The sequence below is a fragment of the Capricornis sumatraensis genome, chromosome 8, assembly GCF_032405125.1.
Source record: "Capricornis sumatraensis isolate serow.1 chromosome 8, serow.2, whole genome shotgun sequence".
NCBI classification, from domain to species: Eukaryota; Metazoa; Chordata; class Mammalia; order Artiodactyla; family Bovidae; genus Capricornis; species Capricornis sumatraensis.
The window spans coordinates 9,790,858-9,928,277 of NC_091076.1; the positions used below are offsets into that span (position 1 = coordinate 9,790,858).

Below are 137,420 nucleotides of genomic sequence, written 5' to 3' on the forward strand. Positions count from 1 at the left end.
GTTCCTGAGTTGTATCCTTTCTAATAAACTGGTGCATGTGCAGGTGCGCATGCTCAGTCACTCAGTGGTGTCCACTCTTTTGCGACCCTATGGACTGTAACCCATCAGGCTCCTCTGTCCATAGGATTTCCCAGGCAAGAATTCTGGAGTGGGTTGCTATTTCCTTCTCCAGGGGATCTTCCCAACCTAAGGATCTAACCCAGGTCTCCTGCATTGGCAGGCAGATTCTTTACCATGTGAGCCACCTGGGAAGCCGAATAAAGTGATAGTACTAAGTAAAGTTCTTTGCTGAGTTTAATGGTCTCTAGTTGTCCTAAAGAATAACTGGAGAACTTCCTTGAAGGTCCTGAAACTTCCCTGGAGGTTAAGACTTGGCGCTTCCATTGAGGGAGGCATGGGTTCAATCCCTGTTGCAGGAACTAAGATCCCTCATGCCACACGGCACAACCAAACTAAGAATTTTAAAAAGAGAAAGAATAACTGAATCTGAGGAAGGAGTTGTGGGAACACGGAATTTATAATACCTATGACAATCTGGGCTTGCAACTTGCACCTCAAATGGGGCCAAGTCTTGGGGAAAGAAGCCTACCAGGCTCATGATGTCTGTGCTAATTCATGGAAGAGTGTCAGAGGTGAATTGAATTGTAGGACATCCCCACCCCCTGCCAGTTAGTGTCCAGAGAATCAGAGAATTGGTTGGCGTGAGGGGGAAAAAAAGAACATACACACATGGTGTCAGAAGTGTTGTGGGTAAAAATAGTTCGGACTATATCACAGATGAGGAAACAGATTTAGTCCAGAGTAGACCAAGGAGTGCATCCCCGGATGATCTTCAAACCCATCCTCTCCGCCTCTTGACCCTGGCTGCCACTACACCTGGGTGACTCACCCAGCTTATCAGTGTCCTGATCTCTTCAGCCCCAGGTGCCTCACTCTCCATACCCAGAGTCCTCAGCTGCTCCTTCTTCCAGAACTTAACCTCCAACGTCCTCGCTCCCATTCCCCACCCACAACAAACCCTGTCCTTTTTCTCCCAGTCTTCTCCCTGCCATGGCTTTCTCCTTGAACCACGCCCTCTTCCATCCACACCACAGATATCCATGATCCCTGGGCCCCTTGCTTCCCCTGCAAACTCACCACCCTGGACCAACCCTACCAACCATCCATTTCCTCTAGTCCTACACAGAGGCAGTCTGTCACCACTGGAAAAAAGTCCTGCCACCTTGCAAATTACGGTTTCCCTGATGGCACAGTGGGCTTCCCTGATGGCTCAGATGGTAAAGAATCTGTCAATGCAGGAGACGGGAAGGCAAGGACTCCAGTATTCTTGACTGAAGAATCACACGGATAGAGGAGCCTGGTGGGCTACAATCCATGGGGTTGCAAAGAATTGGACACAACTGAGCACACACAGGCATATACACACACCTTGCAGATTGGCACCAGAACCAATTTAGGGTTCCTGACCGCAGCCCATGGGCCTCATGGCACCATCTAATCACCCTAGTACTTGCCTTCGGTTAGCTCCCTTGCTTTATTTCCAAAGCTGCTCTCAGCTTTCTCCTGTCTCCTCATGACGCCTACTCTTCTCGCTCACAAGAGACCTTGCCTTCTGTGTGTTCATTTAAATGCACTAAGATTCAAACTCTTTGTTTAAGAAATCACGCAGTCTCTGCGGCAATTATTTCACCTCCCGCACGTGAGAGAAGAGACATGTGCCAGTGCCCCCCTTCTGGTTTCACACACGCACACACACACAGATACACACACATACAATGCTCACAGGTATTTATACCTTTTAGAAAACAGAGATGTGAATTTAAATATTATTGCCAGGGTAACGCATTATTAAGGAAGACAAGCAATCAAAATCACAAGCTTTTTAAAAGTTAAAGGTTACTTTCATAAGACAAAGCGACAGCCTCTTAAATGATATTGTCTGACAAAACTCCCTTGTTAGAAATAACATTTGCAAGGATGGTTTTATGATGCAGAAAAGACTCTGCTTTTATTTCTGCTGCTTCAGAAGAAGAGGGAATATCATTTCCTGATCATACTGAGATTTTTTTTCTTTTCTTTTCTTTTTTTTCTGCCACCACGTTAAGTGGTCTGGAGCTTTCAAGGCCAAGCACTGAAATTCCATGACTTAGCACCAAGAGAAACAAAGGCAGGTCTGAAGTGGGCTTAAGAGGGTAACAGGCAGGAAGGCCAGGGGTCTCCAAATGGAGGAAATAGGCTGCAAGTGTCAGACGTTTTTTTTTATCTCTCTGTTAAGCGGCAGGAGGAAACAAACTAGTGTTATATTTTTTCCCCTTCTCTATACAGATATAAAAGGTTTCTCTTAAAATTTCGTGTTGCCATAATGATACCTGGTTCCACCTGAACTTAACTTTTCTCAAACCTTGAGCTAACCAATGAATTTTTCTTATGGAAATGTTTCTCTTAAGCTATGTTAATGTGCTATGCATTTACCCTAGATTCTGTCTTCAAGTGGGTTCCGCCTAAAGGCTCAGAACCAACTTGACAAACCAGTATGTTTTACTCGTACACTGGTCTCCTAATCTATGTTAGTGAAACTACATATTTGTATGGAAATCTGCCTTTCTACAAGATTCATGTCAATCGTTTTATGGCCTGGGATGGCTCACCTGGTGCCATTTTCTGAGTTTTGAGACATTTCCTTTCTTTAACTAGCAGACTGCTAGTAGCTATATAACATCCAGCTGAAGACTAGCAGTGGGGTACTCTTTCTGCCCCCTTCTAATGCTATGTCAGAAGCTTTCTCTTTCTCTTTTATACTTTAATAAAACTTTATTACACAAAAGCTCTGAGCAATCAAGCCATGTCTATGGCCCCGGATTGAATTCTTCTCCTCCGGAGGCCAAGAATCCTGGCATCTTGCGTGGTCCAGCAACAACCTTTCAGGCTGTTCACACCGCATGGCCATGCATCTACATTTCCCTAGGCAGCGGCTCTACCATTTAGCTCCACTAGGGCCAGTCCAGCTCCAGCGTTCGTGAGTCAGCTGGCACTAGAAAGCAGATTCAGATTCTGATTCAAGAGGTCTGGGCTGGGCCTGAGAGTCAGTCCAGCAAGCAGATGATGTACTTAGTCCCACATTTTGTTGGTGTTGTTCAGTCGCTCAGTCATGTCCGACCCATGGACTGCAGCACGCCAGGCTTCCCTGTCCATCACCATTTCCTGGAGCTTGCTGAAATTCATGTCCATTGAGCCGATGATGCCATCCAGCCATCTCATCCTCTGTCGCCCCCTTCTCCTCCTGCCCTCAATCCTTCCCAGTACCAGGGGCTTTTCCAGTGAGTCGGCTCTTCACAATCAGGTCCCAAACAGACACTGTGAATAGTATCCTGGATAATTATTCATATTTTCTCCCCTCTCCTCAAACCTCCAACATTTGGGAACCCACAGTCCACACTCTCAGCCGTTGACCTTATTTCCTACTTCACTGAGAAAATAAAAGCAATCTGTGGGTGGAATTCCACAAACTCCTTCCCCCATCCCACCCCACCATCTACTCACCAACTCTATACTTGCTGCTTCACCTTCCCTGTGACCAGCTCCCGGTAAAAGCTGCCCCCCTCCACCCCCACATTAGATCCCACTCCCCCTCTTGACCTCAAAGGCATCTGTCCAGCAGGTTTCCTCTCTTCAGCATTTCCCCCTCTCTGCTGAGGCACATATGCTGTTATTGTGCTCATCTTAAATAAATAAATAGCCTTGTGTTGCGTATTTGAAAGTTGCTAAGAAAGTACATCTTAAAAGTTCTCACCACAAGGAAAAAAGAACTCTGTAACTATGTTTGATGTTAGATAGAGTAGCCCCCATTGTGGTGATCACTTTCCCAAATACACAAATATCGAATCAGAAAAGTTGAACCAGGATATCTGAAACTCAATAATGTTGTATGTCAATTAAACCTCAGTTAAAAGATAAAATAGGGAGCTTCCCAGGTGAACCAGTGGCTTAGGACTCTGAGCTCCCAATGCAGGGGGCCTGGGTTTGATTCCCTGGTCAGGGATCCCACATACTGCAACTAAAGATTTCACATGCCACAATGAAGATTGAAAATTCTGCAACTAACATCCAGAGCGGCCAAATAAACTAAAAAATATATAAATATTTAAAGAGATAAAGTAGGGGCTTCCCTGGAGGTCGTTAGGACTCCACACTTCCATGACTCCCAAATCTACATCTCTAGCCCAGAATGCCATGAACACCCGAGCAGCATGTCCAGCTAACATCTTGATATATCCACTCAGATGTCTGCTAGACCCGAAAACAATCTGAGCCCACACTGAGCTGCTAGTTCCCCCTCACTTTTTAAAGATGTTTTTCTTTAATATTTTATTTATTTATTTGGCTGTGCAGGGTCTTAGTTGGGACACATGGAATCTTTACTTCTGGCATGTGACCTCCTGGCTGTGGCCTCTGGGACCTAGTTTCCTGACCAGTGATCAAATTCAGGCCCCCTGCATTGGCAGCACAGAGTCTTAGCCACTGGACCACCAGGGAAGTCCCTAGTTGCTCATTTAAACCCATTTCTCCAGCCGTCTTCCCCACCTCAATAAGTGGCAAATCCAGTGGTCTAGCTGGCTCAGGCCAAAAACCTTCACAACATCCTTGATTCTCCTATATCTAGCCCCTCCTCAACTCACCAGCACCCTCACGTGAACTAGAAGAGGGGGCCTCTTCAGTGCAGACATGGTACCTCGTGTGTGACCTGGCAACAGGACGGAGCCCTTTGAAAGAGAAGGTGAACGCCTCCACCCCGGACTCAGGGCCACTGCAGCTGGAGCAATTCTGCCCTCCAGCCTTGCCCGTGGCCTTGACTCCATGCCAGACCGCACATGCCTTGGCAGCACGTCCCCCGTGGCAGCCTCCCAGGCAGTTCCAGCTAGAAGACAATTGTACTTCCTGCTGCTTGGCACTCGCTTCCTGCCCATTTTCCAAGTCTGGTCTTGGCAGGTCCTGACAGCCTTTCTGTAAGTTCCTTTGCTGCTTAAGAAAACCGAAAAACGAAAAAGAAAACCGGGAACTCCGACCAGTACTATCTCAAAACTTTTACAAATACCTCCCAACCCTACAATTAGAAAAATCCGTTTCTCCACCATTCACTGGAAGGGCTCTGCAGACGAGCACTGACCATCTCCCGGTCACCCAAACGCAGGCCACCAGGGCCCGCTCTGTTCTGACACTGACCTGGCCTCTTCTTCCTGCCTTCATGTCCCCCCACTCTGTTCTCTTCTCTTTCTCCTTCTTTGCGGGTCCCTCTGTGACCATCTGTCCGGTGAATGTTGCCAGTCCTCAGGCCCCCAACCCTCCCTTCCGCCCTTCACACCCCACACACTCACCCCCGCATCATTCACACTCACCGTATGTACCCCCACCTCTACCCCTCTCCTCTGCGGAAAGCTCCACCTGCAAGTCCGAGGGCACCTAAACCCAGCACATCTACGAGGAGCTGCTCCCATTCCCGCCCACAGCTCCTTCTCTTCCTGCCTGCCGTGCGCCCCCTCACACACCAGCTCCATGACCCCAGGCTGCTCCTCCAGTCTTCTAAGCTAGAAACTCAGGAGTCACTGCACAGCAACCTTCTCCCCTCACATCAAGTCCATCCCTCCTGAAGCTTCTCTTGAAACATCTGTCCAAGCCATCCCTCCTCCACAACCCCACAGCCTCCGCCTCATTCTTCAGCATCTGCCAACAGCCTCCTAAGTGGCCACTCGACCCTGACCTCCCTTAGCTTGCTCCACAGCAGCCAAGCCAGAGTGTTGTTCAGTTGCTCAGTCACGTTCGACCCTTTGCCAGGTTTCCCTGTTCTTCGCTTGCTCCCAGAGTTTGCTCAAACTCGTGTCCATTGAGTTGGTGATGCCATCCAACCATCTCATCCCCTGCCGCCCTCTTCTCCTTTTGCCTCTTTCCTAGCATCTGGATCTTTTCCAATGAGTCAGCTCTTCTCATGAGGTGGCTGAAGTATTGGGGTTTCAGTATCAGTCCTTCCAATGAATATTCAGGGTTGATTTCCCTTAGGACTGACTGATCTCCTTGCAGTCCAAGGGACTCTCAAGAGTCTTCTCCAGCACAATTTGAAACCATCAGTTCTTCAGCCTTCAGCCTTCTTTATGGTCCAACTATGAAAACAGTGAGCTTTCTAGAACTCTATCCTGACCGTGTCACTCCCTACCAAGCATATTTCTCATTCTTATGTGAGCTTCTTTTTTTTAATTTTATTTTTTTGGCTGTGCTGGGGCTTCGTGGCTGCGTGGGCTTTTCTCTGGTTGTGGCAAGTGGGAGCTACTCTTCATTGCGGTGCACAGGCTTCTCGTTACAGTGGCCTCTCTTGTGGTGGAACCCAGGCTCTAGGGCACTCGGGCTTCAGCAGTTGCAGCTCCCGGGCTCTAAGCACAGGCTCAGTAGCTGTGGCACGTGGGCTTAGCTGCTCTGAGGCATGTGGCATCTTCCAAGATTGGGGACTGCACTTGTGTCTCCTACCAGCAGGCAAATTTTTTACCACTGAGCCACCAGGGAAGCCCCTTATCTGAGCTTCTTCGAGATGCTCATGTTTTATCCCAAACCTTCTGAAACAGAACATTAAGGAGAAAAACCAGGACTTCCTCTCTAATCATCATCCTTAGGCATAACTAAACAAGGCAAACATTGAGCTAGTGATTCCCAAACTGCTGTGGGAATCATTTCAGAAAGTCAATCAAAAACTGACTCCCATACTCACTCCCTTGGAGACTCCAATTCAGTGGTTGTTAAATGGGAGAGACTTTGCCAGAGGATTCTGCATAACTAGGGTGGCAACCACTAATGTCCAGACAGACCAAGTACGGATGACTTGAGCATGGCTATACAGCTCTTGGTGTTTGTCTCTGGTTGGCTGTCACCACTCTCTCAAATTGTTCAAAGCCACACTCACTGTGGTGTTTCACCGGCTCAATAGTTGTGGCGCACGGGCTTAACTGCGCCAAGGCATGTTGGATCTTCTCGAACCGGGGAGTCTCAGCCAAGTGGCTGTACGTACATAATGTCCTCTCTCCAGGTGGCCCTGTCCTCTAAGTGCCTACGGGTGCCTCAGTCTCAGCTCAAATGAAGGCTCCGAGAGGCTTGCCCTGATCTCTCCTGGGCTGAACACTCTGTCCACCCCACAAGGCCCAGTTCACTGCTGCCCCACAGCCATAACCTCAGAACTGCAATTATGTACACATCTGCTCCTGCTCCAATCAGTGAGGCCCAGAACACTGGGCAGCCTTTTAGTCTCCTTTATGCCCCAACACGGGGTTTCCCAGGTGGAGTTAGTGATAAAGAACCCACCTTTAAATGCAGGAGACGTAAGAGACTTGGATTTGATCCCTGGGTAGGGAAGATCCCCTGGAGGAGGAAATGGCAACCCACTCCAGTATTCTTTCCTGAAGGATCCCATGGACAGAGGAACCTGGCGGGCTACTGTCCACAGGGGTCACAAAGAGTCAGACATGACTGAAGCGACTTAGCACACACACAAGCACATACCCTAACACATAGCACACTGACTGGTACTCAGGCCAGCGGAAGTGGCAGTTCCCTCCCTGACCCACGCACAGGTACTGATGCCGGAAGTCTTGGCTCTCTGTGTACTGATGCAGAACAGAAATACAGGGACTGGGTTATGGAGGAGAAAGAAACAAAAACGGTGCCCCACCCCGCCCTGGGGAATAGGAAGACGTTTTATATCCCAGTGAAGATCTTGCTTTGTGGTTTATTTTGCAAAATTTCAAAACAGCCAAAGCTGGCATCAGTCAACTCAACAACCATGTCTGGTGTCCCTGAAGTTATTGGCCCGTGACCTTTTTAAAATATAGGATGCTACAAGATAGTGTGGGCTTCCCTGGTGGCTCAGTGGTAAAGAACCTGCCTGACAATGCAGGAGATGCATGTTCAATCCCTGGGTCAGGAAGATCTCTGGGAGATGTTCCTGGAAAGGGCAACCCACTCCAGTATTCCTGCCTGGGAAATCTCATGGTCCGAGGAGCCTGTAACCCTATGGGCTACAGTCCAGGGGTTGAAGAGTTGGACATAACTTAGCGACCAAACAATAAAACAAAAGCTAGAGGCCCTGGGGAAAGACCAAGTCCAGTGGCACGGAGGCTTGACTACGGGGCTAAGGCCTGGGTCCAAACAGCTCTGGTAGGACACGTGCTCATCTCCTCCTACGAGAGCACCAACACTGCAACTCTGCTAAACAACCATAGATAGAAAGACACTGCTGCTGCTGCTAAGTCACATCAGTCGTGTCCGACTCTGTGCAACCCCATAGATGTCGGCCCACCAGGCTCCCGTCCCTGGGATTCTCCAGGCAAGCATACTGGAGTGGGTTGCCATTTCCTTCTCCAGTGCATGAAAGTGAAAAGTGAAAGTGAAGTTGCTCAGTCCTGTCCAACTCTTCGTGACCCCGTGGACTGCAGCCTACCAGGCTCCTCCATCCATGGGATTTCCCAGGCAAGAGTACTGGAGTGGATTGCCACTGGAAACCACCAAAAAAAACATACCACACATCCAAAGACAAAGAAGAAGCTGCATCTAGATGGTAGGAGGGGTGCAATCATGATAAAATCAAATCCTATACCTGCTGGGTTAGCGACCCACAAACTGAAGGACAATATACCAAAGAAGTTCTCCCATTGTTGTGGAGGTTCTGAGCCCCACATCAGGCTCCCCAGCCTGGGGATCTGACAAAGGGACTGGGACCCCCAGGGAATCTGACCTTCAAGGCCAGCGGGATTTGATTATACGACTTCTGCAGGACCGAGGGAAGCAGACTCTGGTCTTGGAGGGCACAAACAAAATCTTGGTCGTACCAAGACCCAGAGGAAAGAAGCAGTGACCCCACAGGAGACTGAACCAAAACTACCTGCTAGTGTTGAAGGGTGTCCCATGGAGGCGTGGGTTGGGAGGGGCTCACAGTGGGGATGGGGTCACTGACAGCAGCAGTCCTAGATGGGGGCCCTTGGCATAAACCGTCTTGGAGGTCACCATTAAGCCTACAATTTCATCAGGTACTCTATCTATCTATGCAAAGCAATAGAGGAAAACAACAGATGGGAAAGACTAGAGATCGCTTCAAGAAAATTAGAGATACCAAGGGAACATTTCATGCAAAGATGGGCTCGATAAAGGACAGAAATGGTATGGACCTAACAGAAGCAGAAGATATTAAGAAGAGGTGGCAAGAATACACAGAAGAACGGTACAAAAAAGATCTTCACGACCCAGATGATCATGATGGTGTGATCACTCATCTAGAGCCAGACATCCTGGAATGTGAAGTCAAGTGGGCCTTAGAAAGCATCACTACGAACAAAGCTAGTGGAGGTGAGAGAATTCCAGTTGAGCTGTTTCAAATCCTAAAAGATGATGCTGTGAAAGTGCTACACTCAATATGGCAGCAAATTTGGAAAACTCAGCAGTGGCCACAGGACTGGAAAAGGTCTGTTTTCATTCCAATCCCAAAGAAAGGCAATGCCAAAGAATGCTCAAACTACCGCACAATTGCACTCATCTCACATGCTAGTAAAGTAATGCTCAAAATTCTCCAAGACAGGCTTCAGCAATACGTGAACCGTGAACTCCCTGATGTTCAAGCTGGTTTTAGAAAAGGCAGAGGAACCAGAGATCAAATTGCCAACATCCACTGGATCATTGAAAAAGCAAGAGAGTTCTAGAAAAACATCTATTTCTGCTTTATTGACTATGCCAAAGCCTTTGCCTGTGTGGATCACATTAAACTGTGGAAAATTCTGAAAGAGATGGAAATACCAGACCACCTGACCTGCCTCTTGAGAAATCTGTATGCAGGTCAGGAAGCAACAGTTAGAACTGGACATGGAACAACAGACTGGTTCCAAATAGGAAAAGGAGTACATCAAGGCTGTAAACTGTCACCCTTCTTATTTAACTTATATGCAGAGTACATCATGAGAAACACTGGACTGGAAGAAACACAAGCTGGAATCAAGATTGCCGGGAGAAATATCAATAACCTCAGATATGCAGATGACACCACCCTTATGGCAGAAAGTGAAGAGGAGCTAAAAAGCCTCTTGATGAAAGTGAAAGAGGAGAGCGAAAAAGTTGGCTTAAAGCTCAACATTCAGAAAACGAAGATCATGGCATCTGGTCCCATCACTTCATGGGAAATAGTTGGGGAAACAGTGGAAACAGTGTCAGACTTTATTTTTTTGGGGCTACAAAATTACTGCAGATGGTGACTGCAGCCATGAAATTAAAAGACGCTTACTCCTTGGAAGAAAAGTTATGACCAACCTAGATAGCATATTCAAAAGCAGAGACATTACTTTGCCAACTAAGGTCCATCTAGTCAAGGCTATGGTTTTTCCTGTGGTCATGTATGGATGTGAGAGTTGGACTGTGAAGAAGGCTGAGCGCTGAAGAATTGATGCTTTTGAACTGTGGTGTTGGAGAAGACTCTTGAGAGTCCCTTGGACTGCAAGGAGATCCAACCAGTCCATTCTGAAGGAGATCAACCCTGGGATTTCTTTGGGAGGAATGATGCTAAAGCTGAAGCTCCAGTACTCTGGCCACCTCATGCGAAGAGTTGACTCATTGGAAAAGACTCTGATGCTGGGAGGGATTGGGGGCAGGAGGAGAAGGGGACGACTGAGGATGAGATGGCTGGATAGCATCACCGACTCAATGGACGTGAGTCTGGGTGAACTCCTGGAGATGGTGATGGACAGGGAGGCCTGACGTGCTGCGATTCATGGGGTCACAAAGAGTCAGACACGACTGAGCGACCCCAGGGCTGGGTTGCCTCAGGCTCAACAACTACCAGGGAGGCAGCACAACCCCACCGGACAGCAGATAATTGGATTAAAGCTTAATTGGGCTTCCCTGGTGGCTCAGATGGTAAAGCATCTGCCTGCAATGCAGGAGACCTGGGTTCGATCCCTGGGTCAGGAAGATCGCCTGAAGAAGGAAATGGCAATCCACTCCAGTACTCTTGCCTGGAAAGTTCCATGGACTGAGGAGCCTAGTAGGCTACACTCCATGGGGTCACAGAGTCGGACACAACTGAGCAACTTTGCTTTCACTTTTCTTCTGCAGCAGAGCAAGACCCAGTTTTTCCCACCACCAGTCCCTCCCACCAGGAAACTTACACAAGCCTCTTAGCCTCTTTCATCAGAGGGCAGACAGAAGCGAGAAGAACCACTATTGGCTAGAACAAAAACCACATTACAGAAAGTTAATCAGGATGAAAAAGCAGAAAGCAATGTCCCAGATGAAGGGACAAGATAAAACCCCAGAGAAACAACTAAATGGAGATAACACAAACTTTCAGGAAAAAGAATTCAGAATAAAGATAGTAAAGATGATCCAGAATCTCAGGAAAACAATGGAAAAGGTGCAAGAAATGTTTACCAAAGAACTACAAGAACTAAAGAACAGTAAGGAATAATACACTGGAAGGAATCAATAGCAGAATAATGCTCCTTACTCTGTAAATAAGGTCCCCACAGTCCTCACAGATATATCACACTGGCTCAAAAAGGAAAAAAGAAAGTGAATCTTAGTTAACTGATTATCTCATTTAAATACAAGTGTGTTTTAACTCTTAAAGAGATGGACTTCAGTGCTCAGAAGGCCAACATTTGGTCCTCTGGAAACTGGAAACCATATTAGGAGCAGATTCTTGTTCATCATGAATTCAGAAATGAGGATGGTACCAGGGTAACTCAAACACTGTTGAGGACTTCCCTGGTGATCCAGTAGCTAAGACTCCAAGTTCCCGATGCAGGGGACCCAGTTTCAATCCCTGGTCAGGGAACTAGATCCCGCATGCTGCAACTAAGACCCAGTGCAGCTAAATAATTAAAAAAAAAACAAAACAAAAACTGTTTGTTGTATAAATAGCAGAGGTGCCTTTCTGTGGGAGCCACCTGCCCTTGGCCCTCTGCCTTCCTGTCAGTTGAGTCTTGCTGTCAGCTCAGACTGCCCTGGGGAGAGATGTCCTGGCCACTTTCCTCATCTGTGATAATAGATAATAGATGAGAATTCCTTCTTCGAAGGATAGCTGCAGGGCTGAGACGGCCTGTGTGAATGTGCTTGTTTCCTGCCTCCCTTCCTGTGGAGAGTGAGGGAGAGGCCCGTAATGGCACAGCTCTTGCAGATCTCAGAGGGTCTGCAAGTTCATGTTCTCAACTGTTTCTCCACAGCACAGAGGTCAGAGTATGACCAGGATTATTGCATAGCACCAGTGGAAATTCCAATGTCTTTATTTAACTTTTGGTTTATTCATTGTGTTTTAAAAATGAATGTTGGGGACCTCCCTGGTGGTCCAGTGGTAAAGAATCCACCTGCCAACTCAGGAACACAGGTTCGCCCCCTGGTGCAGGGAAACTCCTCATGCCCCAGGGCAGCTAAGCCTGTGCACCACAGCTGTTCAAACTCGCCTGCCCTACAGCCCACGCTCCGCAACAAGAGGAGCCACCAAAATGAGAAGCCCGCACCATGCACCGCAACTAGAGACAACCCAAGTGCAGCGGTGCAGACCCCGCACAACCGAAAGTAAAAATAAATAAGCAAATTATTAAACCGGAAGTCAGGGGAGTCATTCCTTAATGGATAGCCTCAGTTCGGCGTGATGAAAAAGTTCTGCAGATGGACGGTGGTGATGGGTGCACAGAGCTGTGAATGTACTGGAGACCACTGAGCTGTTCACCTAAAAAATGGCTAAAATGGTAGTTTTATACTATGTGCATTTTACCACAGTTCTAACTGTTAAGTCCACAGTAAGTTGCAAAGCACACAATCGTGATGGTACAAACCGTGAGCCAGAGGGGAGACCAGGGATCCGAGGAAGAGAGGGAAAGGAAGGGCTGGAGCTGGGACTCTAGGAAAGGACCGAGAAGGGAAGGGTGGGAAGCCTCAGGAAGAGAAGAGGCCCTGCTTAGATGTGGGCCTGTGGGGAGGGGAGAGAAATCCTGGGCAGAAGGGAGCTCCAGCTGGCAGGCTGCAGGGTGTGTCTTCTCAGGAACTTAAGTCTCAGAGTCCGTGCCTAGTCCACGCCTTCCTCCACAGCCCCAGGCCAAAGGTCAGCAAAGACTAGGCCTTAATTTGGGGCATCTAATCTTTCGATAAGGCTTCCCTGGTTGACTCAGTGGTAAAGAATCCGCCTGCCAGTGCAGAATATCCCCTAGAGAAGGAAATGGCAATCTACCTCTTGCCTGGAGAATCCCATGGACAGGGGAGCCTGGTGGGCTTCAGTCAGGGGTTGCAGAGTTGGACACAACTTAGTGACTAAACAACAAACCTTTCAATCTGCCCCTTACATCAAGACACTCAGACACACAGGCCCTGTTCTACAGTTATCAGTGTTATTTTCCATAAGAAAACCAGGAGGGCCAAGCTCAACCCGAGGCTATGAGGCCAACCTAAAAAATGGCAACCCACTCCAGTACTCTTGCCTGGAGAATCCCATGGATGGAGGAGCCTGGCAGGCTAGTCCATGGGGTCGCAAAGACTTGGACACGACTGAGTGACTTCACTTTCTAAGAACCATTATGACCCCAAGCCCTGTGGATCTACCTGCAGGATCCCAGCGCTGCCTATCATCTCTGAAGTCTAGCCTTCGCCCTCAGCTACTGGGAGGTGATCTAGGCCTCTGGAATGTCCTGATAGGAGTCTGTTAGTCTGGGGACTTCAGATGTGATCTTATGACAAGGGCATTGTGAGACAGGGCCTCTGGAGGGGCTGGAGACTAAAGGTATTATTAGCCAGAACCTGCAGGAGGGGCTGGAGAACAAACATTAGCCACATGGGCCTCTGTGATTAAGCCTCAAGAATTAACTCTGGACAGTGAAGGGTCAGGTGAACTTCCCTGCTCGGCCACACTGTGTGTGTGAGTTGGTCAGAAGGTTTGTGTTCAGGGCTCCACTGGACTCCTCTCAACTGTGAAAGGACCACCAGATGATCCTTCATGTTTGGATGCCAGATCAGCCAATCCCAGATGAGCCCGGGCTTGCGTCCTTGGTTTTTGAATGTGTGTCCTTTCTCTGGAGTAAATCTGTAATCTCGGTGCTTCTCAGTTCTGTCTAGCCAATAACCCACTAAGGATGGTCACAGGGACTCAGAACCCACAGCTGATGTTTGAAATGAGGGGAGTCTTACGGGAACCACACCTTCCGGTGGTGCAGTTTGCCAACTCCTTGCTCCCCCAGCCCCGACTACGTGCCTTACTATGACCTTCATCATCTGCCCACCCCTTGCCAACCAGACTTCACCCCTGGTCCTCTCCACCTGCCCCCTCCTCATTCCTCATTCCACCCCGGGCACTGGAATTCTCCTTCCTAGACATCTAAGTAAATTCCCTCCTGGATTTCAGACCTTTGATTCAATGCCACCTCCCTGGTGAGGCCTCCTCTAACCCCCACCCCAGACTCCCTCCATGCCCACATACCTCTTTGTCTGCTCTTTTTCCTCTTTGAACACCATCACCACATCCACCAAACTCTAAACTTAACACATCTCATTTCTTCTCCGTCTCCTCTCTAGAGGATAAGCCCTGAGCACACAGGGATCTTTGCACTGTTTCCTCCTGTAAACCTAGGACCTAGAACAGTTCCTGGCATGTGCTGAGTGCACAATAAATCCTTGCTGAATGAAGAACCTGCAGTACTTGTAGAAAACAGGCTACCCCACACCCACCTTTTCTCCCAGAAAGGCCAAGTCTGCAAAACAGGGAAAGTGACCAAGCTTGGCTGGAGACCACTGTTGAGGGAGGTTAAAAAAAAAAAGAAAGAGTCAGCAAGAGCCGAGACCTCCAGGAGAGAGCGCCCTGTCCAGGCTCGGGGAGGAGGTAGGGTGCTAGATGGGCCTGACACCGCCTGGCTGCTCTGACTTCGGCAGGAGCCTTCTGCTCTGGTCCTGATCACTGTGAGGGGGTCCACCGGGGGAAAGGGGAAGGAGAGAGAAATTCCTGCGTTGACAGCATGTGGAAAGAAGGCATGGCCTCACCAGGCAGGAGTGACTTTTATTTGAAACCAGAAAACACCCTATTTGGGGGTTCATCTGTAAGTTTAAAAAAAAGGAAAGAGAGAAATCAGAACCCAAAGGGCCTGGGGAGGGGAGGGGAGGGGAAGGGTAGTGGGCCCAGATCAGGCCACGTAGGGGAAGCGGAGCAGTAGCCCCTCATGAGGTTGTAGCTTCAGGTGCTCCAGCTCAAGGGAGGTGCTCTTCTCACGGCCTGGCTGGGTGCTGAGCAGCAGATCCACCTTGGCTGGCAGGCTGGTGCCGGTGGGCAGGCTGGAGGCCCCCAGCCTGGCCAGTTGGCCCACATCCCCAAAGTTGAGCACTACGAGGAAACGCTCGTTCTGGTCCCACTGGCGGATGTAGGAGAAGAGGTCGGGCCCCGAGGAGAGATTGTAGAAGTCTCCATGCAGCAGGGAGCGTTCCTTACCCCGCTGATCACTCAGCCAGCGGAACAGGAAGAGGAGGGAGTCAGGGTCCCCACTCTGGCCCTGCAAACAGTGATAAAGATACTTCAGACAGGGACGAAGGGCTCCCCAGGGCACAACGTCCTACCAGCCGCCGGCCCCCACCCCTTGATGATCAGGCCCTGCCTGTGGAAAACACTTACCTTCACAGTCATGCTGATGTTTCTAGATGCTGAGGTGTTGGGAAAGCTGGATTCATCCCACAGCATGACTGGGGCCTTCGCAGGCTGAAAACCAGGCAAAAGAGGACTTTGAAAAAAACCTAACTGCTCTCCAACTCCTCCCCTCATTTCCAGATTTATAACCACCTCTACCTCAGGCCTCGCACACTGTCCCTTCAGCCTGGAGGGCGCTTCTCCCAGATAGCCACAGGCCAGTCCCTCACTGCGCTCTGATCCCTGCTCAGGGACCTCCCTCAGGTTTTCTGAGGCCACTTGATATAAAATCGACTGTATCCCCTGCTCTCAAAGCCCTGTACCTTGCTTTCTTTTGCAAAGCACATATCAGCACCGGGCATCCTTATTATATGAGCTCACCATCTCATTTCACCACCTCCAGCTCTTTTGTGTACTGCTGGATCCTCTGCGCAGAGCACACACTCTGTCAGTTTCATGGAATAAGTGAAAAACGGGTTTTATAAATGGGGTTCCCAGGTCACTAGTGGTAAAGAACCTGCCTGACAATGCAGGAGACGTAAGAGATGCAGGTTCAGTTTCTGGGTCGGGAAGATCCCCTGGAGGAGGGCACAGCAACCTACTCCAGTATTCTTGCCTGGAGAATTGCTATGGACAGAGGAGGCTGGCGGGCTACAGTACACAGGGTTGTAGAGTCAGACACGACTGAAGCAACTTAGCACACGCATACACGGGTTTTAAAAATATCAGCTCAGTGTCAACCTTCAACCTTGTGGCTAAAGCCAAGTGGGCGCCTTCATGGTCTTACCCCACCTTGGCTCTCACTGTGTGTATCTGGTCCCCTACAAAGCTCTGAGTTCCTGGACAGCACAGGGCCTAACCAAGAGTAGCCAGTGTCCAGCGAATGAACAAATTACTAAGTAACAGCTACTGTACTGAACTCCTACCAGGGAGTAGGCACTGCATTTTAAAGATGCCTTGTTTCATTCATAACTACTCTCTGCATGTGTTAGTCACTCAGTCATGTCCAACTCTCTGTGACCCCATGGACTGTAGCCCACCAGGCTCCTCTGTCCATAGCGATTCTCCAGGCAAGAATCCTGGAGTGGGTTGCCATCTTCTTTTCCATACTACTCTATAAGGAATGCAATTATCGCAGAAAAAATGATTAAGAATTAGAGAGAGAAAATAACCTGCCAAGGCCACACAGTGACTGACCAGGGGGCTGACTAGCAAACAAGTTTTCCTTCCCAAGGCTCATGGTCTGTCCGCCACCAGCCACAGAACCATTGTGATGGATGAATACAACCTCTCCCATTGTGCTGGGCAGGCAGCAAACATCACCTGTCCAGAAAGGTCAGCTCCCTCCAGGCCAATCTCGTCTCCATAGCTGAACACTGGGGTTCCCGGCAGGGTGAAGAGCAGCAGCTGGTAGAGTCGGAGGAGTTGGGGCGACACAAAGGAAGTCAGGAGCCCCACCTGAGACACCTGCAGGAATGAACATACTCGTGAGCCCCAGAGCCCACTTCTGCCTCCACCTTCCAATGCCCTCTCTTCCAAAAGGCCTCCTGCCCCCTCTCCCACCACTGTGGTACTCACACTCCAGCTGCACCAGTTGCTGCCAAAGGCGTCCAGATACTGGGTGACCAGGAAATTTGTATGATTCCCAGTTAAGCTGGAGTGTGACAGGTAAGAGCTAGTCAACAACAGGTCCTTGGTGGGTTCAAGCAGCCTCAGGATCTGCTGAAGGTCGGAGGAGTCTGTGCCTGCAATCAAAAGCCTGCACAGAACAGAGCGGGAGTTGAGGTTAGTACTGGACAAGAAAGGAGAATGAAGGCGAAGAAGGTTCTCTGGGCTAGGAACTCCCCCCTTTCCTGGGGCTCATACTCCACTGGGGGGTGGTTCCCAGAGTGGAGCTGAATTGGGGAAGCTGGGGTCTGGTACCCACCGATCCTCGCTGACGCTCTTAGTGATGTTCTGCCACTCAGCTAAGAATGAAGACGGATCCTAAAAGGAAAAGAGCAGAGTCGTGAGGAAGGGAAGGCTATCGGGCCCTGGCAAGGCTCCTGTTCTCACATGGAAAGGGTACTCACTGTCAGATTCTGCACGTCCCGGACCTGAAACCCATCCACACCGGTCTGCAGCCAAAACCTCAGAGCTTCCTATCGGGAGACAGGCAGAAGTACAGAGGAAAGTATCACTGCTGATGCAAGGCTCAGAAGATTCCAGCCCACACTAAATCCTGCCTACCCTATACTTCCCCGTGACCTCAGGAGACGCGCTTGCCTTGAACAGTCTCACTTTCTTGCCTCTACTATAAACCTTCAGTCTTCAGTTCCCCTTCCATTCCAACCCATCACTGATCCTTAGTGATATAGTGCTCTTCTCTACTCCTCCCCATGGTAAATAGCAAAGCTTTACCTTTAACACCTACAGAAAAGGCCTATACACTAAATGTTAACTTCCTTTAACACTAAGCATTTGTAGAATGTTGATATACTCATTTTACAGATAAGGAAACAACGTCAGAGAAGAAAGGAGGCATGCCCAAGGCCACAATCAGAGAGCAACAGTGAAGAGACCTAAAATGCTAACCAAGATCCCAAGAGGAGTATACTTACTCCTCTCCCAGTTTCTTGGGAGCCTGGGGAGAGTCTAAGTAAAAGAGCCATTCAGAGCAAGACTCAGGATAAAAGCCTGAAATTCAAAGCACAGCCCCAGGGCAGTTTACCCAAAGATTTGAAAAGAGAAGTCAGCTCTGCAGAATAGGCCCAGGCTTGAAGCCCTGGCATTCCTGCGGCACGTGACACAGGCCCTCACTCCCCTGCCCTCTCTTCTGGGTTCTCTCTCTGCTCCCTGTCTTCTCTCTTCTGGTCTCCATCTTCATCTGAGGCTACCACACTTCGCGCCTTAACATCTAAAAATGTTCTTTTCTCAGTAACTTTTAAAGGGTCTTCTAGCAAGTGGCAAAGAATGAACCAAATGACCCCAAAGGTCAATTGAAATGCTGGGAGTACAGAATTCTACCTCAGAATCCTGGCTGCCAGCAGAGGGTCAGAGTCTGCCTCCAGGTTTGTTCTACCCCTTCCGAACTGGTCAGCGCCCTAGAACCCAGGCATTAGGAGCTGGGATGACTTTCAAAACCCCACTCCCAGTCTACAGGGTACAGAGTTTGAGCCTTATACCTTCAGAGAAGGCAGATTTGCATTTAAGATTAACTGGGACCTTCAATCCCAGGGCATATTAAAGCCCCTGGGAACCTTAGCTTCCTCACTTACAGACTTGGGATATGGGTAGGAACCTTGTTTGGTTATACAGGATTAAAGAAGGTATATAAAAATACTCGGCACATTCCCAGACACATAGGAAGACCCCAATGCTTACAATTTCAGACTGGGCTGCCTTCCAAAACACATCAAATAAGAAATGGGAAACCAGACAGGACAGGATTCCCACAGAGAAAGGGCTTCCTCTGCCAAAAGGAAGAAAATTCACATCTGAAAAATTCCATCCTGGCACTGTCAACCTCAGAGTCAGGGAAACAAGCGGTCAGAAAAGGAACAAACAAAAAGAGGGATGCACTGCTTGCCTATCCTTCTGCCTGTAGGAAGAGCGTGCCTGCTGGGCGACAAGGAGCCAGGGGCCCCTCAGGTGGAGCCAGGCTACGTTTATAGAACTCACTACGAAAGGGCCAAACAGCCCCAGCATCCGGCTCCCACCTGCCGTCAGCACCAACACACTCACCTTCATTTTGATGGCCACAGTGTCAGTCTGAATGGATTGAAACCAAGGGTTCTGGCCCTTGTAGTTGGGAGTGAGGTCCAGGATGACCCGGATGCCTAGAACAAAGGAGGAAGAGGTGGTTGATAGAAAGACTTTGGGAGAAGGGAAAACAAAGAAATCAACAAATACAAGTCGGTAGAATACTCCCTATGTATTGGTACAAAAGTTTAGATTCGAACCCTGGTGTAACTCATTTCATTGAAACAAAGATTTGAGCAAGTATGGGGGCAGGGCGGGGCGGGGCGGGGCGGGGGGAGGGGGGCAGCGCGGGGGGTGTCGGTGTTGGGAGGGAGTAGTGTAACAGAGAAGGCTGAGCTATGAAACCCTGTCCCCCTCATTCCCAAAGTGAACTTTCTTCAAAGTAGACAAGATTTTAACTTTTTTTTTCCTCCAAAGGATCTACTCTTAAGTTTCAAAACCACCGATTTAGCAAAAGTCTACGTTTTGCAAATAAGGGCACTGAAGCCCAGAAGCTAAATAACTGTACATCCAAGTATACAAAGTCTCTGAACCACCTGACAAATCCACTTTAAGTTGAAGCCTAACAAACCTCCCCTGGACCTGCCCTAGGAAAACTGTGAGCCAGTCAGCAATAAACCAAAGTCCTCTCCTGCCTTTCCCCTGGCCAGAAGCCCAAGTGCTCTCTAGCTGCTGCTTCGCCGGTTCGAAGACACCCACTTTTCTTCTTGGCGGAGTGCAGGAGACTCTCAAAATCTTCCTTGGAGCCAAAAATGGGGTCGATCTGTTCCAAGTTGGTCTCTGTGAGGTCATCCTCCTGGTTCTTATGAATTGGGCCCAACACAATACCCTTCACCTTCAGGGTGCTTAAGTAATCGAGCCGCTCCTTAAGGCCTGAAATGGAGAAGCAAAGTTACAGTGAGGCCCCGCGGAGGCCCCTGATCGTTCCTATTAGGCTGGCTCACCAGACTGAGACGCTGATGTAAGGCGGCTAGCAAGTTGCTTCAGAAACACGCTGCGACAGGCTACGGGCGCCGGGAAGGGGAGGGGAGCATGCTGAGTCAGCCACCCTCAGGAAGGAGCAAGTGGGGGGCAGCTTCCTTCAAAGAAAGCAAGGAGGGGCTACGTCTCGGAAGTAGGGTAGAGAACTGTCTGAGTTAATCTGGGAACAGAGATCGAAGTTGGCGACCATTTAAACCAAGGGCCCATGGGGTGGCAGGTGGGGAAGCGCGGGGAGGGAGATGGGGGCGCCCAGACTCACCCGCTAGGTTGCCTGCATCGTGGCCCAGGAAGGCCCGAAGGTCTCCAATGCGGTAGAGGGCGCCCTTGTGCCACCATCTCTGCTCTGGCAGCTCGCGGCAGCGTGGCGCCTGCACGATGATGACCACGGCGCCGGCTAGCATGCCCAGCCAGCCGAGCCAGAAGAGCAGCAGCAGCGCCCAGCGGGTGCGTACCCAGGCGGGGCTGCCCGCCACCTTCAGCAGCTCCTCTTTAGACAGGCCCGTGAACTTGGCCTCGGCCGCCGCGTCCGCCTCGTCGTCGGCCACCTTGATCTTAACCAGACCATTCTTCTCGGTGCCGCCTGCCACGACCACGGCCATCGCTGCCCCAGACGCCGCGTTCATCGGCTGCTTCTCGGGTTCCAGCTCGTTCAGTTCCACTTCCTTCATGTCCACCTCGGTGTCCTGGCTCATGGTGCCTGCGGAAACGGAGACACGACGCAGTCTGCGGTCAGCTAGTGGCTGGACACCTGCCCAGAGCTCCTGGCCCCAGAACAGACTCCCAGGCTTCCGTGGCTCCACTTAGGTTCCCCGACCGAGTCTGCGGCGCGGCGGGCGCGGCCTCGGGGCCTGAGTAGGGGAGCCAAGCCGAGCCGAGACCCGCCCCACCCCACCCCGCCCCCGCTTGTCTCTTAAAGTGGAACCTCCTGGGTTGCTCTTTCAGGGACTGAAACGGTGGGCGGCGGCCGAGGGAGTAACGTTGGGAACTCAACTCCGATGGCTGCGTGGTTCAATTCCCCTGGTCCATTTCCTCATCTGGAACCGTCTAGCCCTAACGTTCGGACATTCAGAAGGCTGAGCACGGAGCCACCTTCAGGCGGGCGGAGTCTGTAATCTGTCCCGCCCCCGGCCCCCGCTCCTCCTTCCCGCTGCCGCCTAAGTGGGCTAAAAGGGATATCCAGAACTGCGGGGGTTCCGAGGCTCTTCTTCGCCCACTCGAAAGGTTTGTGACTTCCGGGACACCAACTTCCATTTCCCCAGGCCACTTGAACTCAGAGTCAACGAAACTCAACTCAGCCCTTTCCCCTACCGGGCCTTGTCTTCTCAGGCCTCTGGAACTTGGCCCTGGACCCCTGCTTTCCCGCAGGGCTTACTCCCACTCTTTCAAGATATCTTGAGTGTAGTTCAATTAATTCATCATGTAGCAACTATTTACAGAGTGCCCATATAATAGTGTGCTTCATTCACTTTAGTGAATTAACCCTAATCTAGCCTTCTTCATGATATTTTATGATGAATCTGTTTGGACAGGAGAATTGCTGACATTCCCCCATTTTACCCTACCTCGCCCCCACTTTCTGACTGATGGATAATCTCGGGCCTGACAACATGCAGGGGCAGGGCCTCTGTTGGAGGCACCCATCTTCTCACTACAGATCAGAAGGTGCCACGGCCAGACTGTTCCCCGCTTTGCAGGGCCTCCTGCAGATTAGTCCAGTGGCCCCCTCCAGGGGCCAGAGTTCTCTTACTCCCTGTCCCCTCGCTGTGCTAGGCCTTGGAGGCAGCTGGTACTGCCGAGGCCTTCTTGGCATATGGCCAGGGCACCGTGGACTTGCGTTGTTGTTCAGTCACTCAGTCATCTGACTCTTTAAGAGCCCATGGACTGCAGCGTGCCAGGCTCCCCTGTCCTTCACTACCTTTAGCCCAAATTCATGTCCACTGAGTCAGTGATGTGACCCAACCATCTCCTCTGTCGCCCCTTCTCCTCCTGCCTTCAATCTTTCCCAGCATCAGAGTTTTCCAGTGAGTCGGCTCTTCGCATCAAGTGGCCCAGGTATTGCAAAGACCTTGAAGACCACCCAACTTCTCCCCGCAGAGGACCCTGAATTGACAGTGAGACAAGGTTCAGCCAGACATCAACACCATGAGGTGCCAACACTCTCAGGAACTTCTTGTTCCTAAGCAGCACCAGCTGAGTTATTTTCAGAAAGGACCTGAAGGAAGTTAAGTTCTTTCTCCCTCTCCCACCTGGGCTGGAAGCCAAGATAGCTGTGTATTTGGAAGAAAACAGAAACCAAGATCTGAAGAAATAGAAGAGGTACCCAAGGAGAGCCGAGGCCACGAGAAAGCTCACCCTCTGCCCTTCCCCTTCCTCTCCCCTCTTCATACCAGACTCATCCCCATCCCCCACCCCAAGCAAGCAGCTAGAGGCTGGAGTTCAGACCTGTGCTCAATGATGACAGCAAGTCCAAGGTGCCCTGGCCATGTGCCAAATAAGTGCCAACCAGACTGAACAGACTATCACCAGCATGAAAGCTCAAAGTTAAGAACTGTGGGGTCAGACACTCTCTTTGAGATGTTTCAACGTAACACTCCCATACATACACACAGTATCTGACTCACAGTCCCCCACAGCTCCAGAAAGATGAAACCAATCCCCCCCTGCATTCCGCAAGGAAGCTAACAACTTGCCTCCCCAAGTTTATCACCCACCACACCCGTCACAGGGACCACCCTCCAACAACATCAGCCTTCAACACCTGTTAGTCCTGCCACATAACCAGCTGCCAGGCCTCTGCATCTTTGTGCACGTCATCCCCTATGTGTTTTGACGTTCCTTTTCTGCCTCATAACCTCCAATTCATTCCAGACCTAGTTCAAATGATAGCTTCTCTCAAATCCCCAGAAAGAATTACTTTCCATCCACTGTGCACCTGTCTCTTCCTGGGCTGGAAGAGATCACATCCTGTTTGCTTATTACTTTTCCTTGTCTGAGTGTCAGCACTTCAAGACAAGTGGCAGAGCCTTGTGCTACTTGTTGATGAACCTGCATGCTCAGACGTAGGCACTTTATAGTGAAGTGAAGTGAAGTCGCTCAGTCTTGTCCGACTCTTTGTGACCCCGTGGACTGTAGCCCACCACACTCCTCTGTCCATGGGATTTTCCAGGCAAGAGTACTGGAGTGGGTTGCCATTTCCTTCTCCAGAGGATCTTCCCGACCCAGGGATCGAACCCAGGTCTCCCACATTGTAAGCAAGACACTTTACAGTCTGAGCCACCAGGGAAGTCCTAGGCACTTTATAAGTGTGCGGTAAATAAGTGGATGAACTGTTACCATTAAAACCCAGTATTTCCCTTCTTAGAAGCAACTCAACAAAAGCAGCATGTATTTGAAAAAAAACGTGCACCTCAGTGTTCACAGCAGCATTTACAACTGTAAAAATATGGAAGGTGTCCTTCAACAGACAAATGGATAAAAGATGATATAGTGTATATATATGGAATCCTCCTTAGCCTCAAGAAAAAAGGGACTTTTGCCATTTGCAGCAACATAGATGGACTCTGCGGGCATTATCCTCAGTGAAATAACTCAGACAGAAAGACAGATGCTGTATGATATCACCTATATGTGGAGTCTAAAAAAATACAACAAACTAGTAGATATAACAAAAAAGAAGCAGACTTGAATACAGAAAACAAACGAGTGGTTACCAGTGTGTGTGTGTGTGGGGGGGGGGGGGGCGTGAGAGACCAGGAGGTACAAACTACTGGATATAAAATAGGCTCAAGGATGTATATAACGTGGGGAATATAGCCAATATTTGGTAATAACTGTAAAGGGAAAGTAACATTTTAAATTGTGTTTAAATTTTCTTAATTTTAAAAAAGGCAGAAAAAAAAGTAGTATGTGAAGATAAAGGGATAAAGTGAAAAGGAATTTAAACAACATTGTGTGGTATCAAGAGGAAGCTGTTTATGCAGGAAAACAAGCCAAGACTTGTAACTGTTCAACCAAATAAAACCAAGTAATAAATCTGGTTGAAGGGGAGGACAAAAAAAGCAACAGAGCAAGATAGCAGAGAAAGAGGGCTGAAGGTGGCTAGAGATCCTCCGATCCTAGTGTATGTTGCTAAATACAGAACTTAATATTTACTACAGAATTCAAAGTATATAATTTGTTCAAGAATTTAGCCTTCAAAAGAAGCAAGGAAAAAAGTAGTTCAGAGTCTGGAGCCAAATTAAAAAAAAAAAGAAAGAAAGAAATGAAGACAGTTTGAGAGACCTTGGGGACAATATCAAACATAGAGAGAAAGGGGCAGAGAACATTTATGAGGACATAATAGCTGAAAACTTCCCTAACCTGGGAAATGAAATAGACATCCAAGTACAGGAATCACAGAGAGTCCCAAACAGGATTAACCCAAAGAGGACCATACCAACGCACACTGTAATTAATACAGCAAAAGTTAAAGAGAGAATAATAAGTGCATCAAGGGAAAAGCAACAAGTTAAAAAAAAGAAAAAAAGTCCGGAGCCAATAAGGACAGATTAATGAGGTCATTAAAGTCTTCAGGACTTTACACTCATTCAAGTAAATGGTGGGGGCGGGCAGGGCGGTTGGGGCCCTGAAGTTCAGAGGGCCAAGTCCACAGAGAAAATTCCTTTCTAATCCTTTGTTGCAAAAATTCATGTCCCATGTTTCCCAACAGGTGAGGATTACTTGATCTTAGCCAAAGATGGCAGTTTTCCCCCCTCAGTTCAGTTCAGTCGCTCAGTCATGTCCGACTCTTTGCAACCCTATGAATTGCAGCACACCAGGCCTCCCTGTCCATCACCAACTCCCGGAGTTCACTCAGAGTCACGTCCATCGAGTCGGTGATGCCATCCAGCCATCTCATCCTCTGTCATCCCCTTCTCCTCCTGCCCCCAATCCCTCCCAGCATCAGAGTCTTTTCCAATGAGTCAATTCTTCGCATGAGGTGGCCAGAGTACTGGAGTTTCAGCTTTAGCATCATTCCTTCCAAAGAACACCCGGGACTGATCTCCTTTAGAATGGACTGGTTGGATCTCCTTGCAGTCCAAGGGACTCTCAAGAGTCATCTCCAACACCACAGTTCAAAAGCGTCAATTTTTCGGCTCAGCTTTCTTCACAGTCCAACTCTCATATCCATACATGACTACTGGGAAAACCATAGCCTTAACTAGACGGACCTTTTGTTGGCAAAGTACTGTCTCTGCTTTTCAATATGCTATCTAGGTTGGTCTTAACTTTCCTTCCAAGGAGTAAGCGTCTTTTAATTTCATGCCTGCAATCACCATCTGCAGTGATTTTGGAGCCCAAGAAAATAAAGTCTGACACTATTTCCACTGTTTCCCCATCTATTTCCCATGAAGTGATGGGACCAGATGCCATGATCTTCGTTTTCTGAACATTGAGCTTTAAGCCAACTTTTTCCACTCTCCTCTTTCACTTTCATCAAGAGGCTTTTTAGTTCCTCTTCACTTTCTGCCATAAGGGTGGTGTCATCTGCATATCTGAGGTTATTGATATTTCTCCTGGCAATCTTGATTCCAGCTTGTGTTTCTTCCAGTCCAGCGTTTCTCATGATGTACTCTGCATAGAAGTTAAATAAGCAGGGTGACAATATACAGCCTTGATGTACTCCTTTTCCTATTTGGAACCAGTCTGTTGTTCCATGTCCAGTTCTAACTGTTGCTTCCTGACCTGCATACAGATTTCTCAAGAGGCAGGTCAGGTGGTCTGGTATTCCCATCTCTTTCTGAATTTTCCACAGTTTAATGTGATCCACACAGTCAAAGGCTTTGGCATAGTCAATAAAGCCGAAATAGATGTTTTTCTGGAACTCTCTTGCTTTTTCCATGATCCAGCAGTTGTTGGCAATTTGATCTCTTCCAGTGTCTTTAAAAGAAAAAAGACTTCCAAAAACAGAGCAAAGATGGGAAGATAGTTAGAAACTCAGGAAACTGTCCAACAGACTCTGCAACACTGCCAAAGCTGAAGGTATAATTTCAAAGACTCAGAAGAAAAGCATCCAGGCTCTGCCTCTAAACTACCCATCAGCCTTGAGGAGTTTAGCCAAATTCGAAAACTGGATGATGGTTAAAGTCAAGGAACTGAGCGCTTGGAAGTCAAAGTTCCGCTGAGATGAAAGCAGAGAGAGAACGTGACCCCAACCAAAGGGACCCACTTGGCAGCTGTTAATAGAAGAAGCAGTGTTGGAATATTATTTGTTATTACAAATCCTGCAGGAGGGACACTGGCTGGTGAAGAGAACTGTCAAGAGTTGTCTTACTGAAGGGTGAGGAATGTGAGTGTGGATAAAAGCCAGAAAGAGTAAAGGAGAAATAACCAAAGCCTTCTCGTTGCAGAAGAGAAATGAATGCACCATCTGCAAAGTATCTCATAATCAAATAAACTGAACAACACTGAAGCAAGTCATTCTCTCTAATGCAACCAAATATTAAAAGAGAAACACCAGAGATACAGCAGATCAATTTATGGACGAGATAGAGAAGTTATTACTCTTGGATAGATGACATCAGATAGTCAACTGATTAGAGACACAATACTGATCTCATCAAAAGGCTAACTGGTAATAAGAGAGTAAATGATTCCCTAAATGAACACTGAAGCACTCCAACCTCAGCTCCTTCTGCAGTCCTGGTCACACAGTACTGGTGGGTGTTGTCAGTTTCCCCATCTCCTGTGCGCTTCAAAACTATCTATCATCACAGTCCTTGAAAGGAAGTCACTAAGTGCGGCCACAGGCAAGGGCTATGAAGTTACACTCTGCCTCCCAGAGGGAGGCGTACCTTCATAAATTATTTCATTTCTCTCTTCCCTCTCATATATTTATTTATCTATTCTTTTATTCATATCATTATGGATTCTTGGATACTTATTTTATACTTTGGGTTAGAATCCAACACTGTACTGCTTTCTTGCTCCGATTATTCCAGCTTTTGCTGTGAGCTCTCTCACTTTGGCCACTGCGTCCTTTTAATACATGCCTCTTCCCCTTCTTCTTCTTTTTCTTTTCAGCATTTTACTTTCTGGCACTATAAGATGCTTCAGGTTCATCTTGTATATTCTCTAGGGCCCCAGCCTGAGAAATAGCATTTCTCCAAAGAGCCATAGTCCCTTTTATTGGAGAACAGTATTAGAAGTCAAGGTATGGGCACTCAGGCATCGTTTGAGGAATGAAAGTTATCCATCAAAAATATGTCTTGGGAATTCCCTGGCAGTTCAGTGGTTAGGACTCCTTGCTTTCACTGCTGAGGGAGTGAGTTCAATCCCTGGTCAGAAACTAAGATCCCACAAGCCACATGGCATGGCCAAATAAATAATTAAATAATATATATATATATATATTTTTTTTTTCTTGTATACTCCACTTTTTTGGGGGGTGGTTGGTGTCCAATTTTTAAAATCTGTCCTTACTTCAAGGCCTGAAAGATATTCATCTATACTTTCTACAATAAAAAAGGCTTTATTTTTGACATTTCAATCCTCAATCCATCTTTAATTGATATTTACTTATGGCATAAGGTAGGGAACTAATCTCATATTTTTTCCAGATGGATAACTATAACGTGATGAAAATGCATCCACAGTACTACCCTGGTGGTACAGTGGACAGGAATCCACCTGCCAATGCAGGGGACATGGGTTTGATCCCTGGTCTAGAAAGATTCCACATACCTTGGGGCAACTAACCCTGTGCGCCACAACTACTAAGCCAGTGAGCAACTATCGAGCCTGCGCACAGCACCTAGAGAAAGCCCAAGCAGAGCAATGAAGACCGCATGCAGCCAAAAACACACGCTCACACACATCTATGTTTGGCCTCTGCCCCTAGCTACTGACACGGAGCTCCTAACTCCCTTTGCATCTCCTGGGTGATAGGAATGCCTTTTGTTCTAATGAGGCCACTCTTGATGGGCTCCTAGACAGCTTCAGGATCAGGGCTGGTTACCAGAAAGGCATACTGGAGTGATGAAACTCTCAGTCCCACTCCCCAACCTCTGGGAAGGGGAGAGGGGCTAGAGACTGGATTAATCATCAGTGGCAATGATTTAATCAACCGTACCTACGTAACAATACCTAATGATGACCACACCTACAGTTTCCGAGTTGGTGAAAACATCAAGGTGCTGGCAGCGAGGCACCCACACCCCCACTCCTTACACCTAGCCTTTTTCCCCGAGCTGTAGCCTTCATAATAAACTGGCAATAGTAAGTAAAATGTTGTACCTGACTCAGTCCCTCAAGGAACCCATTTACTCTTAAATCAAGTAAATGACCCCCAAAATCTTTGTCAAATATTATGACCCACTAATCTTTAGTTAATTCTGTATTTCTAATTATCCATAATTAATCTGATCCTGTGATTCCCACAACCCCCTATAGCCTCTCCTCCTCAATCCCCCTGCTCAGTATCACTGTTCAGTGAGTGACACAGCTATTCTTCCAGTTTTCTAGGCCAGAAGCACATGGGCAATTTTCTTAGCTCTTATATCTTCCCATCCTCCCTGTCCAGCTAGATGCTAGTATAAACTCTGTAGCCTGATTAATATAGGTACAATATCTCCACTTAGGAAACACATACACACATACACAAGCTTCTGCTGCATGCTATCATGAAACTCTCTAAACAAACTGGAAATGGTTCCAAGTCTCCATCCAGACTTAAAATGTGCCAGTTCTTGCTCCTGTATTCAGTATTTCAAATGTCTTATAAATGTATTTATACAAATATATTTACATAAGCAATATTAATAAATGTATTAATAAATAAACCAAACTCTCAAGCACTTTTGATTTTCACAGACATTCAACATGGCTAAATGTTACCAGAGCTTTCCAGCAATACAATCCTAAAGACACATAATGAGGCATTGGGATCTTTGATTTCAATGTTCACTTTCGAACATAAACTCTTCCTTCATTCCCTCAAAGCAAGTAACTCAGTATTTGAATAGTTCCGCCCACATCTGCCCCTGCTCCTACCTATGCTCCTTTTTGGGTCAGTTATAGGAAAAATCTTAGGGCTCCATAGAGGGAAACAGGTACCTAACTAACATTTTAAAATATGTTTTTATATTTAATAAGGTGAAAAGGGGGTATATAATGTTGAGAAGTAGACATTTAGGGACAAGTATGAATAATAGAAACCTGAATTTAAACTAGCTCCTTACACTGCAACTAAATTGGTTAATTGCAACAACACTCTGTAAAATAATTTGAACTACAGAGAAATTAAAAACAAACTAAAACACATCGCTAAGAAGGGAAACCCTCTTTTCTAATTAAAATAGAAACTGTTGCACTAATGAAATGCTAGCTAGAATGTAACCAGTCTGAGAAAGGAAATAAACTTTTTCCTTGAAGAAACACATACTCCTAGGATAAGAACAAAAGAATAAACAGCTACAGTCACCTGATCACCACAGCCTGATTATCAGTTTCTTAACCACTGTTAAGTCCCCAATGACATGTTCCCAGAGGTGCTGCAATACCAGGCTGTGATACTGAGATACACATTTGGGACTTCTCTGGTGGTCCACTGGTTAAGACTCTGAGCTTCCACTGCAGGAGGGCAGCAGGCACAAGTTCAATCTCTGATCAGGGAATTAAGATCCCACATGCTGTGTGGACCAAATACATATTTGGTCTTCAGTCCTCTTTCCTGGCACCAGAGCTTCTAAAATCTTTGGAATCTCTAGAATAAAGAGTGGAACTGTCAGCCTCATCCCTCACTCTCCAGAGAGGGTAGAGGAGCTGAAGCCTGATTAATCACCAATAGCCACTGATCATGCCTATATAATGTAAAAGTCGCTCAGTCATGTCCGACTCTTGTGACCCCATGGACTGTAGCCTGCCAGGCTACTCTGTCCGTGGGATTTCCCAGGCAAGAATACTGAAGTGGGTTGCCATTTCCTTCTCCAAGTTGCCATATATACTAGCAATGAAAACTAAGAGACCTCAGATTAAATCTAACAGTGAATAGATGACTTCTTTATGAAGGAATTTCAAATTCTGAAAGATGATGCTGTGAAAGTGCTGCACTCAATATGCCAGCAAATTTGGAAAACTCAGCAGTGGCCACAGGACTGGAAAAGGTCAGTTTTCATTCCAATCCCAAAGAAAGGCAATGCCAAAGAATCCTCAAACTACCGCACAATTGCCCTCATCTCACATGCTAGTAAAGTAATGCTCAAAATTCTTCAAGACAGGCTTCAGCAATATGTGAACCGTGAACTTCCTGATGTTCAAGCTGGTTTTAGAAAAGGCAGAGGAACCAGAGATCAAATTGCCAACATCCGCTGGATCATTGAAAAAGCAAGAGAGTTCCAGAAAAACATCTATCTCTGCTTTATTGACTATGCCAAAGCCTTTGCCTGTGTGGATCACAATTAACTGTGGAAAATTCAGAAAGAGATGGGAATACCAGACCACCTGACCTGCCTCTTGAGAAATCTGTATGCAGGTCAGGAAGCAACAGTTAGAACTGAACATGCAACAACAGACTGGTTCCAAATACGAAAAGGAGTACATCAAGGCTGTATATTGTCACCCTGCTTATTTAACTTCTATGCAGAGTACATTGTGAGAAATGCTGAACTGGAAGAAACACAAGCTGGAATCAAGATTGCCAGGAGAAATATCAATAACCTCAGATATGCAGATGACACCACCCTTATGACAGAAAGTGAAGAGGAGCTAAAAAGCCTCTTGATGAAAGTTAAAGTAGAGAGTGAAAAAGTTGGCCTAAAGCTCAACATTCAGAAAATGAAGATCATGGCATCTGGTCCCATCACTGCATGAGAAATAGATGGGGAATCAGTGGAAACAGTGTCAGACTTTATTTTTTGGGGCTCCAAAATCACTGCAGATGGTGACTGCAGCCATGAAATTAAAAGACGCTTACTCCCTGGAAGAAAAGTTATGACCAACCTAGATAGTATATTCAAAAACAGAGACATTACTTTGCCGACTAAGGTCCATCTAGTCAAGGCTATGGTTTTTCCTGTGGTCATGTATGGATGTGAGTTGGACTATGAAGAAGGCTGAGTGCCGAAGAATTGATGCTTTTGAACTGTGGTGTTGGAGAAGACTCTTAAGAGTCCCTTGGACTGCAAGGAGATCCAACCAGTCCATTCTGAAGGAGATCAACCCTGGGATTTCTTTGGAAGGAATGATGCTAAAGCTGAAGCTCCAGTACCCTGGCCACCTCATGTGAAGAGTTGACTCATTGGAAAAGACTCTGATGCTGGGAGGGATTGGGGGCAGGAGGAGAAGGGGATGACAGAGGATGAGATGGCTGGGTGGCATCACTGACTCGATGGACGTTGAGTCTGAGTGAACTCCGGGAGTTGGTGATGGACAGGGAGGCCTGGCGTGCTGCAATTCATGGGGTCGCAAAGAGTTGGACACGACTGAGCGACTGAACTGAACTGAACTTATGAAGGAAAAGATAATATCCTACAGAAACACACTCAAACAAAAATAATGAGAACCTAGTATCTGCCAGGCACTTTTCTATGAGCTGGGGTGGTAGCAAGGAAAAAGAGCCTGCTTTCATGAAGTTTAATTTCACTAAGTGAAAGAAAGAAAATTAAAGAATAAATACTCAAACACACGTAACATGTTAAATGATTACAAGTGCTGTGAAAAGGCAGAGTACGATGAGAAGGAGATTACTTGATTCAGGGAAGGCATCTCTGATGAGGTGATATCTGAGCAAAGACCCAAAGAGGTAAAGGAACAAGGGAGCTTTCTAAAAGAAAGTTTTCTAGGTGAGGGAATAATAGCAAGTGTAAAGACCAAAAGGAGAAACGTCTTATATTTGTAAACAGAAAGATCTGATGTCATAAAGAAATTAATGCTCCCTGATGAAATAAAATTTTAAGGCACGATAAAAAAAGTTAACATAAAATTCTCCCTGGCCGCTTTAGCCACTGCCCTCTCCCCTCTGGGGTGCATTGTGCATCCGCATCAACCAGATCCCCTTAGAAGACACAGCAATGCCTACTTGCAAAAACAAACAAAAGCAACTTCCTCCTGGCACCAGGAAAGTAGCTCCTTAGAAAATAACATTCCGTTCTCAATTCTGTAAGGGGTCACAACAACTCAGAGCTCGCCTTGCTGGACTATGTTACTTTGATGTATGACCCTTTGTCTCAAAAATTTCTATAACTCTGCTTTGACCTCTACCAGGGGGACAGTTCTCAGAGCTTTCAGAAAGATTGTCTCCTGGGTTATAATCCTCCAGCTGACTCAAAGAAAATTTTCCAGTATTTTCTTAGATTGACTACTGATTAATTTTTTTCATCAACATCCCCAGACAGTCTATCAATCCACTGCAATTCCAATACAAATCTTAATATCCATGTTTGGGAACTTCATGATTCTTTAACACATGTGTAAGAGAAAAGGCCCAAAAACAGTAAAGATATTTTTTAAGTAATACTTTTGAAGACAAATCCTACCATATATCAAGCATGTTATATTCCTAAGTAATAACAGTAGCATGCCAAAGTAATAATCATAGCATGAAATAGCCAAAGGGATGGACAAATGGACCAACAGAACAGAATATGAAACCTGAAAGAAACTCATGCATATCTGAAACCTTAATATATGCAAGGATAATATTACAACCACTGGAGGAAAGAACAGCCATTCACCAAATGGCACTGAAAAAATAAAATATGGTGACTACTTAAAAGTAAACACAATAATATATTCCAAGTGGTTAAAAGACCTAAATATGAAAAACAAATATTTTAAATTTTTAGAAAAAAATGAGAGTATCTTTCTGGTTTTCAAGGTAAGGAAGGAGTTGTTAAGCAAGACACAAAAGCACAAACCATTAAGAAAAGAACTAATAAATTCTACAAGAAAAATCTGTGCATGACAAGAGACCATAACAAACTGAAAAGACAAGCCAGAAAAGGGACAAGACATAGTATCTGAAACTAATAAGACAACAGTCTTGTATGAAACATAAAGTTCCACTGAAAACCAGTGAGGAAAAAGGCAACAATTCAGCAGGAAAAACAATTTACAGACTAGGAACGGTAAGTTCACAAAATTGGATACACAAAAAAGTGGCCAGTGAACTCTTGACAGATTACGTATTAGTAATCAATAAAATGCAAATTACAATCACAAAAAAATACAATTTTATGTCCATAATTTGGCAAAACATCTGACTGAACCAAGTGATGACAAGGACATGAAATTGCCTAAGTGGCAACATTAACTGGTATAATCACTCTAGGTGCACAATGTACAAAAGCCTGTAGAACTGAAAATACTCTTAGATATTACCTATCAACGGCACTCCTGGATTTATAACCCAGAGAAACTCTCATAAACGTGCAGAAAGCAACATACAAAGGATTTCACTGCAGTACTGATTATAGCAGTAAAAACTTAGAAACCTGTAAAAGGGTTTATCACTAGGAGACAAAATAATTTGTAGAACATGTCTAGAGTATATAAAAAACTGAATTTTAAAGAGCTAGGGCACAAAAAGGCAGGCAAAGTGTATCAAAAATATAATGTTAAAGAAAAGGGGGAAATAGTAGATTCACCTTAAAATTTTTTCTAAAAACTAAATGATACAAGAGTACCAACAGTCTCCTTTTTAATGATATCCTATCCCAAAAGAAAGAACCACACCATTCACGGAGGAACTGCAGCATCTGGTGGACATGGGGAATGGATAGAGCGAGCCTCGAGTTCATCTCCCTATTCCAAAATTCCACTTAATAAAAGCATCCTCAGGTAGAGAATTTACGAGATATTAAATGATATGAACAGATAATGATCTTCAGCCAAAACCCATAGAAACAACCTATAATTAAGATTCCCGAACCAACAAGGACCAATGTATAGCAACTATACTCAATATTTTATAATAACATATATGGGAAAAGATTCTGAAAAGGATATATATATTTATATACATGTACATGTGGTTGTAGTTGAATCATTGTGCTGTATACCTGAAACTAACTAACACAACACTATATATCAACTATACTTCAATTGAAAAAAAAAAAAGATTCTCATCAGGCTTTGCTTCCCAAACTTCCATTCAAGGTCACAAATGCAATCTTAAAGATGTTCCTTTTAAAATTTCATAAATTTGGCTCTTCCAAAACCCAGTCTAATCCTTCTCTGGGAGAGCTTCCAACTGGCATATTCCTCCCCAGGGTTCAGGAAATAAGGAAATTCTGTTCCCAGATTGAATCTTTGCCCTACAGGTAAACAGCCTACTCCAAGCTCATTGCAGGGCACTGTGCGTTTGCATATTCCTGCTGCTGCTGCTGCTGTTAAGTCTCTTCAGTCGTGTCTGACTCTGTGAGACCCCATAGACAGCAGCCCACCAGGCTCCGCCATCCCTGGGATTCTCCAGGCAAGAACATTAGAGTGGGTTGCCATTTCCTTCTCCAATGCATGCAAGTGAAAACTGAAAGTGAAGTCGCTCAGTCCTGTCTGACTCTTCGTGACCCCATGGACAGCAGCCTAATAGAGGCAGCGCCTCTTGCTGCCAGGAGAAGGCAGAGCTATTCCTGGAGCAGCTGCCATCCTCAGAAAGATTCCTGTTGGAGGAAGCTGGTTTATAGCTCTAAAGTATTTCTTCTAACAACCTCTTCAGGAGCTTCATAACACAGGGCAGGTAAACACTGAGTTATAGTGACATGCTGAGAAAGATCGAGGGCTGGAGAAGGGGGTGACAGAGGATGAGATAGTCAGATAGCATCACTGACTCAACGGACTTGAATCTGAGCAAACTCCGGGAGAGACTGAAGGACGGGAAAGCCTGGCTTGCTGCAGTCCACGGGGTCTCAAAGAGTCAGACACGACTAAGTGATTCAACAACAAAAACAGGATACATATAGCAAATGAAGGCATGGTAATGGATACACTGTTCAAGGCAGAGTGAGAAAACAAGTGGATCCAGAACAGAACCCTGAGTGCAATGGGTTAAAAAGAATGGGAGGTAAGGAAGTCAATGGAGTGGTGACGGAACAGTTTCAGAGGTTCCTACTTTGTCTCTCCCAGACCAAAGGCTCAAGGTGGGGCCTTCCCTGGTGGTCCAGTGGTTAAGAATCTGCCCTGCAACGCAGGGGACACAGGTTCAATCGCTGGTTGAGGAACTAAGATCCCACATGCTGTGGAGCAACGAAGCCCGTGCACAATTAGAGAATCCCTGTGCTGCCATGAAAAGTCCCGCATGACGATCCTGTGTGATGCAACGAAGACCTGGTGCAGCCTAAATAAATCAAAGAATCAATGTGGGGGGTTACTCCAACTCTTATCAGTCCCAGTAAGCACTTGGGGACCAGGGATATGATGGATCACCAGGTAAGAATCCAAGGACTTCAGAGAAATGTCCTGGGACGCAGGACTTAAACCCCTGGCAAGGATTCCAGTGGGTGGGGCAAAATCACTGTTTCGGTGGCTTATAGAAGCTTTGAGAAAGCAATGGCCTCTGCTGAGTGCAACAGGTATGCTTCAGTGGCCCTAACAGATGACAGAGGAAGCAATACAGAGGCTGAAGAAAGCAGACTTGCTGGAATGGATAGATTATGTGAGGCCAGAAGACCCATCAGAGAACTGTGTTCCAAGAAAGGGCCCAGGGGACACAACATTCGCCAAGGCCATCAGGAATGCACTGCTGACAGGGGCATCAGTATCACCTGGAAGCTCAGTGGCGGTTCTCCTCTACAGTCCAGGAGAGTAAGTCACGGAGCTGACAGCCTTCCTTCCCGCTCACCCCCATCAAGTAACAGTGAAGTGAAAGTCGCTCAGTCGTGTCTGACTCTTTGCGACGCCATGGACTGTATAGTCTGTGGAATTCTCCAGGCCAGAATACTGGAGTGAGTAGCCTATCCCTTTGCCAGGGGATCTTCCTGACCCACGAATTGAACTGGGGTCTTCCGCATTGCAGGTGGATTCTTTACCAACTGAGTTATCAGGGAAGGCCCATCAAGTAATACAGGAGAGGAATTACAGAGGCAGTTAAGTTCTGCTTAACTGCCAGAAGTCAGAAAGCGCTAATTATCATAAGGCTGGCAAGACTGGAGGGTTAGCCATGGGGCCTGGAACCCATCAGAGACAACTGTAGATATGATAAACAGTGGTATCCCTAGGCGGAAGCCAATGAGGGTGCTGCTGAATTATCTACAACCTGCAGGGAGAAAGAAGAAACGAGCACAAGGCTAAGGACGATCACCACAGGAAACAGTCAAAATCTCTTTCTTAGTTCCTGGGTCTGAGCCAATTTTCACATCCCAAACCCAGTTACTGAAGAGGTAACCGAGACCCTAGGGGAAGGAGCATGAAACTATGATTCTCCCAGTTCTTCCCAAAAAGGAACTCATCATCTGCTAAAAGAACTATACATTTGGAAAAGGAGGATATGCAAACATTTTGAGGATTTTAAACACAGGACCTGAACTGACACTGATGCCTTGAGGCCCAAAGCATCATCATTATTCCCATTAGAAGAGGTAATCTCCGCAGTCCCCAAGTGTTTAGTGGAACTGATATACTCAGGAGGAACCTCTATACTGGGTCCTTGGCCTACAAGAGAAGGGCTATCACAGTGGGAAAGGCAGAGTAAAAATCTCTGAAACTCCCCTACTCTTCAGCCATGATAGTAAGTAAAAAGAAATTACCATATCCTAGGGAGTAAGGAGAAAGGGACAGAGATTACAGCCAGCATTAAAGACAGCAAGGATACGTGGGTGTGATGCTTATCATAGCCACTCGTAGAACTGAAACTCCCATCTATACACCAGGTGACATGGTAAGTTGCCAACTGAGTGCGAATACGAAAGCGCATTGCAAGTCCAAGTTACAACGCCTGAAGCCTTGCCACTTGAACCATAACATCCAAGAGATCTATGGGGTTGGAAAAATACGCACTGTGGAGCCTATGGCAGGCCCCAGTGGGCAAAACAGGCGGCTGAAATTCTAGAACAAGGTCAGGCTGTTCACAACAGAGAAATACATGCCTTTTGAGAAACAGCTCTTGGCGTGTTATTGAACACTTCATTATGAAACACAAAGTAACCAAGAACGGCCCCATTATGAGTTATATCAGACCTGCTGTCATTATAAGTTGGACCTATGAAGTCAAAACGTCAGACCAGACCAGCAGCAGTCTTTCAAAAAATGGAAAGTGTACCTCCAGAATCAAGACTAAGCAGAACCAGGGGACACAGACAAACTGCATAAGCTGGTAGCCCAGACCTCTCGATATCCACCATATTTGTAAAAGCGTCCCCACCCCTCGTGCAAAAGAACTCGCAGTCATCAGGAATGTCCTGTATAACCTGCTAAAGGAGGAAGCAAAAGCTCAAGCATGATTCACAGACGGGTCAACTTATGAGTGCCAGGTGAAAATGATGACGGCCACATTCAGAAGAGGCCTTGAAAGACAGTGGAGATAGAAAATCTGCCAGCTATCCACCTGATGATCCACCTTGTGCAGGAGAAATGGCCCAAGGTGAGACTATATACACACTCTAGGTCAGTGGCCAATGGTCTGGCCAGCTGATGAGAGGACCGGAAGGAAAAGGACTAGAAGATCAAAGGGTCTGAGGGCTGGGATAGAGAATGGTGATGGACATATGAGAGAGTGTACAAAGCCAAAGACTTCTGCATCACACACTGTGAGTGAGTGAAGTCGCTCAGTCGTGTCCGACTCTTTGCGACCCCGTGGACTGTAGCCTACCAGGCTTCTCTGTCCATGCGATTCTCCAGGCAAGAATACTGGAGTGGGTTACTATTTCCTTCTCCAGGGGATCTTCCTGACCCAGGGATCAAACCCAGGTCTCCCACATTGGAGGCAAACGCTTCAACCTCTGAGCCACCAGGGAAGCCCACATTAGTGCCCGCCAAAAAGAATCCACCACGAAAGAAAGAAACCACCAAGCAGACAGAACGACTTGGCCTTCATCAGAAAGCATGCCAGGATTCAAACCCAGGCATTCTCTTAGCCAACACAATGATTTATTAAAAAAACACGTAGGGACTTCCCTGGTGGTACAGTGGCTAAGACTCTGCACTGTTCAGTGCAGGGGGCCTGGGTGTGATTTCTCTGTGGTCAGCGAACTAAATCCTACATGCCATTACTAAAAAGAGCCCATGGGCTACCACTAACCTGGCTCAACCTAATAAATAAAATAGGGGAAAAAATGTGTAAACTCCTATTTATATTTATTTCATCCTTTGAAAATTTTTCTACCTTTTCAAATAATTGATAATGTACATAAAATATAACTTACTCTAAAAATCTTCATATCGTACGGGGTATCAGCTTTTTTGTTTGGGGGTTTGTTTGTTCTTTCCCCTGTGCCACATGGCTTTTGGGATCCTAGTTCACCAACTGGAGACTGAACCCAGGCCATCAGCAGCAAAAGTAGTTTTTTCTTAACTTATAGGAAAGAAACAATCAAAAAAGTTTGGTGACCACTGCTCTATTCTGCCATTACATAACTACTGTTGCTGCTGCTGCTGCTAAGTCACTTCTGTCTTGTCTGACTCTGTGCGACCCCACAGACAGCAACCCACCAGGTTCCTCCATCCCTGGGATTCTTATTGAATTAACAGATACGTTTGTTAGCCTAGCTCTGGAGTACTTCATATGGTTTATAGTACCTCTTACAAGTCTAAAACCAAATTCCTTACTAATGAAGCCATAATTTATAATGCCTATTTTTTTCCAAGGGAGAGATAATTCCACCAAAGTTATAGCTAACAAATCTCGTCTAACAACTGCATACTCCCAAAGGGACACACTACTTCTACAAGTACTGCACTGACAGGGTGATGCATGGAGCTGACAAAACAAGCTCCTATTCTATCTCCTTGTGCCAAAAACCAATGTAATATGAAGGTGAAGAGAGAGAGTGAAAAAGCCGGCTTAGAACTCAACATTCAAAAAACTAAGATCATGACATCTGGTCCCATCACTTCATGGTAAATAGATGGGTCAACAATGCAAACAGTGACAGATTTTATTTTGGGGGGCTTCAAAAATCACTGTTGACAGTGAGTGCAGCCATGAAATTAAAACACACTTGCTCCTTGGAAGAAAAGCTATGACAAACCTAGATGGCGTATTAAAAAGCAGAAACATTACTTTGCTGACAAAGTTCTGTAAGCTATGACCAACCTAGACAACGTATTAAAAAGCAGAGACATTACTTTGCCAACAAAGGTCCATCTCATCAAAGCTACGGTTTCCCCAATAGTCATGTATGGATGTGAGAGTTGGACTATAAAGAAAGCTGAGCACTGAAGAACTGATGCTTTTGAACTGTGGTGTTGGAGAAGACTCTTGAGAGTCCCTTGGACTGCAAGATCAAACCAGTCCATCCTAAAGGAAATCAGTCCTGAATATTCATTGGAAGGACTGATGCTGAAGCTGAAACTCCAATACTTTGGTCACCTAATGCAAAGAACTGACTCATTGGAAAAGACCCTGACGCTGGGAAAGATTGAAGTCAGGAGGAGAAGGGGACGACAGAGGATGAGATGGTTGGATGGCATCACCGACTCCATGGACATGAGTTTGAGCAAGCTCTGGGAGTTAGTAACGGGCAGGGAAGCCTGGTGGGCTGCAGTCCATGGGGTCACAAAGAGTCGGACACCACTGAGCAACTGAACTGAACTGAATTCCATTTAGTGAAGCAGTGCCTCTTGCTGCCAGGTGGGGGCAGGGTTGCTCTCTCAGAAAAATGACCAGACCCCTCTCAGCAGCTCATTTGATAAGGATTGGGTAAAGATCATTTGAAAATGTATAGGGATAGATTAACATATATTGAGTCCTACTCTGTGTCCTGTACTCTGCTAGGTCATAGGGAAACAATATATAACTTACACAGACCTGATGCCCAAACTTAGGAAGTTTATGGTGGGCAGGCAGAGTGGATTTGTCTTGGGGAGAGAGTGGTGGTGAGGAAAGTGATGAAGGGGTCTCAATGGCTATGTTCATCTGGACAGTAACCTAAAGACTGTGGAGGGGTACTGAAGAATTATGAACTGAGGCATGAGACTGGACCAACTTTTTTATTTAGGAAGATCACTCCAGCTTCAAGATGAAGAATGGATTAGAGACAGCAACCCAGGGCCAGGGAGCCAGGTTATGTCTGTTGCAAAAACCTCGAGGTCACTGAACTGAATTAGGGTAGTGGCAGTGGGGTAGCTTGGACAATTGAGTGAAATAGAAGGAGTGGGTTCAATTCATTTTGGAAATGAATTTTGTGGACCAAAAGAATTTGTGAACCATCCAAGTAATACTGTTCATCCAGAAGGCAACCGGATGCATAGCTCTGAAGCTCAGGAAAAAGATCCTGGGTTGGAGCTATAGACATTGTCGTTCAGTTGCTAAGTCCAGTCCCATTCTTTGTGACCCGGTGGACTGCAGCATGCCAGACTTCCCTGATAACAGTGGCCATTAAAATCATGGAAGTGGATAAAGTGGCCCAGGCAAAAAGTGGCCTAGTAAAAAGCTAGGCCTCTTGATGAGGGCGAAAGAGAGTGAAAAAGCTGGCTTAAAACTTAACATTCAGAAAACTAAGATTATGGCATCTGGTCCCATCATTTCATGGCAAGTAGAAGGGGGAAAAGTGGAAGGAGTGACAGATTTTATTTTCTTAGGCTCCAAAATCACTGCAGAGGTTGACTGCAGCCATGAAATTAAAAGATGCTTGCTCCTTGGAAGGAAAGCTATGACAAACTTAGACAGCATATTAAAAAAGCATATTAAGAAGCCAAAAGAGGTCCATATAATCAAAGCTATGGTTTTTCCAGTAGCCATGGAAGGATGTGAGAATTGGACCATAAAGAAAGCTGAGCACCAAAGAACTTACACTTTCCAATTGTGATGCTGGAGAAGACTCTTCGAGTCCCTTGGACTGCAAGGAGATCAAACCAGTCAATCCTAAATGAAATCAACCTTGAATAGTCATTGGAAGGACTGTTGCTGAAGCTCCAATACTTTGGCATGTGATACAAAGAGCCAACTCACCAGAAAAGACCCTGCTGCTAGGAAACATTGAAGGCAAAAGGAGAAGGGGATGACAGAGGATAAGATGGTTAGCATCACTGACTCAATGGACATGAATCTGAGCAAACTCCAGGAGAATAGTGGAGGACAGAGAAGCCTGGCATGCTGCAGTCCATGGGGTCCCAAAGGGTCGGACACAACTTAGTGGCTGAACAACATGTAACTGGAGGAACATTAATGTTTGAACAATGGGACAGAAGATATACCTCAAAGGATCATGAAGAAGTTATTAATAGCAAAAACATAAGAGGAACACTAGAAGAGGGCAGCGTCCCAAGCACTCTGGAAACAGTGTTTTAAGAAACAGGAAATGGGGTCACTGGACATGGTAGGTCAAAGGGTGTTACCACGTGTTTCTGTGATGGCATAGAAAAACCAGATTTTAAAAAAAGGAACTGGGTGAACAGGATAAAAATGTGCTATTGAGAGATCAAGTAGGATGAGAGAAGAGTGTCCTGAGAAAGAAGTGAGCAGTATTGTATAAATCCAGTGCTCTTAAACTTTAGTGTGCATACAGACCACCTGGGGATCTTGAATAAATGCAAGTGCATTTGGTCTGTGGAGAGATCTGAGATTCAGTATTTCTAACAGACATCCAGGTGATGCAAGTGTAGACAGATCTTTAAAGTAAAAGACATTTGCTGGAAAGACCAAGATAAGATGTTAGCCAGAGGGTGGCATGGTATTAGACTTCCACTGGCATATTGTCTAAAGCTCCTTCCAGAGTCAGACTTCTTGAGTTTAAATCCTGACTCTCAACAAATATTTTCTGAATGAATAAATAAATGCGCCAACAAAAGGCAATATACCCCAGGGGTTGTTAAAGTATAATCTTAAAAACTGAAAATATGACTCATAATTATATAAACACATCAAAGATTTTATTCAACCTATTAATTAACAAGGGAATAAATAAAATTTAAAACTGGTTCAAAAGAGAATGCTGGGAAAGGAGGATCATCAGCTAAAAGTCCAGATAAGAATGATATGAATTTGCCTTCTAATAGATAGATACAAAACCAGCCAATGTCTTAGAAGGCTGCTGCTGCTGCTAAGTTGCTTCAGTCATGTCCGACTCTGTGCGATCCCATAGACGGCAGCCCACCAGGCTCCCCTGTCCCTGGGATTCTCCAGGCAAGAATACTGGAGTGGGTTGCCATTTCCTTCTCCATCTTAGAAGGGAATCTTATCAAATTACAAAATACCTAGAGCAACAATAAAAAGGACATCAAACGAAGGCACACGCCCCACTGGAAAACCAGGTAATCCCCAAGTTAGGTAGGCCTGCTTTACCTTTATCAAAAGGACACCTAGTAATAACTTTTGCCTATTTCCAAGTTTTGGATCATTTTTAACAGGGTCAAAAGTAGAGACTAGATTTGAATAACAGCTCTGCCACACTAGTTATGTGTCCTTGAGTAAGTAACTTGATATAAAATTCAGTTTTCTTATTTGTAAAATGAGGATGGTAACCACAAAAACTATTTTTCAAATTGAGGTAACATGCGCCAAGCACTCAGTACAGTGCCAGGAAAGTGCCATAGAAAGCACTTCATACATGTTCACATTAAAACACCTCCACCAACTCTTTCATCTCGTTTTTCTCATTTCCCTTTATGTAACAGTCTAACCTTTTTGTACCACTTTTGCAAATATATATATATATATATATATTTTTTTTTTTTGCAAATATATTTACACATGCACACACACACATTTCATTCAGTTTTGTGTGTGGCCATCCTGCATGGATCGACCAGGGATCAAAACCGTGCCCCCTGTGGTGAAAGCTCAGAGTCTTAACCATTGTATCACCAGCAAAGTCGAATTTTCACCACAGCATTTAACTCCACTTGACGTATTATTCGTCTGTTTTTGTGTTTTCTTCCAGAATATAAGCTCCAAGGGAGCATAAGGGGACTGTCTGCTTTGTTCCTTGTTGTATCTCCTGTACCCAATAGATGCTCAACAGATAAATAGTATTGGTAAAATAAATGTTAAGTGAAGGTCATGGCCATGATCTCCAACTGCCAAGAATACTGGCTTTTTTTTTTTTTTTTTTTTTGATGTTTAGGTCACTCAACCTGTTAACAACTTCCAAAAAACATATCCAATCTTTAACACTCCCTCTTTCTAAAGTGGATTCTCTATTACTACAGAAGTTGATGCAAACTCACTCATGGGCCACCTTGGGTATACAGGCATATTCTGATTGGCTCAGAGAAAATGCTGAAAAATTTTAAGTAACATGCCAACATTTTTAAGGAGCAAATTAATCAACAATTTTGGTTTTCTGGATTCTCCTGATCAGATTTTTCAGACAATATTCTGGCAAGGCACACTCAGCAGGAGCAAAGACAAGCATATCAAGATCCCTATCAGGCTCCTATGGCTTACCTGCATTACTTATATTCCTGCAGGTGTGAGTTGAGGACTTCTGATGTATTATAAATCATTCCTATTTCCCTTTCATCATGCTTGAATCCACTTATCTGTTGCCTAAATTACTGTGACAATCTAATTAATGTCCTGTCTCAACTTACCCCTTTTTTTCCCGCCTTGCTCTGTGTAGTGTGTGGGATCTTATCTTCCCAAGCAGGAATCAAATCCATGCTCCATGCAGTGGAGGCAGAGTCTTAACCAGTCTTAACGGGACCACCAGGTTAAGTCCTGGTTTATAGGTTATTCTACCTATAGTTCAAATTATTTAGCTTTGTATTTCAAGCGCTTCTCATTTGGCCTTCCCTAGGAAATCTTTTCCAACTTTATATTCTATGATTCCCCTTCAACCCATCTTTCATGAACTATATTTATACACTTTTCCAGCTCCAATCTTGTCACTCAGATTATTTCTCTAACTTGAATTTCCTTCCTGGCTCTGTTTATCTACCCTTTAAGGCCCACAAACATTCTCCAAATACCATGCCCACAAACAACCTCCTTGCCTACTCTGGACCTTCTGAATTTTCCTTAACTTATCTGTTTCATTTTCTATACATTTTGTTACAACTTTTCAATCACCCACTTGGACAAGCATCTAACATTGTTGAATACATGAATTTAGTCTAGCTATAATAACATTTTTCAAATTGGGATTCTTTTGGTATTTGTTTTGTCACTTATGTTTCGCTGGGACATGCATGGGGACAACACTGCCACCAAAGTAGTGAAAATTGGTTCTTTTGGAGCAGGAAGAGGGCAGAAAATCCTAGATATTAAACAGAAGCTTTCTGGCCCTCTGAAGGGCCGCAGTATATAAGCAAATACACAGTTATATGTGTTAGTTGCTCAGTCATGCCCAACTCTTCACGACCCCATGGACTACAGCCCACCAGGCTCCTGTGTCCATGAGATTTTTCCACTCAAGGATATTGGAGTGGGTTCCCATTTCCTTCTCCAGGGGATCTTCCCAACTCAGGGATCGAACCCGGGTCTCCTGCACTGCAGGCAGATTCTTTACGGACTGAACTACAAGGGAAGCCCTACACAGTTATATTAAGTGTTATTAAAATTTCATGGTGGGGATTAGAGAGGGAAATGCTTTTTATTTTTAAAGGCTCCTGGAGAGAGGAAGACAGCAAGAAAAAAAATTGAGAAACAGTATCCAAGGATCATGCCATTTGTTTCCTGTGTACTTGTTTGCCCCCCAAATACCCAGAGAAGTGTGTGATAGTGATCAAAAGTGCAGGTTCCGTCATCAAGACTGCCTGGGCTGATTTGCACCTGGGCTGATATTTCTTAGCTGGGTAACTCTGAGCAAGTTAATTAACCCCTCCAGATCTCAGGCTCCTCATCCCTAACATTACCTTATGGCCTCCTCCTAGGGTTGTAGTAGTAAATGAGATCATCCAGGAGACCACACAGTAAGAGCTTAATAAATGGTTATAAAATGTACATATAATACATTTTTAAAACGGTCATGTACCCTAGGTATGCATTACAAATGATTAAACTACAACTGGTTGTCCTCAGTAACAAGGGTATAGATGACTGGAACCACCCTACCTGTCAGGCAGGAGTTGTACGCGGCTCTGCAAAAGCTTTTTACACCTAGATTCCCTCCAGGTAATCTGCATTTAGGGGCTTCCCAGGTGGCGAAGTTGGTAGATTCCTCCTGCCAAGGCAGAAGAGGAAGGAGACGCGAGTTCGATCCCAGGGTTGGGAAGATCTCTTGGAGGAGGGAGGAGCCCCTGGAGTAGGAAATGGCCTCCAGTATTCTTGCCTGGAAAATTCCATGGACAGAGGAGCCTGGCTGGCTACAGTCCATGGGATCGCAGAGTCGAACACGACTGAGCGCGCACACACACACACACACACACTGTCCTTAAAACGGCGTTTTAAATGTCGGCTAACGCTAGCCCCAATACAAGCTCCTAGCAAAATCGGACCAGACAGTAGGACAAAGGTGGCCGGTTACAAAAAATATCCTAAAACTGTTATAATATTTCAAGAGCACCTACAACCTGATTCACTTTCCCAAAACGGTTCCATGCAAGAGCCCTCCACTCGAGATCGGCCCGGGGCCCAGTAATACCTGAGTCGCCCCCCGCGCTGGGTCCCTGAGGACCAAGCCCCTGAGGACCAGGCCCAGAAGGCTCACTGGGCGGCTGGCTTGGAACCGAGATGACGCCAGCGGAGGGTTCATGAGGCTCGTGGTCCATGGATTAGGACTCTGCACGCGGATCTAGAGTGTGTGCAAGCAAGGGAATGCTCAGGGAAGGGTGTGGGTCAGTCAGCTGTGACCGACACGGGGCGTCAGTCCAGGATCTGCGCGAAGCCGGCAACTCGTCGCCTCGGCGCCAAAAGAAGTCGCAGTAAAGAACCTACGGCACCACACTAGTCGCGCCTGCGCACACCCTAAGGCGCATGCGCACCTTTTTCGCACCACCGCTTCAGGAGGCGCACTGCCTCTCGTAGCTCCTCTAGAAATCTCTACCCACAATTCACCCATCTCCCTCTGCGCTTGCGCCCGCCGTAGTCCCGCCCCCAAATCCCGTGGGCCTTTGCGAGGTAGTATTTATGTGTCTCGCGGTAGCCTCTCGGTCTCATTTATCCACAGCTCTTGGTAAGTGTGTTGGTTTGTTGAGTTTTACGAGGTAAACGCCCGTGCAAACGTGTCCGCGCCTTGGCCTCTCTTTGTGGTACCTATTGGGTTCGAGGGGGAGGAGAGAAAACGTGACCTTAGTGTTGAGGCCTTGAAGGAACAGGGGCTTTGTGAAGGACAAGATGGCGATGGCGGGCCATGCCGACGGCCTCTCTGTGATGAGACCCTTTTCACAGACCTGTACTGAACTCCGTGAGGATAAGAAACTCTGAGGAGGCCGGCCTTGCATGGCAACGCAGTCTTAGCTCCGGAAAACAAAGCGTTTATCAGACAGTGCTGACCCAATATCATTTGTTTGCAGGGTTCGGACGGGCGCCAAACGCTGAAGGATCTCAAACCGGTCTCATTGGAGTAAGTGCTCCTGGCCTCCCTTTACTGTCCTTTTTTTCTTCCTTGCTGAATATGCGGGAGTCCGACGGGATGTGCTACGGGGATGATTTCAAAAATTGAACTCTCTCTTTCTGATGGATTAGTGGAGAAAACAAAAACTCTGAGTAGCACCATCCGTAGCAGATGTTTGGGCTTTTAGCCCTGCGTTGTTAAGGCACTAACGTGGGACAGTCAACCTACGAGATATAAAAGTAAGAAAGGGTATTGTTTTTTTTCTCCCAGATGTGGTTTAATTCAAAGGAGCTTACAGATTGGAGGATGAGACAAGACTTACCCCTCTGTGGATCAAGAGTGGTGATGCTGCAGGTGGGTACCCGATGCTTTATGCAGATGGGGGGTAGAAGCACAATATCGGGATGGGACTTGCTGGTTGAAATTGCACTGGCCACTCCATGATGAATGTAAAATGACAAGCATATGCCTGAACTCAAAAATGATGTCATCTTACTACTGAGAAGTGGGCCTGGAATGCTCCAGGGTCTTTTAATGGTAGTTCTCGAGTACTAAAAAATAATGGCTCATTTTTCTGTTTCCAGCATCTCCTCACCAGTCTTGAGGAATTCAACTGCCTCCCAGGGTGAATGCAGGTAAGTTTTCAAATGGGAAGTTTGATTGTGGTCTGTGGTGTTTTCAACAACCAGGAGAGCAAATGGTCAGTGGAGCAGTGTTTTTGCTCCTTCCAGCTTGTTCCTCTTGGAATGATTTTCCTGGGGAGGGAGTCAGCAGCCCAGCAAGCAGCATAGTTTTGTGAGGGTGTGCTCTTCCCTCACCCACACATCACTCACTGTCAGATGATTTGAATTGATAATGCTGATCCTCTGTGAGGTACCACAGTTAATAGCATGTTAGAGTTCTGATGGCAGTTTCTGTTAATGAAGAAATTTTATTTCATCTTAGTATTTTGGAGTAACCATTTTCTCCCCTTTTGTAGATTGTCACAGCATTAATAGAGTCATCTGTCTTACAGTAAGTTACTTTTCAGTATTGTGGGAAATAGAGGGATTTCTCTTGTTTCTGATAATGCTGTTTCTTGATATTTTATTTTATCTTTATTGATTTCCTAGATGCCTCTTCATCTGCTCAGGATGACTCCTACAAAGAGTCAAGAGGTGAGTACTTGTAACCTTGCTTGTTGTTGCTTAACTCCAGTGCCAATGAAGAAAGCAGGCGTCCTGTCTTACCCCTGTTCTAGCCCCAGAGCCAGTAATGGTGAACCCACTGGGGCGAACTGGGAGAAAGGATGAAATTTCATTCCATGAGGAATTGTCTGAGGTACAGCAAATGAATAGCATTTGCTTGGCTTGGGTTATCCATTAACCCTAGTTAAAATAGTTTTGGTTGTTTTAGATATTTTGCTAATTACATGATCTTCTCATTCAGGAGCAGCTTGTTACTATACACACTCCTGGAAAGCCTCCAGAGTTAAAAGGTTAGTTGATTAATGTGTGTATGGCATACACCACCAAGTAGGCAGTTTCTATGATGAATCAAACTAGCTCACTATGACTTAAACAGTGAAAAGACATGAACATCTGAGAAACTGGGAAAGACAACAGTGGGGTACTGTGTGTATGGAATTTGTATCACTCATAGCTTTGTCCTTCTGTAGGTACCATTGCCAGTTACTGTTGCCCAGAGGTGAGTGGTCTCCATATGTGTTTGTGCATACAATGTATTGAGTGGGAGAAAATGCCTTTTTAGGCATCTGTGATGACTTACATGGAATCTCGTTCGGCTGATGATTTGCTGCTGAGACTCGGATATCTGATTTTCTGGGAATGGTAGCTTAGACAGGAACAGCTTATAATGCAAGAAGCAAGCATTACTGACTTAGTTGCCTTTGTGTTTTAGGTACAGCTCCTTGTCTGGTGCCTGAGAATGATTTTAGGTAAGTCTGTTATCTATGGCTGCTGTATAGAATTCACCAGTTTCTGTTTGGTACTCTGAATAACTGCAGACATGACTTGCTAAATCCAAAGTAAGTTTGTCTTTGGCCATTAGTGAACCACCCGTGACACTGCCACTCACCAGTGATGAGTTCAATACCGCCCCAGTCTGATCACTATGACTGAAAGGTATTTCTGAGCTGTGAGTTTCCCTTGGAGTAAAAAGTGACTGTAGTGGGAAGTTGAGTGGCTTTGTAGCCAACAGGAAACATTTTGGACTAGCTGGTGATTCTGTAAAATGTCCATTGAAACCTACATAGCTTTTATAGATGGGCCTGTCCTGGAGACAGTTGACTTAGTTCCCAATCTTTTGCAGGGGAAAGGAGTAAGCCATCCATATATCTGCTCAGCTCTAGTCTGAAGTTGAGAGGTGAGTAAACTTAAACACAAGGTGTGTCAAGTTAAAATTTCCCAGTGAAGAAATCCTCACAAGTCTTACTTCCTGTCCTAGTCCCAGAGCCTGTAAAGGTGAACCCACTGGGGCTGGCTGGGGGAGAAGAGGAAAGCTTGTTCCAGAGGGAACTGTCTGAGGGATCATGAGAATTACTCACCAAGGCAAAGAGGGGAATAAATGACTGGTTGAAAGGCAGATTTTCTTTTTTTCCCCCTAGATCTGAAGAAAGAACAAAGCACCCATAATGGTAAGTATCTGTTTGTGCACTTGTATTAAATACACTAACCATGTTTAAAGGATAACTGTTAAGCCCATCAGGTATATACTTGTGAAATTCCAGTTAAGAAAAAACTCATTTTTCTTTTTCTCTACAGGAATCTAATGTGGAAGATATCAAAACTGAAAAATCTTTGTACAGATTGCCTGTTCAACTTAGCATATTTGAATCATTTCAGCCTAAATAAAAATTTTTTTAAACCTTCATTGATTCCTGTGTTTGAGTGGGTCTGACTGGACAGAAATAGTCCCAGAAAGATTGTTAAATGGCTTTCCCCATTTAGCTTGGCACTTTACGTAACTCAGGGAAGTATCATTCAGGGAGTTCTGCATGAAAGTGTACTGAGTTTGAGTGACCCCTTTAACTGTGCTTAAAACCTTAAGACTTTGGGTACTAGGAGACGGTGACTCACCAGTTAAGAATAGAAAAATTGGCTGTCAACTTTTGGTATCTTGTTGACCCTATCTTTCACATGAATCTCTAAAATGGTTTCTGTGAGTTTTAACAGCCCTGGGCCTACAACCAGAACTTCAGAAGGAACTGCAATGGGGTACATTATGTCACTTCAGTCCTGTACAACCCTTTGTGACCCCATAGGCTGTATCCCACCAGGCTTCTCTGTCCATAGAATTCTGGCAAGAATGTATGTACTGTTTGCTGAGTCATGTCCAACTCTGCGACCCCAAGGACTGCAGCATGCCATGCTTTCTTGCCCTGCATCTCCCAGAGCTTATTGAAGCTCAGGTCTATTGAGTAATACCATCCAACCATGTCCCAGACAGGTGGCCTCAGGAAATGACCACCTTTATATTTCTCAATAGAACTGGGAAATGGATGAACTAGAATGCTCATCTGCTGTTGAAACGTTTAGAACATAGTTGTGTCAGAACTGGTAAAGTAGAAAGCAATTTAGGGGCTTCTCTGTTGGTCTTTTTTTGCGTTTTCATACTGTTCATGGGGTTCCCAAGGCAAAAATAAAGAAGTGGTTTGCCATTCCCTTCACCCTTGGACTGCAAAGAGATGATACCTGTCAATCCTGAAGAAAATCTGTCCTGAATTCATTGGAAGGACTGTTGAAGCTGAAGCTCCAATACTTAGGCCACCTGATACGAAGAGCTGACTCACTGGAAGAGACCCTGATGCTGGGAAAGATTGAAGACGGAGAGAAGACGACGACAGGGGATGAGATGGTTGGATGGACGTGAGTTTCAGCAAGCTCCGGGAGTTAGTGATGGACAGGGAAGACTGGCGTGCTGCAGTCCATGGGGTTGCAAAGAACGGGACAACTGAGTGACTGAACTGGTGGTCTAGTGGCTAAGATAAATGTATACACACACAATGGAATATTAGCCATAAAACAAAATTGAGTCATGAGGTGGAAGAACATAGGTTTCCTTGATGGCTGAGATGGTAAAGAATCCACCTGCAATGCAGGAGACCTGGGTTGGGAAGGTAACGCTGGGGAAGGGAATGCCAACCCACTCCAGTATTCTTGTCTGGAGAAACCCATGGACAGGAACCTGGTGGGCTCAAGAAGGAGGTGATATATGTATACTTAAGAGCTGATTCACATTGATGTACAGCAGAAACCAACACAAGAGTTTAAAGCAATTATCCTTCAATTTAAAAAAATCCACACTTCCCACTGCATCGGATGCATGCGTTTGATCCCTGATTGGGGAATTAAGATCCCACATGCTGCACCGTGTAGCAGAAAACAAAGTGAAAGTGAAGTCACTCGGTCGTGTCCGACTCTGCAACCTGTGGACTGTAGCCCAACAGGCTCCTCAGTCCATGGGCTTCTCCATGCAAGAATACTGGAGTGGGTTGCCATTTCCTTCTCCAGGGGATCTTCCCGACCCAGGGATCAAACCCAGGTCTCCCGCATTGCAGGCAGACGCTTTAACCTCTGAGCCACCAGGGAAGAAAACGAGGAGGGTGTAAATTGAGGGGCATTGTTATATCAATTTCATGAAAACATTAAGTTACAAAATTTAAGTGTACCCACATGGAAAGAATATTCCCTTGGCCTTGCCTCTCCATGACCTCTTCCACTTCTCTCCATCTCTGCCACCACAGCTACCCACCCCCACCCCTAAGCCATATTCACTTCTTGCCTGGAGGATCACAGGAGACTTCTCTTCCTTTTCCCTGTAGACCTTAAACTTAATGAAGGCAGAGTCCATGTCTGATTTTGTTCATCATTGTGGGGTGTCTGCTCAAAGAGCATAAACAAATGGACAAATGGCCTCCCAGGGAGCCCAGGTTTCCAGGTTCGGGTGGGGCCCTCACTATCAGCCCGCAGTATCCACGAAGCAACAGGCAGGAGTCACAGTAGAAGCGAGTGACAGAGCTATTCCCTCCTAACCTTTAATTCAGAGGAGAAACGGCCACTGCCAACCTGACAGCTGAGACCTGCCAGGGAAAAGCCCCCAGAGATCTGTGCTTGGGACGCTTGACTGCAACCTGCATGGATGGACTGAAACTTATCTGGCTAGGGAGTTATGGTCTGCCCCAGGTTGAGTCTTGCAGAATTTAGAGAAGGTTGGGGTTGAAAGAAACTGAAGGGGCTTCCTTAGGGGTCCAGTGACAAAAACTGTGAGCTCCCAATGCTGGAGCCTTGGGTTCGATCCCTGGTCAAGAAACTAGATACCACGCGCAGCAACTAAGAGTTTACATGCCACAACTAAAACCCAGCACAGCCAAATAAATATGAAAGCAAAGAAACTGATTTTTTTTTTTCCCGAAATACCTATTTGGCTGCACCAGGTCTTAGTCGCAGCACCTGAACTCTTAGTTTCAGCACGTGGAATCTCGTTTACTGCACAGGGATCGAACCTGGGCCCCCTGCATCAGGAGCCGAGTCTTGGCCACTAGACTACCAGGTAAGTCCCCAGAGAAACTGAATTTTGCTTTTGCCTTTGTTTTAGTTGGTTTTGGGGTGTTTTTTTGTTTGTTTTTTGGTTTTTTGGCTATTGTCATAAGTTGCCACTCTAATGGCAGAAAGTGAAAAGGAACCAAAAAGCCTCTTGATGAGGGTGAAGAAGGAGAGTGAAAAAACTGGCTTGAAACGCAACAATAAAGAAACTAAGATCACAGCATCCAGTCCCATCACTTCATGGCAAATAGAAGGGGAAAATGTGGAAATAATGACAGATTTTATTTTCTTGGGCTCCAAAATCACTGTAGATGGTGACTTGCAGTCATGAAATTATAAGACATTTGCTCCTTGGAAGGAAAGCTATGACAAACCTAGAAAGTGTTAGTTGCTCAGTCGTGTCTGACTCTTTGTGACCCCATTGACTAGCCTGCCAGGCTCCTCTGTCCATGGGATTCTCCAGGCAAGGATATTGGAGTGAGTAGCCATTCCCTTCTCCAGGGCATATTCCTAACCCGGGGACCAAACTTGGGTCTCCTGCACTGCAGGCAGATTTTTTACCATCTGAGCCATTAGGGAAGCCCCAGACAAACCTAGATAGCATATTAAAAATCAGAGACATCACTTGGCTGGCAAAGGTCTATATAGTCAAAGCTATGGTTTTCCCAGTAGTGAGAGTTGGACCACAAACAAAACTAAACGCTGAAAAATTGATGCTTTTGAATTTTGTTGCTGGAGAGGACTCTCGAGAGTCCCTTGGACTGCAAGAAGATCAAACCAGTCAATCCTAAGGGAAATCAACCCTGAATATTCATTGGAAAGAATGATGGTGAAGTGAAGCTCCAATATTTTGGCCACCAGATGCAAAGAGGTGACTCACTGGAAAAGACCCTGATGCTTGGGAAGACTGAAGGCAAAAGGATAATGGGGTGCAGAGAGTGAGATGGTTAGATAGCATCACTGGCTCAATGAACATGAATCTGAGCAAACTCCGGGAGATAGTGAAGGATAGGAGATCCTGGCATGCTGCAGTCCATGGGGTCGCAGAGTCAGATGTAACTTGGTGACTGAACAACAAGTCACCACAAACTTGGTTGCTTAAAACAAAGCAAATATATTCTCTTACAGTTTTGGAGGTCAGAAATCTGAAATGGGTCTCTCAATTGGCTAAAATCAAGGAGTGCTAACAGGGCTGCATTTCTTTCTGTAGACTCCAAAGGAGAATCTATTTCTCTGCCTTGGCTAGATTCTAGAGGCCACCCCCATTCCTTCACTGACAACCCTCTTAAATCTTCAAAGCCAGTGATGGTTTAGCAAATCTTTCTGACACTGCATCAGTCTGACACTGAGTCTCCTGTCTCCCTTTGTGATCTTTGTAATTATGTACATGGAGCCCATCAGATAATCCAGAACGAAGAGGCAGATGCTAAGTTGCTCAGTCCTGTGAGATTTTTTAGCGACCAGGCTCCTCTGTCCATGGGATTCTCTAGGCAAGAGTATTGGAGTGGGTCCAGGGGATCTTCCCTACCAGGGGGATTGAACCCTCATCTCTTATGACTCCTGCACTGATGGGTAGGTTCTTTACTACTGTTGCCACCTGGGAAGCCCAGTCCAGAACAATCTCTCCTCAAAAGTATTAATTTAATCATATATATGAATTACCTTTTGTCTGCCATGTAAGGTATCATAATGAGATGTTCTAAGAATTAGGACATGGGCATGTAGAGTCATTATTCTGTCTACCACAGTCCCTTAATTCGGCTTCTCCCTAGAGGCTCTGGGTTTATCCGTGAAGCCTGGAGAAATTGCTTCTGTTTATTAGGTACACAGTGTGAGAAACCACAATCTCTAAAGTCATAGATGATCACACTTTGCTAGTTGTAATCATATCAGTGAAAATAGAACATCCTACTCTTGCTGGAACGATCTCAACCCAGGTACGGTGTGTGTGTTTGTGAGTGTGTCTGGGTGTCTGTGTGCTCAGTCGTGTCTGAGACTCTTTGCCTCTTGGCAACCCAGGAGATTCATAGCCCGCCAGGCTCCAGAGACACGGCCTCTAATTTCAACCCAGATGTAGAGCTCAGTTAGTTCAGTTCAGTTCAGTTCAGTTCAGTCGCTCACTCGTGTCCGACTCTTTGCGACCCCATGAATCGCAGCACGCCAGGCCTCCCTGTCCATCACCAACTCCCGAAGTTCACTCAGACTCACGTCCATCGAGTCCATGATGCCATCCAGCCATCTCATCCTCTGTCGTCCCCTTCTCCTCCTGCCCCCAATCTCTCCCACCATCAGAGTCTTTTCCAATGAGTCAGCTCTTCGCATGAGGTGTCCAAAGTACTGGAGTTTCAGCTTTAGCATCATTCCTTCCAAAGAAATCCCAGGGTTGATCTCCTTCAGAATGGACTGGTTGGATCTCTCTGCAGTCCAAGGGACCCTCAAGAGTCTTATCCAACACCACAGTTCAAACGCATCAATTCTTCAGCGCTCAGCCTTCTTCACAGTCCAACTCTCACATCCATACATGACCACAGGAAGAACCATAGCCTTGACTAGGCGGACCTTAGTTGGCAAAGTAATGTCTCTGCTTTTGAATATACTATCTAAGTTGGTCGTAACTTTTCTTCCAAGGAGAAAGCGTCTTTTAATTTCATGGCTGCAGTCACCATCTGCAGTGATTTTGGAGCCCCCCCAAAATAAAGTCTGACACTGTTTCTACTGTTTCTCCATCTATTTCCCATGAAATGTTGGGACCAGATGCCATGATCTTCGTTTTCTAAATGTTGAGCTTTAAGCCAACTTTTTCACTCTCCTCTTTCACTTTCATCAAGTTCTGCGTTCACACTAACATAGTTTCTAAGGAAACAGACTTCAAGTCCCTTTTCAGTAAGAGCCTGACATTAATACCTTTCATGCAGCTGGGCTTTGCTCTGAGCCTCTGAAGTACCACTTCTGTTAAATTTGACCTGCATTGCCTCACCCCCTCTCCCACCGCTGGTTCCTGGGTTTAGCATTCCCGAGGCTCCGAAACACTTTTCTCAGGCCGCTTTTCCCCCCGCTGTAGGGCCAACGGTGGGTAGTGGATGGCACAAACGGCAAGATGTAAGTGGGGTGGGGGCGGATGTTACAGTAAATCAGGGAGCCGGGGAGGAGCAGACGCCAGCCTGGAGCCCCGTAATGCGAGGGGAACACAGTCCTAAAGGCCAACTTTCACTGTCACCTCTAGACCGAGAGCAGCATGTCCTCAGTTTTCACAAGCACCCCATAAGAGCGGGTTATTATTCCTCCATTTAACAGAGGAGAGGACCGGAGCCTAAGCAACGAGCTTTGCGTGCATGCTGTGAGTGCTAAGTCCCATCAGTGGTGTTCGACTCTGGGAACGTAAACCCACTAGGCTCCTCTGTCCATGAGATTCTCCAGGTAAGAATATTGGAGGGGATGGTGCCCTCCTCCAAGGGATCTTCCCGACTCAGGGATCGAACCTGCCTCTCTTATGTCTCCTGCTTTGGCAGCGGGATTCTTACCACTAGTGCCACCTGGGAAGCGCAAGCAACATGCCTCGTGGCATCAAATCAGGAACTGGCGGAAAGGTGTCCCAACTCGGTTCTTTGGACACCGAAGTCAGCGGTCAGGGACCGCGGGCCTTTCCAAGTAAACGTCCGGAAGAGAGGCGCCGCCCTGCATCCGCTTCAACAGACTAACGACCACCACAGCTCTGCTGCACCTTCAGGCGGGGAGAGATCGCCAGTCTCCGAGGGTAAAACACCAGGCGGCCATAGAAATCGCGTCTATCATGGGGACCAATCCCAGAAAGCGAAAGAGCAGTGGGGCGGGTTTATGCAAAATGAAGAAGGAGTTAGCCGGAGGCGAAGCAGTAAAGGACACAACTTAAGGTCTAGTTCCACAATATTAATTATTACTATGAATCAGAAATGATGAGAAATTGGTTTTAAGCAAAACTGCACTTTGAGAAAAAAACTAATGGTTAGGCCATAAAAGTCACCACAACCGTAAAAGCTATACTAAGAGTAAGGCTGGCCCGGAGGCCGAAGTGCAGTTATCGCTTCTCGGCCTTTTGGCTAAGATCAAGTGTAGTATCTGTTCTTATCAGTTTAATATCTGATACGTCCTCTATCCGAGGACAATATATTAAATGGATTTTTGGGATTAGGAGTTGGAATAGGAGCTTGCTCCGTCCACTCCACGCATCGACCTGGTATTGCAGTACTTCCAGGAACGGTGCACCCCCTTCGGGGGGAATAAGTACTGTCTCAAAAAAAGACTTAATAACTTTACTATGGATGTCTTTTAGTTAATCTAACGAAACAATCTACCAGTGGTGTATACTTACTAACTGTATGCTTTTTTTTTTTTTCCTGAAAACTTAATGCATACTGTAGATTACCAAATTTACACTAAGATCAATGGGGTCAAAATGTACTTGAAATAAAAAATCTATAAGGATTTTTGTATATGTAACATAATGGCGGTGGTTTCGGTGGTTGTAACGCGATTTTACGTATATTCGGGGCTTTTTAAGAGGTTCTACAAGAGCAAGTCCCTGTCAACCAAAAAACGTGGGATCGACTCCCCGAGGCCGCAAAGATCACCTGGAGGAGAATAGTTTTTACCACTGCAATATTCCTGTCTGGAGAATCTCAGAAAAGCCTGGCGTACTGCAGTTCATGGGGTCGCAAACATTCAATTGAGTGACCAGTACTTTCCGTTTTCACCGACCGGTATTCCTGCCTGAAGAATCAATTGGGCAGACGAGCCTGGCTGAATGTAAGTCCCTAGAGTCGCCAAAGCCGTCGGGTCCGACTTAGCAACTAAATAACTACAATTTTAAAAATAGTGACATGCACATATTAGAGAAGTTATTTGCCGTAGGGAAGATATTGAGTAGTGCTTCAGTTCAGTTCAGTCGCTCAGTCGTGTCCGACTCTTTGCGACCCTATGAATCGTAGCATGCCAGGCCTCCCTGTCCATCACCAACTCCTGGAGTTCACTCAGACTCACGTCCATCGAGTCAGTGCTTATTACACCTCTTTATAACGGGTAAGTTTCCTGATCTAGTTCCCTCAACTTGAAAACTGTAGGTGTGCACCGGGCCTTACAGCGAGGAAGATTTTCGAGCAGAGAAATAGATGGTTGAACGTCTCATAAAGGGAAATAATAGTATTTCAGGGAAAGAGATCGTTCAGATTTACTTTAGGGTCTGTGAGGGGCAGTAATGTTGGTTGTGGTGTGTTTCCGCACGGCTTGGCTAGAATGTTAAGCTCCGGAACTTATTGGCAGTTCTCCAACTAAGGTGGTAATCAAGATTGTTTCTCTGTGGAGGACAGATCTGCCAGGGAAGAGTGGGATGCTCTATGCTTACTGATATAATTTCAAGTAGCAAAGTTTCTGATAGACTTTTATTTCAGACAAATCATTCAAAGAAGGGGGCCGTTATGAGATTTTAAAGTTGGAGCTTATCTTTGGAAAAACTGTTTCTTTTAATTTTGTAGATCTTCATTGCCCATGGTGCTGTTTTATACCATCAGCAAATCTCAATGTGAGGAAACAAAAGTAACGCCCCTACCCTTCACTTTCCAAAAGTGAAGCTCGTCGGTTTCATTTCCCCCAACTTTGTTCATTTTGTCCTATTACGCTTTAAGTTGAAGCCATGCGCTTCATTAGTGATTTGAATCGTTCCTTAAATGAGCTCTTTTCTTCTCTCGTACAGAAAACATACATTGCTTTAGAGCAGAGGAACAGACTAGGGCTGCCTGGATCCCATATCGTGGTTGAGATAGTATGCCTTCTACTCCAAATGTAAAATGGTCAAGTTACTGTTCAGATCTCCACAAACAAGTCTCCAGATTTCATTTTTGTAAAAAGCAAAACCAGCTAGCGGGGAGAATATTTTTTACTCTTCCGGTTCTTTAAAGGCCTAGAAATGGAGTTCCTCCGGATCCGACTAGACGCAGGCTGGTGACGCAGGCGTTGCGCCGGAAGTGGGAGCCTTGGGTTCCCGAGCTCCGCTATGGCGGCGGCTGCACGGTGGAACCATGTGTGGGTTGGCACCGACACTGGCATCCTGAAAGGTGGGTAGCGAGGTCGGGCGTCGGGAACTGCGGGCTTCGCCGTTTCGCTATTTTGACGCGATTGACGTCCGTGTCCCGCAGGAGTGAACCTTCAGCGCAAACAGGCGGCGAACTTCACGGCGTCAGGACAGCCCCGGCGCGAAGAGGCGGTGAGCGCCCTGTGTTGGGGTGCGGACGGCGAGACACAGGTGAGCGACCGCTGAGAGTCGGAGCTGGGAGTCTGGGGCGCGGCCGCCTCGCTCTCCTCGCCATCCTGTGCTCCTCTGCCCGCAGATACTAGTGGGCTGTGCCGATGGGACAGTGAAGCACTTCAGCACCGAGGAAGGCAGGTTCCAGGGCCAGAGGCAATGTCCTGGAGGGGAGGGCACGTTCCGAGGCCTCGCCCAGGTCGACGGGTAAGACCAAACCCCTTGCAGAAACGCTCAGGTCGTAGCGAGAGCGTTGAGGCTCCCACTGGACGACCGAGTAGTGGCGATCAGTCCTGAGGTGACATGAACCTGGTCTGCGTGACAGGGACGTTTTTCCTGCCTTCGTCCGTTCATTCCTATAACAAACATTTATGGAACACTTATTCGGTTTATAGGCACTGGGCAAAATCCAAAGGCTTAGGTAAACCACAGTGTCTGCCGTCATAGAGTTCGCTTCTTCCAGAGTTTTGTTTTTTGGCATAATAACCTTTTGGATGACCCTGAGCACGTTATTTAATAGTTTGAAAGTAAAAGTGTTAGTCGCTCAGTCGTGTCCGACTCTTTGCAGCCCGCTGGACTCCTCTGTTTGGGGTTTTCCAGGCAAGAATACTGGAGCGAATTGCCATTTCCTTCTCCAGCGAATCTTCCCCAGTCTCCTGCAGGAGATTCTTTACCAACTGAGCCACTAGGGAAGTTTAGAATATGTTTTTAAATGTGGGCTAACAACCACCAACAAAGTGGCAAAGCTCCTAAAGAATAAGAAATGCTGGGTTGCAGGCTTAGTTTTCTTCTGAAGGTGAAGAGAGAGGCTATGAGCTGACTGTGTAGGTTTGGTGAGGTTAATTCTGACAGGTGAGTCTGGAAGGCTGGAGTGGGGGAGGAGGAATATTTGAACTTGGCCTTGAAGGTTGGGTAGAATTTTGACAGATGGAGAAAGGAGTAAGGGCATTCTAGAAAGAGGCTCCTGCTTGAGCAGAGGCCAAGGATTGGTGTGAGGCTACAGGGCACATCACAGGGAAGATAAACAGCATTTGGGGGTTAAAGAGAAGACTCTTGAGAGTCCCTTGGACTGCAAAGAGATCAAGCCAGTCAGTCTTAAAGGAAATCAGTCCTGAATATGCATTACTCCAATACTTTGGCCACCTGATACAAAGAACTGCTGGAAAAGATTGAAGGCAGGAGAAGAGAATGACAGAGGATGAGATGGTTGGATGGCATCACCAGTTCGATGGACAGGAGTTTGGGCAAGCTCCAGAAGTTGGCGATGGTCAAGGAAACCTGGAGTGCTGCAGTCCATGGGGTCGCAAAAAGTCAGACACAACTGAGCAACTAAACTGAACTGGGGGTTGAAGCCCAGGAAACTTTTTTTTCCGCCTTTTTAAAAATTTATGAGAAAGCATTTTAATATAAGATGAACGAGGTAAGTTGGGATTTAAGGTAAAGTGCTTTTAAGTGTCAGGTTGAGCAATCTGCGGTGTTGTAAGTAATGAGGCATGATTGGTTTCTGAGCAGGAAACACTGTGGTCAGAGCTGTGAGCCTGCAGGAATGTGGAGATGGATTGGAGACTGTTGCCACAGCCCAGGAAAACCCAGAGCCTGAACCTAGTTGGGGAGGGTGGGCAGATATGAGAAAAAGCAGAGGGCTTGGGCTGTACAGATCCTGGGGAGAGATTGGCTTGTCTGGTCTGACACCCAGAACAGGGAACTTGAGAGAGGAAGCCGGTGTTTGATTCTGACCAAACACTAAATCCAGAGCAGTCCCATTTCAGTGCTTTCAGAGCTCTGACTCCTGGTGACCACATCAGGAAAGACCAGCAGGCCCAGGTGCCCCAGGTGGAGCTGTGGAATAGCAAAGACTTTGCAGTATCACAGTCTTGATTGCAGCTCTGATTCTGACATTTATAGCTAAGTGGCAAATCTTATAATTTTTTGTAGCTTCACTTTCCTTACTTATAAGACCAGTAAACCATTAGCTTGACGAGGAAATTAAATAACAGCCATCAAGCCTCGCCCAGACCTGAGTTCCCTAGAGGCTTCCTTAGGAACAGGGCTGGTAGGAGGGAGTCAAGTTCATATGAATTTGGGGGTGGGTCGACTGGGGACAGAGAACGCCATTTACCCCTGCTCTTTTAACTCTATCCTCCCTTTGCCTGCAGCACCCTCATCACATGTGTGGATTCTGGGATTCTTCGAGTCTGGCCTGACCAGGACAAAGAGGCATCCTCTGACCCAGTGAGGCCCCCCTCATCCTGATCCTGATGGTTGGGGAAGGTGGGGCCCAGGGTAGAGCCAATGAAGGCTTTGGAGGAGGAGGATTGAGGATCTGGAAGTGACTCTCATCTCCGCTCTCTCATTCTTTTCAGCTCCTGGAACTGAGGGTGGGCCCTGGGGTATGTAGGATGCGCCAAGACCCAGCACGCCCCCACATCATTGCCACAGGTGGGAAGGAGAATGCTCTGAAGGTGTGGGACCTGCAGGGGTCTGAAGAGCCTTTGTTCAGGGCCAAGAACGTGAGTGATGGTGGGTGGAGAGGACCTGGGTCCGAATTCCCATGAGTCAAGGCCACTGGTTTTGAATTGGAGACTGGCAGGGTTTTAGGGGATGATGACAGAGGGCAGAAGGAAGGGACACACTGAGACCCTCCCAGCTCTGTCCCTCATCTACCGACCCCACCAGGTACGGAATGATTGGCTCGACCTGCGGGTTCCCATCTGGGACCAGGACATACAGTTTCTCCCAGAGTCACAGAAGCTCGTCACCTGTACAGGGTACCACCAGGTAAGGCACACATCTAACCCCTAACTTTTTCTGGGCTCACACAGCTTCCTGGAGAAATAGGAGGTTTGCTCTTTGCAGGCTCGGTCCCCACCATTTGGCACAGCCACTCTTCTCGCCATCCTTGTGTCATCCCTGAGCTCCCAGAAGGACCACTTCCCCAGCCGCGTGTTCAGCCGAGTGGCTAAGCCAATGACCTTCACTTACTACATTCTAGGAAGGAGTTGCTTGAACTGTAATTCTTCCTTTTCTTCCCACCTGGAAGAAAGAAGGGAGTGTCCCCTTCATAGTAGAATCACGTGGGGCCCATGTTATGAGAAGACATGGACTGGGTATCAAGAGAACGGGGTTCTGGTCCTGATGGCAGTCTCTAATTTGCTTTGGGACCCAACTATGCCCCTCTAGTATCTGTAATATCTGGCTGGTCTCTGCTCCTCAGTTGTATAGGAAAGGCCCAACTGGGGATCTTTTCAGCTGGGCCTTTTTTTTTTTTTGGACCACGCTGCGTGGCAGTCATACTTCCCTGATCAGGGATCGAATCTGAAGTGGAAGTTCAGAGTCCTAACCATTGGACCACCAGGGAATTTGAAATTCTAAGACCCAGGCAGGACTGGGTGGGGCTACATTTGCCCTGCTTCCTCTGCTCTGCATACTGAAGTCTGCTCTTGGTAATACACTTCTGCTCAGAACACATATGAGGGCTTCCTCTCTCCTTCCTGTCCAGGCTTAACTTTTTTCTCTGTTTGACTTCAGCAACTCTGACAGTTGGGCCAGCTTGCTCTTGCATCATGAAAGGGGAGTATAGATGGAAAGCTCACACATGCAGACCATGGGGATGCTGCTGCTCCTAGCCTGGGGGAACCTCTGTTCTCAGCTCTATATGTTCGTGTTCCTCAGCAGCTCTCCTCTACACCTCAGCACTCAGAGAAGAAGGGTGTGTTTCAAATGAGAAAGTTTCTCTGAAAGAGTGGATTGTAAAAGCAGTGTATGGGGTAGAGGGGCTTCCCTGGTGGCTCAGTGGTAAAGAATCTGCCTGCCAATGCAGGAGGCTCGGGTTCAATCCCTGGGTTGGGAAGATCCCCTGAAGAAGGAAATGGCAACCCATTCCAGTATTCTTGCCTGGGAAATCCCATGGACAGAGGAGCCTGGTGGGCTGCACTCCATGGGGTCACAGAAGAGTTGGAAACAGCTTAGCGACTAAACAACAACAAATGAGGGGAAGTGAAGATGTAGAGGTGCCAGGGGGCTATGCAGAGTCAAGGTGCTGTGGTGATGCCTCAGCCTTCTTCCAGGTCCGTGTCTATGATCCAGCCTCCCCTCAGCGCAGGCCAGTCCTCGAGGCCACCTACGGAGAGTACCCGCTGACAGCCATGACCCTCACTCCTGAGGGCAAGTGAGTGTGTAGAGGGCAAAGTGGGGCTTGGGGAGGACTCGGGGGCTTCTGCTGACCAACCCCATGTGTGTCTCTCTGGTCTCCTCCTCAGTTCAGTGATTGTGGGGAATACTCATGGGCAGCTGGCAGAAATTGACCTTCGGCAAGGTGAGTAGACCAGGGAGCCTTGCAGGGGTCAGGGGTGGGGAGGAAGGGCAGGATTCCCCCCTGACGGGGCGGTGGAGCTGCTGAGCCCTCTTTCAGGTGCCAGAACCAGGTTCAGTCCTGGTTCTGCCAAATGCTGTGTGACCTTGGACAAATTACTTTGTCAATTCCCTGTGCCTTAGTTTCTTCACCTGAAAAATGGAGATGTTAATGCTAACTGCCATGTCAGCATTATGTTAAACGAGGATTAAATGGTGAAAGAAAGGTATTTGAACAGAAAACACTCAATAAATGGTTGTTGGCTGACCAGTTAGCAGTGATACCTGCCCCCTTTTTCCAGGGCGCCTGCTGGGCTGTCTAAAGGGACTGGCAGGCAGCGTCCGAGGGTTGCAGTGCCACCCTTCAAAGCCCCTACTAGCCTCCTGTGGTTTGGACAGAATCTTGAGGATACACAGGATCCGGAATCCACGGGGCCTGGAGCATAAGGTGAGAAACCACTCATTCCTGCCTCTTGTGCCCTCCTCCCTCCCCCATTCTTGTTTCTGTTTCAGCAGACTTGGCCCCTTAAGGTCCCTCATCTCTTCTAGGTTTATCTCAAATCTCAATTGAACTGCCTCCTCCTGTCAGGCAGGGATAACTGGGAGGTAAGCTCCTGGGTCTGGGAATGTGGGAGCTAAGGGTACAGGTGTGAGGATCTCTCTGTGAAGAGGGAAGGGAAGCAGCTGGAGCTTAGACCTGAGACTGTCCATCCATCTGCGGGGTATAGTCCTGACAGGGTCATTGCCAAGGGTAACATAGGAGCATGGATGAAGTGAAGTGAAAGACATTCAGTCATGTGTGGGCTCCTCTGTCCATGGAATTCTCCAAGCCAGAATACTGGAGTGCGTAGCCATTCCCTTTTCCAGGGGATCTTCCTAACCCAGGGACTGAACCCAGGTCTCCCGCGTTGCAGGCAGATTCTTTACCAGCTGAGCCACCAGGGAAGTCCAGGAGCATGGATGGGCATGGTTTTTAGGAGCAGGAAACAAGGGGTGGTGCCTGGAGGAATGATTCTCCTCCCTGTGGGTCTGTTATTGTACCTCTGACTCCTGAGGGCTTCTCCCACTCACCAGGATGAACCGCAAGAGCCTCAGGAGCCCAGCAAGGTGCCCTCAGAAGACACAGAGACAGATGAACTTTGGGCCTCCTTGGAGGCAGCTGCCAAGCGGAAGCTCCCCGATTGGGAGCAGACCCAAGGCGCTCTCCAAGCCAGACGGAGAAAGAAGAAACGGCCTGGGTCCACCAGCTCCTGAAGAGCTTGTGCTCACTTTGTAAATAAACAGCTTAAAACGTACCATGACGTTGAGCCTTTTGTGATGGGAGAAAGTGGTGGCGGCTCCCTGAGCTGGGGTGGTGGGGGTATCTGACGTCACAAAAGCAGGGCCAGGAACCTGCCGGCTGGCGTGGGTGGCACCGAGTGCAGGGCCGCATGCGGGGCCATGGGCTGCTGCCAAGATAAGGACTTCCAGACTTCGGATGAGCAGGCCAAGGAGGCCGGGTCAGCAGGTGGGACCGGAGACACACCAGGGGGTCCAGGGAGCTGGGAGTGGGGACTGGACCACCAGGAGGTTGGACTAGGGATACTAGAACTCAGCAGCCTCGCATCCTCGCAGGCACTGATGCGGACTCGGTGGAGCAACGGGATCGCAGGTCGAACGAAAGTCTTTTGATCACTGTGCTGTGGCGGCGGCTATCCATGTTCAGCCGTCGGGGTTCCGCTCGGTCAACCAAGAGGCAGGCAGTCCAGAATCCAAAGCCGGCGAGTAGGATCCAGGAGTGCGATCAGGAGAGGATCCAGGAGGAGCCGGAGAAGGGGTGACTCCGGCCCCGTTCTCACTCCTCCCCAGCCTTCAGAGAATAAAGTTTCTAACGTGTACCTGCCTAAGCGCTTGTGCCTCGTCTTTGGGCACGTAGAGCGCGGGCACCACCAGGGTCGCGGGCTCTTTAAGGCTCCATCCCTGAGGCTGGCCAGTCCCCTGGGCCCCCGGCTCTAGTTCCTTGGGGGCGGGGCCACAGGGGTAGCCTAGCCAATGGGAGGGCGAATTAACACCTGCGTTTTGGTCGAGGGGCGTGCCTCTTGGGTCGCCGAGCTCTAAGAGGCGTGGCACCGCCTTCCCGTCACCGGGGGTGGGGTTACGTGTGGGTGACGTGGCGGCTTCTAGTCTTTGGTCGGGTTTCGGCGGCTTCGGCTCCAGGGGGAGGAGGCGGTGACGATCTGGGAGATTGTAGCAGTGGCGGCGGCGGCAGGTGGCAAAAAGGAGGTAGGACTCGGTAGGGTCTGGCTGCCGTGCCTGCTCTGGGCCGCTCTTTCCGGGGACGGCGCCGGGCGGGGGGAAGGGAACCAGGGCCAAGCGGGCAAGTCCTGCCGGCCCGGCTCGGAGTGAGCGAATACCTCGCTGTCCAATCGGAAAAGCCCCTTTAAGAAGGACGTCCGCGTTAGCTAATCAGTGTTTGCAGACTTCCAGAAGGTGGGACTTGGGCGAGGCGAGGGTGGGACTTCCTGCTTCAAATAAACACCTAGAGATTTCCCCCCTCCGCCCACCGAAGTGTGTCCCTCTGAGGTGGTCCGTCACTGTTTCTCCCTGAGGAGTCGGAGGAACTCGTGGATACGAGAGGGCCCAGTTAGAGCCTGGGGCAGTTGCACGGGACCGGCTGGAGCCACAGGACCTGGCTCTGGCCCTGCCTCTACTTCAGGGCCCCGGCCCGCGCTGTGGCCGCCGGAACCAAGTTGGAAGAAGAGTCTGAGGAGGGGGACGGCTTGGGCCGCAGATGAAGCAGGATCCTGTCAGCTGCGGGCCGGTCCCAGGATCTGCGTGTGGCTTCGGGCCCGAAACTCCGTGCCAAGTTCAGAGGGGCCCCGAAGAACTGCTGGTTGGGGCAGGGGGATTGGTGGAGAAGGAGGCTGCCTGGGGAATGACACTCTCCCCTCCACCACAGTCCGAGGTTATGCGTCTCAATGATCCCGCGGAAACGGTACGGATCTAAGAACACGGATCAGGGTGTCTACCTGGGTCTCTCAAAGACACAGGTCCTGTCCCCTGCAACTGCTGGCAGTAGCAGCAGCGACATCGCCCCTCTGCCCCCCCCAGTGGCCCTGGTCCCTCCCCCTCCCGACACCATGTCCTGCCGGGATCGGACCCAGGAGTTCCTGTCAGCCTGCAAGTCCCTGCAGAGCCGTCAGGTAAGGACCTGGACTGGGAGAGGCAGAGTGAGTCTTACTCAAATCTGGGAGAGGGGATGCTTCCAGCACCGTAATTCTTGGGGGAGCCTGATGGAGACCTGGTCCAGCTTGGGATGGTACGATCTAACAAGCAGCAGAGAAAAGTTGGGCTAGCTAATCTAGAGGCAAGGATCCAGACTTTGTTGTTGTTTTATTTAATCAGGAATCTAGGGTTGCTATTCTGTAACGAATACTTCAGGGCAAAAAGTGATTACAGTATATTTGGTTTGGATAAGGAACAGGTTCTAGAAAAAACCTTTATTTAGCTCAGAGACAAACGCTTTAAATTCTCATTCCAGTATAATTCTACCAAGTTTGCTTTGTGACAACATGGAAGTTAATCTAGTTGGACCTCTGTTTTTATATCTGTAAAATGAAAGAAACTTTCCAAGTAAAGTAATTTTAATAAAATCACCTGGGAGTGCTTTTTTAAAAATTCAATTGCTTTGGTCCAGACTTTCTGAATCCAAGTGGAAACTGAGTAACTGTGATTTTAAATATTTTTACTGCTCAGTTCTTGTTTACAATTGCTGTTCTATATCCACTCCAAGAGCTTCCTGTTTATCCTCTCAATTTCCCAGTTGGAGGAATAGAATGGTAATACTAGTTACCATTTATTCAGTGCTTATCATGGACCTGGTATTTGGCTAAAATAATTTATAACCCTTATGTTTTTTAATCTTAGCAACAACAAAAGGAGATGTGTAGAATTGTCTCCATTTTACATAAGAGGAAACAGAGATTCAGAGCGGTTTAAGTCACTCGTCCCCAACCCCCCTTCTAGTAAATGGTGGCATCACGTTTTGTGTGGTCTGTCCAGCAGAGGATGCCACTAGTGCTAGAGGGCGAGTTTAGAGGATACCTGGGGAATAGTGAAAGCTGGCAGTGGGAAGGGAAAACTAAAGTTTTAGTTTTTGACGTTGCCTTTCAGAATGGAATCCAGACAAACAAGCCGGCTCTGCGTGCTGTCCGGCAACGCAGTGAATTTACCCTCATGGCCAAGTAAGTTGGGAGAAGTTATGTGGTGGGTTGGCTGGTGTCTGAGGAGAGGTAGTCTTGCCTGCGGTGACCTTGGTGGCGAGGACTGGGATTGGTTGTGCTGGTGCTAAGGTGGGAAAGGCCCTCTCCTTCCCTTCCACAGTGTTCTCACTTGCGCTTATTTGCAGGCGCATTGGGAAAGACCTCAGCAACACATTTGCCAAGCTGGAGAAGCTGACAATCTGTGAGTGTTCCTGAACCGTTCAGAGCTGGGTGGTGAACACCGGAGGGCTGAGGAACCATACTGTCTTGAGTCTGGTCTCTGACCTCACCTGTGGTGGCTTCTTGTTTGTCTCTGCAGTGGCAAAGCGCAAGTCCCTCTTTGACGATAAGGCAGTGGAAATTGAGGAGCTAACTTATATCATCAAACAGGTGAGCGACTAGCGATCAGGGGAGTCGGGCATTCCAGTTGCATCACTTCCATCTTTTTCCCTTGCTCTAGAGTCTCAGAGCAAGTTTCTGTAGCCAACTCCAAACATCCTACTCCTCTGTTGTGTCAGTGGTCATCTACCATGTACAAAGCTGGACACTTAGCACACAAGCATTATGAGGCAGATACCAGCCTTTAAGAGCTTATTGTCTAGAAGAGGTATCCAGTCCCATAAACTCACGCTTACAATGAATAGGCAGCAAGTGGCACAGAAAAGATCATACAAAAAGATGAATGAAAAAAAAAAAGAATGAGATTCTGGGTACACTGGGAAAGATTTTATCAAGGAGGTGAAAACAGAGCTGGTTTCAAGGCTTGTGGAGAGGCACCAGAAGAACATTTGAGACAGAGGAAACAGTGCGCATCGGCATATCTCATAAAAGGGAAGAGTTCAAGCCTTTGCTCAGATGTCCTGTGCTCAGGGAGGCCTACCTTGCTGTTTAATGCCCCAGCCCCTCCAGCTCCGATCTCCCTTACCTAGCTCTATTTGCTTGTTTATAGCACTTGATACTTCTAACAGTCTCTATAAAGCTGTGTCTATTGTTTGTTTCCTCCCACTTACCTCCTGGACAAAAAAGAAAATAACAAATGGGAATGCCACAGGAGCAGAAATTTTCTCTTTGTTCACGGATGGATCCCAGACATCTGTGACGGTGTCTGGCGTGTAGTGTGCTCAATTGTTTAGTTGTGTCTGTCTCCTTGAGACCACATGAACTGTAGCCTACCAGGCTCCTCTGTCCATGGAATTCTTCAGGCAAGAATACTGGAGTGGGTTCCCATTTCCTACTCCAGGGGATCTTCCCGACCCAGGGATTGAACCTGTGTCTCTTGTGTCTCCTCCATCGGCAGGCAGATTCTTTACCACTGTGCCACCTGGGAATCCCCTGGCATGTAGTCGTTGCTCAATGCTTGTTGATCAAATGAGTGATCGGCAGCAGATGAGGCTGAAATTATAGACTGGTAGCTGGTTGTAAAGACCGTTGTGGGGCTTGCAAAGGAGTGTAGAATCACTCTGAATGTGTGGGCTGCAAAGACAATTAGAACCTGGATTCCAGTTCTGTCTGCAAGACACTGGTATAGCAGCTCTAACGATATGATTTGTTTCTTTCCCAGAAAAATGTAATAAGGATAACGTGAGAAATTGAATATCCGTGGGAGGAAAAAAAACGCCCTGGAGCATGAATGGGCAGAGAGGCGAGGGTAGAGGCTTGTGCAATTGTCCGGTATAAAGATGATTATGGCAGAGGCCAAAGGGCAGACATGTTGAAGAGATGCTGTGCTGAATGGGAGAGGGTTCCATCAACTATTGGGGTGTTATTACTCTTTTTAAAATATTTATGTGTTTGCCTGCATTGGGTCTTCATTGTGACACGTGGGACCTTCACTGCGTCATGGGGGATCTTTCCTCATGGTGCACTGATTCTCTAGTTAACGGCGTGTGTGCTCAGTAGTTGTGGCATCTTGGCTTAGTTGCTTCAGACCATTTGGGATCTTGGTTCATTAACCAAGGATTGAACCCAAGTCCCCTGCTTTGCAAGGCAGATTCTTAACCACTGGACTACCAGGGAAGTCCCTGTTGGAGAATTATTGCATAGGTAACCACTGACTGGATTGAGACAGACTTCAAATCCCAGGCTCACCACTTATGATATGACCTTGGGTAAGCTACCTTATCCTGGAGAAGGAAGGGGAAAGATCCCCTAGAGAAGGAAATGGCAACCCACTCCAGTATTCTTGCTTGGAAAATCACATGGATGGGGGAGCCTGGCAGGCTACACCCCTTTTAAAGAGAAAGGCGATGATAATAGTACCCACCTTGCAGGGTTGTTGTGAGGCTTCATTGGTTTATTTTTTCAATCCCTCACATTACTGAGTGACTTTTGGCTGCCTGGTTCTGGGGATTCAACAACAAAAAAGACCCATGTGATCCCTGCCTTTGGGAACTTTGTTTCCAAGTGGGTGAACCAAACAGTATCTGCTGCTGCTACTGCTAAGTCGCTTCAGTCGTGTCCAACTCTGTGCGACCCCATAGGCGGTAGTCCACCAAGGTCCCTTGTCCCTGGGACTCTCCAGGCAAGAACACTGGAGTGGGTTGCCATTTTCTTCTCCAATGCATGAAACTGAAAAGTGAAAGTGAAATCGCTCAGTTGTGTCTGACTCTTAACGACCCCATGGACTGCAGCCTACTAGGCTCCTCCATCCATGGCATTTTCCAGGCAAGAGTACTGGAGTAGGTTGCCATTGCCTTCTCCAAAACAGTATATAAGTAAACAGAAAATAAATTTCAGGTGGTGGGACATCCTCTTAAATAAGGAGAGTGAGCTCCTCAGGGTAAGGCCCACTTGATATGGGGTGATCTGGGATGGCCTAGCTGAGGAAGGGACATGGAGACCTGAATGGTAAGGAGAAAATTGATCATCCAAAGATCGGAGGGGGCACATTCTAGAAAGTGGGAGCAAAGGGAGAGGCCTGAGGCCTGAGTGACTTTGATACATTTGACACATGTGGAAGAGGCCAGTGTGGCTGCAGCACAGCCAGTGAGAAGGAGGCTGGTAGGGGTAAGGCCAGAGGAGTGGGCAGACCAAGACCATATAGCTATGTAAGCTGGTGAGGAATGTGGACTCTTCTAGATTTAGTGGGAAGCTCTTAGAAAATTTTAAGAGTGGAGATGACATACATGCCCTGTTTTAGGTTTGGAGGATTACTCTGGTTGTTGTGTAGAAAATGGCTTGTTGGGGGCAGACTCTGAAAGGAAGGTCACTTAGAAGGCTCTGGGCGATTTTCAAGAGGGAGGACAGTTTGGACTACAGTGGCTTTGTTAGAGAAGAAAATGAGTGGACATATTCAGAGCGTATGTTGGAATCAGCTGGGTTCTTTGTGGGTTCCTTATAGATTAAGGGAAGGGAGGAATTGAAAATGACTTGCTGAGTTTTTGGTCTGAGCAGCTGGTGAATGGTGGTGCCATTTACCAAAATGGCACAGAGGAAGGCGGAATAGCTTTTCAGGGCAGGTGGGAGATAAAGAGTTGCTTTCTGTGTTAAGTTGAAGAGAAAGTCATAAGCTGCTTAGCAAGTTGTGTGGTGCATGGTAATCAAACCCAGGGCTGCTGTTCCGTCACACAGTCTGAATACATAGTAAACGCTCAGTGAAGGTTGTCATTGTGCTGTGGCATAGAGGTTGGGTTAAAGAGTTGTCCATATGTGACTTAGAAGCTTTCAGCTTGGGCACCTAAGTGGGGAGTAGTGGCTTTTTCTGAGCTCCTGGGGGAGGAGATTTTACGGGAGAAAACCTGGAATACAATTTCAGATACATGGCTGTCAGCAGCAGAAATTGTCCAGGGGACTCGAGAATCCTTGGGGCTGGGGTACTAATTCAGGGCACTGTTGGAGGGATTCTAGAAGTTGCCTGATCTAGTATTTTTTAGCCTATTTTTTGAGCTATTTGTGACCCCTTTCCCCTCCCCCTCCTCTTTCTCCTCTGGTCCTGCCCTGGACCTAGCTGCTCTTGGGGCAAGCTTTCTCTGCCACTCCCGGTCAGTCCTTCATCTCCCTTGTTTTATGAGACCCTCAGCAGGCAGGATTGGGAAAGCAGAGGACCCACCAGCCTCATGTAGAAAGCCTGGCTGTGCTACTAACTCCTGTATAAAGTTCGATGAGTTACACCTTTCACTCTTTTGCAATAGTAATTTTAAATATATTAATTAGAATAATTTAAAATAGAAATTTAAAATATGTGTGTGTGTGTAAGTCCCTCAGTCATGTCTGATTCTTTGCAACTCCATGGACTGTATAAGTCTACCAGGCTCCCCTGTCCATGGAATTGTCCAGGCAAGAATACTGGCATGGTAGCTATTCCCTTCTCCAGGAGATGTTTCTGATCCAGGGATCGAACCTTGGTCCCTTGAATCTTTACCATCTAAGCCACCAGGGAAGCCCATATATATATTTGGCTGCACCAGGTCTTAGTTGCAGCATGCAACTTCACTGCAGTTCAAGATTCATTCTTCAATTTTCATTGCAGCACACGGGATCTTTGGTTGTGGTGTGTGGGATCTAGTTCCCTGACCAGGGATCGAACCTGGGCCCCCTGCACTAGGAGTGCAGTCTTAGCCACTGGACCCCCAGGGAAGTCCCTGCAGTAGTAATTTTTTAAAAGGAATTGTGTATATAGAAACCATTTCATTGATGTTTCTAGGACTCCTCCCATCTCCTGAGTACAGCACAGATGCTTTGTTGCTCAGCACACTCTGGGTCTGAGATTCTGTCCTTTTAAGGGGTCTGTGGCCATGAGCAGGGCCTCACACTAGTGAGTAGGGCAGTAGGGTGGAGGGAGTAAGCAACTCAGTTCTTTACAAACGGACCAGGCCATGTTTCACCTCTTTCCGGCTCTACTCTTCAAGGACTGAGCCAGAGCAAGCTCCAGAGGTTGGACTGCACCAGCAGGCCCTTCTGGTCTGACTGTCTGAGACAGCATCACCCCTGCTAGTATGTCCATACTGCCATCCCTGCCAGCGATGTCCATGTAGGAAAGGCATTGGCTGAGGACCCCCCCACCCCCCGGTTGATACTGTTTTTCCGTTGGCTCTTTCACCAGGACATCAATAGCCTCAACAAACAAATCGCCCAGCTTCAGGACTTCGTGAGGGCCAAGGGCAGCCAGAGCGGCCGGCATCTGCAAACCCATTCCAACACCATCGTGGTCTCCCTGCAGGTGGGACCAGGGAGGCGAGGGGCAGAAGGGAGGAGGCGTTGTCTTCTCTGGCTGACCCTCTCTCCTCCTCTTCTAGTCGAAACTGGCCTCCATGTCCAACGACTTCAAGTCAGTTTTAGAAGTGAGGACAGAGGTGAGAAGAAGCTGGGTAGGAGGGATAGGAATCTGGGCATGAGGGCCCCAGAGGGCAGTGGGAAGGGCAAGGGCAACAGTGTCATGGGCAGCAGGGGGAATCTAATGTGCCCACTTTCCAGAGGACTCAGGACCTTTGCATTTCTTCCCCAAACCCAGAACCTGAAGCAGCAGAGGAGCCGGCGGGAGCAGTTCTCCCGGGCGCCTGTATCAGCCCTGCCCCTTGCCCCCAACCACCTGGGTAAGTCACAGGCAAGTCAGGGAGCCCTGAGGGTAAGGCCTAGTGATCTGGGTCTGAGGTTATCTCCCTAAGGCAGGGGTTGGGTAGGAGAGCGGAGGGTCAAGGAAGTTGCTAGGCTTTCTCAGAGGTCACTCCTGATGCCTGGGATCTATGATCCACACCTAGTCTCCAGCATTCTTCCTGTTGAGGGTGAATCCAGTCATGTTCAAAAGAATGAGCTTTTTAAATTTTTGGTCCACTTAGTCATCGTATTCACAGTCTGTCATTTCATTCTCAAAACCACCCTTTGAGAAAGCAACTGTCATTATCCCCCATTTTACAGGTGAGGAAACTGAGGCTCAGAGAGGTTAAATGACTTGTCCAGGGTCACAAGGCTAGTAAGTGCTAGAGCTGGGATTCAAATCCAGAGAATATGGGCTTTGAACCTTTTAACTGCTAAGAAGTACCATGCCGGCTTTCTTCCCCACAGGGGGCAGTGCTGTGGTTTTGGGGGCGGAGTCCCGAGCCTCTGGGGATGTGGCCATTGACATGATGGACTCTAGGACCAGCCAGCAGCTGCAGCTCATTGACGAGCAGGTATCCACGCTCTGAGGCAGGGAGGAGTTGCTCCCCTGTTTTCTTGTGTGGTCAGAAGCAAGTGTTTGGAATGTGCTGTGGGTGGAATGGCAAACTGGAAAGCCCCAGAGAGGCAGGACCCACCCTCAGAAGCTCCTGGTGTTCATGTACGCTCTCTCTCCTCTGAAGGATTCTTACATCCAGAGCCGGGCAGACACCATGCAGAACATTGAGTCCACAATTGTTGAGCTGGGCTCCATCTTCCAGCAGTTGGCACACATGGTTAAGGAACAGGAAGAAACCATTCAGAGGTGAGACACTTTCTCTCTTTAATCTCAAAACCAGGAGCCTTGTCTTCCCTGTGGATTGGCATCCTAGAGGTCCCCAGGGACAGCTTAACGCCCTTTGGAAGAGAAGAGTGAATCCTGTCCACACATAAGGTCCAGTTCACCTGTCTCCGTCCACACCACAAATATTAATTGAGCACCTGTTCCATGTCAGGCACTGTCATAGGCGCTGGGGATATGGTGATGAGTAGAACAGTTAAGTCTGTTCTGTGAAACTTACTTTGTAGTATGGAATTCGATAGAGTGAGTAAGGACAACTGTTTAAAAAGAATCGAGAAGAAATTTTCAGGTGGTGATAAGGGCTAATACTGAAATGGATGCAGTGTTGAGAAAGTGACGGAGGAGGAATATCAGATTGGGTGGCAGGGCAGGCTGCTCTGAAGGCTTCGTATTGAAGCAGAGACGTGAATGACAAGAGGGATCCAAACACGCAAAGGAAAGGGTAAGAGTAGTCTAGGCAGTGTGGACAGCCAGAACAGAGGCCATACAATGGGACAGTCTTACTTTATTAAAGAATCAAGAAGGTCAGTGGAGCTGGAAAGCAATGAACAGGGAGAGAGAAGTGCAGGATGAGGCTGGAGGGAGGTAGGCAGGGCCAACCCACAGGAAGGCCCCTCTGGTCCCTGGTACCCTTGCTACTGCACAAGGCATTTTATCTGATCCTGTTCTTTGGCGCTTGGCATTCAGTCAGTCATAGAGATACAGCCAAAGACAAAAGAGACAAAGATCCCCACTCTCGTGGAACGTACATCATAGTAGGGCAGATGATTTAGAATATACGTAATAAGTAAATGGTCCAGTGTATATTTTTGACCAGTGATAAATCCATAAATAAAAGCAGAGTAGGGTAAATTAATCAGGAGTTCTAGGTTTGGAGGAGCAAGTTGTAATTTTAAATAAGGATGGCTGTGGTAGGCCCTATTAAGAAGATGACATCCTTCCAAGACTGGGGGAAAGTGAGGGAGTTTGCTGTATGGATATACGGAGAAGAGTACCAGGCAGAGGGAAGAGCCTATGTAAAGGCCTTCAGGCAAGAATATGTCTGTTGAGTTAAAGGATAGCAAAGAAGCCACTGCATCTGGCGACAAGCGAGAAGAAGAGTAGTACCAGGTGAGGTTAGAGGGGAGATGGGAGACCAGATCAGGTGGGGCCTTTTAAAGCCAATGTGAAAAGTGAAAGTGAAAGTTGCTCAGTTGTGTCTGACTCTTTGTGACCCCATGGACTGTATAGTCCATGGAATTCTCCAGGCCAGAATACTGGAGTAGGTAGCCGTTCCCTTCTCCAGGGGATCTTCCCAACCCAGGGATCGAACCCAGGTCTCCCTCATTGCAGGCGGCTTCTTTACCAGTTGAGCCACAGGGAAGCCCAAATGGGGAGCCATTGCAGGGTATTGATTGATCTGATTGATTGGCCATGCTAGGTTTTCATTGCTGCGAACGGGCTCTAGCTGTGGCAAGCAGGTAGCTTCTCTGTGTTTTGGGGCAGTGGCCTTTGGGCGTGCAGGCTCAGTAGTTGTGGCACATGGGCTCAGTTGCCCTGTGGTGTGTGGAATCTTCCCAGACTAGGGATCAAACCCATGTCCGCTGCCTTGGCAGGTAGATTGGACCACCAGGAGAGAAAAAGAGTTTATGATAACTCCAGGCTTTTGATGTGAGCGATTGAAGGGATTCATGTCCTTCACTTGAAATAGAACTAGTTACTCAAGACAGAGCAGATTTGGGGCAAAATAAGTTGTGTTCCAACAAGAAGTGGACAGTTGTCTGTTAGACATCTAAGTGGAAATAGTGAACAGGCTGATAGATGTAAGGAGTTGAAAAGACAGGTTATGGGCCAAAAATGGGCAGAATTGAACTTTGAAACTAGGCCAAAGGAGTTCCAAGAAAGAGGAGGATCAAGCGCTGAGTCCCAAAGGCTATTTCTGGAATTAAGTCTCAGTCCCAGGAGAGGACACTGAACAGGAGCACAGCTTGTGAGAGAGGAAGAAAAATCAATGAAGGTGATGTCCTGAGAGTCAGGAGGAGAAAGTAAGTCAGGGAAGGAATGACCAGCTGTGACAGATTTTGCTTTGAGGCCAAGCGAGATGAGAGCTGAGAGTTTAATTAGTCTGTTTAGGTCATGAATATTTAGTGTAATATTTGCTAAGGCTGGATTTAGATCTGCCATTTTACTGTTTTTTTGTTTTTCTCTTCTCTCTCTTTTTTTTTTGTTCTTCCTTCTTCTTTCCTGTCTTGAACTGTTGCAAAAATCCATATAAATTTGTTGGTATTTTAGCTATATGTAATTTTTTTTTTTTTCGTGGTTGCAATGGGGATTATAATATGCCTCATTAACTCCTCCCTGTCTGCTTCATACAAAATGTGAGAACTTTTGAACCCCCCTCCTTCATCTTTTATGCTCTAGTTGTCACATTTGTTGTATCTACATAACTTTACAAATCCCACAATACCATAGTATAATTTTTACCTTAAAGAAATTAGAGGAAAAAGTAGTCTTTTGTGTTACTCATATATTCACTCTTTGCATTGCTCTTCATTTCTTCCTGAATACCCAGTTTCCATCTGGCATCACTTCCCTTAAACCTGGAGAATCTTCTTTAGTTCCTGTTTTAAAAATGCATTTTGAGTTTTGGTTGTGCTGGGTCTTTGTTGCTGCGTGTAGACCTTCTCCGATTGCATTGAATGGGAACTCTCGAGCTGTGGTGCTCAGGCTCTTGCTGCAGAGACTGGGGCTCTAGGGTGCTTGTGCTCAGTAGTAGGGGCTCGCAGCCTTTAGAGCCTGTGGGCTCAGTAATTGCAAGCACAGGCTTAGTTGCCCCAAGGCATGGGAAATCTTCCTTGACCAGGGATCGAACCTGTGTTCCCTACATAAGCAGACAGTACAGATGCTTAACCCCTAGACCACTAAAGAAGTCCTCTTTAGCACTTTTTATCATGCAGATCTACTAATGACAAATTCTTTCATCTAAAATTTCATTATTTCACCCACATTTTTGAAGAATCGTTTCTCTGCTTAAAGTGCTTTAAATATATCATTCTACTGTCTTTTAGCCTTTCATTCCTAATGAGAAGTCAGTGGTAATTCTAACTTTTGTATGTAATCTCTGACTGCTTCTGCTTTTCAATTTTTTTTTTCTTTTCTGTGGTTTTCAGCAGTTGATCACTTATGTACCTAGATGTGGTTTCCTTTGAATTTATGCTGCTTGGGGTTCTCTGAGCTTCCTGAATCTGTAAATTTTGTCTTTCACAAAGTTTAGGAAATATTTCACCGTTATTTCTTTCGGAATTTTTTCTGCCTCTTTCTCTGTCTTCTTGCAGAATGTATATGTATACATATGTATAATCAACTGTAGGAATTTCTTGGTGGTTCAGTAGTTAGGACTCTGTGCTTTCACTGTTGAAGGCCTGGGTTTGATCCCTGGTGGAGGAACTAAAATCCCACGAGCAGTGCAAAGCGGCTCCCCCCAAAAGTCCACTGTAACTATATTTTGTTGAGATATATGTACATATATATATATATCAACAAATTGCATCTTATTAAGATGCATTTAGTGTCAGCTGTCCCTACATTATCGAGAACAAATTTGATCATTTGATTAAGGTGGTAATAAATGATCTCTGTTTTTAAGAGTATATTTCTTCTCTGCAGTCAGCAAATGATTTATTGGTATACTGTTCCTCAAGACCGTTTAATCTGTTTTTAGGAGCCAGTTATGATGCTTATCTGGTCTGAACCAATTTATCTAATTCAGGTGCATTTTTTTTCTATAAACAAAAGCTTTTCTTTGTTAACTGCATGAGCTGAAGTTCATCTTAATCAGGCTGGATAAAACCTTAATTATTTTCCTGTATTTTCAGAGTAAGTAGTTTGTGGAGCAGGTGCCAATATAGAGGCTAAGGAGGTTTTAATTCTTGTTTTAATTCTTCCTTGTTTTTGAGTATCATTATGGACTTAAGGGTTTTATTTATGTTTTATGTTACAGTTAGTTAGGATAATGATTATTTTCAGTGTTCAGATTCTTCCCAGTTTGTCCAGTGAAAGACAAGAGGTTTTTGTTTTTTTTAAAGAATGGAAGAAAATAAACGTATGTTTGTATTGTATCGGGAATGATCCAACAGAGAAATAAAAATTGATACTATAACAGGAAAGGGGAAGAATTCTTAAAGTTTATGTCCTGGAGCAGGTGAGAGGAAGTGGGAGCCAGTGTATAAGTAGAAGACTTGAATTTAAGATGAGCTAGTGATAGCTGGGCGGAGAAGGCAATGGCACCCTACTCCAGTACTCTTGCCTGGAAAGTCCCATGGTCGGAGGAGCCTGGTAGGCTGCAGTCCATGGGGTCGCTAAGAGTCAACACAACCGAGTGACTTCACTTTCACTTTTCAGTTTCATGCATTGGAGAAGGAAATGGCAACCCACTCCAGTATTCTTGCCTGGAGAATCTCAGGGACGAGGGAGCCTGGTGGGCTGCCATCTATGGGGTCACACAGATTCAGACACGACTGACGCGACTTAGCAGCAGCAGCAGCAGTGATAGCTGGGAAAGCGGACATTTTCTGCTCCCCGCAAGGGGAGGGACCAAGATAACTGAACTCAGCACTGTATCAATGGCTGGTGCTCAACACCTACTAGTTGAATAAATAAACATCCTTTTAACCATCGTTTGCCAAAGCTGGATGTTCGTAGGAACCCCCTATAGAGCTTATAAAAAATGAATATCTTGCCAGCCAGTGACTGGCAGCCTCTGCATAAGGCAGGGCCTGGCCACTAACCAGACCAGGGGCCAGCCATGCCTACTGGACCACCTATGCCTAGTCATCCCCATCACAACAGAGGGGCCCACGCAATATGGGGCAGCCCTGGAGCATACAGCTCTGGTAATCCGGATGGGATGCCCAGGACAGCTCCTACAAAAGGCCATTTCTCTAAGGTCAAGAAATGACCAACCTGCCAGATACATGGAAATAGAAACAGCAACTTGAACAAAGTGAGGTTACAGAGGAGGTTGTTCCGATCAAAGGGACAAGACCCCAGAAGAAAAACTAAGTGAAGTGGAGATCGGTGAACTCCATGATAGAGTTCAAGGTAATGATCATAAAGATGAAAGAACTCCAGAGAAGAATGGATGAACACAGTGAGAAGTTTAACAAAGAGTTAGAAGATACAAAGAAAAACCAAACAGATGAACATAAATGAAATGAAAAATACACTAGAAGAAGTCAACAGTAGATTAAATGACATAGAGGAATGGATCAGTGATTTGGAAGTTAGAGTAGTAGAAATCACTGAAGCTAAAAAGAAAAAAAAAGTGAGCACAGTTTAAGAGATTTCTAGGTCATCAAGTGTGCTAACATCTGTTATAGGAGTTCCAGAGAAGGGAAAAAGAGACAGAGACTATATTTAGAGATGTAATTGCTGAAAGTTTTCCTGACCTGGAAAAAGGAATAGACATCCAAGTCCAGGAAGCCCAGAGAGTCCCAAACAGGATCAGCTCCAAAGAGGACCACAACAAGACACATTGTAATTAAAACGGCAAAAATTAAAGACAAAGAGAGAATATTAAAAGCAGCAAGGGGAGACTTCCCTGGTAGTCCAGTGGCTCCAAAGATAAGAACACTTGAATATGTAAAGGAAATACTAACAGACATAAAGAGAGAAATTGACATAAAGGGAGGAATTGAATAGTAGGAGACTTTAATATCCCATTTATATTAATGGACACGTCAGACTAGAAGTCAATAATGTGTCATTTAGGCACTGGCCCAAAATGACACACTAGACTAAATGGGCTTATACAGAGAACAATTCTCCAAAAGCAGCAGAATACAAATTCTTTTCAAGTGCATATGGAGCATTTTCCAGGACATACTACATGCTAGACCACAAAATGTGCATGTGTACCAAGTCGTTTCAGTCATGTCTGACCCTTTGTGACCCTATGGACTGTAGCCTGCCATGCTCCTCTGTCCATGGATTCTCCAGGCAAGAATACTGGAGTGGGTTGTGATAGGACACAAAACAAGTCTTAGTAAGTTTAAGAAAATTGAAATCATAGCAAGCATCTTTTCCAACCACAGAGCTGTAAGAGTGGAAATCAACTACAAAAAAAAAAAAGAAGAAGAAATCAACTATAAGAAGAAAACTGCAAAAAACACAAACAAGTGGAGGCTAAAAAATATGTTGCTAAACAAACAGTAGATCACTGAAGAAATAAAAGGAGAAATAAAAATTACTTGGAGACAAATGAAAATAATCCAAAATATGTGGGACTTCCCTGCAACAGCAGTTCTAAGAAGGATGTTTATAGCAGTATAAGCCTGCTTCAGGAAATAAAAATCTCAACTAAACAACCTACCCTTACACCTGAAGGAACTAGAAAAAGAACAAATCCAAAGTTAGTAGAGAAAAGAATAAAAATTAGAGCAGAAATAAGTGAAATAAAGACAAAAAAAATACAAAAGATCAATGAAACTAAGAAGAGACAGACAAGATTGATAAACCTTTAGCCAGACTTATCAAGAAGAAAAAGGAGAGGGCCTAAGACAATAAAAATCAGAAATGAAAAAGGAAAAGTTATAATGATACTACAGAAATACAAAGGATCAAAAGAGATTACTATGGAAAACTATATGTGAATAACATGGACAACCTAGAAGCAATGGACAAATTCCTAGATATGTTTAATCTCCCAAGATGAACTAGGAAGAAATAGAAGATATGAACAGATGAATTATCAGTAATGAAATTGAATCAGTAATTTTTTAAATTTTTATTTGCTTAGTTTTGGCTATGCTGGGTCATCATTGCTGTGGGTGGGCTTTCTCTAGTTGTGGCGAGCAGGGGCTACTTTCTCTTTGCACTGTGAAGGCTTCTTATTGCAGTGATTTTTCTTGTAGAGCGTGGGCTCTAGAGGCTGCAGGCATCAATAGTTGTGGTAAACTAGCTTAGTTGCCGTGCAGCATGTGAAATTTTCCCAGAGCAGGGATTGAACCCATGTCCCCTGCATTGGCAGGTAGATTCTTTCCACTGGACCACCAGGGAAGTCCTGAATCAGTAATTTTTTAAAATTTCCAACAGAAGTCCAGGACCAGATGGCTTCACAGGTGCATTCTACCAAATGTTTAGAGAAGAGTTAATACCTATCCTTTTCAAATTATTTCAAAACACTGCAGAGGAGGAAATGATTCTAAACTCATTCTACAAACCCAGCATCACCCTGATATCAAACCTAAGATATCACAAAAAATAAATTTACAGGCCAGTATCACTGATAAAACATAGATGCAAAAATTCTCAACATAATATTAGCAGACTGAATCCAACAGTGCATTAAAAACACATACCATGATCAAGTGGGAATATTTATTCTGGTGATGCAGGGATTTTCAGCATCTACAAATCCATCAATGTGATATACTACATTAAATAAATTGAAGAAAAATACATGATTGTTGCAGTAGAGGCAAATATAAGAGTTTGACAAAATTCCACATCCATTTATGATTAAAAAAACACTACACAAAGTGGGCACAGAAGGAACATACCTCAGCATAACAAAGGCCATATATGATAAGGCCACAGTTAACACCATACTCAGTGGTGAAAAGCTGAAAGCGTTTCCTTGAAATCAGCTACAAGAATGCTCATTCTCAACATTATATTACCCAGCATAGTACTGGAAGTTCCAGCCACAGCAATCAGAAGAAGAAAAAGAAATGAATCCAGATTGTACACTGTTTGCAGATGACATGATTCCATACATAGAAAATCCAAAAAGCTACTAGAGCTCATCAATAAATTCGGTAAAGTTGAAGGCTACAAAAGTAATTGACAGAAACCGGTTTCATTTTTATCTACTAGCAACAAACGATCAGAGAAATGAAAGAAACTCATTTACAGTCACATCAAAGAGAATACTAAGGAATAAGTTTAAGGCAGTAAAAGAACAGTACTTGGAAAACTGTATTAGTATCATTAAAATGACTGTACTACTCAAGGCAATCTGCAGATTCGGTGCAATCCCTATCAAAATACTAATGGCATTTTTCATAGACTAGAGCAAGTCATTTTAAAATTTGTATGGAAACACAGAAGACTCAACAGTATCCAAAACAGTCTTGAGAAAGAACAGAGCTTGAGGTGTCATGCTCCCTGTCTTCAGATTGCACTACAAACCTACTGCTGTAACTTTGATTACTGTTAGAACAGTATGGTATGGTACTGAGACGAAAATGGGCTTCCCCAGTGCCGCAGTGGTAAAGAATCCACCTACAATGCAGGAGGCAGATGAGATGCCGGTTGGACCCCTGGGTTGGGAAGATCCCCTGAAGGAGGAAATGGCAACCCACTCCAGTATTCTTGCCTGGAAAATCCCCTGGACAGAGGAGCCTTTCGGGCTACAGTCCATAGGGTCACAAAGAGTCAAATGCAACTGAACACACCCTGTGAAATAAAATAGACATCAATGAAACAGAATGAGAGCCCAGAAATAAATGTACATCAGTTCAGTTCAGTTCAGTCACTTAGTCACGTCCAACTCTTTGCGACTCCATGAATCGCAGCACGCCAGGCCTCCCTGTCCATCACCAGCTCCTGGAGTTCACTCAGACCCGTGTCCATCGAGTCAGTGATGCCATCCAGCCATCTCATCCTCTGTCGTCCCCTTCTCCTCCTGCCCCCAATCCCTCCCAGCATCAGAGTCTTTTCCAATGAGTCAACTCTTTGCATGAGGTGGCCAGAGTACTGGAGCTTCAGCTTTAGCATCAGTCCTTCCAAAGAAATCTCAGGGCTGATCTCCTTCAGAATGGACTGGTTGGATCTCCTTGCAGTCGAAGGGACTCTCAAGAGTCATCTCCAACACCACAGTTCAAAAGCATCAATTCTTCGGCGCTCAGCCTTCTTCACAGTCCAACTCTCACATCCCTACATCACCACAGGAAAAACCATAGCCTTGACTAGACGGACTTTAGTCGGTAAAGTTAATGTCTCTGTTTTCAATATGCTGTCTAGGTTGGTCATAACTTTTCTTCCAAGGAGTAAGCATCTTTTAATTTCATGGCTGCAGTCACCATCTGCAGTGATTTTGGAGCCCAAAAAAATAAAGTCTGACACTGTTTCTACTGTTTCCCCTTCTGTTTCCCATGAAGTGTTGGGACCGGATGCCATGATCTTCGTTTTCTGAATGTTGAGCTTTAAGCCAACTTTTTCACTCTCCTCTTTCACTTTCATCAAGAGGCTTTTTAGTTCCTCTTCACTTTCTGCCATAAGGGTGGTGTCATCTGCATATCTGAGGTTATTGATATTTCTCCTGGCAATCTTGATTCCAGCTTGTGTTTCTTCCAGTTCAGTGTGTCTCATGATGTACTCTGCATATAAGTTAAATAAGCAGGGTGACAAGATACAGCCTTGACGTACTCCTTTTCCTATTTGGAACCAGTCTGTTGTTCCATGTCCAGTTCTAACTTGCTTCCTGACCTGCATACAGATTTCTCAAGACGTAGGTCAGGTGGTCTGGTATTCCCATCTCTTGAAGAATTTTCCACAGTTTATTGTGATCCACACAGTCAAAGGCTTTGGCATAGTCAATAAAGCAGAGATAGATGTTTTTCTGGAACTCTCTTCCTTTTTCGATTATCCAGCACATACTTATGGTCAATTAATCAATGACAAAGGAAGTACGAATATACCGTTAAAGAGACAGTCTCTATAATAAGTAGTCCTGAGGAAACTAGATAGCTGCATGTAAAGGAATGAAATTAGAGCATTTTCTCACACCATAAAGTAAACTCCAAGTGTGGGAATTCCCTGGTGGTCTAGCAGTTAGGACTCTGCACTTACACTGCCAGGGGCTAGGGTTTGATCCCTGGTCAGGGAACTAAGGTCCTAGAAGCCACAAGGTGTGTCAACAAAAAAAGTAAACTCAAAGTGGATTAAAGACCTAAATGTAAGGCCAAAAACCATAAAAATTCCCAGAAGAAAACTCAGGCTGAATACTCCTTGACATAAATCATAGCAATATTTTTTTTTATCCATATCCTAAAGCAAATAAAACCAAAAGTAAACAAATGGGATCTAATCAAAGTTTTGCACAGCAAAGAAAACCATTGACAAAACAAAAAGATAGCCTACTGACTGGGAGAATATATTTGCAAATAATACAACTGATGAGTTAACATACAAAATGTATAAATAGCTCATGCACCTCAACATCAAAAAATCAAGCAACCTGATTAAAAGAGCAGAGGGACTTCCCTGGCAGTCAAGTGGTTAAGACTCCACACTCCAAGGCAAAAGGTACAGTTCAATCCTGGTTGGGGAGCTGGGATCCCGCGTGCCTCATAGGGCGGCCAAAAAGAAAAAGTGCGGAAGACTTGAATGGATATGTTTCCAAAGAAAACATACAGATGGCCAGCCGGCACCTGAAAAGATGCTTAACATCATGAATCATTAGAGATATGCAAATCAGAACTATAATAAGACATCACCTCATACCTGTCAGAGTGGCTATCATCAAAAAGACCACAAATAAACTATAGCAAGGGTAATGAAGAAAAGGGAACTCTTGTGCACTGTTGGTGGGAATGTAAGTTGGTGCAGCGACTGTGGAAAAGAGTAGGGAGGTTCCTCAAAAAAGTAGAAATAGAACAACCCTATCGTTCAGCAATTCCACTCCTGGGTATATATTCAAAGAAAATGAAAACACTAGTTTGAAAAGATACATTCACCCCAGTGTTCACAGCAGCACTATTTAGAATAGCCAAGATATAGAAGCATTCTAAGTATCCATCAACTGATGAATGGATAAGGAAATGTGGTAGGTGTATATACAATGGAATACTCTCAACCATAAAAAAGAAAGAAATGTTGCCTTTTGCAACAACTCTTGCAACAGTGAATAGATTTAGAGTGTAATAGGCTTAGTGAAATAAGTCAGAAGAAGACAAATACTGTATGATAATCACTAAATGTGGAATCTGAAAAATAAGACAAATTAGTGAATATGACAAAAAAGAAATTGACTCAGATATAAGGAACAATTTAGTGGTTGACAGTGGGGAGGGGTACCATGCGGGTAGGGGATTAAGAGGTACAGGCTACTCTGTATAAAATAAATAAGCTACTAGGATATATTGTACAGTTTAGGGAATATAATCAATATTTTATAATATCGGTATATGGAGTATGTTGCTGCTGCTGCTGCTAAGTCACTTCAGTCGTGTCCGCCTCTGTGTGACCCCATAGATGGCAGCCCACCAGGCTCCCCCGTCCCTGGGATTGTCCAGGCAAGAACACTGGAGTGGGGTGCCATTTCCTTCTCCAATGCATGAAAGTGAAAAGTGAAAGTGAAGTCACTCAATCGTGTCTGACTCTGTGTGACCCCATGGACTGCAGCCCACCAGGCTCCTCTGTCCATGGGATTTTCCAGGCAAGAGTACTGGAGTGGGGTGCCATCGCCTTCTCCGAAATGGAGTATAACCTTTAAAAATTGTGACTCACTGTGTGGTACATCTCAAACATATAATATTTTAAATCAGCATCAATTTTTAAAATGAAAAGGAAAAATGAATGAATATAACAAAACAAAAGCAGACTCGTATAGAGAACAAACTAGTGGGTACTGATGGGGAGAGGGAAAGGAGCGGGCAGGATAGGGGGAGGGGCTTAAGAGAAAAAGTATATATAAAGTAAATGACAAGAATGTACTTTACAGCACTGGGAGTATAGCCAACATTTTATAATTTTTTAATAAATTTTTAAAATTCTTTACTGAATTTCTTACAGTATTGCTTTTGTCTTATGTTTTGGTTTTTTGGCCACTAAGCATGTGGTATCCTAGCTCTCTGACCAGGGATCAAACTCACACCCCCTGTGTCGGAAGGCAAAGTCCTAACCACCAGAGAAGTTCCTATAATAACTTTAAATGCAGTATAACCTATAAAAATTTTGTTTTACACCCGAAACTAATGTAATACCTTAAATCAGCCATACCTAATTATAAATGTATATATTTTTCCTCTTAAAAAAAAATAAGAAGGTTCCTTGGAAGTCCACTACACTCACATCTGTGGAGTCAGAATCTCCAAGTGTGAGGCCAGGAACCTGTTTTTTCACCTTGCCCAGTTCTTCAGGCTGCTTCAGTGTTCTCAGTTTGGCAAGAAAGGCTATTAGCAGAGGATCTCAAGAAAGGAAGGTGTGGGCGTTTTGAGCAATCCGAAGGTTGACACACGCCCGCCCACTTGCTCTGAGGCCTTCAGGCAGCTCCCGGTCCTGGTGGTTCTTCACTGAGCCACAGCACCAGCAGAGCGCTTTTACTCTTGGTTGTTGATCGGGTGAAACTGGGTGAACACCTCCATCCGTGTAAAGCGGATTTCCCAACACTGATCCATCAAGCAGCCTCACGTATTCAATTGGGCAATTTAAAAGCGCTGTGAAGACAGCTCTCTTGGTCCTAGAATCAGGAAGATTGACTGAGTCTTACCTGGTTCACCTGAGATCTAGGGAATCCCTTGCTGAGTTAGGCCATAAACACTAGAGCTTTTCAGGTGACAATGTATTTTGAATATTAAAATATTATAGATCCAAAGAATCAGATTTGTAAAAGTTGTTTATATTCTTTACCCAGTGTATATGTTTAAATTGTTAGGGACTTCCCTGGCGGTCCAGTGGCTAGGACTCCAAACTTCCCATTGGATTTGGTCCCTGGTTTGGGAACTAAGATCCTCCATGGTTGTGTGTGGGGATGGGGGTGAGTGTGGGTGGTGGGTGTGTGTGTATGTACTAAGATCCTCCATGGGTATGTGTGGGTGTGTGTCCTTGTCCCTCCCCCATGTGTGTGTGTGCACACTGTCAGTCACTCAGTCATGTCTGACTCTCTTCGACCCTTTGGACTGTAACCCACCAGGCTGCTCTGTCCATGGGATTTTCTAGGCAAGTGGGTTGCCATTTCCTCCTCCAGGGCATCTTCCTAACCCAGGAATCCAACCTGCATCTCCTGCCTGCATTTTGGGCAGATTCTTTACCGATGAGCCATTGGAGAAGCTCCCCCCAAAAACACAAAAACCTGAAAGCCATTAAAAAAAATTATTTATGTATTAGTTTTGGCTGCTTTGGGTCTTCATTGCAGCAGACAGGATCTTTCATTTAGATCCAGGGGCTGAGTAGTTGAGATGTGCTGGCTTAGTCACCCCATGAAGTGAAAATGATAGTGCTGGTCACTCAGTCATCTCCAACTCTTTGTGATTCCCATGGACTGTAGCCCACCAGGCTCCTCTGTCCATGGAATTCTCCAGGCAGAATACTGGAGTGGGTTGCCATTCCCTCTTCCAGGGGATCTTCCTGTCCGAGGTACTGAATCCAGGTCTCCAGCCCAGAGCATGTGGGATTTTAGTTTTCCGACCAGTGACAGAACCAGAGTCCTTGGCACTGACAGCACAGAGTTCTAACCACTGGACCATCAGGGAATCCCCTGGAAGATGGATTCTTAACCACTGGACCCCTAGGGAAGTCCCTGAAAGCCTTTTATAAACAAACAGAAAAATAGAATTACAGTATATATACAACTTGACAACTAATCTTCCTTGAAAGAGTGTCATAAAGTATTTTTCAGTGTTAGTAATTTGTTCATTGATTTAGCAAACCTTAGTTGTTGCTGCTGTAAGCTAGTCCTCCTGGATCTGGGGGTGGGGAGAGAACACAGGAGGCGGTGAACCGGTGCTGGTTGCAGAGAATGAGATTTGTTCTGGACATCTCGAGCGAGCTCACACTTCAAGGGACAGCCTAGAGGCATGGTCTGATGCTCGGAAAAGAGAGGGCTAAGCTAGAGATAAAGGACGTAGGAGTCGGCAGCTTCTTAGTGAAACCATGGAGGTAAATGAGACCACCCAGAGACAATGGGCAAAGTGAGAATAAGGCCCAAATAGATCCCCATGGATTCCAAGTGTACCTGGTGAAGGAAAGAATCTGTCCAAGAGACTGAAGTTTTAGGGAGATGAGAGAAAAAAGCAAAAAAATGTGTCCTTAGAAGCTGAGGTGGAAGGATTTTAGGGAGGAAGGAGTGGTTATTTCTTGGTGCCCCTGAGAAAGAAATGTGAATTAAGGATCCTCAGGTGTTACTTGCATCAGGGGGCTTGGATTAACTGGATCAGTGCCAGCAGGTTCAATTGAGCGGCTCAGAAGCAATCCAGCAGTAGATTGAAACATGAAAGGAAAATAACAAGGGAGAGAAAATTTGTGGACAATGATATGAACAAGAAATTGAAATTCTGAAAGGACGATATTTTTACAGTAGACACAGATACTCTTGTATTTGCTTCCTGCAAATGCCAGTGGATCTGGATTTTAGCACTCTCCTGAGAAACCACTGATTTATTCCAGATTTCTTACAGGAGACCTGGTTTGATTCCTCAGTAGGGAAGATCAGCTGGAGAAGGGATAGCCTACCCACTCCAGTATTCTTGGGCTTCCCTTGTGGCTCAGCTAGTAAAGAATCTGCCTGCAATCCGGGAGTCCTGGGTTCGATCCTTGGGTTGGGAAGATCCCCTGAAGAAGGGAAAGGATACCCACTGCAGTATTCTGGCCTGGAGAATTCCATGGACAGTATTGTCCATGGAGTTGAGAAGAGTCGGACACAGCTGACTTTCACTTTCTCCACCTGTAGTCTCCTGGGCCCCACCCTAGAATGTGAGACCTAAGAATTTGCCTTTTTTTTTTTTCACCCCTGGCTTTGCTGCTCAGGTTCTGGGATCTTAGTTCCCTTACCAGAGATCCAGCCTTGGCAGTGAAAGCCCTTGAGTCCTAACCACTGGACTACCAGGGTATTTCCAGAATTTGCATTTTTGAGGACTTTGCTGGTGGTCCAGTGATTAAGACTCGGTGCTTTCATTGCTGTGGGCCCGAGTTTGATCCCTGCATGGGGAACTAAGATCGCAAAAGCTACTCAGCATGGCCAAAAAAAAAAAAAAAGAACTTGCATTTTTGAGATGCTTAATAGGTGATTCTTATTTTTTCTAAGTATAAAAAATACTACTGATCTAGAGTTCCTTGCGTTACTCGGTCATTTTCCTTTTCCCTCCAACTTGTAGATCGAAAATTTTCAAACAATAGGAAAGTTGGGAGGATAGCGGAAGGGCCATCTATAATGATTCACCTAGATTCACCAACTGTTGACTCTTTATCACATTTACTTCCTCTCACCTTTTTTTTTTCTTGAATCATTTAAAAGTAGGTGCAGGGTCAGGGACCAGAGGGAAGTTCAAGAATGAGGGGATATATGTATATCTTTGGTTGACTCATGTTGATATACAGCAGGGACCACCACAACACTGTAAAGTAATTATCCTCCAATTGAAAATAAATAGGCACTTCCCTGGTGGTCCAGTGGCTAAGACTCTGCACTCCCAGTGCAGGGGCCCTGGGTTCAATCCCTCATCAGGGAACTAGATCCCACACGCTGCAACTAAGAGATCCTGCGTGCCGAAACTAAGACCTGGTGCAGCCAAATAAATATTTTAAAACAAATAAAGAACAATAAGTAAACAAACAAGGCTGTGTACATGTAAAAAAAAAAAGGTGCAAACATCATGACAGTTTTTTCAAACATCATGTGTTATCCCCAGATACTTCAGCAAGCATCTGCCAAGAATAAGTATTTCTCCTGAACAGCCACAATATCATGAAGTGAAAGTGAAGTTACTCAGTCCTGTCCGACTCTTTGCGAGCCCGTGGACTATAGCCCACCAGGTTCCTCTGTCCATGGGATTCTCCAGGCAAGAACACTAGAGTGGGTTGCCATTTCCTTCTCCAGGGGATCTTCCCAACTGAGAGATCGAACCTGGGTCTCCTGCATTGCAGGCAGATGCTTTACCCTCTGAGCCACCATCAAACCTAAGAAATTGAACACTTCTCCAACACAACCCAATAATCAATCCATACTCAGATTTCCCCAACTCTTCGAAAAAAATTTAGCCTTTTCCTTTCAATTTAAGATTTAGACAACATTCATACATTGAATTGTTGTGTCTCTTTAGTCTGCCTTTTTTAGTGTGTGTGATAATTTACTTTGTTTTTAAGAGACCAGTACCTCTTATACAAAGTCATAGACATGTTTTTGTCCGATGTTTGTCCCTCTGATTAAATTAAGTTCAGTAGTTTCAGCCATCCCTGTAGGCAGTCATATCAGTAGACACTTGATGAGGTTCTCTTTATTGGTGATACCCTGTTTGGTCTCTTGTTCAAGGTGGTGACACTCAGACTTAAGTCATCAGTGGAGTGACACTTTGAGTCCCCTGTGCACCGTTTGTCCCTATGGTTAAGTTCAGTACTTTTGGCTGGCTGTGTAGGTGATCACATCAGGAAGCACTTGATGAGGTTACCTCTTTATCAGCCTGCTGGTGATCCTTGTCTGATTTGTTTGAGAGTGTGTGCAGCAATATGGTCATTTTCTAATTTGCTCATTTCTTCTACGTTAATTAGCTTATATTCTTCCATAAAGAAGGAACTTCCTCTCTTTAAAATTACTATTGAGTGATAGTAACTTCTTCCCTTGCACTAGTTTTCATTCACGGACTCCCATTTAAAATCTTTTATATGCCAGATTGCATTCATCGTTCTTCCATTTTTGTTAAGTGAAGCCATAATTGCCAATATGATTGAGCTTTATTGGGTATGAGATGACAAGTGCATCCACACTGAGAAATGTAATTATACCAAAAACTAGGGAACCTAATACTTTAGCCTCTCTGACATAAATAGGGAGTCATGTAGAATCCAGGCTTCTGCATTTGACAGAGATTAGGTTGTCATACTCCTGACCACTTTACCAGGAACTTGGGCTTGCAGCCACTGGCCCAGCCTTTCCTCTCACTTTCTTCCTTGATTATCAGGCTCCACCAACTTTTCTGACCTCACAGCTCCCAAAGGTCCCTGCTCCCAGAGACTCCCTTTGCAAAGACCAGGGTTTATATTTGGTTTTTAGGATTGTATATGCAGATTAGCTGGGAAATGTTTGGTTTTCCTCAGCAATGTCTCAAGCGATTGCCATTCTTCTGAGGGCTTCTCTATACCCTGAGAGACATGTTCTAATATAGGGCTTTCCTCATCCCTTGACGTTCTGTCCATATCATCAGGTTCTTCCTTTCTCACTTAGAATAAGGGTTTCCTGACCATGATTTTCTGTAACCTTTCCCCCCTTATTACAAATCAGTGCTGTTTATTAGAGGCTTCCCAGGTGGCCTTAGTGGCCTGCCCATGCAGGAGACGCAAGAGACACAGGTTCAAGCCCTGGCTGGGGAGATCCCGTGGAGAGGGAAATGGCAACCAGCTCCAGTATTGCTGCCTGGAAAATCCCCTGGACAGAGGAGACTGGCTGGCTTCAGTCCATGAGGTTGCAAAGAGTTGGACACAACTGACCACATATTGTTAATTAGACAAAAATTAGTAAATACTGATGAGCAAAAAGTTATATAGACGTTTTGGATTCTCTTAGTATGGGTTGGGCACTTTTATATAACTCACTTAGGCCTGACAAGGAACCTAGGATTTATATTATCTCGTTTTTTCTTCCTTTGCAGTTGAGGAAAATGAGACTTGAGGTTAAATGAGTGGCTTAGGTTCATTAGCTAGTAAGTTGCAGAGCCAAGACTTGTTATATTACTTTTCCAGAGCTTTTTCCTCTATGTGTTCGTGCTGAATTACTTCAGTTGTGTCTGACTCTGTGGGACCCATGGACTATAGCCCGCCAGGCTCCTCTATCCAGGGGATTTTTTAGGCAAGAATATATACATACTTAAAAAATAAAATTCAACAGCAGTCTTTTTAATCCAACATTCTTCTCTTTCCCCTCCTCCCGAACCTATCCTCAGGATCGACGAGAATGTGCTGGGAGCCCAGCTGGACGTGGAGGCCGCCCACTCAGAGATCCTCAAGTACTTCCAGTCGGTCACGTCCAACCGGTGGCTCATGGTCAAAATCTTCCTCATCCTCATTGTCTTCTTCATCATCTTTGTGGTCTTCCTTGCCTGAACCCTCTCCACTCTGAGGCACTCCATGGGGGTTTGGAACCCTTCTGGGAGGGCAGGTGGCCAGAGCTGCCACTGAGCCTGTGCAGGGTGCTTGGGAGAAGGGCCCTGTTTCCTTGGAACTGCTAAGAATGACCACTGCCCTCTGTCCCCGACTCCTTGCCTCTGGCCACCCAGCCCTCCTCTCACCACCCTCCAGCCCATGAAACACACACGGTTCTGGATTTGGACTCTGCTGTGAAGTGGCTGGAAAGGAGCAGAGGCCAACTGAGGGGCTCGTCCGGGAGGTTGTCTCCACCAGGAGATTTTTATAAACCCTCCCCAGCCTGTCGCAAAGGGAACTTTGGCAGCAAGGGGAGATGATGCCTTTCCCCACCTTCCTGAGAGCAAGGAGAGGAAGTGAAACTGCCCCAGGGACCAACTTTCCCATCTGGGTTAGAATTTGACCTCTTCTTCCTCTCTTCACCACATGAGGCAGGGGGCCCTGAGCCCCTCGGCGGCCTGCACAACCCCAACTTTGGCTGCAGGTGACTCTCAATCTGCCAAATGTGCTGCAGCCCGTTTTCTCACAATTACAGCAAGACTGTCAGCCTCACTAGCCATGTCGTCATTTCTGGGTGGGAGCGCCGAAGAAGGGCCTAGGCAGAAATGGAGGGAGCCTGCTGCCCAGTATTACAACTGAGAGGGCTGGACTGATGACCCTTAGGGGCCAGGCTTTGGGCTCTGTGTATACAGCTGCTTCCAGCAGGCCTAACCCAGTGCAGCAGTACTTAATTATCATGGAAAAGTCCCTTCAAAGCAGAGTACACGATCCCAGAGTGGGTCTCTGATTAGTGGTAACTTCTAGGACCATCTCCAGAAGTATTTGGACCTGTTTCATCTGCATCTTCCAGTCCCACCGTTTTCCTTGGGCTGGATGAAGCAGGAGTTCTGCCTGCTGCCAGGAGTGAAAGGTGAAGAATTTGTTCCCAGCTCCAGCTGAGGCTCTTGGTCCCCTCTTGAAGCCCCTCACCAAATCCAAGCCAGCCACAGGAGAATGAAGTAGAGATCTGCCTGGAATACCTACCCTACCCTGGAAGGTCAATATGCTTGTCAGTCCTGACCAGGACCCACAACCACATCATTCTGAGGTCACTGGAGTACCCCCATTTCATACACCCCAAAGGAAGCTCAAGCTATAGTGACAACAATCACACATTGGGCTGGCTGTAGTACCTTAGGGTTGGGGGCAGTAGTTATCTAGGAGAACCCTGGCCTTTCTTAGCCCTGGCATTTTAGTATTTCCTTTCCGTTTGACCTGTGTCCAGGGGGTGCTCTTGCTTGCATCTTAACTTTAGTTGACACACGATGTGGGTTTAAGCACAGCACATCGATGGTGGGTGGGGCGATCTGTGAAGATGATCAAAGCCTGACAAATGCAGTTTTTCTCATTTGACTCCGCAACTATTTGGGGGGGGGGGTGTTGCATAGATTGGAAATTTATTTCATAATATTTGCTGAGTTCCTGGTACATGCCAGGTATGGTACTGAGCCAGGTGCTGGAGAGAAAAAAAAAAAAGCCATGAATTAGTCAACTCCTTGCTCTCTTGGAGCTTACCTTCTAGTTTTCTATTTTATTTTATAGGCAAGGAAAGCAAGGCATAGATCTGTAGAAGGCAAAGGGCTGAGCTGAGACTTGAGCCCAGGCTGGATCCTCCTAGGGGTCTTGAAGCGGTCACTCCAAGGCACTGCTCTCCCATTCCTCAGAAGCCCTTCTTGTGGCCCTCCTTCCCTTTTTCTTTTTGAACCCTGGGGTGCAGTGGCCATCTCTGCTTCAGCGCCAACCTTTGAGGTGCTGCTTACCGGCCGACGATGAAAGCAGAGGGCAGGTGCGAGTACTAATCAGGGGGATCAGTAAACTAATCACTACTGGGCGGAGCGTCGGCCTCAAGCTCCGCCCCGGTGTCTCTGCTGGTCGAATGCGCACGCGCGTCTCCCAGCGGCTCCGCCTATGATCGTGGGACGTCGACAGCGCGCGACGCGGTCTCCTTATAAACGCGGTGGTAGCCGGCGTAGGAGCACTTCGACCTAGAGCGCCTGGGCATTTGGACGTTTGGCTAAGTGGCGGCCCGCGACGCAGCCTGCCCCTGCTTCTAGCTGTGCCATGGCGGACGAGGGGAAGTCATACAACGGTCAGTGCTGGTCCTTGGGCCGGGGAGAGGGGCGATCTGGAGCCCCGCTGGGCAGCGCCGGCCTAGGCCGCAGCGCCGGGGCGGGAGGCCGCGAGGGGCCGGGTGTCCGCGGGGAACGGCAGTGAGTGGCGCGGGCCCGGGGCGAGGCAGTCCGGGCCCTGGCTGAACTCGAGGGTGAGTGCCCGGCTCGTTGACCCCAGAATCCTGGCGCTGTGAGCACCTGCGGCTCGGAGCGGGTGGCTTGGCGGTAAGGTGACTGGATTCCTTTGAACTTTGTGGGTGGTGGATGCCTGTCAGTTCAGTTTGGCGGCTATAGTAATGTGAGTCAGTACCCTGTTCTTGGGCTGCCGGTGCCCTATTTTCTACCGTGCGTCCAGTCGGTCTTGCCCCCTCCCCCACCGTCCGCAGCTTTAGCTTTAATATTCTAGACCTACACATTAACTCACTGTTTTAGCCAGAACACTACAGTGGGTTTAGGTCCAGAGTAGTGGTTAGGAGCACACGACAGCCAAGGTTTCAATTCTGAGTTGGCCATGCTGATCATATGTGAGTTAAACACTCAGGCCTGATTTTCCATCCCCTTAAGGAGGATAGAAACAGTACCTGTCTCCTGAGTTTGTCTCCGTGTGTGTGTTTGTATTAAAACGAGATCGTGTGCGTCGAGCGCCTGACATCGGATAAACTTATTGATAAATGTTAACTGCACCTTCTAGTCGTCTATTTTTTCCCTAGGGTCGTTTCATGAGATTCAATGTTTGCAGAGTACTGGGCTTCCCTGGTGGCTCAGAGGGTAAAGCGTCTGCCTGCAATGCAGGAAACCCGGGTTCGATTCCTGGGTCGGGAAGATCCCCTGGAGAAGGAAATAGCAACCCACTCCAGTATTCTTGCCTGGAAAATCCCATGGATGGAGAAGCCTGGTAGGCTATAGTCCATGGAGTCGCAAAGAGTCGGACATGACTGAGCGCCTTCACTTCACTTCATAGGTCTCTTTTTAAGAAGCCATTTCTGCACACGACGGTTGAGAGGAACATTCCTGGAGAACATTCAAGGGCCCTTGGTGAAGCACCCTATCTGCCACTAGAACCGGAATTCAGGAGTTGTCTCCTGAGTTAAGAGGCATCTCTGACCAAGGAAACGGAGTTCACTCCCTGAACTCCAGAGTTTGAGAATAAAATTTATAAAAGAAACCATTAGATTGATCATACTTGTAGTTGATGTTTATACTCAGTAGGCAAAAGGAGTATTGATTAAGTTAATGTAATCATCATGATTGGTTTACCTGGATATGAAAGAGTTCACTTGGGGTTAAGTTGATGTGAGTGGGCAGACAGCAGATTTCAGGTGACTTTTCGGAGAATGAGTCGTGTCCAGTTACACTTGGGTCACTTCAAGATTCACTTCAGAGTGGCAGTTTTTTAATATGGTTGATTTACAACATAATATTAATTTTTAGGTATGACATGAAAGGGAACATAGTGATTCAGTATTATGATAGATTATACCTCATTAAAAGTTATTACAAAATAATGGCTGTCACCCCCCATGCAATAATATATCATTGTTGCCTATCCATTTTATACTTAGTAGTTGCTGCTGCTAAGTCGCTTCAGTCGTGTCCAACTCTGTGCGACCCCATAGACGGCAGCCCACCAGGCTCCCCCGTCCCTGGGATTCTCCAGGCAAGAACACTGGAGTGGGTTGCCATTTCCTTCTCCAATGCATGAAAGGGAAAGTGAAGTCTCTCAGTCGTGTCCAACCTTCAGTGACCCCATGGACTGCAGCCTTCCAGGCTCCTCCGTCCATGGGATTTTCCAGGCAAGAGTACTGGAGTGGGGTGGCATTAGTAGTTGGTATCTCTTAATCCCATAACCTTATCTTGCCTCTCCTGCTTTCCCTCTCCCCACTGATAACCAGGAGTTTGTTATCTATATCTGTGAGTCTGTTTCTGTTTTGCTAAATATATTCGTTTTAGTTTTTACACATGTGATATCAGACAGTATTTGTCTTTTTCCGACTTATTTTACCAAGTATAATAACCTCCACGTCCATTCATGTTGTTGCAGTGGCAAGATTTCATTCTTTTTTATGGCTGAGTAGTATTTCGTTGTGTGTGTGTGTATACCACATCTTTATCCATTAGTCCTTTGATGGACATTTGGATTGCTTCCATATCTTTCCCTCTGTAAACAGTGTTGCTATGAACAATGAGATGCAGGTATCTTTTTTTTTTAATTGACCTGAAAACAAGTGAAGCTCATATGTATTCTTCCCTTTTTCTTAGTTTTGATGCTTTAAAGAAAAATCTTTATATTGGAGTATAGTTGATTTACAGCAAAGTGATTCAGTTATACATGTATCTGTTGTTTTTCAGATTATTTTCTCAGGGAGGTTATTACAGTACTGGGTAGAGTTCCCTGTGCTATATACAGTGGGTCCTTGTTGATTATCTGTTTCAGATAATGGTAGTGTGCAGATGTTAATCCCCACTTCCTCATTTATGCATGCATCTTTTTAAATTAGTACTTTTTTGCTTTTTTCTGGATATATAATTGGAGTGAATTTGCAGGATCGTATGGTAGTTCGAGTTTTCCATGTTTTGAGGCGAGAACAAGACTTAAAAGAAGCCTTTCAATTGGTCGTAGTTGTAAGTGACATTTGTGCTTTATAGGCAAAAGAAGTATTGTTTACTGAAAGCTGATGTAATCATTGTGATTGACTTTTCAAGATGTGATCAAATTTTGAGTAGGGGTAGTCTTAGAGAGTGAACTTATGGTTACCAGGGAGAGGTGGGTAGGGAAGGGACAGATTGGGAGTTTGGGATGGACATGTACACACTGCTATATTCACAATGAATAACCAACAAGGACCTACTGTATAGCACAAGGAATGCTGCTCAGTATTCCGTTAACAGTCTATTTGGGAAAAGAATTTTAAAAAGAATAGATACATGTATAGGTAAAACTGAATCACTTTGTTGTACATCTGAAACTAACACATTATTAATCAGCTATACTCCAGTGTAAAATAAAAAGTTAAGATTTTTTTGAGTGGGGTTAAGTAGATTTGGGAGGGTGAGAAAAGCAGACCTCAGGTGACTCTCGGGAGTCTGAGTTGCACTTGAGACACTCACTTCCACATTCTACTTCTCCTTTCTCTAGTTCCAGTTTCTGCTTCACTTTTCTCAGAAGACTTCCCATAGTTTTCCAGTCACTGAGGTTGCCACCCCACTGAGAGGGTTCTTTCCCTGCACAGGCAGAGGAGCTTGCACAGAGGTGGCCTCTGTGGTGACTGTGCATCTCATCTGATGGTGCAGGGTGCTGGACAGTGTGATTGCCAAGCAAGATGGCGGAAGCAGCGGTGTCTTCTCTTCTTTTTAAAATATTCGAATATGCATTTGGCTGCGCCAGGTCTTAGTTGCAGCGCACAGGATCTTTTTTTTTTTTTTTTTTAAATTGTGGCATGGGAACTCTTAGTCAAGGCATGTGGAATCCAGTTCCCTGACCATGGGTCAGACTCAGGGCCCTCTGTGTTAGGAATGGAGAGTCTTAGCTACTGGACCACCAGTGAAGTCCCTCCAGTGTATTTTCTAATTTTTGTTTTGTTTCCAAACCCAGAGCACGATGATCGAGTTAGTTTCCCTCAAAGAAGAAAGAAAGGCCGGGGCCCTTTCCGGTGGAAGTCCGGCGAGGGGAACCGGAGGTCCGGAAGAGGGGGCTCCAGCGTTCGGTCCTCCCGCCTGGAGGACGACGACAGAGACGTGGCGATGAGCGATGTCCAGGATGCTCCCCGAGTACGATAGTAAGTAACCAGTTGGTCTGGTTTGAGTTCAGCAGCCCCCTCATTTATGTGGCCCTCTTACTGCGCATGTCATTTCTCTTCCAGCTGGAAGGGAGAAATGCCAGGACCAGCTTACTGGCAGGTGATAGTTGTGGTCCTGATAACAGTGCAGGAAGATCTTTGAGAAGGCATTCCTAACCTTTGTGAATGTTTTATTCTCTCCTTCCCCACAGCACCCCCTATGCTGCACGACCCAACCGTCGGGGTGATAACTGGAACGAGCGGACTCGAATTCATGTTACTCTGCCCCTGCGGAGAGATCGGGGTGCTGCAGAGAGGGGAGGGGCTGGCACCAGCCAGGACGGGTCGTCCAAGAACTGGTTTAAGATTACAGTGAGTATCTTGAGAGGTCCATGGAGCAGGGGAGCTAGGGGGCTGGGCTCACAGTTAAGGTGTTCACCTCTCACATTACAAAATCAGCTGTTTACTCCATAATCAGGGAACCATTCTTGCTGCTAAGAATCAATATCTTCAAACATCTATGAGCAGCTTCAGAAAAGAAGAGAGGCAGCAGGATGGGAAGGCCATGAAAGGGGAGTGTGATAATTGTGGTTGGCGGGTGGGAGAGCTCCTCCAGATGTGAAGAGCTGTGGGCGTGGAGGGCCCTTGAGTTCTCTGAGGGGCAGGCAGGTTATAAATGATGTCTTAGAACTTGTAGAATCAAACATCTGCATTCTTTGAGGAATAATAAGTGTAAATGGACAAAAAGGGGCCTTTAAGGGATAGAAATAAGGCCCAAATAAGGAGTTCATATTTGGCTTGAGTAGAATACTCCTTTATTTTTTTGGCCTCACCGTGCAACCTGTGGGGTCTTAGTTCTCCAACCAGGGATTGAATTCCTAGCAGTGGAAGCTCGGAATCCTAACCACTGAAGCACCAGGGAATTCCCAGAAAACTTTTAAGTTGACTGTTTCTCCAGAAAGTCTTTTGGAGCTTGGCAGATGAGCTGAAAGGAGCACTGGAGGGCCTGCTGTCCATGTAGTGACATGTTGTTCCTGTCTCTTCTCTTTCTCTCACCTAGATCCCTTATGGCAGGAAATACGACAAGTCGTGGCTCCTGAATGTGATTCAGAGCAAGTGCAGTGTCCCTTTTACTCCCATTGAGGTAAGAGAAGGCCTGAGTGGCTGACTGCACACCAGGGAGGGGGAGGTACCCGCTGGGCTGGGGGCTCTGAGCTCCAGGTCTGATGCTCTTGTTCCCTCTTCTTGCAGTTTCACTATGAAAACACACGGGCCCAGTTTTTTGTGGAGGACGCCAGTACGGCCTCTGCACTGAAGGCTGTTAACTATAAGATTTTGGATCGGGAGAACCGCAGGGTGTGTGTGAAGGGCCTGGTTTGGTTGGGGGTGGGGTCTGGTGCTCAGGGCATAGACTGGCTCTCGGTCCTGGGGCTCAGGCCTTCCCGCGGTTCACCCTGTCCGTGTGTGTCTCCCCTGCAGATATCTATCATCATCAACTCCTCTTCTCCACCCCATTCTGTGCAGAATGAACTGAAGCCAGAACAAGTAGAGCAGCTAAAGGTGAGGCCGGCACCTGAGTCTTAGCAGTTCCCGCCTCCCCCACCCCTCCCTCCCCACCAGCAACTCCAGTGACCACTGAACCCTCTGTCTTCCTCTGCAGCTGATCATGAGCAAAAGATACGATGGCTCCCAGCAAGCACTTGACCTCAAGGGCCTCCGTTCAGACCCAGGTACAGGTCGGATACAGGTTGATTCTGCCTCACCCATTCTTAGATTGGTGGAGACAGAGGGGGATCTGTCAGCAGGGAAAATCTTGAGGGTGCTGTGGTGGGCACGCTGGCCTGGGCAGGCCCTCTCAGACTTCCCTTTGCTTCCTGCAGATTTAGTGGCCCAGAACATTGACGTTGTCCTGAACCGTAGAAGCTGCATGGCAGCCACCCTGCGAATCATCGAAGAGAACATCCCTGAGGTGAGGCCTTTGTCCCACTAGGTGGGAGGAAGCAGGGTCGGGTATGTGGGATGGGGTCGGGAGGCAGGTTTGTTTCTCATCCCCTGACTGGTGGTGCTTCCTCTAAATTCTCCTCTCCCCACAGCTATTGTCCTTGAACTTGAGCAACAACAAGCTCTACCGGCTGGATGACTTGTCCAGCATTGTGCAGAAAGCACCCAATCTAAAGATCCTAAATCTCTCTGGAAATGAGGTGAGTTTGAGAGCCCGGCTGTGTTTGGATAGGGTGGACAGAGATGGAGAGAGCTTGCCTCGTGGCAGCAAGAGGCCGGGAGGGCATTTAAGAGATGAGGGTGGGGGTGGGGGGAACCTAGCTGGCTCTCTTTACCAACATGTCTTTCCTGCCTTTCCTCCCTATTCTTTGCAGCTAAAGTCGGAGCGGGAGTTGGACAAGATCAAAGGGCTGAAGCTGGAAGAGCTCTGGCTTGACGGAAATACCCTGTGTGACACCTTCCGAGACCAGTCCACCTACATCAGGTCAGTTATAAGCTTTATCTCCCCTCCTGGGGACCTTCACCCCCTGGGAGGCTGAGCGGATGCACCTGGATCACTGCCTGTCTGCAGGAGATGTGCAGCCCTCAGCTGGAACCACCTGTCCTTGGGGAGGATCGCGTGTTCCTCCGTTGTGTCTGCCCATGACCCCGAGCTTTGCCCCAGGCCTCCTTTCCTTTCTTCTCACCTGACTGCTTGTGTGCTGGCTCTGTGGCCTTTCTCCTTCCTCCCTGAACACAGCCTTCTCTAGACTCTTCCTCCCCTTTTGTTTCAAGAAGAGCATCTCCCTTTCTCTGCCATGACCAGGGGGTGTCTTGCATATTACACTCCCATACGTGGAGTTGCTGTGAGCCAAGAGCCTGGTAACCCCTGGGCAGGGAAAGCCCTCCCTTCCTGGGAGTTTCTGCTGATGGGCCTTCCCTCCTCTGTCTGGTGACAGCCCCTCTTGCCCTGTTGCCAAGAGGGGCTCAGTTCTCACAATCACTTTGCCCAAGGCTACTGCCTGGCTTTTCCTGCCCATGCTGAGGTTGAGGCCTCCTGGTGGCTGGTGCCATGCACTCTGTCGCTCTTGCCCAAGGCTGTGAGCTGGGCCCTCCATGGAGGAGAAACCTGGGTTCCCTAAGACACGTGACCAGAGCCGGGGCCCCGCCAGCAGGCGAGGGAATCCCAAGGCAGGTGCTGGGCGTGGAGGCCACGGGGGCATAGGCTATCCAGGAGACAGAGAACTGACCCTCTCTGGGGGCGCTGCCCCTCCCTCACTCGCACACCTCATATCACCCTGCTTGGCCCCGGAGGATGGCTGGTTAGCCAGAGACGGGTAAGATTCCTCAGGGAAGGAACAACCTAAGACAGGCACAGTCGCAGAGGGGCCATCAGGAGAGAACTCGGGGGCCAACAGTGGTGGGGCACAGACCCTCACCCCCCCAGCTTTGCAGGGGCCTGAGCCTTCACCCCTTCGGAGGGAGATCTCCTGCCCCCATGGCTGCTTTGCTTCCCACGCCCAGCTCAGATCGGGACCCAGGTAGCAGACAGATACCTGGCTAATAGCAGCTGCCCTCTCACCACGGCAAAGATGTTTCTCACTTCCTCCTTGGACCACAGGAGAAGGGAGCCGAAAGAGAGGGCTGTGTCAGGCGCGCCTTCCCCTTGGCTCTCCCCAGTCTTTCTGAATGACTCTCCACCATGCATTGCTCTCGCTTTGTCTTTGCTTTCTCTTTCCTTTTTCTCTTTCCTCGCCTGAATCTCCCCGGTCTCTTCTTTGCCCCCTCCTCTCCTTCCTTTTCTCTCTCCTCTCCCCTCTCTTCCTCCTTGGCCTCTCCTTTCCCTGAGCCTTGCTTGTCTCCCTGCCCCAACATCCTGTGCCATTTCTGTGGTGTGTTCTGGTCTTGGCCATGGCCAGACCTGGCAGAAGTGATGGACACCTGTTGAGGCAGCGGAGCCCTTGGGCTCCCACCCCATTCCCTCCTCCCGGGGCTGCACAGGTGAGTAGGTGGAAGGTAAGGGGGACGAGGATGGAGGAGAGGTCCTGGCTTAACGCCCGGGCCGGGAGCGCTGCCCCTGCAGTGCTCGGAGTCAGGCAGAGAGCGTCATCCTTCAAGGCAGTCATTTTTGGATGCCCCAGACGAGGTGGGGAGTGGGGTTATTCTTCCTGGAGCTCAGAGGCTGGGGAAGAGTGAGAGCACAAGGAGGATGGGATGGGCTGTCCCTCAGGCACGGGTGTTTTTGCTCCTAGAGCAGCCCAGGAGGCACAGTGGCTCTGAAACATTACTCACTTATGTCCCGTTCTTGACAGCGCCGTTCGAGAGCGATTTCCAAAGCTACTGCGACTGGTGAGCGCCTCATTTTTTTCATTCTCTTCTGAGGAGCACAGTGCCTGCCACCCTCGGTCTTGCCTGATGTGCCTTTGTATGATCCCTAATTTGGGGAGGTGGAGCCCTTTGATAATCTAGCAAAGATTTCATGTATATATTAACAAAGATTATAATCCTTCTTCCCAGAGAAACGCCTGTAGATGATAGTTGCATCTATCAGGATTCATAAGACCCCTTTCCATTTCTTTCTTTCTTGACCTTGGACCCTTTTACTCTTAGTTCTCCCATCTAATTACTCATCCAACCTTTAAAAAAAAAAAAAATTATTTGGCTCTGCTGGGTCTTAGTCGCAGCCCACCAGCTCTTAGTTACAGCCTCTGGGATCTAGTTCCCTGACCAGGGATTGAACCCAAGCCCCTGCATTGGGAGTGGGGAGCCTTAGCCCTGTACTGCCAGGCAAGTCCTTCATCTAGCCTTCTTTCACTGGTTTGCATCGTCGTCTTTGACTTCCTTTCTGCAGGATGGCCATGAGTTACCCCCACCAATTGCCTTTGATGTTGAAGCCCCCACAACGTTACCACCTTGCAAGGTAAGTGGTGGGGTGGCATCTGGGGGGCACAGAGCTAGAACTCACGTTAGGAGGAGAGTCCTGGTACCATGGTCCTGTTTGATTGGAGTCCGTTTGATTCCAGGGAAGCTACTTTGGAACCGAGACCCTGAAGAATCTGGTCCTGCACTTCCTGCAGCAGTAAGTATCTTGGGTGTCCTGAGGTTGGGGAGCGATGGGCCCAGCACGACTCAGTCTTGAGAGCTGTCAGTCCCTTTGTGGATCCAGCTTGTGGAGCTCAGCCCTCCCCTTTCGTTCCCCCCACAGGTACTATGCGGTTTATGACTCGGGAGACCGGCAGCGGCTCCTGGATGCCTACCATGATGGAGCCTGCTGCTCCCTGAGCATCCCTTTCACCCCCCAGAACCCTGCCCGGTGAGTAGCACATCCCAGAACCTGGCCAGGACCCGAGCTGCTCAGCAGACACTGGCCAGCACATGCAGCATCGCCACTGCTCTGACCACTGCCTCTTCTTCTTCTTATTCCCCCAGAAGTAACTTGGCCGAGTACTTCAAGGATAGCAGGAATGTGAAGAAGCTTAAAGACCCTAGTAAGTGTGTGATGTGAGCCAAACAGGTTGGGAGAAGGGCAAGGGAAGGAGTCCGTCTGGGTTCAGGGTGTAGCAGCTCCTAACCTCGGCTTCTTCTCCTCCCACAGCCCTGCGGTTCCGACTGCTAAAGCACACACGTCTCAACGTGGTGGCCTTCCTCAATGAGTTGCCCAAAACTCAGCATGACATCAATTCCTTCGTGATAGACATAAGTGCGCAGACAGTAAGCACCTATTTCTCCCTTGACAGAAGCCTGGATTTGGGGAAGGGGCAGGCCTTCAGAGGCAAGGAGGGACTTGGGCTCTGCTGGGAGCCTAGATGGTACCTGATGTTGCTGCTTCTCTTTCAGAGCACACTGCTGTGTTTCTCTGTCAACGGAGTCTTCAAAGAAGGTAAGTATCTTTGGAGTCCTGAGTTTGTGGAGTGGTCCCTGTCCCAGCTAGTCGTTCTGAGCACTCTCAACTTCCAAGCTCCCTTCTCTTGTTCCCTGACCACCTTCTCCCTTTCTGCCCCCAAACCTGTCCTCACCTGTCTTTCCTGTCTTGGCTATGGGAACAGCCTGATGATTAGAAGGACACAGACTTTGGAGGCAGACAGTTCTGAGCTTCCATCCCCAACCTTGGTCCTCTGTGTCCGTGAGCAATTTACATGACCTCTGAACCTGACTGTTTGTAAAAGAAAGAGATTCATAATAGACATCTCATTACATGTTTGGGGAGTAAGTGAAGTGATTTATAAAGTGCCTGACACAGGGCCTGGCCCACAGATACAAATAAATAACTAGTGGGATGAAAGTGTTACTGTTGTCCCCTCTAACCTGACACTCCTCCCTGCTCTGCTCCTCTGTGCACACATAATCACCCACTTGGCCTGCTTAGGGTTCTCTGTATCAAATCAGACTGTGATTTTTGAGAAGCTGTTTGAAAACATAAAACATGAATGACTCTGATGGGTCATCACCATTGTTATCATTGCAGTGGATGGAAAGTCTCGGGACTCCTTGAGAGCCTTTACCCGGACGTTCGTCGCTGTTCCTGCCAGCAATTCAGGGTGAGTGTCTGACTTACCATGTTGGGTCCCAGTCCCAATGCATGGCTGCCACTGTGGAAAAGTGGTTTAACAATATTCACTTCCTAAGTCTGTTGTGAAGGTAAATGAGGGTTGGGGAAGAATGTATAATTCCAGTCTGTTTGGTAGATAATCCCATATGTGGAGTCCATGGGAAAGGGGGGTAAATGATAAAGGAACCTTGTGGGTATTGAAAGACTTGAGTGTCAAGTGAGAATAGGAATGATGTTGGGAGGATGAGGTTATCTTCTGTCTGTCGAGCTGTCTAAGGTGCTTTTTGTCTCCAAGGTTGTGCATCGTCAATGATGAGCTGTTTGTGCGGAATGCCAGTGCTGATGAGATCCAGAGAGCCTTTGCCATGCCTGCACCCACACCTTCCTCCAGCCCAGTGCCCACCCTCTCCCCAGAGCAGCAGGAAATGCTGCAGGCATTCTCTACCCAGTCTGGCATGAACATTGAGTGGTCCCAGAAGTGAGTACTGAGCATGTGTAGGAAATGGGGTAAACTGAGGTAGTTCTGGTGGTGAAAAATAAGTGCCCCTAACATTTTTAAAGCCCAGACTTGAAGTTCTAATGGAGGTGCCTGTTCTTCCCCTACTCCAGGTGCCTCCAGGACAACAACTGGGACTACACCAGGTCTGCCCAGGCCTTTACTCACCTCAAGGTAAGATTTGAAAACAGGTGGCAAAGAGAGCACCAGGCCTTCGAGAGGGTCAGGGAGGCTCGGGGCATGGCATGGACCACCTGGCTCTGATGACCTTTTTGTTTCTTTAAGGCCAAGGGTGAGATCCCAGAAGTGGCATTCATGAAGTGATCCATAGTCGTGCCCCAGAAGACCCCTGTAAATAGCCCCTGGATGTACTGATGTCTCCTCTCCGGCCCGAGGCCGCCCTGTGACTGTGACCGAGGAGGGAGGGCTGCTGGATCCTTCTCCTCACCTGCCTTCTGGAAGCCTCCAGAAGATTGAGCCTCCCTGGTGCCAGGAAGCCAAAGCTTACTTTGTAGAACTGACACTAAAATACCCGAAGGACTTAGGTGCTTTGTGTACTTAACCCCAGGATCCTCCCTACTTTTTAAGATAAAGAATGGTATTGTATTTGGTGTCTAGCATGCTGTGTTATTTTAGCCTTACCCTTCACAATCGTGGGCGGGACCGAGGGGTGGGCTGCGCCCGCCTCGCCTGGGGCTGAAGGACTCTGGGGCTGGGGCGGGGCCCGCTGGCAGGAAGTCCTGCCCCGGAAACGGCTCCGCGCAGCGCCATGGCGGCGCCCGGGCGGCGGTGGTCTGTGCTGCTGTTCCAAGCGCTGCAGTCCCTGCCCGCTCGCCGGGCCCTGCATGACACGGCTCCGCCACGGGATGTGCTGCTCTTCGAGCACGAACGGGGCCGCTTCTTCACCCTCCTCGGGCTGTTTTGCGCTGGCCAGGGGGTCTTCTGGGCTTCCCTGGCCTTTGCCTCCTTGGCCCGTCCCCCAACCCCGGTTCGTCCAACAGACGCCGAGTCCCCAGACCATGGCCGCTTGGACCTGCGCTCAACACTCTGGCGCTACGGCCTTGCCGTCGGCTGCGGCGCCATCGGTAAAGTGTGGGCTAGCTCCCCAGCTTGGTCGAAGAGGGTGGGCACAATCCTCTCTGTTCGGGCAGGAAGAGTAAGGGGCTCCCAACCCTCCTGGATAAGCAGGAGTGGGTAGGAGCGCGGTACACTGGAGTTGGAAGTCCCTGAGCGCCAAGCCCTTGTGCAGGTTCAAGCTGCCGTCTCTCTTATTTTGTGACCTTGAGCAAGTTAGTACCCTTACTCTGGAACCTGTTTTAAACTGGGGATGGGTATCTATTAAGGCTGTTGGGAGGAATGACTAATATACGACTAATATACTAATATACGACAATATACGACTGGGGTATAAGAGGAACACAGTAAATGTTACCATCACAATTATTTTTATTCGGGGGGCACTGAAAGGGTTGCTGCTTAGCTTTCCAGTGAAAACCCAAATCTTTGCTTTTCCTACAGGTTCCCTGGTACTTGGTGCTGGTCTTCTCTTTTCCCTCCGCTCTGTGCGCTCAGTGATGCTACGGGCTGGAGGGAAGCAAGTGACCCTCACCACTCATGCCCCCTTTGGCTGGGGTGCCCATTTTACGGTTCCCTTAAACCAGGTATCTTGCATGGCCCACCGGGGAGAAGTCCCTGCCATGCTGCCTCTGAAAGTCAAAGGCCGACGCTTCTACTTCCTCTTGGACAAAGCTGGACATTTCCCCAACACGAAACTTTTTGACAACACTGTGGGTGCCTACCGTAGCTTGTGAAGAAGCAACTAAGGTTCAGAATAAAAACTGAACCTTAGGGATGGGGTGACAACCAGGGTCACACAGGGGGCCCAGAATTCATTAACAGCAAATAAAAGAGCAGTCGTTCCAAGGGCAGCTACCTGCCGTACCCCTTGAATTTTTTGACCCATATCTGTTTAGCCTTCACTCTGCTCCTATCCACCCTACCTACAGTGCTCTACACCAAGAACTCAGTACTGAGATGAGGAAAGAAAGTAATAGAATACTGGTACAGAAACAGCTGTAGGAGGAGAGGTGTCATCATGGTTCCCTCCTGGAGGGAAAACTAAGGCTCTCCACATAATCAGAGCCATGTCAGGGCAAGAGGATTACAGGCACTTGGGCATGGAGTCTGGCTGCAGAAGTACTGTTTGGTTAGTCTTCAGGAATGGAAAAGGCGTGGCCCAACAAGAGCATCTGTCTCAGAGCTCCACTCTGAGTTCCCCCTCTGCAGAGGCCGGTTTGGGGTGGCTTCAGACTTCCACTGCACAACCTGGAGCACCAAGACCACACACCACAATACCAGATTCACCCAGGAAGAAGTCTGTGGGAGACAGGAACAGGAATTTGAGGACTGGGCCCATCTTGAATCCAGTTCCACCCACATACCACTCAGCTGTTCACTGTCAGGCTGTCAAGCCTTCAGCTCCTCAGCCCCTCACCGGTGGACCGACCGAGCTCAGAGTACACTGGTGAGCCCTCTTAAAACTACAGATGGTATTATATGATTCGTTACACGAATCTGTGTATCCCTCAGTCTCTACCCAGCCTTTCTTATCCCGGGACCTCACTTCAGCATTATGTAGGTTGGAGTAAAACTGCACAGCGGTTCCAGGGGGTTTCCACGGAGTTTTCTGGGCATCAGAGCAGCTGTGAGGTCAAAGAGACAGTCGTGAGAAAGGGGAGATACACCCTAAACAGCCTTTCACTCCAGTGCCCTTTTGAGATGAGAACTGACAGGGATATAAAAAGCGGAGTATGGGATACTCTCTGCAGAGGGAAGGTAGACAGCCCCAGCCAGACTCCCTCCCTTTCCCATTACCTAGTCATGTTCAGGGAGATGATGGATTTGCACAGGGAACTGGTGCCAAATCGAAGGATACAGGCACACACTAAGACCAGGAAGATGGCTATAGCTGAGGTGGCCAGTGCAAAGCGGAGCCCGATAGGGCCTCTAGGAGGAAGGAGGGAATAGCTTTGTGGTTCAAGTGGGACACCTCCCACCTCAAGCCCTGACCCTCAGAGCCGGCAGTCACCTGTGGGAGCCCTCGATGCAGCTGGTGTAGACCCAGAAGAGCAGGAGCAGGAGGCAGTAGAGGGCCAGCAGGCCCGAGGCCCCTGCCACGAAGGAGCAGAGGGATGGGGCCGCGGGTTTGGACAAGACCAGAGAGGAGCCGTTCAGGGCGGCCACGCCATACAGAGGACAGCTGCCCCTGAAGGAGCCCTGTGGAGAGAAGCTGTTGAGTCCTAGATTTCAGGCTAGTACCTCTGAGTGCAAATTCATGGCAGGTGTTGGGGACAATCTAGACCAGGGCCACCCTTAAGGAGTTTTTTGTGTATTACTGTCAGTTCCTGTTTCTGGGCCAGTAGATGAGTGGATCTGGTGGGGAAATCAAATCGGCAGTGGTTATAAAATACAATGAGCTTCAGAGATGCCTCACAAGTTCTGGTCTCCTCCTCTCGTACAGAAATTCTATGTTTTCTAATCTATAAAATAGGTGTAATAGTGCCTACTTACAGGGGTCAAACGAGCCTCTTTATTAACATGATTGCCTGGCTGGGGTTGATTTGCCATATGACACACTGCGTTGCAACCATTTGGTAGTTTGCTCATTTCTACTACACTATGCTTTCTTTGAGTGGCTCAACACAATAGTGTCTGATTTAAAGGGGCCAGGTCCAACTTGTTTTACAGCCAGGGTGAGGTTATGCAGCAGGAATTATCCGGCCGGGCTCTATCTGCTGTTACACACGCCCAAGGACTCGTTCCTTTTGCGAGGTAATAATCTGTGGGCAGATGTATCCATAGAGCGTCATTACCGCCGATGCACCTCCGCCGGCGACCGGCCTCACCTGGGCGACTAGCTCCGAGGAGCTGCGCGCCAGAACTCAGCCGGGCCGGACAGCAGCGGCCTCTCCGGTTCAGGGTGTGCCTGCCACCCGCTTACCCAACCTGACGGCCGGCCCCGTCCCGCAACCGCACACCTGGGTCCGGGTCAGCGCCGCGGCCGCCACGGCTCCGCATATGAAGGCGGTAGCGAAGAACGCGAGTTCGACGCGCTGCAACCAGGGCAGCGCCATGACTTCCCCGACACCAGGAAGCGCCGCCGAAGGAGCCAACTGACCAAGACCCGCCTCATCCGGCGCGACCCACGAGCGCGGAAACGTCATTTCCGGGCGCGGGATTTATTTACAGAGGCGAAGGCAAGAGCCGCATCAAAGCGGCAGGTACAGCGAGTAGTCCGAGAGCGCCCAGCGGCGGGCCGGGCGGCCGGTGCGCCCGATCATGGGCAGCTTCTGTACGTAACGGGAGGCTGGGCTGGGCCCGTACGGCGCGGGAAAGGCAGTCTGGAAGAGGCGCCCGCGGCATCGTCTCCCTGCTTGCCGCCCAGCGATGATGAAACGGAAGTAAGGAGCACCGCGCAGGGCGAAACGGCTCTTCTGGAAGACGTCGCGGGTGCCGGTGCCTGGGCCCTGCTGCCGCGGTGCTCCCCGCGCCCGGTGCACGCGGGGCAGCGGCCTGCTCTCAGAGGCGGCGGGCGCAGAGGCTGACGGGGGGCCACCGCCCCGGGGGCTTTCGTCGCCCTGCGGGCTGACCATGGCGTTGGCTGTCAGCTGCGGCATCTTCCGCACCGAGTCCGGGGCGGTGGCCGGCTCCTTCTTGTCCCCGGGCGGCCGCGGGGCCGTGGGCGCGGGTTGACCCGTGCCAAAGCGAGTGGCCAAGCTGTCACCGAAGAAGGCATAGAGCTCCCGGTAGATGTCCGCCAGGGTCACCGAAGGGGAAGGATCCTCTGGCCCCACGCCTCCAAGAGCCATTGGGAGGCCAGACCCAAAGCCTGGCTCTGCACTGCCCCCGGAGGGAGACTCCTGCAGGAGAAGGCTGTCCCAGGGGAGGTCATCAGAGCGCCGGCACCCCCTGCTGCCTGGCCCTCCCTTGTTAGCCTCTGCTGCCTGGGCCTTCATCTTCAGCAGTCGCTCTACGGCCACCTGTAAGAGCAGAGGGACTAGGATACAAGGAAGCTGGGCCTAGTGTTCTAAAGTGAGCCAGCTGAGCTGGTGCAGGAAGGAGAGGATGGCAAGGTCTGGCACTCACCAGAATGGCTCCATAGACTTTGTGCCCATCTGCTTTAACCTGGGCATTCGATACTGAATAATCATCGAGCACAGCCTGCAGATTTGTCCAGTAAGTGGACAGGTGTGGGTACAGGACTCTCTCTACTGCCTGGATGGGAGAGAAGAATGCAGTGAGTGCCTCCTGCTCATTGCTTACCAAGTACCATTTCCTCTGAAAGATCTACTTTTATCTCTGGTTCTTGACAGGGCTGAATCCTAAATTCCCTGCTTGACATATTCAGCCAGCATTTATTTGGAACCTCCTGAATGCCCAAGCCTTAATTAAGCAATGGGAATAAAGATCAGGTACAAAGACAAACAATATAAAGTGACCCCACGATCACTGATATATGTACTGAGGGCTGAAGGGTATAAGTAATGCCCCTTGCTAACGAGAAATTTAGCTGCCAACTGCTACAGTCCAAGTACCGTCCTGGCTTACATGTAAACTGGAACTCAATTCAGACCACTTGCACAAAAACAAACAACAGCTCAGAGATCTGGACTCTGATTATGTAATTTTAAATCCTGTGATTAATTTGGGGGAAAGCAATTAAGACTTCAAGTTCCTAGAAAAATATAATATTGACTCAAGAAATATGAAAACTGAAATAATTCTGTAACTATTAGTTCAAAATACAACCACAAAACAGCATGCCAGAATTTACAAAGCCAGCCTACAGACATTTAAGGAACAGAGTGTCTCAATAAAACATAATTAAAAATATAAAGTATAAAAAATACTCCCTTCTCCACCTTATTCTATAAAACCAGTATAACCCTGATACTAAAACCATATGAGAAGAGTACATGATTGATTTCATTCATAAATACAGATAAATCATTTAAATCTAACTATATAAAAAATATATTCCAATAAAAGTTTTGCATTTTTTTTAAGACTATACCATTACTAAAGTGAGTTTATCCTAGAAATGTAAAGATAGTTTACTATTAGAAAATCTGTATGGGGAATTCCTGGTGGTCCAGTGGTTAGGACTCAGCACTTTCACTGGTAGGGCAGGGGTTCAATCCCCTGGTTGGGAATTAAGATCCCACAAGCTGTGTGACACAGCCAAAAACAAAGAAAATCTATATATACAATTAACAACATTAACAGATAAAACAGGAAACCTTAGAATCAATTTAAAAGATACAGAAAATGCATTTGATAAAATTAACATAAATAATTAAGAATTCCCCTAACCTGAGAAAGGTATCTACAAACACACAAAGTAAACGTCAGCCTAAACAGGACAGGTTATTGTTAGTACTTTTTTTTTAATTGGAAATGAGACAAGGATGCCCAATATCAACATATTTAAAATGATATTAGTGGTCCTAGCAATAAAACAAAAAATTACTAGGTTTGAGAATTCTCTGGCGGTCCAGTGGTTAGGACCCTGCACTTTCACAGCCAAAGGCTCAGGTTCCAACCCTGATTGGGGAACTAAGATCCCACAAGCCATGTAGGATGGCCAAAAGAGGAAAAGGTATTAAAAAAAATAAAGCATTAGGTTTAAAAAAGACAAAACTATCATTATTTGCACATGGTATGATTTACCTTACAAGCCCAAAATAACCTACAGTTAAAAATGAGTTTAATGAAGTAGCTGAATCAATATACAAATCAGTTGTGTTTCTATACACCAATAAGAAACACTATGCTAAGACATCACAACAGTATGAAAGCATAGCAAGAATCTAGGAGTAAACAAGTTATTTTGAGGTTCTCTTCAGGGAAAATTACAAAAGGATCCTGAAAGACAGTGCAAAACCTAAAAAAATGGAGAAAGAGGACACGTTCATGGACAAGAAAGATTATTTTTCTAACTATAAACGGGAGCTCTTATGGTTCTGTGAGAAAAGCCAGGGTCCTCACCTTCCAGCCAAGAGCATGCAGCCCCACCACAGCCCCGTAGTGAGAGCAGAGAGGCCTCACAGGATCCGCCAAGACTTTCTGCAGGGAGAGCAGGATCTGCTGATAAAGGCCATTTACAAGGTCCCCATAAGTCCTGTGGGAGCAACATTCAGTCAGGGGAACAAGGCAGAGCACAGAGGAAGCAGCATGTGTACGGCACACCGGGTACGTGAACGAGGCAGCTGGGCCCAGGGCCTGAGGGCAGACAGATCAAACCCCTGGCGTCTCTGTCACCCGTTTATAAAACCCCAAGCACAACAACTTGGAAGATCAGAGGGAAGATACTCCCAACCTCTCAACCTGTGGCCTTAAAGCCAGAAGTCTCACCCCACCTCCCACCCTAAGCCACTCAGCTCTGCCACAGTCCCACCCTTGATCAGCGCTAGGCCCAGGTGGCTACCAAAAGATGTGGCTCAGTAGGAGGGCAGCGCCATCCCGAAGCGTCCAGTGGTCATTCAGCGGGTTGATGGAGGCAGCCAGTGGCTCCAGGACACAGTAGAGGACGCTGCCCACCAGGGAGCGGACATAGGGCACCAGGCAGAGGTGTGGGTTCCGAACCAGGCTCCGTGCCACTTGCAAGAGCCGATGCAGCTGCTGCAGGTCATGGCTTACAGATTTCACCTGTTGGGAGAAGAAGGGTGCTTAGGGGGACATGAAGGTGCAGGAGAGCCTGCTGGTCTGGTGGCACCTGCCGGGAGCCCTACAGCCTGCGGCATCATGGCCCCTCCACAGATCCACCCCTGCTGCAGCCTGGTCACTTACCCCACTGACCACGTAAACAAAGTATGGCAGGAGCGCTGCAATCTTGGAGTTGGTCTGCAGGTCGTGGAGAGCAATCTGAAACAGAAGGGGCCACGCTGCCCTGGTCCACCCACCCCAAGTATAAACTGATACCTCTTTAAAGGAAAACTTGGCACCTATGTATTAACATTTTAAGTGTTCATACTTTGACTCAGCAATGCCACTTCTACAAATTTAACCCACTATAAACAAAACCCACTCACCCACATATCCACACATAACACTGTCTATAATAATAAAAAGCTGAATATAACCTAAGCCTGGCGTCCATACAGTCCATGGACAACGCCACGCAGTCCATGGGGTCGCAAAGAGTCGGACATGACTGAGTGACTGAACTGAACTGTATATAACCTAAATGTCCAACATATTTTCAACTGAATAAAGCAGTTATTCTAAAACCAGATGTTTAGTTTAATACCACTTCAATCGACAGCAGACTATGACAGTTTATATATAGAAAACAAACGTGAGTGGTGGGTCTACAGAATTTCTACTTTGTGTGTTTTACAGTACTTCTATAATAAACACATGCTGGTATTACTTTGATAAGCAGAAAAAAATAGAGTCAATGAGTAAGACTGTCTTAGCCTGAACCTCCACCACCTGTGCCCTCCCAGCGCCTCTGGCACTGTGAAAGCAGAGAACAGCTTGAGAGGAAGAAGCCCAGCTCCCAGGCACAGGCCCAGCCACATGCACTGTGTCTGGGGATGAGTAGCAAATTTCCTAAGGCAGGAGAGTGCAGTAACAACAGTCCTAACTCTGCAAGGGAAATAATAGTAGCACCCAGACGCGGAAGATGTAAACCCCTCAAACAGAGGGGCCACGTGGTCAAGACCACCAAACAGCCCTCCTCTGCCTCTGGCGGAAGAGGCCTGGCACAGGCCATGTCCAGAGGAGCCCTGTGGAGCCCTAGAGGGCTGGTATGATGTCTGACTGGCACCCTCACCAGGCTCCCTCTACTTCCTCTCGAGGCCAGACAGATGAAAGGCACAAGGTGGATGCCCCGCATGGCTCCAGGCCAACAGACACCCCAAAGAAAGGGCTCTGGGTTAAGGTGTGGGGGGACTGGCCACCTGTGTCGTCCCCACCGTCCACAGGACCCTGCAGAGCTGCCCATTCCCTGAGGGACAGGGTTCCTCCTGGGGCAGGGAGGGGAGCAGTGCTGGAGAAGGGCCAGCCGCAGAGCACCACGCCCCCCACCAAGAGCAGCTTCCACCCAGATCAGCCAGCCTGCAGAGAACAGGAAGCAGGCCTCTGAAGGAATTCCATGGCGGACTGACGGTTGGCCTTGAAGCTTCAATTCAGGCCCGCTTGCTCACTTTCATCAGCTGTGGATCATCCCCCAGCACAGCCCGAGTCACTTGCTGGTAGTACTTGAGGAGGTCATCGGTCAGTGAAGACACAGCACTAGGCACTGTGAGAGGGTGGGCAGAAGGCAGTCAGCGTGAGGCCAGCCCTCTCCCAGCCTCCCTGCCTGCTCCCCGCCCCCCACAACCCCCGTCGCCATAGGAGCCCGTTCAGACAGGAGGCCTCCCGGAACACAGAGCCACAAACCTCTCTTGAGCAGCCTGCTCACCCTGGCCTTGCAAGCTCTCCACAGCCCAGCTCTGCATGCTGCCTCCCACCTGAGTTCTGCCCAGCAGACTCCTGCTTAGTCCCCAAGGTCCGAGTTCCTAAGCCTCAGGCTCTGTAAGCTCCATTCAGCAGACCCTGGAAGTTTGACACCTCAGGGACCCCAGTAAGCTGCTCAGACTTCTGCACTAACATTCAACACGGCGTCATGATTGGTTACAGGCCTGGGATCCCATCTCCAACTTTGAGGCCTCTGGGCAGGGATCAGTGCCCACTCAGGGCTGGCACCAGCCAGGCACCAGAAAATACTTGTCAGATGAGGCCTCAGAGGGGCAGCAGCACCACCCTCAGTCCTAAGGGAGGAAAGTCCAAGCAGAGGGCCCATTCCCCGTACTACCCACTACCTGATCCTTGAGGGGCCAGGTTCCCTTTGCCGTCCAGGTAGGAGACATGAACTAGAACCAGAGCAGAGAGGTGGGTCAGCCCGGGATTTTGCCCCTGTACCACCACCCACCATTCTGCATTTTGCCCCACCTACCCACCAGCCCATCACCATTCCTCCAACAGCCCAGCTCCTGTCCCCGCCCTGTAGAGGACCCCAGCGGTCACCTCTCAGGGCCGTCTCAGCACAGCCTTTGGGGATGTTGGTAGCCAGGGCCAGCTCCACCAGGTTCACCTCTCGGTCCTCGGGGAAGTAGAGCTCACCCTCCCTGGCGGGGCGCAGGGACAGCGCCTCCTGAGATCCATAACCGCACACGGCCTGAGTGAAGAGAGGACTGGGGAGCAGGCTGAATCTGGGGAGGTAAGTGGGGTGCTACCAGCCAGGGCCCAGAGCCTATGTTTGCGGGGAGTCCAGAGGCCCTGAGCAGAGGGGGATGCCTGGGACTCCAGGCCCTTCACTGGGAACTTGGCTGCAGCACCAGTGCTCACTAAGTCAAGGAGTAGGACGTGGTCCCTCCTCACGGAGCTGCAGGGACCCTGAACCCCACCCTCAGGCTGCTGATCCTCCCCACAGAGACCAGCTCTGAAAACGCTCCTCTTCTAAATGTGATCTTCTTCCCTGGACCCCCTGGCCAGGAACGACCATGCAGGATGTTCTGACGCCCACGCCCATGCTCAGGCTGCTCCCTCACCCAGAATGGCCTCTTCTTCTTGCAACTGAGTCTAATCCCGGCCTCCTTTGCAGGTTCAGCTCAAGTGCCAGGTCTTCCAAGAAGCCTTCCCTAGCCTCCGGGCCTCCGTGGCCACCTCTGCTTCTCTGAACGCCTGGCCCTGGGGGACTGGGCTTGACACCTGTGCTGCGGTGGCTGTGACCTTCCCTTGTGTGTGCGTTGGGCCCTCATGTCTCACTGTGTGGCCAGCCCTGAGTCGGGCGCGTAGGCAGGCTCGTGCCAGCTGAGCCCTCTGTAGCCTGTGCCCCACTCACCTCCACACTGCTCCATCGGAGCGCCCTGTTGAAATCCTCGACAGTCAGCTTCCGCCGTTTGGTGTGTTTCATGAATTGAGAGCTATTCTGCAAGGGGAGGAACAGAGTCAGGGGACAGGGAGCGGGGCATGGCAAACAACTCCCAACGTCACATGCCCTCTCTGTGACTTAGTTTCTCACATGGGGGATGTGATGATGAACCTGCCTGGCCTGCCCAGCGGGGCTGTGGTGAGGAGCACAGGCTCAGCAGGCGCCTGGTTCACTGGAAGCCCAGCTGCCTAGGAGGAGGCCCTGGAGAGGACGGGACTGCCTCCGCTGTATTCAGAGCACGAAGGAGGGGCCTGACAGATACTAGCTGAATAAACCCCAGGGGGAGAGGGCAGTCCCAGGGAAGGACAAGGAGGGGGAGTGTACCTGGGTGGCCTCTCTGAGTCGGTAGCACACGTCCTCTGCGAGCAGGGCCGCCACCTCATCGCTCAGCTCCAGGCCTGTGCTCTCCGCCATGAGCCGGACGGACTCCCGAGGGATCTCCACGAACCGCCGCTCTTCTCGCTCCGACATGGCCCCGATGGAGCTGGGGGTGGGAAGGGAGGTGGGAAAGGGCAGCCCTGTCTCCCTCTGAGCCCGGGAGCCTGACTGAAGGCCCTCCAAACCAATCTTGTTGCTCTTGTTCCAGATTCAAGAGCTGTTCAAGAGCTGTTCCTGCTCTTGAACCAGCAGCTTCATCTGAGTGTCCGGGCTCAGAGCAAGAAACAGACTTGAGCTGGGTCAGAGGGCAGACGGCAGTGACAGCAAACAGCAGTGATATCCGACAAGGTGCCTGGCCTTGGGATACACAGAACTGGGTCCCAGCCCTGCTCCACCACTTTCAATGTGAACCAGGCTGAGACTTTTCTCAGTCTGAGGTCTGGTAAAATAGTGGCAATAACCCCTGCCCTCCCTAACACACAGGGTTGCTATGAGGATGAGATGAGATGATGTAGGAGAAACTCAAGGGCCAGAACACTACACAAATGGAAGACATTACAATCGTTAATTATAAACAAAAACTTGTCTTCCTCTGGATCTGTGCAACAGCCACCAGTACTAAACACTGATGAAAAGACTACTTTTACCCTGACAGTTCCTTGCTCAGAAGTCTTCAATAGTTTTCCAGGACTCATAAAAGGAAAATCCCAACTCCCTGGCTCAACATACTGGGATTGGTCCTGAATCCGCAGAGCTCATCAAGCTGATCCATCCTCCCAGGAAGGCCACCTCGAGGCTTCCAGCCTGCCTTGTACCTCACCGCTGGTGCTCAGGCTGGCCTGCCTTCCTCCTGTTCCAAGCCCCCAGGCCCTCCTCTTTCCTAAGGCAGATCCAGTCTGTCCTTTGAGGTCTTCCTGCCCCTATTCCATCTGGGACTGTCAGGCTTTCAGTAGTTGGGCTTTTTGCCCATGTCTGGTCTTCCCCAATGTGGCTGAGAGGCTTCGAGCAGGAACCTGCTCTTCTGTTCACAGGATATGGCAGAATAAGAACCCACGAAAAACAGCAGCTGGTGACTGACTCCAACAACACACGCCACACTTAGAAGGTTGGCCCACACGGGCCACAGTAAGACAATACCACCACAGCAGTGAGGTCCCCATTTCAGTGACCCGCCCAGGTTCTGCCCCAGCACTCCTCTCTGACAAGGCCCAGTGGGTCACCAGTGACCACCAGGTCCCTAAATCCAGTGGGTACCCTACCTGGCCTCCCTGCAGCATTTCTCCCAATGGCTCCTCATTGGCTTCAGAATAAAAAACAAACCTGCGCCATGGCTCCAAGGCCCCGCATGCGTGCCTACATCTCCAAACATCTCTTTCCACTCTTGCTTATGTTCTGCATTCCTGTAGCCTCTATTTCCTCAAAAACACCTTGTTTCAGGATGTCCACACACTGTTTCCTGGACTTAGAACGCTCTCCTCTACCCCAGCCCCTTTGTCCAGTGAACTCTGAGGCCTTCCTTCAGATCTCAGTCTCAAATGTCACTTGCTGGGGGCTTCCCCGGCGAGGCAGTGGTAACAAATCCGTCTGCCAATGCAGGAGACATGGGCTCGATCCCTGGTCCGGGCAGACTCTACATGCTGCAGAACAACCCAGCCCGTGCACTGCAGCTACAGAGCCCGAGATCTACGGCCCACAAGCCGCAGCCACCGAAGCCCGTGTGCCCTACAGCTGTGCCCTGGCGCAAGAGAAGCCATGGTAATGAGACACCCGTGCACCACAACTGAAGAGTAGCCCCTGCTTGCCACAACCAAAGAAAAACCCATGCAGCAAGGAAGACCCAGCACACTCAAATCAATAAATGAATGATTTTAAAGTTTAAAAAAAAATCACTTTCTCAGAGACATCTTTTCAGACCCTCACCATGTGCCATGATTTTATTTTCCAAAGTAGTTATCAGTTTGTAATTATATACCTGTGTAACTTTTTGATTAACATCTATCTCCCCAGTAGAGTGTAAGCTCCATGCCAGCAAGGATCATGCCTTTTTGCTCACCTTTGCATCCCCAGCGTCAGGCACGGTGTCTGCACATAACACACCCTCAGTAAACACCTCCTGAAAAGATGAGCACACAATCGCTATTTTTCTCAGTATATACTATGCCTGAAGCTTTGAGCTAAGTGCTTTATACGGCTTGCACCTCATTTTGTCTGGATTAACAATGAGAGAGGTATTAAGTAAACATTATGTCTGTTTCACAATCAGAGCTGAGTGGTTAAATGTTAAATGATTTTCCCAAGATCATCCGGCCAGCACTACCTAGGTAAGGGAGCAAGAACTCAACTCTCATTGTAATCATGAGGAGCGGAGGACTGTTTGGGGAACAAGGCCTGGATTCCCAGTCCAGGGACTCGGCGTTGGAGACCCGCCAATGGCTGTTAACCTTTCTCCACCTGTAAAGTAGGAGCAGCAAGTCCTGCCCGCGGAAGGCGCCAAGGAAGTTTCCCTATTAAGTGCCCACATTAAACCCCACAAAGTCCGACTCTGACCAAGGTCTCCAGTTACTCAACCTCCTCTCCACATCCTCAGCCACTAGCCACACCGGTAAGGAGGCGTGGGAACTGACCTCTGCCGGCCTCCGTGAAGCGCATCCTCCCACCCGGCCGCGCTTCATCCCAGCTCGAGAGGTGGGGGGAGCAGGGAGGAGTAGGTCAGAGGTTACCGAACTGGGGTCACGTGGTCGGCGAAGGGGGCGGGCCCCCAACGGAGCGGGCGCCCAGGCCGGTTAGCGCGCAACCTGCAGCGGGACGGCTATGAGGGCTTGCTCACCTGATGGCTCGGGGACGGCGAAGGCGGTTACCGGAACGGCGGCGGCGCTGACTACGGCGGCGGTAGCGGCGGCAATGACCCCTACTCACCCTGCTCGTACTAATTCCCTCTCTCGGCGATCAGGCCCCGCCCCCCACGAACACAGCCAATCGGCGAGCGCCTTCAGGAGTTCCTGCCCACAAAGAAGCGTCCCACTACCCGATTGGCCACCGTGATTGCGCTGTAGAAGGCTCGGGCACGTCAGAGGTCACATGATGTGGAAGACTCGCGCCTCTTAAAGCAACAGCTCTTCGGCGTTTTGTGGGGTGTGTAATGGCTCGATCTACGTTTTAATAAACATGTTCTCGAGGAAACCATCCCCATTCCTTTGTCTACTCCTGAGTTTCAGAGCACTTGCATTTACGCGAGTGTATTGACGCTTTAGACTTGGGCGTCTGCCTTAGTTTTGCTGCCTGCTTGGTGGGGCTCAACTTAACTCTCCAACATCACCTGCCACTTCCCCTTCCCCAAGGTTGAACCGGAATCTCAGTAGGCATTCTCTGCTGGCAGAAGGGTCTTCTGACTGAGCCAAACACACCCCGTGCAAGCTCCAGACTCCAGGGCTCTGCCAATTCGGGGACCCTGGCTCGTATCCTCCCCATTTCTGTCCTGTAAGCCCTCACCTACCTCACAAACTTCCTTGACCATTTTACACTGACACATTTCTCTGAACCTGGGCAGTTCTCAGTTGAAAAGCAGTGAGCTTAGTGAGTAAAGGATATTTGGAGTCATAGCAAAAGGAGTTCAAACTCTGATACTGCTTTTGGGCAAATTACCTAACCACATTTACGTATCTACAAAATGGAGTAAGAATACCCATCTCACAACGTTATTGTATATTAAAAGAGATAATGTAGATTGAGCTTTGGTAGTGAACTTTCACTCACACATCACGAGGCAGTGAATTAATCCCTTTATGTTCATCCAAGATGGGACCATTTGCAATGAGCTATTTATTAAAGGAGCTTTCTGCAGAAGAGCATGAATGTACACAACCTCGCCCTTCCTCCCTCTCAGGGTTAGATGCTGCTGCCTCTAGAAAGGAAGATCCTGAGAGGGGAGCTGAGAAAGCCAGGTGGATGTGGCGTTGCCATAGGAACACTACCTAAGGAGACTGACACCCTGCTGAGATTCCTCCAGTCATACTCAGAATGACATGTTATGTAATCTCAGGACTGTGCTTGGTCCCTGGAGTGTCTGCCCACTTATGCATGAAAGGAAGAGGGGGGTTCCTCCGAAGTTCTGAGTCTGAAATCAGATCTCCTGGCTGTTGGCAGGCCTCCTTGCAAAGGTGTTACTGGTAGGGACAGCCTTTGGTAACCTTGGCAGCATGAGACAATGAAGAGAGGAAGGCCCGGAGGCCTGCAGGACGCAGTGAAGCGCCATCCAAGCTGTCTGGGGCTGATCTACCTCCAGCTTGAGTCAAGGCAGGGGCCAGGGAAAGGAGTAAATCCCCTGGCCACAGCTGGGAGAAAGGTGGCTCTTCTCGCTCCCCAGACACCCAATGCCTGGCAAGAGTTAAGATGGTTTTACACTATTAAAAAAAAAAAAAAAATACAGCTCCACTACTCACTAGCTTTGTGACCTTAAGCATGTTAGTTCATCTATTTTATCGTCTGTCAAGTGGGATGACAAAACATTACACTGAACTGTTGAGAAAATTCAATAATGTATGTAAAGGATTGAATATATTACCAGGCACATACTCCTGTCACTATTAAGCCTGTGATCTCTTCAAGAGGTTGTAACTTCCTGAGAATTCCCTGATGATCCAGTGGTTAAGACTCCACACTTGGGGATTTCCCTGGTGGTCCGCTGGCTAAGACTCTGCACTCCCTATGCAGTGGGTCCAGGTTCGATCCCTGGTCAGGGAACTAGATCCCACATGGCGCAATTAAGACCCAGTGCAGCCAAATAAATTAATTTTTTGTTTAAAAGACACCACACCACACTTTCATTGCTGACAGCTCAGGTTAAATCCCTAGTTGGGGAAGACAGCCACTTGCACATACAATCTCTAACACAGAGCAGCAACGCTCTGACATACCATCCAAAGAGGGCTGTATGACCATATTACAATAAGGAAACATAAGGTCACCCAGCTAGGACTAAAACCCAGTTCTGTATCAACACAAATACTGTGTCTTCTACTACACAACTCTGCTTCTTAAGGAAGTCAAGGAAAGCTTAAGAAAACAAAAAATGATAGATTTGATAGATTACTAGGAAACAAGCAGATAGCTTGGGAAAAGACATTCCAAGTTAGGCAAATAGTATTGCCAAGACACAGCATCGAGGGAGCGTGGTGTGTTTGTTCAATCTTCTTCTTCTGTATATTTTTGTTGTGTTATCCCAATGAGATTATGAGCCCTTTCATATGTTCAGTTAGTATATTAATTGAGTAGCAAACAAAGGCTATTGTTTATGTGCCCATCCTAAGGACTGGGACCCCACAATCTGTATCATTACTGTTCTATTATTCACCTCCCCAACCCTGATGTCTCCTCTTCCCCCTTCCCAGCTACAATCTTGGTTATTTTAAAGGCTTTGAGAAGACAGCAAATTCTCTGAAACTAGACTGGGGCCCTAGACCAGAGTAGCTCTAACGATACAACCATTTGCTGAAAACCAAAGACCCAACAAACTCTGGGAGACAGTGGGAAGCCTGGCAAGCAGCAGTCCATGGGGTTGCAAAGAGTCGGACATGATAAGCGACTGTACAACAACGACCCAACACTACAGCCTTACCTTCAGTGAGGTCAACTTGAATCCTTGGCAAGAGGGTCAGTCAGATCCCCTGGTGGCTGAGGCTAGTTAAGGCATCAGGCCTAGAAAAGAGGGGCTAGCAAGCCACCAGCCCTCCAGCCTTTTCACAAAATGAGTTGTTCTTGCCAAAGAAAGGAGATGACACTTCCATGAAAATCAAGGACCTTTTATGGTTAGAACACACAGTCAAAAATCTGGGAGTGGCTGCTAAGCCACAAGAAGAGCCAGGTGTCTTCTGAAGGCAAGGAACCCTCCTTGCCTCCCCGACAGCAGCCAGATCGGGCCTCTGGACAACATGGGAAGTGTGACAGTCACACCTCCTAGATAGGGACCAAACAAGGTAGGTCATGGTGCTCAGCTCACAAGCCCTGCCGAAAACAGAAAAAGCACAGTGGTTAGACCCAGAGCTTGGGACAGCCCTAACCATGCACTTCTCATTCCAGGGGGCAAGTGTCCTTGGTCTTCCAAGCAGACAACATGAGTTTCTTTCAACAGTGGCTCAGGCATTAAATTCCATATTCACCTCCTGTGCCCACACACCCCTCCTCTAGACAACAACCCTGGCACTCACCCAAGTAATCATCCATCAGGGAGCCGATAGCAAACTGCAGGAGGAAAGGAGAAATGGAAATGAACCCAAAGCAAGCAGAGAGCTCTCCTCTAACCCTCAGCCCCAGACCTTCTGCCCACCCATCTCTTTTGCTGGGCAGAAGAGCACAAAATCCCCAAGAACTCTGAGTAGCAAGAATGCAACAGCTCGGCCTGGTATGAGCAGGGAGGCAGTCAGGAGACTCACGATGTCATTCTTGTCCACACGGGTCCCCACGATCTTCAAGCGGATCTCATCGTCCTGCTGAATCACAATGTCCTGGGGAGGAGGGAACAGTACACTCAGAAACCCCCAGGCCAATACCCTCCCTCGGAGTGGCTCATTCCCCTGGCCCTCTCACCAACTTCTGCCCACTCACCTCATCCATCGTTTTGTAACACGGTGGGTTGGAGTTAGGATCAAATTCCATCTCTGATGGAATAGACTGAAAGGAAGGTCAAACTGGGTAAGAGCACTTGAAAAGGATGCTTCAGTAGATTCTCATGAGTACAGGTCTCCTTCTTAGACCCACCCAGCGTGCCTAGACTTACGTGTCGAGAGATGAAGCAGGACATGGGCCCAATTTCTGTGAAGAGTCCAACCTAGAAGGGAAAAGAGAGACCTTGCTTTTTCTTTTGTCCCCTAAAGTCTCCTAAGCCTCCCATCTTTATCTGGTTCCTAACAATGTTCTTCATGTTCTGAAACCACTCTGAAATTTGTCATGTGTTTGTTTGTTTTTCCAAGCTTTCATTCTAAGCTAAGGAAGTGTAGCGGTAAACAGCTGAGACCTAGAACTTGCCCTTCTGGGCTTTGAACACTTGTTGGACACGTGACCATGGCCAGAAGACTCAACTTCTCCAAGCTTCAGCGTGGAGATAAAAGCACTCATTTCAGAGTCATTCAGAGGCTTTGCACACTACCTGGCCCACAATGGAGGGTACTACTGTTCTGACTCACTATTGACTTACATGTCCCTGAATGAGGCAGAGCAAGAGTACCATACTATTTGACAGGTGAGGAAACCTGAAGCACAGAGAAGTGATTTGACCAAAGACACAGAATTTGACCAAAGTGGGACCCATCCCAGATCTTTTAAGAGAGGGACCTTCCCACTGCCTCCCCTGTGGATGCTCTTACCTTGTTGACCTGAGTGACCACCGCATCCACGACCTCCCCTTTAAAGGGCCGGAAAACAATGGCCTTGTACTTAACTGGATAAAGGACAAAGCCTCGGCCTGGCTGGATCACACCAGCACCGATATTGTCAATGGTGGTGACGGCAATTACAAAGCCATACCTGCAAGGAGGCAGAGAAACTGAGACACTGTGTGTGGAAGAGCCTCTGAAACCATCTGCCACAGCAGGGCTTCCCTGGTGGCCCAGTGGTTAAGAAGTCCCCTGCCAATTCAGGGGACACAAGTTCAATCCCTGGTCCGCGAAGATTCCACACGCCACAGAACAGCTAAGCCAGTGCGCTGCAACTACTAAGCCCAAGCCCTAGAGCCCGTGTGCCTCAACAAGAGAAGCTACCACAATGAGAAGCCCACACACTTCTCATTTCTGCTGCGACTACAGAAAGCTCGTGCAACAACGAAGACCCAGCGCAGCCAGGAAAAAAATACAAAAAAGCATCTGCTGCAAGAGTCACTGACCCTAGAGATAAAGGGGGAGCACAGAGGGGGGAGTAGTCGGCCCCCTGGCCCCAGGAGAGCTTAATGATCAACAGAGGAGACAGGACAATCAGCAGCAGCTATAATGCCAAACGCTGCTCTCCTAATTTCACAATCAGTGTCCAAAAGGGCTGCAGTCCTTAATCTCAACCTTGGCGATGTCTCAGAATCACCTGGGAGAAACATTAAAATGCCTGTTCCCGGGCTGGTCCCCAGTCTTGATGCTGTAGGAATGAGATGAGGCTCAGGAACCTGTATGTTCAAAGAACACCTCAGCTTACTCTGATGCTGGATACCTGAGTACTCTGTGGCCCTGCTCCTCCCCCCTCATTTACTTCACCATGTGCGGAGCTCCTCTGTGCAGAGCCCAGAGATGGTCAAGTCTCACTCCTCTTCCTTCCTCCGGTTAACTCTCAATCTGCCTTATCCTGCCCATTCATTCAACAAGCTTTTAGGGAGGCCCAAGATGTACCATGCCAGGTCCCTGGGTATGAGGGATAAAGCCCCACAAGGGCTGACCTCATTTTGTCTTTTTCACTGCATTGTTCCCAGGGCCCAGTCCTGGCACACAGCCGGAGCTTCAGAAATGTTTGCAGAGTTAATGGCAAATGTTGGCTGAGCAAAGGCAGTTCTGTTATGGAGCTTCACAGCGGGCACCGTAGGAACCCAAAGCAGGAAGCAGCTAACTGCCTGGAAGGGTGAGAGGGCTTGCCAGGGTAGGCAGCAGAAGTTTTCACGGTGTGGAAGCGCTGGGAAGGGGGTGCAGGCATAGAAAGCCGTGTGCGCAGTGCTTAGGCGGCAGGGAGGGTGCGACACTCACTTGCCGGTGCAGGTCCCCTCCACCTCGGTGAAGAGCTTTTGTTTCACCGTGTTGAGCAAGTTAGGGCCGAAGTATCGCGGGTGCAGCAGAATCTCGTGCTCCAGGGAAATCTGGGGGGAAAGTGGAATGGAGTCGGGCAAGGAGCGGGAGGAGTATGAGGCAAGAAGCCGCCCCTAGTCCCGGCCTTCCGCTTGCTCCTCCTCTTGACCCTGCCCTCGCCGCCACCCCGTGCCCTGCTCACGTGGTAAAACATCTTCCCGGAGGAAGCTGAACAGGAGCCAGGTCTACCGCTTCGCGAGCAGCGGAGCCTCCACACCGACCGGAAATACAGCAACTTCTCCAACCCCGTTTCCGGGCCTGCCCCGAAAAGTGGGCGGGACTCACAGCCTCCGCGGGTCCCCATTGGGCTTCGCTGTCGTGGGTGGGGAAACCCATGAGGCTCCTCCCCTCCGTCCAGCCGTCAAAGCGCCCAACTCCCTTAAGCATAACAGTATCTCGCATAGATTAGATGCTTAATAAATACCTTTAAAAGGAATTAATTAATGAGAGATCGCATAAATAAAGCGCTTTAGCAGAGTCTAGTCATTCTGCAAAGAGTTGAAGACTGCTTTCACATAGTAAGCATAGTAAGAAGCTATCCTTATCTCAATTAATCTATACAGCAACCCTACCCGGCAGGCTTTGTTATTACTTTCATTTACAAATAAGATCCCAGGCTCAGAAGGGTGAGGTCACCTGGGGTCGAGATTCAAATTCAACATGCCTGACTCCAAGGCTCTTGCATATTCAGGCATTTATTACCGGGCTCTAGTAGTTTGGAGTTGAAACCGGCCTAGTCAGAGCCCAGAAGGCAGCGCCCCCTCCCGGTGTGAAAAGAACCTCAAGTCACTGCTCTCTAACCACCCTCCCCTGCCCCCTTACACACAAGGGCCTGTAGAACTGGTGAGCAAACCTTACCTGTTCCTTCAACTCTACCCGCCCCCGCGCCCTTTTGCAGATAGTCCCTTTATTAAACTCAGCACAACGAGAATGAGCATGTAGTCTGTGGGCTGCTGAGTCTCGGAAACACCATGAGACCCGCCCATATGACAAAGGCTCAGCAAGGGCGGCTGGTTCTAAAGCCCCGACAGTCCCTGTGGTCTTGAACAAACTCGCCGGTTGCCTGAGCAAGTTTTAGTATATTGTAAGCAAGAAAGCCTGATTTCCTTAGAGCTGTCACACACCGGTTTCCATTGATGCTGCCCATTTCCTAGAACGATTGAGGTTGTTGGTCAGCTGCCCAGACTCCGTGGGGATCCCCTCCACCAGAGACCACATGAGGAAGCAGACAGCAGATCAAAGGGCAGGCCTCAACACCCTCAACTCCCTCCTTCCCTCTTTTGAAACCAGCCTCCCCGCAAAAGCAATGGTGTGGTGTGCTGGAGACCCTTACAAAAGCCAACTGTTAATATTTCAGGCACTTTGCAAGCCAGTTGTTAAATACAGCCGTTATGAAAAATTTAGTTGTCTTAACTTACGATTAAATGAATTATACTAAAGAAGGCAAAGACATAGATGAAACAAGTTTAGCAATATATTAATAATCGTTGAAGTCAGATGATGGATAATGGTGGTTTCTTACACTTTCTGTCTTCTACTTTTCTGTGTTTGAAATTGTTCATAATAAAAAGTTTGAAACAAGGCAAAAGTAACTGTGATATTTATAATAAAAACACCAACACATATATACTTGGTCTTCTTCCCCATTTCTGTCACAGAACTCCTAAAACCCTTGGAATTGCCTAAATGATAACGATACCTTGATATTCATATCAAACCTCTTTCAGCCACACCTGAGTTTTTATCAGTGGAGTGAATTTTGGAAAGCACCTAAGCCAGGAGAGACAACCAAGTGACTGGAGGGTTGGAACTTTCAGTCTCAACTCCCTGACCCGGCTAATGAACTAATCAACCTTGCCAGTGCAATGAAAATCTCCATAAAACCAAGTGGATGTGGTTCAGAGAGTCTAGGGTTGGTGAAGACCCGGAGAACTGGGGAGAGTGGTGAGTTCGGATGGAGTATGGGAGGTCCATGCCCTTTCCCCAGTCAGAAGCACAGGTGACTGCTGCTCAGTCGCTTCAGTCGTGTCCGACCCTGTGCGACCCCATAGACGGCAGCCCACCAGTCTCCCCCATCCCTGGGATTCTCCAGGCAAGAACGTTGGAGTGGGTTGCCATTTCCTTCTCCAATGCAGGAAAGTGAAAAGTGAAAGTGAACAGCCCGACTTAAAATTGCCATTGGAAGGGGAGGGCAGCCTTGTAGGGCTGAGATCTTAACATGTGGAAACCTGTGTTATCTTTGTGCTGATGGTGTCAGAATTGAGTTAAATTGTAGGACACTTATCTGGTGTTTGTGATTTGCTTGGAAGTATGGGAGGAAAAAAAAAACACACATAGTAATTAGAGTCTTAAAACTCTCACTTCCTGTTTAATAGAGTTTACTATTACAAATGCTCTTCAAGTTATTTATACCCATTGTGTCTGTGTGGTGTATTAAGTGTTATATATAACTGTATATGCAATTACAGGTATAAGAGTTTCAGTTGCTCTGACATCCTCACCAGCACTTGGTGTTGTCATCACAGTTTGTTTGTTTGCTACCCTAATAACTGATTATAATTGTGATTGTAATTTTCAGTTCCCTAATGACTAAGGATGTTGAACATCTTTTCATGTGCTTATTTGCCAACAGTGATATTTTCAAAACTTAAGCTAAATCATGTCAATCCCCTGCTTAGAACCCAATGGTTTCCCAAGGCACCAGAATAAAACCATCACTCTTACCTACCAGGCAGGGGCCAGATTTAGTCAACTCTATTCTCTGCCTCTCTTCCTTTTGCTTTCTCTCTTGCCACACTGGCCTCCTCTCCCACGTCAGGAGAACTTGTTTCGTCTGCCTAAAATGCTGTTGGCTCTGATTTTCACCTGATGGGAATGTGGGAGCTTCTTCTCATTTTTCAGGTGTAAGCTCAGAGTCACCACTTCCGAGAGGCCTTCCATGACTACCCTGACTTAAGTAGACAAACCGCAGTCACACTCCTCTATTGTATTGCTTTGTTTTATTTTCGTCACGGAAGTTGGCTCTGTTTGGCATCTTTTTTCCTTTGGCTGTGCTTAGTCTTTGCTGCTGCATGCAGGCTTTCTCTAGTTGCAGCAAGCAGGGGCTACTCTTCATTGCAGTGTGCAGGCTTCTCACTTCAGTGGCTTCTCTTGTGGCAAAGCAAAGGCTCTAGGGCATGTGGGCTCAGTAGTTGTGGCACACAGGCTCAGTTGGCCCAAGGTATGTGAGATCTTCCTAGACTAGGGGTCGAACCAGTGTCCCTTGCATTGCAAGGCAGATTCTTAACCACTGGACCACCAGGAAGCCCCGGCATCATCTTATTCATTTATTCATGTGTATACTGCCTGTTCCTCCTCAAGATGGGCAGGAATTCTCGCTGTTTTGTTCCTCTATATCTCTGAAGCCTAGAAGAGCCCTTGGCACACAACAGGTGCTCGGGATGTATTTGCATCCGTAAGTGAATCTCTAGCACCTAACAGTGTGCTTGGCAAATAATCAAAGTGAAAATCGCTCAGTTGTGTCCAACTCTTTGTGACCCCATGAACTATACAGTCCATGGAATTCTCCAGGCCAGACTACTGGAGTGGGTAGCCATTCCCTTCTCCAGGGATCTTCCCAACCCAAGGATTGAACCCAGGTCTCCTCCTTTGCTGGTGGATTCTTTACCAGCCGAGCAACCAGGGAAGCTTTAGCAGTGTGCTTGGCAAATAATGGAGTTTAACAACTATGGGTGGACTGAACCTCATTCTTGTATTGAGTCTATTATTATCTCTTCAAGCTCCTTAGGCTTTGCATGGCCAAATAAATTCTCCCCTAGCCCTCATATCTTTGCATCCAAAGATTCAGAATTTGGAGACAAGCTAGAACAGAAAGGAAATAACAATGGAGAACAATCAGCTGTATTGACATTTGGAATACAAAGAAAGTCTGCTGACAGATTGTTTCATTTAGCTTTTGGTGCACAACAAACAACTCAAAAGCTTAGTGTCTTAAAACAACCACAGTAATTTATTTTTCTCATAAATCTACAGTTTGAGCAACACTCAGTGGGGAAGACATACTCCTGTTCCAGGCAACATGAGCTGGGGCAGTTCAGTTGGGAACTGGAGGATCCACTTCCAAGATGGCTCGGTCACATGGCTGGCAAGTTAAAGCTTGCTGTTAGCCAGGAGCCTGGTTGTGGCTGTGGCTGAAACACTTACAGATACCCTTTCCATGTGGCCTGGTCCTTCACAGAATGGTGGCTGAGTTCTAAGTGCAAGTACCCCCAAGAGGACCAGGCAGATCTGTCTCTTCTTATGACTTAACTTTGTAAATCACATGACATCACACCGCCCAGACTCAAGGCGAGAGATCTTACAGCAAGGAGCATCAGTGCCAAACTGTAAAAGGAGCATGTGGGAGGGAAGATCTTGTTAAGGCCGCCTTGGAGAACACAATCTTGTGCAAGAATAGGTCTTGCCAACCTGCACAGTAGAGACGAGCCTTTGTGATGACGTCTGCCACCTGATGTCTCCCAAAGCCATATACACAAGTAGAAGGTCCAGCCTCTGAAGGGCAATCTCTGAGCGAGGACCATCCAGCCCAGCTGCCCCTCCCCCTGGTTCTAGGCTCCTCAGTAGAGAGGGTAACTGGCAGGAAGGCCAGGGGTCTCCAAACGGAGGAAATAGGCTGCAAGTGTCAGACATTTTTTCTGTCTCTCTAAAGTGGCAGGAGAAAACAAACTACAAGTGTTGATTTTTTCCCCTTCTCTATAGAAATTTAAAAAGAACTTTCTCTTAAAATTCTTTGATGCCTTGAGGACACCTGGCTCCACCTGAACTTAAATTTTCCCCAACCTTGAGCTAATCAATGTGGTTTTCTTATGGAAATGTTTGTCTTAAGCTATGTTAATGAACCATGTATTTACCATAGACTCTGTCTTCAAGAGTCTTCAACTTGAAAAAAATAGTCTTCAACTTGGAAGAAAAGTTATGACCAACCTAGACAACATATTAAAAAGCAGAGATATTACTTTGCCAACAAAGGTCTGTCTAGTCAAGGCTATGTTTTTTCCAGTAGTCACGTATGGATGTGAGAGTTGGACTATAAAGAAAGCTGAGCGCCAAAGAATTGATGCTTTTGAACTGTGGTGTTGGAGAAGACTCTTGAGAGTCCCTTGGACAGCAAGGAGATCCAACCAGTCCATCCTAAAGGAAATCAGTCCTGAATATTCATTGGAAGGACTGATGCTGAAGCTGAAACTCCAATACTTTGGCCACCTCATGCGAAGAGCTGACTCGTTGGAAAAGACCCTGATGTCGGGAAAGATTGAAAGCAGGAGAAGGGGAGGACAGAGGATGAGATGGTTGGATGGCATCACCAACTCAGTGGACATGACCTTAAGTAAGCTCTGGGAGTTGGTGATGGATAGGGAAGCCTGGAGTGCTGCAGTCCATGGGGTTGCAAAGAGTCGGACGCAACTGAGAGACTGAACTGAACTGAACTGTCTTCAGGTTGGTTCTGCCTAAGACTCAAAACTGACTTAACAACAACAACAAAAAAACTGACTTAACAAACCAGTATGTTTTACTCATGCAAATGTTCTCTTAAGCTATGTTCATGAGACTGTATTTGCTTAGAAACCTGCCTTTCTTCAAGATTCATGTCAATCATTTTATGGCCCGGGACAACTCCCCTTGTGCCAATGTTATCTCACAATGCATGATGTGGGTGAGGGGCCTGGTGCCATTCTCTGAGTTGTGGGACATTTCCTTTCTCTAATTAGACTGCTAGGAGCTATATAACATCCAGCTAAGGACTAGCCGGGAGCATTCTTTCTGCCCCCTTCTGATGTCTATGTCAGAAGCTTTCTCTATCTCTTTTATACTTTAATAAAACTCTGTTACACAAAAACTTTGAGTAACCAAGCCTTGTCTCCGGCCACGGATTGAATTCTTCTCCTCCGGAGGCCAAGAATCCCCACGTCTTTCATAGTTCAGCAACAACCTTTCATCTTGGGGTCTCATCCAGGATTCTTCAGGACAAGGTAAGGATGCTTGGAGCTCTAGTTCTTTGTTCTCCTAGTAAACACGTTTTCTGTTGTACTTTACTCTGGTGTGTTTGTGTGAATGAATGACATACCCTGCACAAAGCAAGTGAGGAGCCTTGCTCTGTGGTTCCATGGTGACCTCATAGGGCTTATGGCAGAAACCCTGTCGGGTTTTCTACAGACCTGCCAATGCCAAGAGGCACACATTATCTCCTTTGGGGATGGGCCAGAAATGGGCAAAGCAGATAGACCGAACTCTCCTTTCTCGGTCAGACTTTCCGGTCTCTTTGACCATTTCATAACTTCTTGGGAATTAGAACTAGTAACCTAACCTGTCGGATCATAGACTTTCAAGGGACTTGTGATCTATGCTGTTACTGTGTACTGTTACTTAGGTCCCAAACTTAGACTGATATTCAGGAAGCACCTAACCTCTCTAGGAGTTGAAAGTTCGGAAGCTAGATGGAACTCTAGCTCCAAGAGCATCTCTCAGGTTAAAGGTTACTCAGATAGGAAGTGCAGCAGGCTTCTTCCTTTGGTAACACTAGCTCTTAGTGGACCAGAGGAGGCTCTCCAGTGGCTTTTGTCCCAACTCTTTAGATATTCTTCCTGTGAAATTGTGGGAATGAACTGGAAGGACTGGCCCTAATAACTCGAGGACAAAAATCACTTTTTCCTCACTGGCCAGCCCTTCACCATCTCTTTTGCTATCGCTTATACTGGTGTGGTGACACTCGGAAGGAACATATGGGTTTTATGTTTGTCTTATTGTGGTCAGGAATATACTGAGGGTCGTGCACAGGCACTCAGGTGACAAATGTTTCCCTCAGTGGTCTTAGCTTGGGAGGCATTCCAGAAGGTTACTCCGATTGCACCCCAGGTGGCATAAGAGGCAAGCACGATTCTAATGGTGCGGAACTGGACCCTAGTCTGGAATGCCATCAGGTCTACCCCTGGTGCACCTCTACCCTGCCTTGGTGGTAGAGCCGGGAGGGGCGAGTATGGCGCCAGGGAAGGAAAGCTTTGGTGAAAAGTCTGTCTACACCCCCATCTAGAGCAGAGAGGGATGCCTCTGGTAGAAAGATGGTGCTGGTCGCTTTTTTCTCTCTTACAGATTGGAGCTAACAATTCCAGCCTCACTCCTTTGAACTGTATCCTGAAAAACGGATAGATTTGATCCCCAGGGCTTAACGAATACATGCCTAGTCTTCCTATGTGACACTGCATGGCCATGGTATCCATTGGAGGACAGTGAATGGTGGCTGGTTGGAGGGTCTCTTAATTATAATACTGTTTTACAATTAGACCGGTTCTGTAGAAAACAAGGGAAATGGGTAGAAGTAGCGTATGTGTTGCCTTTTTACTCTCTGCGAGACATGCCAGACTTATGTCCTAAGGGTATAGATTCGAGTGTGAAACCTTCAGCCCCCTCTTGTCCTCCTACTTTGCCTCTGTACCGGGGCTCCAACCTGAGCAAACCGAAAGTCAGAGAACACCCACAGGAAGGGTTGCCTTGGTCTCGGTAAAAACCTAAACTGAGATTCAAACTGCCCAAGTAGAGGTCCAAACAACCCATCTTGGTACGACTTCAGACTACTCTGGTTTCAAAAGAAACTCAGACAATCGAAGTAAGAGAAGCTCAGACAGCAAAAACTAAGGGTGAAATACAGGATGAGATAGAGGACAGGAGACAAACAGATAAAGAAAAGCAGGTTTCTCCAATCTATCCCTGGGATCATATGCACAGAGCAGCCAGAGAGGCTGAGAAACAGCCACACACAAGCTGTTGCCTCTTCATGAAGCACCCACCAGGAGAAATAATCAGTCTATGAGAGTTAATATGCCGTTTTCTTATCAAGAAATATAAAGAATCAAGGAGGATCTGGGAGACTACTTAGAGGACCCAGAAAAATATATTAGAGCTTTTACAGGTGTTTGACCTACTTTATGACCTTACTTGGAAAGATGTGATGTATATCCTGGGACAAATACTAAGTGCGACTCAAAAACTTGAGTTTTGGGGAAAGCGGTTGCCTATGGAGGTGAACGGCTTGGTAATGAATCAGTAGGGAAGAGGGAGGAAGAGATAGCCGCCCTCCCCACTGGGAATCAGGCGGTCTGAATTATAGAATCAGATTGGGACTATAACATGGTTAAAGGAAGATGGGATCAGAGTCATTTTGTCAGATGTGTTCTTGAAGGATTTAGGCAAGTGGGTGCTAAGATTTTAAACTATGCCAAATTGGCAAACAGAACAGGAAGAGAAGGAAGCTCCTGGTAAATTCCTACATAGACTGAGAGAAGCCTTTCGCAGATTCACTGAGATTGATCCCAAAAGTGAAGAAGGAACAGTGATCTTAAAAGAGAGATTTCTCACTCAGTCCAGTCCAGATATCTGGTGTAAACTATTAAAACAGGCGTATGGACCAAAGCAGTCTTTAGATAATCTGTTACAACTGGCTCAGGCAGTCTATTACAGCAGGGAATATGAGGGAAAGAAAGAAAGGCAGAGAAAGACAAAGGAACAGGTGGAATCCATTGTAATGGCTGTCAGAACCATTCTTAAACAGCCTGAGAAAGATGCCCAGAGGGACCCAGGTGCAAACGGATGGGCTTGCTATTACTGTGGAAAGGAGGGCACTTCAAGCGGGATTGCCCTCAGGCATCTGAGCCGCCCCCGGCTCCATGTCTGGTCTGCAAGGGACCACACTAGAGGAGAGACTGCCCCCAGAGGCATAGGTTTCAGGGGCTGGACTCTCAAGACAATCAGGACTGAAGGTGCCCAGGGGTCCCCACACAAACTCCCGTCCTACTTACACCTGAGGAACCCTGGGTATTAATAACTGTGGGGGGCTAATCCCTAGATTTCCTTTTAGACACTGCGTACTGAAGCCCCTGGCCCACTTTCTTCCCTATCCGCTTCCGTAATGGGACTGTCTGGACGAGCAAAACGGTATTATTTCAGTTGTCTTTAAGCTGCAACTGGGACTCTGTGCTATTTTCACACAAGTTTCTGATCGTGCCAGAGTCTCCTTCACCCCTTTCGGGGAGGGATATACTGAGCAAGGTCCGTGCCTCTGTTTTCAAGAATATGAAGCCCTCCCTTTCTCTCCCATTAATTGAACAAAATGTAAATCCTATAGTGTGGGCTGATGGAAAATCTATGGGTCAAGCACAAAATGCTTTCCTGTAGTTGCCAAGCTCAAAGACCCGCATTTATTTCCACATAAAAAGCAGTATCCACTGAAACCTGAGGTTAAGGAAGGGTTAAAACCCATCACTGAGAATTTAAAGGAGCTGGGGCTAGTAATTCCCTGTAACAGTCTATGCAACACTCCTATTTTGGATATAAATAAATCAAATGATAAATGGAGACTAGTCCAAGATAAATGGAGACTAGTTCGTTTATTATTACAAATAATAAATGAGGCTGTAGTTCCTTTACACCCCGTGGTGCCTAATCCTTACACTCTATCGTCTGAAATTCCTGAATGAGCCAAATATTTCTCAGTAATTGATTTAAAAGATGCCTCCTATTCTGTGCCTTTGGCAGAGGAAAGTCTTTTTTTTTTTTTTTTTTTTGCCTTTGAAAACCCTATGCAGCCAGCTTCTCAGTTAACCTGGACAGTTTTGGCCCAGGGATTTCATGACAGCCCCCGCCTATTGGGGCAAAGTTTGTCACAGGATCCACAAAACTTTAATAGCTCCGAGGCGGTGGTGGTACAATATGTAGACGATATTCTGCTCTGTGCTGAGACAGAGGAAGCTTGCTCACAAGCCTCAGAAGATTTCTTAAACTTTCTAACAGGCTGCACTTATAAGGCTTCAAGGAAAAAGGCTCAGCTTTGTCAACAATCTGTTAAATATCTGGGCCTAATCATATCAGAAGGGACTAGGGCCATAGGCCCTGAGAGAATTAAAGCGGAAGTGAAAGTGAAGTCGCTCTTTGCGACCCCAGGGACGGTAGCCCACCAGGCTCCACCGTCCATGGGATTTTCCAGGCAAGAATACTGGAATGGGCTACCATTTCCTTCTCCAGCGGACCTTCCTAACCCAAGGATCGAACCCAGGTCTCCTGCATTGCAGACAGACACTTTACCGTCTAAGCCACCAGGGAAACCTATACTAAATCATCCCCTACCTATAACTCCCCTGGTGCCTCAGACAGTAAAGCGTCTGCCTGCAATGCGGGAAACCCGGATTCGATTCCTGGGTCGGGAAGATCCCCTGGAGAAGGCCCTGGAGAAGGAAATGGCAATCCACTCCAGCACTCTTGCCTGGAAACCCCATGGATGGAGGAGCCTGATAGGCTACAGTCCATGGGACCCGCAAAGAGTCGGACACGACTGAGCGACTTTACTACATTACTACCTATGACTTTAAGACAATTGAGAGGATTTTTAGTAATCACAGGCTACTGCTGTATTTGCATTCCAAAACCAACAAACTGGTTTGGTCTTCAGATTCTCAAAGGCTTTTAAGGCTCTTCAGATTGCTCTCCTGGAAGCTCCCGCTTTGAGCTTACCCACAGGGTCAGAATTTAATTTGTTTGTCACTGAAAGAAAAGGTATGGCCTTGGGAGTTTTGACACAAGCCGGAGGGCCTCACCAGCAGCCTACAGGAGTGGAATCTTAAACTCTAAGATTAATATTTGGATGATAGATAGTAAGCTTCTTAAATGCCAGTCATTGTTGTTTAGAAGGACCAATAACTAAGCTTAAAGTTGGTGGAAATTTAAATCCTGCCACTTTGCTTCCTAAGAAAGAAGACGAAACACCTGATCATGATTGTTCCTAATTTCTAACTTCATGCAAAAATAAAAAATAAATAAATAAACTATGCAGCTCAGGAAGATCTGATGGATACCCCATTAGACAATCCTGACATGGAAATAGTTACAGATGGCAGTTCTTTTGTTTGGGGTGGGAAGCATAAAGGAAGTTACACCATGGTGATGACTGAACAGGTTTTAGAAGCAAAATCTCTCCCCCAGGGAATGAGTGCTCAGCTAGCTGACTGGAGCTCCAGAGTTAAGCAAAAGTCAGCAAGTAAATATCTATACTGATTCTAAGGATGCTTATTTGACTTAACAAGCTCACACTGCAATGTAGAAAGACAGTTTAAAACGGCAACAGGAGAACCTAGTAAGCATTTCAGAAAGATCAAGAGACTTTTAACTGCTATATATTGTCCTAAATGGAGAAGGGAATGACAACCCACTCCAATACTTTTGCCTGGAAAATCCCATGGATGGAGGAGCCTGGTAGGCTGCAGTCCATGGAGTCGTGAAGAGTCGGACACGACTGAGCGACTTCACTTTCACTTTTCACTTTCATGCATTGGAGAAGAAAATGGCAACCCACTCCAGTGTTCTTGCCTGGAGAATCCCAGGGACAGCGGAGCCTGGTGGGCTGTAGTCTATGGGGTAGCACAGAGTCAGACACGACTGAAGCGACTTAGCAGCAGCAGCAGTATTGTCCTAAAGAAGTAGCTGTTGTGCATTACAAAGGGCACAGCAGGGACGTAGTAAAGTAGCTGAAGGTTGACTGTCAAGCCAGAAAAGCAGCACTTTAGGAAACCCCTTCACTGCAGATGTCTTTGATCTGGACAGGTCCTGTGGAATAGGAAAAACCACAATGTACTGAGGAAGAATTAGAAAGATACTAGAAAAGAGGAGCGAGGATTACTGATAAAGGATGGTTACAGTTCGAGGATGAATGAATAATTCCTGAAAATGTAGGGGAAGCACACTGATTGAAACTGCCCACCCTGGCCAGGCACCATAGTAACCATCTGCATGAGTTGTTTTATGACAGGAGATCCTGATAAGGAATATAGAACTAATAAGCCACCACCAACCGGAAGAGTTCGGGAAAGGTTGAAAGGAGACACTGCGTGTCCGTCCACTTTCCAGAATCCCTCTTGCTAGTATCCATCTTGGCTGAGTGATGCGTGCGCCACCAGGAAAGACTGAATTAGAACGATTGGCCAAAGACCACCCGGAAACTAATCCCATCACCATAAAACCCAACATTGCGAGCCATGCGGCAGAGCAGTTCTCCTGGGTTCCCTTACCCTACTGCTCTCCACCCAGGTGCCCTTTCCCAATAAAATCTCTTGCCTTGTCAGCAGATGTGTCTCCTCGGACAATTCATTTCTGAGTGTTAGACAAGAGCCCAGTTTCGGGCCCTGGAAGGGGTCCGCCTTCCTGCAGCAAAAATGCTCAATGGAAAAGTTTTCCTAAAGCCTTGGAATTAACTAATTATGTAACTCAACTCTCAGCTTTTCAACAGGCATTAATGGAACTCCTGGAGGTGACTCCTGACTCATCCATTGAGCCAGGAACCAAGGTCCTGATAAAAACATAAGGATCTGAGGGCCAATCCCTCGAGCCCCTCTGGGAAGGCCCTTACAAGGTTATTC

The 137,420-nt window shown here is 47.4% G+C and overlaps 9 protein-coding genes, 1 long non-coding RNA gene and 11 other non-coding genes across 32 annotated transcripts; 16 read left to right on the forward strand and 5 right to left on the reverse strand.

Annotated features, from left to right (window-relative positions):
• Positions 1-15,054: 15,054 nt before the first annotated feature.
• On the reverse strand, positions 15,055-46,318 carry SLC3A2 (solute carrier family 3 member 2). 3 transcript variants are annotated; one of them, XM_068977193.1, is made up of 10 exons: positions 46,045-46,318; positions 20,652-21,089; positions 20,111-20,284; positions 19,394-19,488; positions 17,743-17,811; positions 17,598-17,656; positions 17,249-17,429; positions 16,994-17,137; positions 15,659-15,742; positions 15,055-15,539 (listed from the first exon to the last, which is right to left on the reverse strand). In XM_068977193.1, exons 1-10 carry the CDS (start codon positions 46,169-46,171, stop codon positions 15,177-15,179), a joined length of 1,734 nt encoding a protein of 577 aa, XP_068833294.1. In that variant the 5' UTR covers positions 46,172-46,318; the 3' UTR covers positions 15,055-15,176. The 3 variants fall into 3 exon arrangements, with proteins under 3 accessions (XP_068833294.1, XP_068833295.1, XP_068833296.1); XM_068977194.1 differs by lacking the exon at positions 46,045-46,318 and adding an exon at positions 21,384-21,453; XM_068977195.1 differs by lacking the exon at positions 46,045-46,318 and adding an exon at positions 21,315-21,438.
• On the reverse strand, positions 34,092-34,277 carry LOC138084955 (U2 spliceosomal RNA). Its single transcript, XR_011145346.1, has one exon. It is a non-coding gene; the product is annotated as a U2 spliceosomal RNA (small nuclear RNA).
• A 444-nt stretch (positions 46,319-46,762) lies between the features above and the next one.
• Positions 46,763-46,832, forward strand: LOC138084852 (small nucleolar RNA SNORD25). The gene has a single exon (XR_011145259.1). It is a non-coding gene; the product is annotated as a small nucleolar RNA SNORD25 (small nucleolar RNA).
• Positions 46,833-46,870: 38 nt separating this feature from the next.
• On the forward strand, positions 46,871-49,826 carry LOC138083996 (uncharacterized). 4 transcript variants are annotated; one of them, XR_011145191.1, is made up of 9 exons: positions 46,871-46,965; positions 47,227-47,310; positions 47,541-47,591; positions 47,936-47,970; positions 48,069-48,113; positions 48,385-48,433; positions 48,614-49,320; positions 49,562-49,591; positions 49,719-49,789. It is a non-coding gene; the product is annotated as an uncharacterized lncRNA (long non-coding RNA). The 4 variants fall into 4 exon arrangements; XR_011145189.1 differs by having other exon boundaries at positions 48,614-49,591; positions 49,719-49,826; XR_011145190.1 differs by having other exon boundaries at positions 48,385-48,642; positions 48,856-49,815.
• LOC138084856 (small nucleolar RNA SNORD26) lies at positions 47,040-47,113 on the forward strand. The gene has a single exon (XR_011145263.1). It is a non-coding gene; the product is annotated as a small nucleolar RNA SNORD26 (small nucleolar RNA).
• LOC138084855 (small nucleolar RNA SNORD27) lies at positions 47,392-47,463 on the forward strand. The gene has a single exon (XR_011145262.1). It is a non-coding gene; the product is annotated as a small nucleolar RNA SNORD27 (small nucleolar RNA).
• LOC138084854 (small nucleolar RNA SNORD28) lies at positions 47,791-47,866 on the forward strand. The gene has a single exon (XR_011145261.1). It is a non-coding gene; the product is annotated as a small nucleolar RNA SNORD28 (small nucleolar RNA).
• Positions 48,154-48,280, forward strand: LOC138084863 (small nucleolar RNA SNORD22). The gene has a single exon (XR_011145270.1). It is a non-coding gene; the product is annotated as a small nucleolar RNA SNORD22 (small nucleolar RNA).
• Positions 48,479-48,545, forward strand: LOC138084853 (small nucleolar RNA SNORD29). The gene has a single exon (XR_011145260.1). It is a non-coding gene; the product is annotated as a small nucleolar RNA SNORD29 (small nucleolar RNA).
• LOC138084857 (small nucleolar RNA SNORD30) lies at positions 48,708-48,777 on the forward strand. The gene has a single exon (XR_011145264.1). It is a non-coding gene; the product is annotated as a small nucleolar RNA SNORD30 (small nucleolar RNA).
• Positions 49,028-49,095, forward strand: LOC138084859 (small nucleolar RNA SNORD31). Its single transcript, XR_011145266.1, has one exon. It is a non-coding gene; the product is annotated as a small nucleolar RNA SNORD31 (small nucleolar RNA).
• On the forward strand, positions 49,360-49,485 carry LOC138084862 (small nucleolar RNA SNORD22). Its single transcript, XR_011145269.1, has one exon. It is a non-coding gene; the product is annotated as a small nucleolar RNA SNORD22 (small nucleolar RNA).
• Positions 49,827-56,555: 6,729 nt separating the features above from the next.
• On the forward strand, positions 56,556-56,746 carry LOC138084940 (U2 spliceosomal RNA). The gene has a single exon (XR_011145335.1). It is a non-coding gene; the product is annotated as a U2 spliceosomal RNA (small nuclear RNA).
• Positions 56,747-58,491: 1,745 nt separating this feature from the next.
• On the forward strand, positions 58,492-64,377 carry WDR74 (WD repeat domain 74). The gene is made up of 11 exons (XM_068977206.1): positions 58,492-58,585; positions 58,667-58,773; positions 58,859-58,980; positions 60,930-61,005; positions 61,137-61,283; positions 61,450-61,551; positions 62,841-62,941; positions 63,033-63,088; positions 63,426-63,571; positions 63,673-63,729; positions 64,198-64,377. The coding sequence occupies exons 1-11, from the start codon at positions 58,525-58,527 to the stop codon at positions 64,375-64,377; spliced, it is 1,155 nt and encodes a 384-aa protein (XP_068833307.1). The 5' UTR covers positions 58,492-58,524.
• Positions 64,378-64,563: 186 nt separating this feature from the next.
• On the forward strand, positions 64,564-64,943 carry TEX54 (testis expressed 54). Its single transcript, XM_068977311.1, is given in 2 exon segments — positions 64,564-64,734; positions 64,737-64,943. Coding segments are annotated over 2 exon segments (378 nt in total).
• Positions 64,944-65,270: 327 nt separating this feature from the next.
• Positions 65,271-92,368, forward strand: STX5 (syntaxin 5). Its single transcript, XM_068977304.1, has 11 exons — positions 65,271-65,385; positions 66,062-66,305; positions 67,276-67,346; positions 67,511-67,566; positions 67,684-67,754; positions 72,406-72,522; positions 72,599-72,655; positions 72,814-72,895; positions 73,365-73,471; positions 73,640-73,761; positions 91,650-92,368. Exons 2-11 carry the CDS (start codon positions 66,081-66,083, stop codon positions 91,807-91,809), a joined length of 1,068 nt encoding a protein of 355 aa, XP_068833405.1. The 5' UTR covers positions 65,271-65,385; positions 66,062-66,080; the 3' UTR covers positions 91,810-92,368.
• Positions 92,369-93,857: 1,489 nt separating this feature from the next.
• NXF1 (nuclear RNA export factor 1) lies at positions 93,858-105,362 on the forward strand. Of its 3 annotated transcripts, none has more exons than XM_068976497.1 (21): positions 93,858-93,976; positions 97,591-97,774; positions 97,987-98,146; positions 98,835-98,918; positions 99,026-99,130; positions 99,254-99,334; positions 99,435-99,504; positions 99,655-99,743; positions 99,868-99,975; positions 100,150-100,259; positions 102,067-102,103; positions 102,606-102,674; positions 102,778-102,833; positions 102,960-103,067; positions 103,184-103,242; positions 103,350-103,465; positions 103,592-103,634; positions 104,220-104,292; positions 104,599-104,781; positions 104,913-104,973; positions 105,085-105,362. In XM_068976497.1, the coding sequence occupies exons 1-21, from the start codon at positions 93,949-93,951 to the stop codon at positions 105,121-105,123; spliced, it is 1,863 nt and encodes a 620-aa protein (XP_068832598.1). In that variant the 5' UTR covers positions 93,858-93,948; the 3' UTR covers positions 105,124-105,362. The 3 variants fall into 3 exon arrangements, 2 of the variants coding, with proteins under 2 accessions (XP_068832598.1, XP_068832600.1); XM_068976499.1 differs by having other exon boundaries at positions 99,299-99,334; XR_011145156.1 differs by lacking the exons at positions 102,778-102,833; positions 102,960-103,067; positions 103,184-103,242; ... (4 more) ...; positions 104,913-104,973; positions 105,085-105,362 and having other exon boundaries at positions 100,150-102,103.
• Positions 105,363-105,568: 206 nt separating this feature from the next.
• Positions 105,569-106,722, forward strand: TMEM223 (transmembrane protein 223). The gene is made up of 2 exons (XM_068977728.1): positions 105,569-105,884; positions 106,318-106,722. Exons 1-2 carry the CDS (start codon positions 105,569-105,571, stop codon positions 106,608-106,610), a joined length of 609 nt encoding a protein of 202 aa, XP_068833829.1. The 3' UTR covers positions 106,611-106,722.
• On the reverse strand, positions 106,251-108,957 carry TMEM179B (transmembrane protein 179B). 3 transcript variants are annotated; one of them, XM_068977726.1, is made up of 5 exons: positions 108,837-108,957; positions 107,888-108,075; positions 107,707-107,805; positions 107,423-107,501; positions 106,251-107,175 (listed from the first exon to the last, which is right to left on the reverse strand). In XM_068977726.1, exons 1-5 carry the CDS (start codon positions 108,930-108,932, stop codon positions 107,014-107,016), a joined length of 624 nt encoding a protein of 207 aa, XP_068833827.1. In that variant the 5' UTR covers positions 108,933-108,957; the 3' UTR covers positions 106,251-107,013. The 3 variants fall into 3 exon arrangements, with proteins under 3 accessions (XP_068833827.1, XP_068833826.1, XP_068833828.1); XM_068977725.1 differs by having other exon boundaries at positions 107,674-107,805; XM_068977727.1 differs by lacking the exon at positions 107,888-108,075 and having other exon boundaries at positions 107,674-107,805; positions 108,805-108,932.
• An 85-nt stretch (positions 108,958-109,042) lies between these two features.
• On the reverse strand, positions 109,043-119,094 carry TAF6L (TATA-box binding protein associated factor 6 like). 3 transcript variants are annotated; one of them, XM_068977540.1, is made up of 12 exons: positions 118,983-119,094; positions 118,209-118,268; positions 116,102-116,261; positions 115,688-115,769; positions 114,871-115,021; positions 114,666-114,716; positions 114,009-114,103; positions 112,648-112,722; positions 112,286-112,506; positions 111,847-111,979; positions 109,945-110,073; positions 109,043-109,838 (listed from the first exon to the last, which is right to left on the reverse strand). In XM_068977540.1, exons 3-12 carry the CDS (start codon positions 116,158-116,160, stop codon positions 109,068-109,070), a joined length of 1,767 nt encoding a protein of 588 aa, XP_068833641.1. In that variant the 5' UTR covers positions 116,161-116,261; positions 118,209-118,268; positions 118,983-119,094; the 3' UTR covers positions 109,043-109,067. The 3 variants fall into 3 exon arrangements, with proteins under 3 accessions (XP_068833641.1, XP_068833639.1, XP_068833640.1); XM_068977538.1 differs by having other exon boundaries at positions 115,688-115,774; positions 118,983-119,088; XM_068977539.1 differs by lacking the exon at positions 118,983-119,094 and adding an exon at positions 118,780-118,819 and having other exon boundaries at positions 115,688-115,774; positions 118,209-118,265.
• Positions 119,095-121,981: 2,887 nt separating this feature from the next.
• POLR2G (RNA polymerase II subunit G) lies at positions 121,982-125,202 on the reverse strand. The gene is made up of 8 exons (XM_068978006.1): positions 125,108-125,202; positions 124,867-124,976; positions 123,514-123,673; positions 122,928-122,978; positions 122,756-122,821; positions 122,584-122,655; positions 122,359-122,392; positions 121,982-122,155 (listed from the first exon to the last, which is right to left on the reverse strand). The coding sequence occupies exons 1-8, from the start codon at positions 125,117-125,119 to the stop codon at positions 122,142-122,144; spliced, it is 519 nt and encodes a 172-aa protein (XP_068834107.1). The 5' UTR covers positions 125,120-125,202; the 3' UTR covers positions 121,982-122,141.
• Positions 125,203-137,420: the final 12,218 nt, after the last annotated feature.

Bases quoted from the DNA above. Each gene is read 5' to 3' on its own strand.
- SLC3A2 (XM_068977193.1), bottom strand. From the start codon at position 46,171: ATGGACCACGAGCCTCATGAACCCTCCGCTGGCGTCATCTCGGTTCCA. The intron at 20,285-20,651 runs GTGAGTCTGGGC...TCTCCATTTCAG, and splicing joins CGATGCAGGCAACCTAGCGG to GCCTTAAGGAGCGGCTCGAT. The intron at 19,489-20,110 runs GTGGGTGTCTTC...CCTTTGTTCTAG, and splicing joins GCACTCCGCCAAGAAGAAAA to GCATCCGGGTCATCCTGGAC.
- WDR74 (XM_068977206.1), top strand. From the start codon at position 58,525: ATGGCGGCGGCTGCACGGTGGAACCATGTGTGGGTTGGCACCGACACT. The intron at 58,586-58,666 runs GTGGGTAGCGAG...CGTGTCCCGCAG, and splicing joins CGACACTGGCATCCTGAAAG to GAGTGAACCTTCAGCGCAAA. The intron at 62,942-63,032 runs GTGAGTGTGTAG...TCTCCTCCTCAG, and splicing joins ACCCTCACTCCTGAGGGCAA to TTCAGTGATTGTGGGGAATA.
- STX5 (XM_068977304.1), top strand. From the start codon at position 66,081: ATGATCCCGCGGAAACGGTACGGATCTAAGAACACGGATCAGGGTGTC. The intron at 72,523-72,598 runs GTGGGACCAGGG...CTCCTCTTCTAG, and splicing joins CCATCGTGGTCTCCCTGCAG to TCGAAACTGGCCTCCATGTC. The intron at 73,762-91,649 runs GTGAGACACTTT...ACCTATCCTCAG, and splicing joins CAGGAAGAAACCATTCAGAG to GATCGACGAGAATGTGCTGG.
- NXF1 (XM_068976497.1), top strand. From the start codon at position 93,949: ATGGCGGACGAGGGGAAGTCATACAACG. The intron at 102,834-102,959 runs GTAAGTATCTTG...TTCCCCCCACAG, and splicing joins GTCCTGCACTTCCTGCAGCA to GTACTATGCGGTTTATGACT. The intron at 104,974-105,084 runs GTAAGATTTGAA...TGTTTCTTTAAG, and splicing joins AGGCCTTTACTCACCTCAAG to GCCAAGGGTGAGATCCCAGA.
- TMEM223 (XM_068977728.1), top strand. From the start codon at position 105,569: ATGGCGGCGCCCGGGCGGCGGTGGTCTGTGCTGCTGTTCCAAGCGCTG. The intron at 105,885-106,317 runs GTAAAGTGTGGG...CTTTTCCTACAG, and splicing joins CGTCGGCTGCGGCGCCATCG to GTTCCCTGGTACTTGGTGCT.
- TMEM179B (XM_068977725.1), bottom strand. From the start codon at position 108,932: ATGGCGCTGCCCTGGTTGCAGCGCGTCGAACTCGCGTTCTTCGCTACC. The intron at 107,502-107,673 runs GTAATGGGAAAG...TTGACCTCACAG, and splicing joins ATCTCCCTGAACATGACTAG to CTGCTCTGATGCCCAGAAAA. The intron at 107,176-107,422 runs GTGAGGTCCCGG...TGTCTCCCACAG, and splicing joins CCAACCTACATAATGCTGAA to ACTTCTTCCTGGGTGAATCT.
- TAF6L (XM_068977538.1), bottom strand. The intron at 114,717-114,870 runs GTGACCGCTGGG...CTCTGGTTCTAG, and splicing joins TGCTGAGACGGCCCTGAGAG to TTCATGTCTCCTACCTGGAC. The intron at 110,074-111,846 runs GTGAGGACCCTG...TCTCCCATCCAG, and splicing joins TGCATGCTCTTGGCTGGAAG to GCAGTAGAGAGAGTCCTGTA.
- POLR2G (XM_068978006.1), bottom strand. The intron at 123,674-124,866 runs GTGAGTGTCGCA...GCCTCCTTGCAG, and splicing joins GAGGGGACCTGCACCGGCAA to GTATGGCTTTGTAATTGCCG. The intron at 122,393-122,583 runs GTGAGTCTCCTG...TTCCTCCTGCAG, and splicing joins GTGTGGACAAGAATGACATC to TTTGCTATCGGCTCCCTGAT.